Here is a 144179-nt window from a genome sequence, read left to right as displayed (position 1 = left end):
GCAATTATTCACCTGGATGTAACTGGAGGGGAGTGTGAAAACTGTATTTCCTGGAATATACCTTGGCTAATGACACTCAGAACTACCAGAGGCAAATCCGCCACAAGCTCTTGCTGTCTGCTAGAGGGGGACGTCATTAGGTAGTGGACGTGTGTTGAGATACAGTGTATGGCTGCTTTTTGTTAGTTTTTGCAACAAATACATTGCTGGGAAAAAAAAATCCCAAAAGAAAAAATAGTTCAGAGGCTTTTCCCATGTCAAAATGGACATGTCAAACAGAGCTGTGCTTAATCGTTTCTCAGGAGAACTCCCATTTACCACTGCGTTATTTCATTCCGCTGTGCTGATGAAACTGTCAAGGTATTGAAGTGATCTTTCCATAAAATAACTCCATAAAATAGAAAAAGCAAATCGCTGACACAGTTTCATTACGCCTTCATTTCCACTGGCACAAATTCAAGTAGGCATTGATTAGCAAATGGGTAATATTCGGTTTACTATATGAAAATGTTCATTTGTCTTTATAACCATGTTCATATTTTAAAGAAAACTACATTTCCCAGAAATATATCACCCAGTAGCCTGCTAAAAAAAAAAAAAAAAAAAAAATTATACATACTTTAATGTGGTGGAAAAAATTTTCAAAACAACCCTCATCTCTATGAAATATGATTCTGATCTAGGGAAGGATGACATAGTACACTGACCCTGGAAAAACCAAAACAACATGAATTCCACTCCAGAGGGGAATGACCCAACTATGTGGTGTAAATGTGGGGGTCATCCAACCATTACACAAACTATTGGTAGTGTCAGTGGCTCCAGTTTACAAAAGCATGGAATCTTCTGCCATTGCATGGATAGCTATAATCGCTGTTTTTCTTTTATCGTTGAAAAAATAAAAAAAAAACCTCAAGAGTAAAAAATCTGTTATTGCTACAGCTACAACCTATCATGACCCGTTCCCTTTTCTGTTTCAGAGACATGACAAATAATAAATAACTGTTTGTAATGTCATAGACTACCACTCTGGTTCCAGCTAACGCAACAGAGAAGAAACTGTGCTGCAACCACATTTGGCTATAGCTGCAGCCAGCCTTGTTCTTTCTCTGCAGTGGAAAAGGGGAATAGTGAGCCGGCCTGTTTCAAGCTCTACAGTGGAAAAGGGGTATTAGTTCAATTATATATGTAGACATCCCAGCGACAATTGTTGCCATTATAAGCTCCCTGTCACATTACTTTAAAATTCTGGTGACCATGCAGTGTCCCATCAAGAAGGGCTGATAGTTTACTGAATACAAATTACTGACATTCTGATCTCCAGCAGAAAATTTATGTGGAAAGGAAATATAATGTGGATTAATGTAAGTATGTTAGAAAGTAAGTAAGTAAGTAAACAAATATACTGTTCTGATAACATCATGACCACAAGCATGGCTTTGAAAATGATGCACTTTTTAAAATTCAGAACATTGCAACAAACATAGAACAGCCTTCTTTCAGATCGTTCTGCTTATTTTCATGCCAATTAAAATGTTCCATGAAGGACTCCACTGAGTAAAAAAAAAATACTGAAATTAAAATGACCTCACAAGTTTACACTTACTTTTAACAGTTTCAACAATGTTCTGGGTCTTAATTTCCTTCAGAGCCTAAACTGGTGCTGTTTTAATAATTGAAGGAAAGGCTTTTGCTCCATTAAGCCAATATCAAGATAATATGTACACCAGTGGGCTTTGGGAAAGCTCTTCACTGGAGTTTATGTCTGACCATATGTTGGAGGCAAATTGGAGCAGGACTCGTAACTGAAAGGTTGCTGGTTCAATTCCCTGCTGGGGCACTGCTGCTGTACCCTTGGGCAAGGTACTTACCTGACAATTACCTCAGTAAATATCCAGCTGTATAAACGGATAACATTGTAAAAAGCTGTAACCAATGTAAGTCGGTCTGGATAATGTAATGTAATTATCAGTGGAGGCCAGAGACACCTTAAAGGCAGATTGCTAAAATATATGTCACATAAATCTCCAGTTTTATGAAATAACACTATTGAGAGTTATCTTTTCAAAGCATCCTTACCCAAAACTCACCAGTCCGCTTGATTGAAGAGCACACACCATATTTCAGCCTGTGTAAATGTTCATTGGTATGACAAAGTGAAAGACGTATATTAATTCAGTAAAATTAACCTTACCTCATTCATTGGGAAGTTGTGTAATTCAGGTGCAGGTGTAAAAAGGATGTTAATATTACTATTGGTGACAGAGAGGGCAGGTGTGGTCATTCAGCTATAAAACAAAATAAAAATGGCAATTGGTTGTACTTTGACAGTGTGGGTGATGTCACTAGGAATGGTGTTGACTTCATCATATGCTTCAGGACTGGTAAACCTATGGGAAGGAATTAACTGGCCAACTGCAATGACCCCAGCAATGGATTCAAACATAGGTCACTTGGGCAGACCATTACTCTACTGGACCGTTTTTATAAAGTCACAGACTACAAACATTGATTCAAATAAATAGTCACAGAGAGATGTAGTGGAATAGCTGCAAAGTGGTGCAGTGGGATAGTTTCAGAGCGACACTGTGGTGTAGTCACATATTGGTATAATGGGAGAGGGTTGAAAGAACTATAGTGATAGTCAGAAAGGTACAGGTTTGATTCCCCAGTTAGGTATCTCCACTACTCTTGTGCTAGGCATTTGATCTTAACTGCCTCATTAAATATCCAGCTGGATAAATGCACAATATGTTAAATGTAAGATCTGCAAGTTATAAGATGTGTAAGACATGTACAGAGACACACTAAGCAAATAAATAAATCATAGGTAGGAGGAGAAGAAGAGTAAAAGGATAACAAAAAGTATTAAGGTTAGAACACTGAGTGAGGTGGCTAGCGTGTTTGTTCAACTCAAACTAATTCCTAAAAGGTGTCACAGTTGGACACACTTATTTAAAAGTCATTACAGTTATGAAAGGGGACTTAGCGCTGCCCCAGAAGGGGACAGGCTGCCCACCCACTCAGGAACGACCACCCAGCCCAGTGGGAAGGAACCAGGAAATGTCCTGTTAAGAGAACATCAAAGTAAAAGCCCCACAACACAGATCTGGGAGATGCCTACCGAAGGGGACGTCATACTAAAAGCCCTCCGGCCTGGAACAGATTGAGCAAAAGGATTGATAATAGCAACTGATATTAGTGTTTTGTGTGTGTGCATGCATGTGTGTTGGGGGGTTCATTTCTTTCCTCTATCTTGTTTGACATTTCTTTTCTACACCTCAGAAGGGCACTTGGTAAGGTGATAATGATGAGGCGTATAAGAAACAAACAAAAAAATGTACAGTTCCTTCTCTGAAAACTGAGCAATCTTTCACAACCAAAATTGAAAGAACACATGAAGAAAAAGATAGAAGTAAGGAAGCCACCGTCAATTGAAAAGAAAGAAAAATCAAATGAGAGAAGGACAGTTGCTGTGGGAACAATCTTCCTCAGTCTGTGCTGGAAAACACGAGGAGCTACCTTGATCTGTTCTGTTATCTCAAAGATTTCAGCATCATCTAGTCATGAGTGCCATAAAGTCAAGCACATATGCCTCTGTATAAACACAGCATAAAAGCTACCATTAAGCTTTATATGATGTGGCTATAAAAAGTACAATGGGACCATTTTTGCCAAAAAGGTTATCAAGTTCTAAATGTGTGTATCACAGTTGTTTTTTTTTTTTTTTTAAATATATTTTAGGAAGGTTAATTTTGCTGAATGAATCATGCCCCCATTGTATGGTAGCATAACTTTCATTATCATGCCAGGATTGTCTCTTGCAAACCTGTTCTGTTATTCTTTTTTTCAATTATTTTTACATCTCTTTTTTTAAACTAATGTGTTACTGATTTGTATTTCTCTTACTACCATGTAGTGCTTTTCCAACATGTGTTTGTGACATTTTACGTTCTTTGTTTAAATTGTTTTATCTAATGTTGGGCATGTCTAATTAATGATTAACATGTTGCATTATATATGGCCCTTACTGTGGAAAGGCAGTGGTTTAGCTGGAGTTGGAGTTAGTACAAGGATTAGGTTTGGATTTAGAGTTAAGGATGTCAAAGCCAGTGACAGGATCACTTTAGAATGTGTTTTCAGACATGACTGGGTGTCTGAAGCCGGTCACACATTATAACACTCCAGGTATGGTCTGTGGACAGTTCCTGGCAAAGAGTGCCACCAAGTGGTTACAATAGCCACAGAGCCACAGACTGTCAACAGAGGGTGATGTTGCACACTCTAAAGATAACTGACACATGAGTGTTCACAATGAGAGGTGCTGACTAATTAACAAAATAAACAAAACAATTACACACCTCATTAATAGCAAAGATTTTGCAAGCTACAAAATATAATTCTAATTAAGTGCATTTTAATTGTTCATGATCCTGGAACCATGACTGTTTGTTATGTGTGCTATACATTATAAATTATATGATTCATTGAAAAAAAAAAATCATCCACACTAAATGGTCTATTTCAAATAAATATTTCACAAAGACTTGATTTTCTGTCAGTTTTAGGCACACATTTCAATAAACACGTGGTCATATTACCTATGCCCCCACTGCTTCAGCTGCTGCTAATGCTAACAACAACAATAACAACAACAACAATAATAATAATGTTTATCAAAAGGGAGGCTTAGAGAGACATGCTCATAGTCTCCACTAGGTGGCAGTACATAAAGTCATGGAGGCACAGAGTTTTTTGTTTCAGATACTAAGTCATCCGTAGCTGTCATTCAAATGGCTAGGGCAGCAGATGTTGAAACTCAACAAAAAACATTTCCTGGCAACAACCAATAGCAGCAACAGAGCTGGGCACGACAGTGTATTCCACCAGATGGCTATTATACAGCTAGGATATCCAGCAGGTCAAAGGAAACTTTCTCTGTTACTGAACACGCAGTAATAATGATTTGAAAGTGGAAAAGAAGCTCTCAATAAGGTTGTTATTTCACAGTATAGTTATAACACAGTACACTTTTTTTGCATAAGATTCAACTTTATTGTCATTGTGCAGAGTACAGGTACAGAGGCAATAAAATACAGTCATACATATCTTCAGATTAGACATTAAATTAAAGTTTTACCCGCGAAAACAAGTATTTTTTCTGTAGCTAAATTTCAGTGAAAGTGAAACTGCAATCTGAGATTGAATCTTTGTGTGAGTAATCTTGTATGGTTCCAGTTTGGGGAACCTGTGAAATTATTCAGGTTAAGTACATTTTTGTGGAATCTGTAAAGGTTTCAGACTTTTTCCCAATATTTGGATGTTGGGGAGACAGATGGCAATGACAGAGATGCAGCATTGTAATGAATACTAGTAAACAGATCCTAAAATGATAGGTAAGAGCAAAATGGTCCGATATCGGAGTTCACATGATGCCAAACGCATTTACTTTCATCATACTAATATTCTCATTGTGTCTAACTGTTAATTGTAAGGTAAGGAGTAGCCTTTATTATGTCAGATTTGTATGTTTAAGATGACAGACAAATGAAAAGAGACAAGAGATAAATGTTCATGACTGATGTTTAATGTGAATTCACATATTTAGGTAGATTAAAATGATTGTGTGAACAATTTGAAATAAATTTGATCAGAAATATTACATATATTACAAACAATATTATTATCTTCTGGGTAAATCCTTATGAGAAGAAAATATCAATGGGTTTAAGGGTTTATAAGCTAGTAAACTAATCTCAAAAGACTGTCCATTTGAAAAACATCAGTCTTAAGTGAGCTAAAGCATTAACAATGTCTTGTCTGCATTTGCTGAGATGGGGTGCTTAAAAGAATGTTTTTGAGAAGCAAAGATCAAAGTGAAATACAATATCCTCGAGGCATCTTGAAAGTGTGTGAATTTCTGAAGTAGAGATGTGAGATTTGTGCTTGGTTGTACAGCAAGCATTTTGTGTGTTGCCTATTCATCAGTGTTACATAACATTTAAAGCTTCAGCATGGGAAGACGATCTCAGTAAATATGGTTGTTCTGGCCAATCATTCTGACAGTATAGCGTACCAAACCAATTCGACTGGGTAAGAAATTGTGTACTTTCCTAACAATGTAAAGCAGTGAAGAGGTGATATTTTTTAAAAAAAATATGAAGCCTACAGGCACATCAGTAAGAACTGGAGGTTGTCGCAAAGCAAAATAAGAAAAATGTAAAAGATCCTGGGGAGAGGGTATGCAGATTTATTGCAAATGTTTGGTTGAAAAGATACAGTACATGATGGTGTCCAGCCCAATGGGATGGTGTGCAGTAACACTGTAACTTATGCCCTGAGAGGACCCTCAATACTTCTGCGCTCAGCACTGCTTAAAATGTCATATTAACAGCTGGATCAACATTTCAACCCAAATCCAGGCATGACAAAATAACAAGGAAACTAAAATGGCGTTCTCAATCCTGAGTAATCCAAAGAAATCCCAAGTGATACTGCTCAGGCCTACGTGTTCATTATGTATAAACAAACCAATCTGGTGACAATGTGTAAGGCAGGCTGGAAGCCATTTGTCTTCAGTCTGCTTTCTCGACATTATCAATATCAATCCTCCAGAGAGCTTGATTTGAGCTATAAATGTATCATAAACTATGTGTCAATCATGTCCAGACTCAGACAGGGCCCATTCTGATCTGTTTCTACATTACATAACGTTACATTATTTGTCTGGGTTCAAGGGAAGACTGCCACATAGGTAAGACTTACCGATAGTATCAAATTAGTCTTTTTTTGGATTTGATCATTGGAATATGCCACAGGATTGTGTTCAGCAAATATATATGCATAAATATAATACAAGTAATTTGGCTATTGACATAATGAAGTCTGAGGGAATTGGCTGCACAGTTTTGATAGTCCTGCCCTATCTGTTTTCATATCTGGGTGTAGAAGGGTGTTACCTATTGCAAATTGACAACACAATGCGAGTATTAAGATTTATTTCTTCAATACAACACAACATGTAGTGCAAAGCTTGCATTGCATTGCTCTGTTCATTCTATGGGCCATGTACATTCCTTTATTTTGTATTTAGTTAATGCATTACTATGTCCTGATTCAAAGAAGAGTGATTCAGAGAGAAGTGAGTGATGGATATTCTTTCAAATTTTCTCTGCATACATCAGCACAGCCATTACTACTAAGTGCATGTTTACAAACTCCAGCCATTGTATGCATGCTTCTCTGGCGTGCTGCCACCTCGAATCTTGGGATGCGGTCTTCTTACATTTAAAATGTCACCGCACGCAGTCAGAATTACATTCGCCATACGCACTGACAAAAGACAACTTGTAGGTGCCCAACGGACATATTAACTCACACGTTTTTTTTTTTCTTTTTCCGAAAGCATTCTGTCACTTACTGCTTGGCTTGCGCTGACTCCGTCCCGTTAAAATAATTAATCATATAACGGCAGAGGGCTGGCTGTGCTCCAGCCTGCCAGAAGCTGAATAATTCAGGGATAAACACTTCAAACGGCAGGCTGTTCGGCACGTCGTGGAGAGTGAGAGAATGGGCAGCAGCTGATGGGACAGGAATAATAACGTTGCATCTGCTACCTTTCGCCTTGTAAACTGCATAGAATGGGATAACAATCGTTACTTTTGTTACAAAAACGGTGAGGCTTCCCTTCTTTATTCCCATTTTCAGCTTTCTGTCAAAGCCTCTTTTCTTTTGCTATACCATTTTTGTTGCAAATTTAAAACCTGTTCAACCGTTGCTTTAAATACAGTGAGAGGGAAGGACTAATGAAAGTTTCAAATCTTTTTATGCACACTAATCGTCTTCTCAAGTTGTGTTCACATACGCATGTTTGCTTTGAACGGACCTCATTTGTTCTCATCTTAAAATGTGGAAATGTGGTATATGTGAACAACAGCTGAATATACTTCAAAGAAGAGGGGCAATTTGCTCTGATACAACAGATATTTCACAAAAAGAAATGTGACTTCTGCTTCACTTGATTTGTTGCATGGCACATTGTCTCAGGTACTATATAAACCATAAAAAAATGTTCACATTGATTTAGCTTCCAGCTAAACTTGTCCTGTTTACTGTCTGGGTTCTGGGGGTTCACTTAATAGTGGTTGTACACCACACACAACACATAAATGACCTACAAAATATATCACAGACGTTGGCCATTATCAAACTCAACTTTGGCTGCATTTTGTGTATGGCTCAGCTCCCCCGATTGAAATTATTGTTATTCCTGATTATGTACATTACTGCGGCCCAGGAGTGAAAGCGTTCATAAAAAAAGTAACGTGTCCAATTGACTCAACATTCGCTCAAGATGGTCATTTTCAGCATTAAACCATTCCCAACTGTCTGAATAGCATCAAAGATGGAGGACAGGCTAAAAAAGCATTCTACAGTTTCCTGTGTCATTGGTGGGGCATCAGCAGCTGGTTTAGACTCTATCCCCTGTTGAGTATACACTACAGGCTGCATGCGACAGACAGCATCTGCTCCAGGACCAGCTCCAGCCTGTTTGGCAAGGTAGCAGTTCAGGGTGCCAACATGGAGTCCACTAAGCACTGAAGACTGTTTGTGCCACATGGTGTCTAACTCTTGGCAGATATTACCCTTTGTGTGGTGCTTATTTATTTTTTACATTGATGAGGCCAATGTAATTTTTCCAAGTGCACATTGTATTGAGACAATGAGACATTATGACTGTGTAGCAGCGGTACTGAAGAATATTCAGTAGGATCCAAACAGACCCAGCTGCATACTATTGGGTAGTATAAATGTATGATATACGATTCTAGGTAGTGGAGCGGATAAAGAAAAGAAGCAGTCTATTTCTTTCATGGAATCCATTCTTGCAAAATTTCACTGGTCACACTTGATAATTGGCTGCCTAAAATGTAAATCCTAACAGGCAAACCCCTTCTGGGTTCAGAGGTGTTGCTTCACCCAACAATCAACTGTGACATCATTGTGTTGTGTCTACAGGACTGAATTTAGTTTGAACAAACATGTCTTGGTTCCATCAAATGGGGATTTGCCTGTGGTGAGGCATATACCATTGAACTGAAAGGTATACAATTGTATAATGTAATAAATGTAATAAAATTGTAGTTGGCGCTGCAGTGTAAGTTTTTCTGACTGCTTGCAGCGCAGAAGGCCAATTTCCAAAATAGTGTATCAAAATAAAAGGGACAGCAATACAGGTGAAATCATGGCACAATGTACATCCAAACACCTTTAAAAAGAAAACCTTAAATGTGTAAATATTGATATTTTATCTACATTTACACAATGGACAACATAATTGAAAAAGCAGAGCCACCAACATTATGCAGTACAGAAAAAATGAAAACTGAAGTACCCTTACAGTTTGACAAAATATTTGACTGCAATCTACATAAACAGTATATATTGCTCAATTAAAATGTACAAATTTTCTCATATTATTGATTTGCAGCTCATAACAGCAAACAGTACTAGTGTCCATGTACTTCAGTGAGATGGCAAGGTAATCCCAGACTTCCAATACAAACAAAGCATTTCATCTTATTCTGATTACTAGTTCACTAAGTTTCTAACTTAAAGCTAACAAACTGACTTTCTTTCACTATTTTGCTAGCATTCTAAAATTAGCAAACTATCTAGCTTGCCTAAAACTGTTGGTGACATTAGTAGAGCTACCAAAAAGGATCAGCTAGTACACCAGCTGCTAAATTACATTTACATAATAATTTCAGAGAAATCAAACAGAAAATAATAATAAAAAAACTGATGAAAAAACATTTCAATTACCCTCCCCTTGCAATATAGACTTCCCCCATAAATATTGATTAGCACAGCTGTTTTAATTAGTGCTTCCTTCAACAAAACATGGGATGGTCAATGATATTCTTTAGCTGTACCAGAAATCCTATCAGACTGCAGGGCATGCACATGTTGTAGAAGAGATCTTAAAGTGGGGCTTCACAAAAGCCATATTAATATTGAAGCAACCGTGTCTTGTCAGTCGCTGGCTCAACCATTAGCTCTCCATAGAAGAAAAAAAAAATCTATTCTATCCATACAAATGTCTTCTACATACTGTATCTTAGGGCTGTGGGAGCCTCAGCCTCCCATCACTGGGAGAAAAGAGTGAAAAACATGTCAGAGTAGGACATGAAGCACATTCTACGATGCAGCAGAGCCGGAATGCTGGAACCTGCACTCCTTCAATCCCATAATCCACCATTCAGGGGTAAACAGTACTGATAAATTTGAAATATCTGTATTAGTATGTGACACTGATGGTTTAACCTGAATTTTAAATATCATATAGTATAAGATGGGGATGGGGATCTGCACTGTGCACACATTTAAAATAAAAATGCTTATTAAAGGAAACAAAGGTAACAACCATGCTAAATGAAAGCCCATGCAGACACTGTAGAAGGATCAACAGTGATCAACTAACAGAGGATCTGGATTGCATTGAAATTTTGCAATGTGGAAAAAAGTAGTAACCAGTAGAAAGGCAATCAAAATTAGACAGTTCTTTTGTTCATGTGATGAATACACAAACATTTTACCTAGGGAAATGAAACGGAATAATGGACAAGTTCCCAATTGCAGTAAAAACCTTTAAATTTTGACAAAATTAAACATACAATAGTCATTTCAGATCTTTCTAAAACACTTAAACAGCTCTTACTCACAAAGAGAAAAAGGCTTCATTTATAAAAACAGATTCAAAGTTGCAGACTTCACCATTTTCAATATTTTTCAAAAGCAGATGGAGGAGGAGGAAATTACATTTGTTTAAAATGAAATCATCAGTCAGCATTTAAGCACACACATATAATGGCAGGGACTGACTTCCACATTAATATTTACAAGGAGTATGCAAATACTTTTAGACAAAAGCTGCCATTGGCCAATAAACAATCCGGGATAAAACCAAAAACCACAAAATAAACATAAAAATAAATAATAAATACACTGGGGATATTCTACACTATACTGAAAAGACTTATACAAATGTCATAGGAAGAGATGTGACCAGTTTCCAAAGAACACGTTGATATGTTGTTTCACTTAGAAGGCACTGGAGTACATACTGTTATGCTGATCTAAAGCGACAGCTGACAACATTTAATACATTACCTACGCTAAATGTGCATCCTGTACAGATGTTGTACAAGGAAGACAAAAGGCCTTTGTAATATAGTCTTTCTTAGTGAGGTTGTTAGACTGACAATGAAATCTGCACTAGTGTGCTTTTGCAAGTGCCCCTCTGGAGTGTTCAGCAACTCAGGGCAGCTTGTTATCTTGTTATCTAACTGCATCAGACCAGTTCAGTTTGGCTGGAAATGGTTATGCTTGGGAGCACTCTAGTTTTGCATTCATAGATGAAGCATAATATGCATGATTATCTTTTCATGTTCTGCACTGCTATATTTAAGTATAAACTGAGCAAAATATCCTACACTCTGAATAAGCAGCAATATGAGCAGCCTACAATACTGAGATGAAGAGGGGAGGGAAGCTCTATCCTGGTACCCAGTCTATGAGAAATCAGCAGCCCTTCAGGACAAACACAGAGCAATTTTGGTGTTCTGTACCACCATACTGCTTACTGCTCTACTAAAATACATAAGGTGAGCGATGAAGATCTCAGTCAAGGAAATTTAAAAAAAACTGAAGCACTTCCCAATATGGGCAGCAGATGACAGGGAACTAACTTTGAGAGCTAAACTTGTATCTACCCTAAAAGGATACTGTTACCTAGCAGACCAGGCCTCAAGGCTGCTAATGAAATGAGGCTGGTTAACAAAATTAAAAAAAAAAAAAAAACCACTATGCTAAACTATGCTGTGTCTCTCATGCAGTGAGTGATATATCTGCATATTTTTTGACATTATTCAGTGCTTTCCTGTCTCTACATTTTTTTAACATTTCTTGCCTTCATAGAATATATAGTGTGTAAAAGGTTTCACACAAGTGCCTTGCATACTTACCAAACCAAGGACAGAATCAGGCCCAGGAAGCCAAATGTAATTATTATCAGCTCCAAATGTTGCAAATTGACATGAGGTAAAATACTGTTTCGGTTACCAGCTCTCAGATAGGAATGACAAAAGAATGTCTGTCTAGCACATTTGACTGAGAGTGACTTTTGTCTTCGGTGATATGAAAACAGTCCATCAACATCAATAGGCTGAAGCCACATTTTTGCTGTTTCAGACATTTCAGCTTCAGTACAGAAGACACTTTTAAATGTCAAGTTGCAATTGTGGGACCTGACATCAGCTGCATTTTGAAAATGATTCATAGCCCAAGCAAAATCGCACATCCAAGGTATCATTCATCACAGAGAAAGACTTAAATGAATTCTTTGCGCAACTTTCGCATTATTCATAATGACACTCAAAACCAAACCAATCACAACGTTCATTGTTCACCCATGGTGTTCAGCAGTGTAAACGGCTGCTGTTCCACATTAATCAAACAAAAACTGTCATAGGATGTACATTCCATTTACTCTCAGATTTTCCAGCAGCCTTAGAAATGAGACACAAAAACCTTGCAGCAGGATGCTACAACTCTGAAAGTAAATAGATATAAAATGTTCAAATTTCCCCACAATCACTACCTAAAACAACTGTTAAAAAAGGATCTCCACGTGAATTTCAGTAAATACTAACAATACCACAGCAGCACTACCTATATGCACAATGAAAGGACAACGCAGACAGACAGTCCTAAATGAACTGGTAAAATTAACAGGGTGATCCAATCAAAGCAGCACCATGGATTGCCCTCTATAGAAACCAGATTAAAAGCAAGACCTGCACAACAACACTGAATGAATGTTCCTTTACATATTAAAAAAACCCTTCTCCTTGAGTGATCCAAAACTGGTCAACAAAACACAATAGCAGAAAAAACAATTATGAAATAAATATTTACACAATACTCCAGTATTACGGTGAATGCAAAGAACTGCAATACATTCTGGCAAAATGGATCATAAAAGTGTCTAAAACCATCAGCACTCCTTTTCTTCAAGAAAATAAGGCTTTATGGCTACGCTCTGAACAACATAGAACTTTCTGAATTCACAAGATACAAAAGTAGCCCTGTTTTTTGTTTTTTTTATGTAATAATAAAAAATGACAAAGGTGCAAACATGAGACGTGTACTATAAAAACTATCTGTAGGTGATGTAAACAATGTCTTTGGTGACACATGAAAATACTGTTAGCCAAAAAAATATAAATAACGCTGTCAAAATACATTTAGCATCATACTCAAAGGGTCCAGTCTCTAAACATTACGTTTGTGACATCCAACATGCAGAGGCACACCAAGTTCTTTTCTGCCTTTGCTGGTAAGTTCTCTGAGCTCCTTGAAGACTGCTGGGTTGGAGGTTTCATTTGCGTCAGACTGAAAGTGAGGCATTCCCCGAGTGACCCCTACAGGCCTGACCTTGGGGTGCTGGAGGGGAGAATCATGGGGCTGCTTTGCAAAAGATTTCTTTGACAAATTCTCCTGGTTCCTGTTGTCTAATGCTGTAACTTGAAAAAGCTCTTTACATGTGTGCTCTCCAAGGATCCCAGATAAATCTGGATCAGGCGGAGAGAGGCGGTGACGACATGGTACTGGCAGATGTGACGATCTGGCCATCTGGCCAGAGTTAAGCAGCATAGAATTACAGCACCATGTGTCCTGCACCGCGCACTTTGAAATCTGGGGTCTGATTTTGCACTTGGTAGCTTGTCCTGTAGGCTGTAGTTTCTTCATCTCACTGCAGGCCGGTGTGGCCCTTTCTCTGTCTAAAGCACCCTGGACTTGAACTTCCTTCTTACCTATCAGACTTGGCACTGAGCCGCCTGAAGTTTCTGGTTGCCATGACTTGTCGGCTCCGACCTCTGTTTCTGAGCTGGCAAAGGGCCCATTCATTCTGAGGTGGAGAGAGGCTGTGGTCCCAGAAAAGTGCTCGGATCTGGGAAGGGGAGTCAAAAGAGGTCTAGCTTGTCTTTGTGTGAGACACATGCCTCTCAGCTCAAGTTCCAAGGCATCTGTGTCTAGGGATCTACTCCTCCTCTTTAATGTTAGCAGGGCTGGCACAGGTGGATCGATTCCAGCAAGACCAAAATAACGTGGGAGACTAGCAACCCCAAAAGTGTTACTGATAAACAAACTCTGATCAAAGTCATTTAATGTTCTGTCATCACATTCAGCAAAGGCGTCCTTCTGTAGGTAGCTTTCATAGGCAGACATATCATATGGTGATTCAGCATCCTCGTCCATAACCTCCATCTCAAGCTCCATTTCTATCTGGGAATCACATTCCCCCTCGTTTTCCATATCGAATACATCAAACGTCACCATAGACGGAAGAGCATGCACATTTTCTGCAAAATCACTTGGCTCAGGACCCATGAAACTCTGAGATATATTATTTAAGAGCTCAGAACGTTTTGTGAAGTCCACCAGTGCTTGCGAAAAGCAAACAGCCTGTCCATGTTCAGCTCCCTCCTCCACTCTGTTTGAAGACTGCATTTTTTGATTTTCTGACAAATCCCTTTGATAGTCTTGCTCTAAATGTGGAGTTAAATCTTCCATTGGGTGAGATGTCTTTGTGAGAGAGGCACTAAAAGCTACATCTTCCACTGTTATGTTCAGTGGATCGATGTCAGATACCTTAGGGATGCAGGGGACACACTGACCATTTTTGTTTCTGGCTGTAAACTTACTCGATCCATACAAGATGTTTTCCACTTTTGGATTTGTTGTCCATGACACCTGGTGCCCCTCTTTAAGGCAAGCTTGTTTTTTGTTAACTCTCGGCATACATTCCTTGGTGATTTTTTCTGAGCAGAATCTGCCCTTATCAAATATGACATGCTCCTCAGCAGTTACCATCTGTGTGTCCTGCCATCCACAACACTGTCGTGTTTTAGTTAATCTGCCCTCTTCAGGCCCTGTAAGACCGGATTCATGGATGAGACTATGACTGCTCTTTGTATCACAGCTCTGCAACATCAAAGGTAAAAACTCTGGAGGAGGAAAGGGACTTACTAAAGAGGATTTACTCTCAAGAGGAGTTGTTGTGAGGCTGTGTTCAGGCTCATAGAGCTCATAGAGAGCATCGCCACTGTAAGTGTCCCTCGGTAGTCTTTCACTTCCAATCCTGTCACTATCATCTCCTCCTTCGTCATCTGGTCCTGGGGTGATTGAATCAAAATAACCTTCGTCACTGTTAGGGACTGATCCTTGCTGGTCACTTTGAGGGGTCAGCACATCTCCTGGTACAAGGAAGGTGCCTGTGTCAGCTTGCAGGAGACTGGAACTGCCAGCAGTGTCCAGGTGAGGAGAGGGTACGGATGGCACTTCAGAGGTAAGCCCAGTGCTAATAATGTGTTTACATGGCACCAAACCTTGCTGTCCCCTGGGAAATCTGTCTATGTCCACCACAGCTTTACTTTCCCACAATCCCCCAAGGTAGTCTTTGTCTCCCTCATCAGGGACGGCCATTTCTTCTCCCCCACCTTGGTAATTGACATAGCAGGAGCTCCTTTTGCCATTGCTGGGATTTTTTTCCTCTAAAACCGATTTATCGGCAAAACTGTCCTCATTCTGGTCGGCAATGACATCTCCACAACCGGTCAGCGAGCCAAAGCTTTTCAGAGAAGATGTGTCACCAGATATCACACTAATCTGATCAGGTGTCTGAATGGAGGGCTGTTCTCTACCTGCATATTCCAGGTTAACCATTGAAACCTGACTGAGGTCCCGATTTGTATGTGGAAGCTTCTCATCAAAGTTCTGGACATCTGCTATCACCTCTACAGTCGCACTCCCACCTGCCAGGATCTGATCTTCCATTAATAATTTCACACTTTCCTGGGCATTTATAGGAAGACCTTTTTCACACACAATGGCTTCCTGAGTTACTTCACATGTTGCTAAACTGTCTCTGACATTTAAAACAGGCACCTTGGGTTCACTCAAACTACCTGAAGCATTACGGTCATGTGGATCAATCCTGCATTCAGCAGCAGGTACTACATCTTCATGAATGTCGCCAGATAATTCAAAACTCTCGTGTTTTACCGAGTCAGCATCTCTGTCCTTTCTGGAACACCTGAGGCTGCTGAATAACCCTTTAAACCCTCTCTTTGGTCGGGGAAAGTTGAAGGATTTTTCCCAAAACGGTTTATGATCACCACCCAGTGACGGCAGGCGAGAGGACACACCTCCTTCAAGAATTTCATTCATTGCATGCGAGCTCTGGCAGCTCACCAGGACTTTATCTTTATGGCTGTGGTACTCAAAGTCGCTAGTGGGTACATCCCCCACTCTTCTCCCTTCTTCCCAACTGACCTTGCTGATGCCATCATGAGTTTTGCTCTTGCTTATCCACTTTTTTAGCCCCTTCTCGTTATTCTTTTTTCTACTTCCAAAGAAGCTGGGCAGGGTCCTGCCAACAAAGAGCTTGAGGGCTGTCCTCTTCAGTGTTCTAGCTGACTGTAGCTCAGGAGGGGAGGTGTCACATGAGGTGTGTAGAGGTGGGATCATGGGTTCAGAATGTTGCCCCACTGAATTTTCTTCACAGCCTCCAGTCAAAGGTCTCCCCTCACCCATCATCTTGCCTCCTTTGCTTGCTTCCATATCAGCGGCGTCTGCTGGAGGATATGCTCAAACAGGGACAAAGCATGCTGAAGGCAGTGTCTTCTTTAAAGCAGAGCACAAACACCTCTTTGTTTTCTGAAACTGCAAACAAAAGAAAAAAAAAAACAGATTAGGTCAGTCTTGGCTGTACAAAATGGTTTTAACTAGGGCTTGTGCAGGTTTTCCATTTTTCTTTGGGTTACCACAGCTGAAACACAATGATGAATTATTTATTAATGATCATTCCATACAAAGTGTATAATATTGTCGTCAAAATTCAAAAAGTGTAAGTGCATGAGGCTGGCAACAAAATTTGTCTGAATGTCAACTTGCATGTCAACTTCTTATGACCTGGCTAACGACTGAATGCATAAATAAGTATCAACCACCCTGGAATACTAATCTTGACCAGAAAACTGGGCTCATGTTTAACTGTAGTCACTCATCTGACTTCAGTAATGACTATCATATGCAAAAGCATTATAACTTTTTTTTAAAAAATAAAACATCCTCCATTAGTCCCTAACGCATATTTGAGAGGATGCCACATGGGTCAAATGACAGGTTTTATTCCAGCATCAGTCTCGCCCCTTATCCAATGGGCAGTAGAGATCCTTTAGTGCAGCGTTTCCCAAACCTCTCCTGGAGAACCACTTGCCCTGCATGTTTTAGATCTCTCCCTGCTCCAACACAGCTGATTTAAATGATCAGTTTGTTATGAAGCAGCTTCAGGAATTCATAGCGAGTTGATCATTAGAATCAGCTGTGCTGGACCATCTTCTGCATCTTCGCCATGTTTGTTGCTGCTACCTAAACTGGGGGATCTCCTAATAATCCAAGTCAATTCACAGAATAGATGCCAAATGCTGTACTGTACGTGAGTTAGACAAAGGTAATGGTTTCCAGCAGGAATAGTATTTGAGAGAAAAAAAATCCACCCTGTTGTACAGCCGGGGACTTTTTTAATAAAAAGTTTTGCAAACAAGCTGCATGTGTAACTCGCCCTTAACCATTGCAAAGTTCAACTCCAAACAGTTGGGAGCACGGCCTACTCCAGGAAGCGCGTTATAAAAACATGCAGAAACGATGTGAACAACTACTCCAACGGGACTGTGTTTGGATCATGGAAATGCAACTTTTATGACCAGACGCTATTCACATTATACTATTCGTTCATCCCCAAAATTATACTACAACTGCGATGAGCTGACAATACACCAGCACGTATAAAACATGCCTAATGATAGGACAGAAAGGTCTACCCAAGGGGAACGTTAGCTAGATAGCTGGCTTCAGAATTAATAGATAGCCGATGTAGCACTGATCATTATTCATTAACGTTCGCTTATCTGATTTCTGAGACAAAAACACTGGTTTTAACCTGTCTGGCAAACTGAGCTACTAGCGAGTTACATCTGTAACAAGTGACCTGATTCTCAATTAAATAGGTTTCAACAAAGTAGCATTTTAAAATATAACTAACAAACCAGCAAGCTAACCGATTACTCTGCAAGGGGAACTTGTACCTGGGTCGCTAGCTAGTAGGTATCGGCTAGCTAAACCATCGTTTGCTTCTGTAGCGTTACAGTGGTAAAACATAGAGGGACTCACCCTTAATTACGTCTCAGTGGTATTATATTTACAATCCTTAACTTAGATCCACTTCACACGTTTCCGTCCGCATTAGTCTTTCCTTTACATCCCATAGTCTCCTGTTGGAGCAAGCGGTAGAAAGCGTTCATACCTGTTGTAAACAGAAAACAAAGGCTGCACCGCGTTCAACAGATAATGAATGATGGAAGAAGCAGCCAATTGGACAAGAGAAAGGAAATCTGACCAATGATATAAGGCGGGTGGGACGTACTCGAGGAAACTACACTGTATGTGAAACATGGAGCAATCAGTGCCATCTGTCGTCATACTTAGTGGGGTTTTTTTTACCAACTCCTCCTAAATCTAAAATACATAAACCAAACCCACAAGTTACTATTTTTTTATTGTCCAGTCCATTTGACAGTTTTATTAATTAGTTTTTTTTAAATCTAAATTATTAATCTTATGTGGCATATAAATGGTTACACATTGGCACACCGAAGTTCTGTTTCATCTAGGTTTATCTAGAGCATCTGCTATATGACAAATATAACTGTTATTGTTAGGCGCTATTACCAAGTTCACGAAATAGGGTTAGAAGGGTAGAAGGGTAATCTGAGAGAATTAAGGTATGATGTATTAGATGAGCTATGTATAGCTTCACGAGGCAGTACGGTAGCTGACAGCAGAGTGGATGATGGTCATTATGTTTATGTTTACAATGTGATTTTAATCTCTTATCACTTTGAAATTGCGACTTAAATCCGCCATAGTTTATTGTCTTTAGATTCCTTCTACATCTGACATAATGTATCAGGACAATCCTACACTGTCTATCTATCTGTCTGCTTGGCAGGCTAAAATTTATCTCGTAGTGAACTATCTGCAATGGATTTACAACTCTGATACAACTCATCACACTGAGTAAAAGTAAAACCAGTTCCAGACACTAAGCAGACATCCAACCAGCTCCATGTTTTAATTTAACAACAAGCTATGTACATATGGTATGAAAAACAGTTAACATATAGCCTTATTTTTGATGTGCTTAAACACAACAACAAATTATGTTTCAGAACATAACCAATTGTTGAGCAAGCTAAAGCATGCTACTTAGTAACTCTAGGATATGAACTGAACTGACAACACTGCTCATGGCAGGTTCATGATTGTATACTGTGGTGAATCACCTGAAGCCAGCAAATGTTATTCTGGATCCTACCCAGCATGCTTTGTGTTGGGGTTAATAAAGTACTGTTTTGTTGTGTTTTTCATACAAGTTTTCTTAAAAGTTTCTAGATTAACTGCAGTAACTGTAGAAGGCAATTGCCTGTTGTTATTGGTGTGAATTACAACACATTACGTGTTCAGAATTACAGTAACCGTCAACCGGAACCATAGGGTTGAGGGTTGAGTCACTAATGCACCATTAAGGAGGGATCTCTTTCCTGTTATGCTGAGAGAGTGTAACCTTGTTGTATCACTCTTAATAAAGCATATAACCAATTATGCTGTTTTTAAATCAAACACTGTGTATTTCATACCACAATACTCTTGTTTGCCAATCTGCACTTTTCTCCGAATAGTGAAAATATGAGCATGGTCTCATAAAATAGCTGGGTTTGTGGTCTCTGGGCTGCTTTGCATGTACAGGTTCTGTTTCAGCTGCTTAAAATGCTCATTCTTGTCAAATGCCTCCTCAGTTGATAGTCAGCAGCAACAGAATCCAGTGGTACAGTCATTGTAGGAGCAAAATCACAGAGATAAAACATTTACCTACAGCTATAAGTGAAGCTTTTTTTGCTAGCTACCCATCTTAATACTAACAGATAGACTCATACTGAAATATATTGGTAAATAATGGAACACAATGCATTCTGTTGTGGCTTGAATTGGACTGGTGAGTAAGTGATTGTACTGATGCCTCCTATGCTGCATTAGTGTACCAGTTCCTTATTTTTAAAATATTGTTCCTATTACAGTGCTGTATACTGGACATTATTGAACAGGATTGTATAGATGCATTATCACATCTGTTTTACTTTTAGGGTTATTATTCTGTAGTACTTAAGTGGTACTACTTAAGCAGCATTTTCCTAGGCAGGTCAACTTTGCTGACAAGGTAGAACATTCTTTTTCATCTGTGTTTACATAATCTGTGGGTCTCTTCCAATTTGGGCAATCACCTGTCAGTTACTTGTCAGGCCCTTAAGGGCATACCCTTAAGCCAACAACAGATCATCAGTGGCAACTACAATCAGCTTTAAAATAAGCATTGAAATGTTTATTTTACCATCATTAATCAACCTGTTTTCCTCATCTTCCTCTGCCTCTTCTTTTTCTTCCTCCTCTTCTTCTTTTTAAGATGTACACCTACTGTCATCAGTGTTCCCTGCCAGAAATGCAGTTACAGCCTGGTTCTACTGGCTAATTTGAGTGAATTTTGTTTTAATTTTCAAACTATTTTACCATACATATTATTTTGGCAGAATGATTCCCTTTGGATGTTAGGCTTCTACATTTTATACAAAAGAAAACAGGTGTAATATTGTCCAGGTGTCACATGTTAACATTTTAGTTCATTTCTTCTCTAAATAAAAATAAAAAGAAACTCACTAGAAAGTCATGCTTTCCTAAAATTGTTATTTAAAGATAAAGCATTTGTCACATAAAAAGGCTAGATGGAACCATGTTCATCATTGAAATTCTCCAAAAAGATGGTTTGTTTCACAGATAATTACAGATATACAATACACTAAAACAGAGTTAATAATATACTAAATGGACTCTTTCTGTAAAATACATTCAGGTTTACTCTTACATCATTTAATTCAAACCATTTTATTTCACAGAAACACCTGAATTCAAACAGCACACTACAGTTTATATTTAAATTAACAACACTGTATATGATACTTACACTATTTTAAAATATGGACAGTAAAATAAAGTCAAAAAAGAAGTAAACAATGACTTCAATGAAGTGAAGTGAAGTATTGCCTTACCCATTTTCATTAATGGATTTCACAGCAACTGGGGGAATGGCCTACCTACTTTTTAGGGGCAGCAGTATGGTGTAGTGGTTAGGAGCTAGGCTTGTAACCCAAAGGTTTGATTCCCCACTGGGGCTCTTTTGTTGTACCCCTGAGCAAAGTGCTTAGCCCCTCAGTAAATATCCAGCTTCATAAATGAATAGAATATAAAAATTGTAACTTTATGTAAGTATGTAAGTCACTTTGAATAAGAGAATCTGCTAAGTAACTAAGTGTAGATGTGCTTTTTTATTTTGGGGAGCCATGAGGAAAATGTAATTATTGGTTAAACTTATGAAGTGTATTTGAAGTTAGAAATAAAACTTGAAATATAATATAATATAATTTTTACAGATGCTATATAATGTATTTGTTGTATTTGAGTATTATAAGTCTAGCACAGTCTTCTTGTCATTACAGTGAGTATCCATTTTCGGTCTTTTTTGGCAAGGTCTAATGTGACATTAGGGTCCAGAGTACTGGAAAAACTACAGCTGTGTGTGCATAAGTTCCTGGTTACAGCTCCACATCCTTAGTACCTTGTCCTAGGGCCCCAGATGGAAAACCAGCTATTTATAACTGGGCTCAGAACCAAAGAGAATTGTAGGTTCAAAGACTGAGTGTGCCACAGTTGTTGAAGCTTTGAGGGAGGTACTGAGCCCGATTTGCTTCAGTAAATTTCCAGCTGGTTATGAGCAGATAGAAAAATCAGAGTTCTGAAACTAGCCCTGGGAAAAGCCATCTGCTGATCTAATAACTAAATCATCATCATGATAAAAATGTACAATTTCCAAAAACAAACAGCACAAAACAACCATTTACTCATCATTATCAATATTTCCTTTGGATTTGTCCATGGGAAAAAGCCCTTCAGGTAGTTGTAGGAAAGCAATCACACTGCCAGTGTCTAAATTGTCATGTGACATGTTTCAGGTAGTTCCTTAGAATGGGAGGGATGTCCAGAAGGTCAATGGAGCTCACTTTGTTAGCTGTGCGGAGGTAGCATCGGATAGCCAGCCGTGTCTGAGACATCAATGACTTGGGGCAAACTGAAAATTAATGCAGGACATGTACAAAAATTGAGTTACTTACTTTCTGACCAGCAAAACTGTTTCAGCTTATGCTTTAACATAACCATTGATATTGCCTAAACATATATTGTTGAAACAGTGGTTTCATGCACTTCAACAATGATATTTTTTGAAAGGTAGCTAGGATGGTAATATCAAAAGAGATGGAAAGTGGTTGGATCTACAAAGCATTTTTACAATGATGCCTGGGAGTGCCAGGGAGCTTGTGCTTAGTAAATCCAGTTAGTTATTTCTCATTTTTAGATGTCCAAATTAATTCAGTTGTGAATACTATAAGAACATCAGATACTTCTGATAAACAAAACATCACAAGGTGAAAATTTGTACACTAACACATGCATATACATTAAACATATATACTGTATATATCTATATATATGTATATGCACATACACAAACACAAACACACACACACACTTTTAGAGTAATCCAAAACAAACTGAGCCCACCTCTTTCCTTGAGCAGGAGCAGCACGGCTTCATTTTGCTTCGTAGTTTTATCTATAATGAGAGTGGGGAGGTAGACATTCGCCCCGAAGTCTATCAAGAGCTGGATGTATTCCACTCCACAACCATATCTGAGGCATACCTCCAGCACGGTCTTGGCCTGCTTCAGCCGGGCGAGCATTTTCTCATCGGTGCAGTTGTAATTCGGATCACTGCCATGCAGCAGGAGCAGCTTGAAGCAGTCTAGGTGCCCGTAAACGGCGGAGAGGTAGAGCGGACCGTGGCAGGCTGTGGGGTTGGATGCCCACTCGGGCACTTTGGGCCGGACATTCACCTCGGCTCCGTGTTGGAGGAGCTCTCTCAGGATGTCCACGTCCCCCTCGCGGGCAGCGGTGAGAACCGGGGAGCAGTTGTTGTACATGCTGCCATTGGGGTCTGCCCCGGCCTTTAGGAGCGCCGCGACGCAGTCCACGTGCTTCCCGCTGACTGCCGTGAAGAGTGGAGTCTGGGCCTTCACATCCAGGCTGTCCACTTCCGCCCCGTGGGCCAGCAGGACCTCCAAGCACCTGACGTGGCCCCGAGATGCTGCCATGCGCAAAGGAGTACCCGGTACCCCCCAGCCGGTCCTGCTGTTGATGAACTTCCTGAATCTCTCCTGGGACAGAAGCTCAGCAAGGAGCCCTGGGTCATCATTGGATACAGCCTGGTTAAGCAGCCGGCTCTCACCGTTATCCTCCTCTTCTTCATCCTCTTTGGGCTGAAGCATAGAGAAAATCTTGGAAATGTCCATCAAACTCATGTTTACAGCTTTTTCAAGCACCATTATTCAGAAGAACTTCTCAAGACTCCATCTGGAATCATAAGGGGAATAAAGGTTGTTATACACTTTGAATAAAACCGTAGAAATCAGAACAGGCCCATCCTACATCACATTAAAACCCAAACCTTAAGGTTATGCATACCCAGGCATAAAGAGCAACCACTTGGGGAACACTGTTCCCCAAACAGCTAGAAGTTAATCATCATGGATAATCCTTACAAAGAAAAGTGAGATATAAAGACACTTACCTTGATTAAAAATCACCCTCTAATGACTGGAGAGAGAGATGAAGATAGTGGAGCTGGACTTATCCTGCTTTCATAGCTGCCTAAACAGTAGCATTAACAAAAGTGCTGGGAGGATTCTGTTTCCAGTAGGACACAAACATGTAAGCTGAGGCAAAGGGTGTCACACTCTGACACAGCACCGCAACACAGAGCAGTCTGCTTGTCAAGGGGGGCTAATTTTAGGCCGCAAATGGATCTCCCCAAACTTCCATTCTTGGAGAGCTGGGGCAGGGAGGGTATATTTAGAAAGGTGATGGGCATGTGCCGTGTCACTGTCTTAGTCGGCTTAACTGGCCCTCCTGGGTCTGATTTCATTGTGAATACCAGAGTATCTAAGTAAATACTGTGTTTGCATGGTAGTTATAACGTTCAGTTATATCATGGGGGTTTTGTGTGTGTGCTTGTGTGCTGCATACATGTGTGTATTTATTTGTCTAACCAAATATGTGTTACCCTCAGGACAGCTTGTATTTGCACCTCTGAAACAATAATGCCCAATTTCAACTGAATCCTTTAAATTATTAATCAATACTGACTGCTTCTAATTAGCAAGATCTGGTGTAAACAATTAGCTGTTCAAGTTTGACTGAGGTCACTGCATTCACAAATATAGAGCCTTTTGATTTTGTATTTCATGGTACACATTACAACAAAATAACCTCATCAACACTCAAATGGTAACTGATTCTCAAAGTAATTCAAAAGAAGAATTTCAGCAATCAACTGAACATAATCATGCTTTGTGTACAATCAAACAAGAATACTCAAACTCTTATATGTGTACAATAACTATCCAGATTTGATATGACCGGTTGTTGCATTCAAAAACTTTATAGTATAGCAGGGTGGCCCACTTAAACCACCACCAAATTAAATTTGCAAAAGACAGCATTCTTTGAATAGCTACAATGAATGACACTGTGTACCTAAAAGTATGTTCTAACCCACATTGTAGCTTGTTTCACCTTTGAAAAGATGGGTCTAAAAAACAAAGCTAATTAAAGTCTATGCCATTTTTACAACGTTGGTGTGTTTTACAAACATACTTTAACAGAAATAAGCAGCAACAGACAAACAGCATGCCTGTACATGGAAGAGTTCTATTGGACAGGACCTCACAGGGATAATCTGAGCAACGATTGGAGACATGTCCCGATGGTCTCTCTCCCGTGGATGGGATATTTTTGTTGTGGATATGTGTTTGCATGTACACGTGCAGTCAAACCCACTATATGAAATTATAGACGATTGCTTGCTATTCATACCTGATCTCTCTTTGTTTGGGTCTCTCTGACACCAATCAGATTGCAGGTAAAGTTCCTGTTGTAGTTTTACCCTTGTTAAGATGAACATTGATATTGAATTTAATATCAGTCCAAAAGAAAGTACCAAATGTAGTGTGTGAGAACCAATCCAGATAAGTCTGTAAATATCCCCCAGAAGTTGTCATGTTCAAGTCATAATGCCATTTTGTTGTATGCAACATAAGACTTTGGTATTTAATGTTAAACTCATGAATGGCTAAAATCACCAAATCCTTACTGATTGTATGGCAACATTTGTCTTTTAAGTGGAAATGGTTGAATAAGCCACTTATCTTAATTAGCATCTATTTCCTTGTGTTTAAAACCTCCTGCTTATCTCTATAGGATTAGCTTTGTCATGTAGCACACCTTTGTGATTTAAACCCAACAACCTTAAACTCAAAAACAGCGGGGGGTTAAACTTCATGTCCTCCCAATGACCCCATCCCTGTTTGGTCATGACTTAAAATGAGAATCAGTTAAGAAGAATTAAGAAATTAGCATTTAACTACATATGTAATTTATAAGCAAAAAGTATATATATGTTCATGTAGATATGGTGCAGTGGAGAGAAAAACACAAACCAAAATGGAAGAGCTAAAAGAAAAGTCTTCAAATACATGTGTTATCTTTAAAAGTATTAACCTCTCTCAGGCCTTCTGATCAGCCAGTAGCAAGATAAAGGGCAACACTGCAGATAAATACCACATTGTATTGATGACTACGTTTTTTTAGCATAAAAATGTATGAAAGTGATTGTTCAAAGAGAACTGATATAAGATGATACTGATAAAGAAGTGGAATAAAGCTACTGGTATGTGGGACATATAAACCATGTGGCTTGATCAATGACTTGTTATATTCGTTATTAATATTTTGCACTTACATGTTACACATACTTCTGCATTCTACAAAATAAAGATTAAAAATAAAGATTAAGTATATCTAAAATAAAACCTTTGAGAGGTGCCCATTATGGGGAAAGTAGTCAGATGCAGTTTATATATCTGGGTGGAAGTACCAAGCATTTAAAATTAGTCTCATCAGAGATGTTGATTTGGCACATACTTGGCATATTTTTAAATGCTTGACTTCTTCCAGACCACTTTAAATCAAAATCAGGCTCTAACTTTTCACACTAATTAAGCTGTTAGAGTAAATCCATAACATATTGTCACCCCCTGTAAGTTTATGAATGGGCTATTCACTAACTGGTTGTAGGTGGCTTGATTTTAAATTTATTTTAAATTCACCCCCGCTCCATTTCCTGGAGCTGGGTCCTTGCATGCCCTCGACTTTCACACTCCACCAAACCCATCTCTCAAGGGATTAACACAAGCAGCTGGGCTCATTCCAGGAGTCTCCAGGCATAAAGAGATAGTGGCCTCCCTCTGTTACCCCCTGCCGCTGTTCTGCTGACAGAGGAAACCCCCCACACCACCCAACCCCCCTCCACACACAGGCATAGCCATAGACATCTGGCCTGCATCACAGATAAAGCGTAAATGTTTCAATCTCTTTGGGTTTTCTCTCACTGTCAGAACAGTACAGACCACCCCACTACTTGAAATACTACAATCTTCAATCTTGGAAATTACAAATTTTTTTCAAAAAAGAAATTAAAAAACTTTCAAGGACAGAGGCCCAGTATGAGATACTTCCCTATATATACATGGTATAAACAATTTTATTTTTCTGTTAAACTTGTAAATTGAGCTCACACTCTAGTTCTTTCCAATACAGAATGCCTGCTCTTGTTGTAGTGCAAGTGTCATAAGGAGGCACAAAAGACCAAATACATTCAAATATGACACTTTATTTAAAACAAAGGTCACACTGAAATCAGTGAATAGACATTTTACAAAAATGGTACAAAACACTGTGCCCTTCTTTTCAGAAGAGGCAATTATAACAGTAGTTTCTAAATATTCAATTCAATATGAATGTTTCTACATGTAAAAAGAAATCTTTCTCTTCATTGCAAAAATAAACTGGCATTAAACAAAACACATTACTAAATCCGTAGCATTTTAAATGCCTCATAAAACACACAGCTCATTAAAACAGAGCTGCAGGTGAACCACAGACACAAAAACATGCTCTAACAGTCTACAATGTTGCCATGATAGCAACAAGGCTACCTCCAATGTTCCATTGCAAACAGCACTGTGCTTTGACAGGTCTTGCCACTGTTTGTCTATCATACTATCTAAGCTTTTGCTGTCCTTACTTTATCAGTGGTGCTCACATGGGGATTGCAGGATATATCGGCTCCATGTGCATGGGGGCTTGAGGGAAAGAATATGCCTCCTGTTGCCCGTAAGTGGTACGGCCATCCAGGTATGCAGGGGTCATCAGCACTGCATGCTCTGGGGGAATCCGGTAGCTTAGGAACTGTGGCTGGAAAAAGGGACCCAAGGGCTGTGAAGGGGGGAGGTATTGTTTGCCCTGAGCACCTGGCGTGGGGTATCCACCCCTTCCCTCTGGTGCACACATGCTGACAGTGCCCGTGGTGTCCTCTGTCCCCGTGTCGCCGTCATTCTGCTGCCTCTCTGCAGAACTTGACCCGGGGCTGACTCTGTAGGGGCAGGGCTGGGGCAGTCCATCCGAGGAGGCCCCAGACTCCAGCAGGTGGCTTTGGATTGGTGCTGATCCACTCTGACAGTCTCCTGGCTTGGGCCTCAGGCACTGACAGCAACAGATAGCCACGATGGAGCCAACAAGCACGAAGGACAAAAACACACTTGCCACAATCAAGAAAGGCATGTATGTGGGCACTGAGGAGAAAAACATGACAGCACTTTATCAGAAGCTGGAATACTACTTCTCACTCTCCTACTAATTTTATTTGCACCAGTTCTCTTAATCCCTGAGGAACCCCAGACTCCAGTATATGCTTAATTTAAAACCTCCCCAAATGCTGCTAAATGCCCACTGAATTCCAGAATTTGGTTTCCTCTAAAAAGCAAGGCAGTTGTCCCTTTTTTATCCTGAAACTACAGATGCTCAGACAAAGTAGTATACACTAAGCAGGACGGACACCGCTAGCAAAATACAAACATCTAGCAATCTAAAACCTATAAATTCGCATAGGCTTACCTTGTGAGAGCTTTTTGTTGAACTGCATATCATTTTCGAACTCGAAAAAGTTGTCGTTGTCACAAGTCGTCTGATCCAGCCTTGCTTCGACGGCGGTGCAGCAGTACCGCAGCGTGCAAGTCCCACAGCAATATTTTGCGTCCTGGCCATCGTAACGTTCCGGACACTGGAAACCGTTGTGCCAGATGTTGTAAGCATCAGCCCAACCATGGCAATACTCTCCCGTACTTGCTACTCCAATTAACTGCGGTCCGGAGAGAAAGAAGCACAAAACGTACATTACAAGAGAAAGCGGCATAATGACTATACTTTCCCAAAACAGAGGTTCCGCAATTGAAAAAAAAAACACGTATTAAGTTTTCTATCCTTTGAAAGTATTTGCTGAATAGATCTAAGACACAAAGGACGGATGTAAGACAGAGTCACAGTCTGAAGCGACACTCGTCAAATGACACGAGACTCTTGGCCCTCACCTTTTGCCCCTGCCTCTACACATACATACGGTGGGTGGAGCTCATTAATGAACGTGTCGTAAAGCGAATGAACTACGGCCAAGGATCCCCTACTTTGGTCAAAATGTAACGTACAACCAGAGGTGAGCTGAAGGTTTTGAAGATAGAATTGTTTTTAACCACTCAGAGTACTCATCAAACGATTCAATGGAAGATTTTTAAAAATGTCTGATAGAGATGAGATCTATTTATTTGGGTCGTGATCGACTTGTACCAAATTAGTTAACCTTTTCTCATTGCAGAAACCAGTTAACCTGTTTTATTACGATCCGGGTTTTTAGTCGGGATGTACTGTTCTTCACTGGAAGAACTGTTGCTGTCAAGATAGACTTTAAAAACTTTATCTGAGCTTTTCAATTGAACTGAATTAAGATATTTATTTCTTTCAAGCATCTTTCCTTAATTTTCAAAACCCCTTACACAAATGAATAAGGAATATCCTATCCTAAATCAGTCTAAACCTACAAAGTTTGTAAATATTGGTATATAGATTTACAAAATATATTTGTAAATATATTTTCACATGTGCAGAGGAGGACTGCCTGAATGAAGGTTTGAATTCTTTAAGGCTGCAAAAAAAAAATAAATAAATAAAAATAATGGTGGCAGGTGGCAATGAAAGGGAGATGACTGGATCATGTGTAAATTATTGTCATTTAACAGATGCTCTTATCCAGAGCAACTTACATAGGTTATAGTTGGTACATGTTATCCATTTATTCAGCTGGACACACATAAAAGATATTAACATTCTCATTTGTCCAAACAAACTGGCAGTCCATCTAATTTTGACAAGTCAGCTTGGTGCAACAGAATGTCAAACCACCTGTGCAAATGAGTCTCCTCTGTGGGTGCAGCCCAACAAGTAATAGTTGCATGAACTGTTGCCTTCACTTGGTACTTTTCAGTCCAGGGGCGTCAAGGACTTGCAGGGTGTCTGGATAATTGGGAGATTTAATGGATTCCAAAGGCAGCAAAATGCATTTCGGTAGACCTAGGGAATATGTCCAGCACAGAGATGGGGAATTTAACTGCAGAGCTGTCATTCTGAGGCTTTACTACCAACCATTTGTTTCAGTCTCCCTTCGGACTGTCTGAGTATGTGGGACATTAGTCAGTGTCTCTGGATTTCATGACAGTTCATTTCACTTGTATTTATTTATTACTTCATTTCATCTTGTATCTTGTGGTTGTAGCCACGTAATGGTGTCCTTTCTCAAATATTTACCCTTTAATAATATGTTATTTAAGTTATATTTTGTTAATGGAGAGATTTCTGGGTGAGGGTGTGAAGTATCCCAACATGTCATACCTTAATGTGATAGGGCTTTGGTTTATGACTTTTTTCCAGTTGAGCTGATCACCAAATATATTATGCTCTATTAACCATTACACATGTCAACCTTATGGTATGGAGCATGTATTTATCCCCATAAAATAGTACAGTAAAGGCATTGTTTTAGAGAGAAGAAATAATGTACCAGTTTCATCTTTTTATTTACAGAATTACAGTCTGCAATGATATCACTATCTATGAGTTTCTGTAAAGTGATTATTCAAAGATTCCTACGATGTATCTTATCGGTACATCAAAAAGCTTTCAAATCCACATTTTGCCATTCTAAGAATGTGGATCATGGATCATGGATTTACTCATTCTATGAGAAGAGAGTAAGTAAAGAATTTAATTTCAGAAGCCATTATCCCTGAATGGTGCCTGATCCATTAGCTGATAATTAAAGGCTATACACTCTCAAGTTAAAATGCATTTAGCAAAGCAAGTCAAATTACCATAAGAGCAGCCATTGTTCATCCGAAACTGAATGTTAATCCCTGGCTACTTTAGGGTGTAGACCAGCGTTTCCCAAACCTCTCCTGGAGGACCTCTTGTCCTGCATGTTTTAGATCTCTTCTTGCTCCAACACAGCTGATTCAAATGATCAACTCCTTATGGACTCCTTATGAGCAGAGAGAGATCTAAAACATGCAGGACAAGGGGTACTCCAGGAGAGGTTTGGGAAACGCTGGTGTAGACAATTTATTTAAAGATCAGTTTACAGCACGAGAGGACTCTTGTCAAGTTCTTGTCTGTTCAGTCAACATGTGTGGGTAAAATGGAGTGAGATGTTGTGAGATCACACATACACACACACACACACACACACACACACACACACACACACACACACACACACACACACACACACATATTTTAGTAGATATCATCAAGATAAGTCACAAAATTAAACTGAGCCTATAACCTTGCCTGATGTTCCTCCCACTGTGAAACATTATAAGCAATGAAATAATTGTTTTCTGTCTAAGAGTGTGTGGGGCTAACTCCCTGGTGCTGACCCTAAAATTAAAATCTCTCCTATCTCTTATCAAATCACACCCTGGGGCCAAGAATCCTGCTTTTTATGATAATAAGACTATCAGTGGGGGACCTCCCCTGCAATTAGGGGAGTAGGGATGGGCCACCCCCTCCCTCATCTACAGAAATATCCAGGAGAGACTGGAAATAGAGGAAACCTTTGTCCCTAAAGGGATCTAGATTTTGTTTTGCTTTGTTTTGTTTGGTGGAGGGGGATGGGGGTGGGGACACTATGCTGTTTCAACAAGCAATCTTCATTTATAAACAATTATAAACATTTATAATCAAAAAAGCGTGAAACAATGACATGCAAACTTGACCAACTGACCAATCATTGACCAATCCTTACAGCCCAGGCCCAAGTTCGAGTCTGTGCTGTGTCACTAGCCACCCTTTACCAGAAGCTGTCTTCATTCTGGTAGGACAGGTTCTGTCAGCCAGGGTTCCCTCATTCCCTTGTTTATTAGCACCATCTAGCGATTGTGAATTAGTTGGATGGCATCACTGGAGATATGCTAATCCTCTGTTTACTATCTGCCCCAGTGTGGTGCACTGTGGGACACAGTAGTGTGAAAATGGCTGTTGGCTGTGTATAACTTTTAAGAAGAATTGCATTTGAAATGCTCCAGCACTCCTGTGTGAGTGTAGAGGATGTGATGGTGTGGCACGCTTAATGCAGAAAACAAATGGTGAAAAGGGGGAAAAAGGCATAAAAACCCATACTGCTGTTGTAAAGCACAAAGAGCTTTTCAGCAGAGGAAGTCTGTGTATGTGTGTTCATGGTGAGGGGGTGTGGTCTGCAAAAAATCTATATTTCTATGCATTAAACATTTATTTTAAAATATTCTATAACTCAGCACTGGACATGTGTGCAAGACAGAATAACCATTCATTGGTCTTTGTATGATGCATCTAATTTTAATTTATTTATAACAAATTAGACACAGTTTATTCCTTCAGAGTGGAACTTAAACAGCTTAATCTGAAAATGAAGTAAAATTCTGGGTGCAGAGGATTTTATGGCTGTAATTGTGTCAATGCAGCTGTTAGATCCAAGAGATCTAACAGCTACTTGCTAAATACAGCAAGTGTACATAAAGGTATGTGTATAACATAATTTTATTCCAAGGAAAGCTAATCCACTCACTTATTTTATTCTTTATACTTATTTCATCAGGGCAGGGAAACAGAAATCAGTTCAACTTGGGTGATCCTCTAGTAGTGGGAAGGTGATGAAAAAAGTTACATGAAGGCGGACTGCTATCCAGGCAGCATATCAGAACCAGCAGAGTTATTTAACACAAACGCCCTCATTCAGTTTGTTCAGGGTGTTTCCTTCCATGACCACAGGGTGACACCTATGGTGATACTGAAGTCTGTTTTATTAGTCATAATGCTCTATTTTCTATCTATCTATCTATCTATCTATCTATCTATCTATCTATCTATCTATCTATCATTTCATACTCGAAGCTATACTAAATAAATCACTGTACGTGGTCGAAGTAAATTATTTATTGATAAATGAGTCATGTATTTGCTTGCTTGCTGTAAGCTGGTGGCGGTGGCTTGCGCGACGTTCACTGTTACAGTAGGAACTGAGTTTCTGTGGAAGAGGCGCACCACCAGACCATTTTCTGGTCGTACAATGGTTCTTGCAGTTTGTTGTTGTAGCAACCTCTTGTGGTTTATCTATAAGCGATCACGCATTGCTTAGCTAGCACTTCTGGGCGAGCTACATAGCCAGACCGTTAATTATTGTTAATTATTGCTTCTGATTGAAGTGAAGGAATCCTAGAAAGCCGTTGATGTAGCTCGCTCATAAACTGCAGTGTCGGAATATTGTTTTGTGAACGAAAGACACAATTTATTTTTAGGGCTCCAAGGCAACTGCCTAAGAGCGTGGCAGAAGTTAGCAATGCTGTTTCTGGTTAACGTTATAGTTAACGTTAATCTACCAGCTAACGTAACTTACATCACGGGTAGCTAGCATATGGATTTTGACCTACAGCAAATAGCTTCACTCTAATTTATCTACGTTTCATGTTGTGATGGGTATGAAAACTGCTGCTAAGATAACTAATTAGCAAGCGTGCCAGTCCTCGTACGTGAGACATACTTGGGGTTAACTGTACAAAAGGTATTTAATACTAAAACGTCTCTCAAAACGTGCAGCTAGATAATTCAGTTTTATAGAGCTGGGTGTCTCCGTTTTATTTACCCTAGCTGCTATTTTGTTTTCTGTGGACATCACTGAAGGTAACCAAGATTGTTCCCAACTGCAGGACGGATGTCACGTAGCCAAAAATGAGCCTGGACGTGGATTCTACTGGAGACCAAAAACTGTCCTTAATTTATGAGGACGACTCTTTTGAAACGTGGCCAAGCAGTGATGACAACAGCAGTACTGTGACAGAGCGTCCAGCCACCGCTTCCCGAGCTATCGAATCGCAATGGACAGAATCCTACAGCAGTGACTCATTTCTGTCTTACCAAGGTAGAGAGTAATTCCTAGTCGCAAAATAGATCTTTAGCTGCAGCCTCACCACGAACAGGAAATCTGTAACCTCTGAATCTGGTTTGCCAGTTATGTCTGCAGTTTTCAGCCACGTTCAATTCTGTTTATTACCAAATTGCGTTTACGAGTGTTAGTGCTACATGTAAAGCGGACAGGGTAATCAATACTTGAGTTCACGACGAGTGAAAACATGACCCCATTGCTTATGAATTAAGTCAAAAACACATGCTAGGTCTGATCTGAGAGTAATCATCTGTCGTCTGAGGTCATTGAAGTCAAAAGAAACTATTCTATAATGTCTTTGCAGTCCTGTTTATCTGTGGGGTGAGGTAATTGGGCGATTGATTTTATATAGAAGAACCCCATAAAAGAAAGGTGAAAAGGACATTTGGTTGGAGATATCCACCATCACTTCTATAAAACTGACTCGATAATTTGTCCCTTTTTGTTTTATGAGGCATTTTAAAATGAATGACATTTTGGGGAACATGTGTAAAGATAAATTATCTCTATACCTCTGTCATTATCACCGTTATCTACTTAGCCAGTTAGGTGTATAGAGGGCACCCATGCCTCATAAGAGTGATTATTTCTGGAAAGGTCAGGCCCTTGAAAGAGAAGCTGAAAACATGAATAAAAAGTCAGACACCATATCTCCCTCATAGTAACAGCATAATCACTTAGATCAGGATGTAGGTCAGCTGCAGCAAACTCATTTTAATATAAAAAACTGAACATTTAATCAGAACATCACATTTTAACTGGGGAAGTAAATGTTAAAACAGTTTTGTAATTGATCTGGCACAATTTCATATGCAGATGTAGTAGTTCCTGTGTAGTATCTTTTTATTCATTTATACATATTTAAATTTTATTGTAGTCAAACCCTGAAACTATATGTGTCTTTGTTGGACTCCTAAACATTTAAAAGAAATCACACATTTTAAAAGATGGAGGAAAACAACAAGGCCGTCACTTGTTTTCTTTTTGGGGTGTCTCTCATTGTTAGATGAAGCCTTTGAGCAGCGTGATGAAAATGAATGCGCAATGGAGGAAGAGCTGAGAAGGAAATGGATTGGGATCCTCAGGACTGAAGCCCCCCTCTCCAAGCCTCCCCCAAAGCAGAGATCAAACCCTCATCTCTGCAGAGGTGTGTCATAAGCGTTCTCCGCCGGGGTACAAGCAACAGAACAAAGTCGATTCCTTTCAAATGCCACATCAAAGTGCCTCCAACCTCTCCTACAGATCTGTGAAAGAAATTACGCCTTGCACATTATTTTCCACATACCGATGGGCTTCTGAAACAGGTTTCTAGCTAATTGAAATTCAGGCATACTGGGTTACAAGTCTGGTGATATGTGCTGTATGTTGTTAAATTGTTTTTCACTGTATTACAATACAGACCTAGTGTATACATTCCAGACAATGTGTATGTGTATACCAGTTTTTCTGTTGCTAAGTTTGGCAGAGGCTAACTGCCAACTGAAGGAGGAAAATATGTTACTGCTTCAAGAGCTCAGTGGATATTGTGTGAGAATTTGCTTTGTTTTTACATAAACTGAGGATATGTGCAGAAAAGCATAATCAAATGTCCAGCTCCACTTTTAGGACCACATAGAACAAAAATTCTTGTTTGGTTGGTAGGGAGGTGGTCATATTGTGAAAGTAAAGTGAATTGCATGCCTATAATTCACTCCACTTTCACAGTATTCACAGTTTTCACATCACAAATGCAAGCATTGGGATTCTAATGGCATGAAAGAGCCCTTCCTTGGCCATTCAGTAAACAGAGGGTAGTAATCCTGTTATGTCTGTAAACATAATGGCTTAGTGTTCTGAGTCCCCACAGAGAACAAGTTTTGTCCTCACTTCAGATTGCAGCAAGAATCCAGTGTCATTAAAAATGAAGGTGTGAAGAAGCACAAACTGAAGCCCAGAATAGTGTGCAGGACATGGGAACTTGTAGTAGCAGTTAATATGGAAGTTGTCTTGGATGTCTCAGTACTAGAGACAGTTGAATTAATTTCTGACGTGAATGTCCCACATCTGCACATTTAACTTTGAGCAGAACTTTGTTCTGCACATTTGACTTTGAGCACAAAATGGACTGACTACCATTGATTGCTTATGAAGTGGTATATTTGTAACTGTATTTTTCTTGTTACTAGATGTAATGTCAGGCACCCTCATGTTTCAGGGGAGACACTGGTGCAGTCTTGAACAAAGACAGGAGGGCCTAAACAGCAATGGTGTTTTACTTTGCTGAAGTGTGATATTTGGCATTGATGGGGTGTGTGTGTGTGTGTTTTTTTTTAAGAAGCTGTGTAATTTTAACAGAGACAGAGACTTTTATGCGGCTGTGGTGTCTGACACTGGCTCAGTGTTGAACAGAGACACAGGAGAGCTGAAGTGCCAGTGGAGTCTAACAGGTTGTGATCCCATCCTCTGATCTTCCTCTGTGGTACAAAGAGGCTGACTGCACTTCCTTTTGTTGTCTCACAGGTAGTGGGAGACTGCGCCCGGAAGAGCGTGTGGCTTTGAAGGAGTTCTGTCGAGGGAAGATCAGACAGGTACAGTCTTGGCAGGAGACGGACCCTCCTGCCTGCTGTGCACAGCGGAGCCAGCAGACGATGTCCTATCCGGAGCAGTCAGGAGCGCTGGCCTGCGGCCCAGTGCCCAGACACGTTATCTCCATGCTGAGGCTGAAAAGTTTCACGGAGGAGATGAAGCAGGTAACCTCCCTCTCTGCACGTCTGCAAGTGTACAGGCAGGTGTCTTCAGTCAGGCCCCCCCCCCCCCCCCCCCCCAACTCCATTTCACACTGAAAATCAAATCCAGGCTCCCGGGTAGCTCAAAGGTTATGGCACTCACTTTGACACATGCTGAGCTTCACAACCCTTGTTCAATCCCAGCGGTTTCATCCACCAACAATGACCGGTCGCCCACAATGGTGAGAACTCAGCTTTGTTCCTCTGGGAATGGGCGTGGGTACATTGGCAGGGGCTCCTTGTCTCACTGCTCCCAGGGATACTGTGACTCACCAGGCACCTGTGGTTTGTTTGGATGATGACAGTGAAGCCACGCACATCCTCCAAATGGCACTTAGCTCACTGTAGTGCACTTGGGGAGAATCACAGTGTGAAAAATAATTATGGTTGGTGTATGAATGTATCAGAGGATTGCATTTGCTATACCCCAGCACTTATGCTTGAAGTGTACAGCACAGTGGTTATCGCAGTAAGACAAACATAAGATCCAGTTGGTGATTCTAAGATAGGGCTGAACTGGAAAAGGAAGAAAAAATCAAATCCATTGGTCTTACAACCTGAAAAACGTAACGGCAAGTGAAAATAAAACTGTTCACTGTTAAATAAAGAAGAATAAAAAAATCATAAATGAAGGCAGTATTCTGCAACTTTTTAGTGAAGTACCATTGGTGATGTGATTCATTAATTGTATACTGTACAGGTCCAACTTCATTCAACTCACAGAAAATAAAGCCTATGTAATACTTCCAGTCTCTGGAAAGATTTTATGTTGTAAGGTGATGCAGCACCTCATTAGGATTAAATCAATTAGAAACATTTTTAAAAATCGACTCATCCTTTGTTATTTATTCTACAAACTAGTTGATGAGCTTTTGTTCTGCACCAGCGCTCAAGACTTAATTAAAACAGGAGTGATTATTAACTCCAAACAAGATAGCAATTATTGATTGTCTTGTGAAGATCTGAGGTCCTGAGAGACTTATATTTGTGGTGTGTTTGTGTTCCCTCTGGGGTGTGTTTCTTTGGTGGGGTGCAGGCTGTTATGGCAGAGCTACACCAGCCCTCTCGCTGCACACCGTGCCAGGACAAACTGGCCAGGCTTGCCCAGGACACCTTTATCAGGAAGAAGAGGACCCAACTGCAGTCTAGGCTATTGCAGGAAAAACTAAACTCGCACCTCTGCAACAAGGTATGTGTACTTGTGTGTTTGGTTGGAGATCAAGAAAGACAGAGAGAGGATGAGAACATGGAATACCATTTTGTATCCAGGCTTTAATGGAAATGAGAATATTGAGAATGATGTAATTGTAACAGTCTGTTTTTCACAGTCACAATGGCTGTTTCTCTTTCATAAAACCTAGACGCAGTCATGCAATACCGCTTTCACCACACAAGCTCTGATAAGCTGATTGGAATGTCTCCTTTTGGCTTAAACCTCAGAATTTCCAAAAGAGCGTTGAAGAGTAACCAGCAATCTAATGTAGTGTTTTCAGATTTATTGCCTCCATAGTCTCTCTTCAGAGATTTTTAGATTTTACTGCCACTCAGTGAATGGAGTACATGTGATTAATGAAAACTCAAATGGGGCTTCAGAAGTAATGTACAAACAGCTAGTAAATATATTTCTGTTCTTTGATGTGACAGGACTCTATATGCCTGGTTGGAGAAGTGCTGAGGGATATTCCTAAAACTTCCGATGACCCCAGCAAGATCTGGCAAGCTTTACTGGCAAAAGAACCATGGACACCCCAGTGAATTCATGGAGGGGTCACACTGCACCGATGTGAATGTGAAAACATTTTGTCTTATAATTATTTATAACACATGACTTTGCAATCTGCTGCCACCAAAAGATATGTAATTCCAAATATATGTGTCTTTATATTTTATGAACAGACAGAGGTGCCTGCCACAAAACAATGAGGCTGATTGGTTTAAGCTCTCAGGGGTTCCATCCAGTAAGACATTTGCAGTGATATTTCAGGTTTTATTTGTGTGCTTGACATCAGTGTAATGGCTCAGATAATTGCATTCCTTGTAATAATTCAAACAGAATCTGGTAGTTCTAGTCTGATTATACATTTGCAGAACAATTTTGTTTTTTCATTGCAAATGACATGATGTATAATTACCAAGCAAACTCATCAGAGCAATGATGAGCAAGGTTTTTTTATTATTACACGTTTTGAGGGTATGAATGAGGACAACAAATGTATCTAAAATAGCAGTTCCTGTCAAAGAACATGTTGTACCATCTCATTATCTGCTCACAGCAAAGGCTGTCGGTAATGAGAAAACACTACTCTTTTTACTTTGTTTTTACCCAGTGGAAAGTCAAACAGCTAGAACTAAATCAGACCCCAAGTTCAGTCTGACTACAACTCACTGTACATTTCAGGAATTAATTTATATCTCTTTTATTTGATACTTGAACATCATAAGGTATTTGCTATTAGCTGAAATGAATGAACGAACAAGTTGCAAAAAATAAATAAAGGTTAAAAAAAACTTGATTAAATTGTTCTTTCAAAGTTTTGAACAATGGACACTGATTAAATGAAATCTACACTGGGATAAAAAAACAGGCACAAGGATGTATGTGCAGTGGGAGTTTACTTTGAAGCACACTTTGAGGGGGTGGCAGAAAAAAATAAATAGAAGCCTTGCAAGACTTGTGCTGTAAATTTATTTTAAGATAACCTTTCAGTACAAGAGAACTTAGACATGTAGATAAGAAATCTATGAGACAGACATACTGTACAAGTGTCTATATTTTTATAACTACAAAGAAAGTTTGGCTTGACAACTGTAAGAGTTTGTTCTGTTATTTTGAAGCATAATTATAAATTAAGAGCTTTGATAGTAAGTACAAGTGGTGTACATACATGTTCACATATGAGTGTCAAAATGAACCAGGAAATGATTATGAGGGAGGAATTAAAAATACTGCCCAGTGATTAATGTAAATATAGTATTCCTTGTTCACAAAACAACCCTACAAACTAAATACTGTTGTTCAAATGGAGCTCACAGTAAATGTTGCATTTCTGTATTTGTGTTGCTTGCTTTTTAATACACACAACACAAAAACCACATATCAAAAAGTAATATTTCATTCAGTCACACTTTGCGTTAAGGTTACCTCTATAAGACCTTGATAATATATACATAACACCTTTGTGAGCATGGTGTTACAAAGCAGTTATAAGCAGATGTTGTGTTATGATGGCTGAGAGAATGATGCACCATGTTTTAATGTGCATGGTTTTACATAATGTTCTATTTCAGTCTACCATCAGCAAGCACTGAAGTGGTTTATGAATGCTGTATGATGTAGTAATGCCATGCTTGCAAAGGTGTTGCATATGCTCTATGTATGCACGCTTCAAATGCGTGACTCATTTTTTCTGTCTTTATTTGCACTTTTTTAATTGTGACCTCTTGGTATTTTTTGTTGCAAGAAAACTATGGTCAAAATCTACATTTTGATGTGTTTAAATACTTTAATAATATTGGATCAATATTCAGTTTCATTGAGTTAACTTTCAGTATTATTTAGATTTAATTTTAAATATTATGAAGCCGATAGCTCAATTATGTCTATAATTGAGAGATTAGTTCTGAACTGCACCAAAAGGTCCAGCACCAAGTGTTGTCCTAGTGATGATGTAAGGTGCATCTCCAGTACGATGACTCCATTGCAGCTCCACTTAAAAAAAGGAAGAATAGTGTCTCACAGCCCTGTTTTCAGATAAAAGCACAAACCAAGTTGAGCATGTGCTGCTTCTGGGCACATAATAGCTATGAGACTGAATCTTTGACTATGCGATGAATAATCAATTGCAGTGATCAGAATTGGATTCCTTGTTAACTAAGAAAAATGAAGACATACAGTGTTGTAGCCTCTCATCAGTATTCATGAAGGAGAGTGAAGATACCAATATTAATATTACTTTCCCTGCCTGAAATTGTCATTGAATGTAAACCTGTTTGCAATTAATCATTTGCACAGAAACAATTGGAGTTTAAATGAAGTGCCTGGAGGGAAAGCATGGGCCAGATATGTAAATATTTGATACTGAGACGCACAGAGCGTTAGAATTTGAAATGATTCCAAATGCACATATGTAGTATATAAATACAGTTGAATAAATACATACTGAAAAAGTGAGATCCTGTAATTATTAATCATTGAGTTGAAACAGGAAGACTTATCTGGAACCTACACTATTCATCAGAGCTTGTCTGTCAGTCATGGGGGGAAATATTGGATCCGTTCTATATAAGGTTTGTTTTTAGATTTTTGACAGGATTTTTCCTTTAAGTATCTTGTCATAATCCATGCCAATCCATGGTCCAAGATAAACAACTGCTTCAGTGTCTCAAACTTGATACCTCACTGTTTAATGTTTTGTATTCACTCATTATCTGGAGAGTAGAATTAATACCTCCCCTTCCACCCCCCCCAAGAAAAATATTTCACTGACTGAGTTTCGTCCCAGGGTCTGGTCTCTCCATGCCCTTGCTATGATCACTTTCATACTCCGCTTGAGCTCTCCTAAGTTTCCTGCTGTGGAGCTGTGATCTGTGACAATGGAAAGTCACCAATGACGCAACAATCACAGCGCAGGCTAGAGCCACCACCACCATCAAAGCAATGATGGACGAGGAGTCCTCATAGTGTTTGGGGATAAACACGTTGGTGAGATTGGTCAGGGGGACCCCCTTGTCATTCGTTTCCAACAGGATGGGTAAGGAGCCAACTTGTATTTTGGGCCTCATTTAGATGGTTTTGCTGGGACAAAGCAGAGAAAGAGCAGTGCTGTGTAAACAAGTTTTTCTCTTGCTGAAAAGATAGGGGAAAAAATGTATGTCAAGGTTATGTTCTTTCTCCTGGACAAAATGGTGACAGATGAACACCTAGCAGGTCACCGTTTACCAAGAGCACATCTCAGCAAATCTGCGGTCCCCCTTTTCCAGAGCCTGTTCTGCTGGCAGAAATTTGTAGCCTTTGCACCGGTCCTGTTCAATTGTCACGAAGAGAGCCACGCCGCTGCTTTCAAAATGAACATAAAATGAGATTTCGGTTTTGGCGGCAAGCCAGTTCTCCTGTTATTAAATCCAGAGTAATAAAAGATGCCCAGAGTCACAGGAGCTTTATTAGAACAATGCTCCACTTTTCTCCCTGGTTATTTCTCTCTTACTGAGGACAGGTCCTGTGTGCCTCGGAGGATTCCTCCCTCTCCCGAGCTCCCCTGGGGATTGCTGCGTGGGGTCCCATTTGAATTTACAGCAGGCCCAAGGGCCTCTGGTGCTGGAAGCCAGAGGACCGACCTGGAGTGGAAATAAAAAACAAAACCTGGCTGTTAAAGTTGAATTCCATTCACCTCCACGGTGTTAAATGAGCTCCCATTGTGGCAAGACGCAGAGGACAGGGAAGTCGGGAGTGACATTGATTTCATCATGCTGTTCACAGTGTCTTTCTAGTTCAAGGCTAGGGGATTTAATGAAAGCTGCAAATGATATTCATGCCCTCGTGTTTAATAAAGAGCTCATCCTGGAGTGGGTGGCTGGGGTACAGCATACCCGTGCACACACACACACACTGTAAGCAAAGGAAATATGCAACATGGATACTCAGTGTGGATCATCTAATATATTTTGCTCAAATGGGGACATCCATTTAAATATTCCTCATATTTAAATGGTGGGAATTTAATGAGGCAATTTTTTATAAATGCAAGAAAACAGGCATATCCCACAGCTTCCATATGACAGAGAAACTGGTTCCCCTCTTGCAGTGGCAGTATATACTGTTCATCACTGTGCATCTGTCATGAATGTCAGGAATAACTGCTCCATTATTTTATAAGAAACAGGAAGGCTGAGAGTGGCCGAGTAGGACTTTCTGTTACTTCATGACATTTCGAGATAGGATTTGCTTATCTGAAATATTGCATACATTTTTAACTCTGAGACAATATTATCAATAGCTTTTAATATGATCTTTTTTTTTTTTTTAATTAGCCTTGATCCTTAAAATATCATGAGCCAAGATTCTGAGGATGCATATTTCATTCGCTCTTCAGCCATCACCATTTGGATTTCTTTGGACAGAAACATCATTCATTTGGACAAAAACATAAAACATCATACATGGGTGCTTGACCATCTGCTGTTCTGCGCAAGACCAGCTGGTCTCTGTGCCTTTTTACTTTTAACTAAAGCTAAGTGAGAACACAGCTGATCATTATCTTGCCTTAGGTTTGTGTTTCAGTGCAGTTATATGCTCCTTTGTAATTTGCATCAGAGAGCGACTGACATCTTAATTCATACTGTGTTGCATTTGTGAAACCAAAACAGCAATGGGCTGAGAGGGAACTGAGTTTAGGCCGAGATGACTCACTATTTGATACTGAACAGGAAGTGCTTCCACCACACGACCTGGACTGTGAGCCCACCACTGTTGCCAACATTTATTGGCATTTAAAGTAAAAAAAAAAGCTTTGGAGTGACATGGCATGAAAGTGAAAAGCCATGCCTGTTTAGCCATTTGGGGAGATGGAAGTATAAAAGGGACAATAGACATACTGGCAGTTTTTGGAAGGATTAGTGAACATATTGTAGTTCCAGGTTGTTGTAGAGCTTCTCTTGACGTGCATGATGTGAACTCCTTTTAATGATACCTTAATATGAATTCTGTCAAAGTTTGATTCTGTCCACTTTGAAAAGCCTATTAAACCTACATTGCAGTATATGGATGTAATGTCTATGATTTCCCACAAGGGACTATTCAGATTGGGAAACTGCTGTAGGAATAATCATACCGTAACATTTTAATTACATGTGTCTTAAGATAAACATGAGAGGCTGTTTGTCTCATTCTTTCTCATTAACAAACTTTTACTGCTGTAAGTTCACATATGTCGGGCATGTGGTTATAACATTAACTGTCTCTGCTGAATATATAAATGCAAGTGTTCATAATGTACTGCATGCATGGTTTATATTATTGATGCCTGGGTTCATACATAATCCATGAGTCATTTTGATTCATATTAGAATAAAACAGTGCTATATTTCCTGTGTTGGCATTTCAGATGGGAATTTTGAATGTGTACAATTCTATAGAAACGTCCCATTTGGAAATCCAGGCTAACTAATAAACAGCAATGATTACTGCCAATGAAAGTCACTCCACTTTTTTCCTTAGAGTGTCCCAAGATGAAATGATCAGACTTCTGACTTTCACTGATGGCTAGTGAAAATTTGTTCCCTTTCTTTTGTACGTTTCTCTGGATAAGAACATCAGCCAAATGACAATATATATGTTAAATTAACTGAGATCTACACCTTCAAAACATACATTACAAACATGTAATTACCATGGAGACATGGATCATGTTCCTTACACTGCTCGTAATGCACTAATGATAGCGTCATTGAACACCACAATTATCACACAGGGAGAGTTCATGCAAAGTTTTGGGATGCATGCAATTCTCTCTTATCGGGTCCTTCAGGAAAGGATAATCCTATGAAAAATTACATTATTACATATTAAGGTAATCTGTAGGACTCTGGGCATGCAGTAAAACTTTGCCATCCCATCAGATATGTTCTGTCCTGAATTTCATCTTCTAATTGGAACAATTACACATACAATTCCAATGGACAGGTGTGAGGGTATTTGTAAAAAGAGCATACACACCAAAGTAAAATACTTTGGTATAGTATAGATATTTGAGTGAAACAGTGACTGTGAAGTACAGGAGAAATAAAAAAAAAGTGTATAGACGTACAACTGAATCAATAATGCTGTTCTCTTTGCTGATTAATCTAATTCTGCGTTCAGGATCCACTGAAATACCTACTGCCAACACTGATGATCCGTTCTGTGCAGAACAGTAACCATTACCTGACACAGCACTAATATGTATGATCCTAGTTTACGTAACGTATTATTTCTGGGATATCATACAAAATGCAGAATATATGAATGCACATGTAACAAAAAAAAAAACAATAAGAATTGACTATATATTGGTCTTTGTTCCCAGCCACTGAAAAAACAGCAGTTCTCTGTTGTGATCCACACATTGTGCCCTTAGGGAGAATACAAGCAGCAGTTCCTCTCAAGCAGTCTTCATTTACAGAATAGATTGTAGAGACTTACCTGAGCCTCAGGCACTGTAGTCCTTCCAGGAGAAGCAGAAGTATTCTGCACACAACATCCAAGAGGTTTCAGAGAGGGAGAAGGAATTCAGAAGTATGGGTGATAAACTGCTTTTCAAATAATGTAAGTGAGGCTAGCCTTTATTACTTAGGGATGTTGCTGAATAGGCTTGTTGTCTCTGTCTGCAGTCTCAGTGCAACTGAAACCCCCTCTCTCCTCCTCCCTCCCTCCCTCCCTCCCTCTCTCTCTCTCTCTCTCGCACTCCCTCTCTCTCGATCCATGACTGTCCAATCCCCCTTCTCTCTCTCCTCCCTCCCTGCCTCCTGTAGCTGTGAGGCTCTTTTTAGTATTTAGTAGTTTTGGTATTTTCAGGAGTTAGGTATAGTCTAGAAAGTCCTATGTATCATTTGTAGAAATATCAAATATTTTCCACAAGTGTGCCTTAAAACATTCTAAAAACAATGAATAAAGTATGCCACCATGTGCTGCACTTGCAGAAATATTTTGTCACCACAGTTTTAACTCTTTCTGTAGTCAATATAGCAATAAAAAGGAACTTAGAGTCATCTTGTAGTCTTTTCATTGCATCCCAATGAACTAAAATGATAAATTGCAAGGATTAGTTAAAAAAAAAAAACAACCACAAATGAATGTTTTTATTGACCAACCCTTAATAAACTATAAAGCTGTTTTTGTGTAGAGCCTGACATCTACTAAAAATTTGTTTTTGTATTTCATTTCCTGCTCTGAATAAATAGAGCGTTAGAAGTCTGAAATTTGTTGTACTCCCAAAGGTACTCAGTGCTAGTGCTCGCCCTTCATGCAGGAGATGTCTACCACTGAAAAATAACATTATTAGAAAAATAAATCCTGAGGCTATATGGCATTAAGACAGTTAAGACATGGATAGATTAAAGTGTGGAAGACATGCTGAAAACGAAAATCATCAAATCTGCTGAAAATTTAGATGTTTACCATATTTCTTTTAAAATGAGATAAAGCCAGAAAAAGATACTGCCTTGATTGATGGTATATAGTACAGCAACGGTTAATTTATAGCATTTATCACAAGTCAGGAGCCCAGTGAGTCTTTTGCTTCTGTTCACACTTTAATCAATCTACTGGTGCAGTGAAAGCTTCTGCAGAGTCCTGCACAATGAGTTCTTTACATAGCATTTGCAGAGCGTGACAGATATAATTGCAAAAAAAAAGAAAAAAAAAGTACAATACAAGGATAATATAAACTAAAGAAGAAAAAGACACTGTTGTACGCTATAATTGGGTGAGAATGATGTAGGTGTTTGGACAATATTACCCCTTTTCTACCATACAGCTGGAACAAAGCCAGCATGTGGTGGAGCCAAAACCGGTTGGCCCATCACAAGCTATGAAAAAGTAAGCATGGAAACCACACTTCCCCTTTCCACAATAGTATCAACATGCCATTATGATAGCAAAAAAATGTGATGGGGGGAAAAAGGTTCTTTGTTTGGCTTTAACATCTAAAATATCTCTTCAGACAGGATTGTGGTGTCCCCAACCATTATGAAATTCATTCTTTAATTTTTGTTGCACTACTGTAGGGTATTATTCCACTTGTTGAAATTTATCATAGGGACTTCTGTAATCACTATGGGACAAGAATTTGTTTGGATGGGTCGGTCATTTTCTGTATGGCTGCTACCATCATCCTTGTCACTATAAGCACTATTATGCTTTGTGATGTAGCCTATTCTGGATAAGACCATCCATCAAGTGACAAACTGGAAATGTTTGGAATTAGTCATTGTCAGAAGTTATGTTAGCTTTCTGATGCAGTGATATTTAAACCAGTTGCTTTGTTCTCTCTGCCCAGAGCACAATATATTTCCTGGGAGGCATGGAATGTGTTCCCTTGGTGATCAAATCTGATTTCCACACCCTGGATTGCACTCAATATGATCCATGTGGCTGACAGAGGTGACACAACCAGCATCTCATTCAATCAAATCTACTCATGGGTAGCTGACCAGAAAGAGGTTTTTTTTTTCTATGAAAATCTACTTTTAGAAAAATGTACTCACATTCATTATTTAAAAAAAAAATTATAGCATCCATTGTATAGACAGGACCCAATAAAGATAATACTATTGTTGAAACATTAACATTGAGGGTACATATTATTCATTGTGTGTACTCATTAACAGACACAAAAGACATGAAAAACAATATCAAAGAAAGTGGCATCAGAATAATGAGATCCATTTGTCTATAAAAGTGCACAATATTTTATTCATGGAATAAATGCGTTATGGAATGGTTTTGTAGATTAAACACAACGGTACCACAAATGGAGATAAGAAAGTCAGTCCATTGTGATTTGCCTTAAACCCTTAGGTAAGTAATGGATTAATATGACCATGGTCCTGAAGGATGTCCCTTACACGCAGACATCATGCTGAACCTTATTCACTGAACATCAAGAGGTGATGAAATTATACACACTGTTCCTCCTAGTGGACAAACCTAATTTCTTTTTTCTAATGCTATTGAGATGGGTATGCTTGCTGTTTTGTAACAGGGTAACAAATTATCTGTGCAAATCATTAATTGTCACGGGACCTAAAATCAAACAAATAACTACTTTAAGTTTCATCAAACACATCAGATATTCTGAATTTGTTTACTAGGCAGATGTTAATGAAATTACACTGAAGCAAAATGTTTGCTTCAGTTGTACAGACACAGCCACACACAACATGTTCATTCCTAAGAGAGCCAAAGTCAGCAAATGACTGCTGAGATGGCAGATCTAGATTGCTATTCAATTAACAGCTCAGTCAAGCCTAATTAAGTAAAAACAGCACTAACAGTGGTCTCACAGCACAAAGGTTGAGAATCCATGCCCTATGGCATCTCAAGCAGTGTGTCAAACTCAGGACTGCAATTCATGTGCTTTTGTAGTCTCTTGACACATGCAGAGTAACAGTATTTTTAACTAAATAATCCATATTTACACATTTCTGGAGGCTGTGCCTCACTCAAAACACTTACAAATTACTGTTGAGTGGTAGCAGGGGCTCTGGACAACTGATTAAATATTAGCAGTTCGCAGTTCACTAGAAAGAAGTACTTGAAGTGCCCAAGTAAATGTTGTTACATAAATTGGTTCTGGAAGTTGTGAATTGCCTTGGATGCAGGGATATATTAGCTTAATAAGCACTATTGCTATGTATTGCCATGGTCTGAAGACCCAGCTGAGCAATAATGGATGATTAATTATGTTCAAATTAGAAATATTCCTGATGCACCCCCCCCCCTCCCCTTTAAAATGGTGGTATCTACTTGTACTTGATTTGATTTGCACTTTTACCAGGAAAAAAAAAAAACACCAAATGAAGCATTCAAAACTTTGTATTTATGATATCACTTGTTCATGTCGGTTCTCATTAGTTCAATCCTGCTGTTCTATTATCATACTGTTGCAATACATACTGGTATTTCTGTTCTCAATTGCTTATAGCTCTCTGGTGAATCGTTTTCAATTTGGGATTCCATTAGACTGTGAAACTAACATAACATCAGGCTGCATTTAACGGCTTCAAAAAAGCAATGTCATACAGCAATCATTTTCTCAGCAGTCAATGTCTAATTCTGTTACAGATCATGTCCTACCTTTTTATGCAAGTTTATATGGAGCTAAAAATGAATTACAGAAAAAAAAGTAAAGCATACATCGTTCTTCAGTTTAGGCATGAGAATTATTGAGCATTATTGGATCACCATCAAATGCAACTTCAGGTTTTGTCACCATTTGCCAGCCTGAAAATAAATAGTGATGAGTAAGTCCTCCACTTGGTGTGGTGCTGCCAACAGTTGTTTTACATCAATTAAATTACAAGTTTTAATTAGCATGGACATGTATCAGCATCAGTTGTATTTGTTACAACAACTTGCAACATTGCACTAGATCAGCAGCATTGATCATTCTAATGGCAATTTTCGAAAAAAAGACACATGAACAGAAAAAGTGGGGTTTGCGGAGCGTAAATGTTTTCCAACAGGAAAAATGCTGCAGCAACTGTAACCTGTGTTCTTGTATAATTTATGTTTGTATAAGATATTTTTTCACTGATTACAGGTGGGGTGCATTTTTCATAATCCTTTGTTGAAGGGTCGCTTTAATGTTTGTATTTCCAATTAAAAGAAAAGCCAGTTTTCACACACTGAAACACATTCAGAAACAAAGGGACTGAAAATAAAGGACTCGTCAACGTGCTGTAATGTTTTAAAAATGAGGTTATGGATCATTGACTTCTCAAGCACTCGCATTTCATGCAGTTACATCATTGAGATGACATTTCTAAAAATATGCTTTTCTGCCGCCCCGACACAGCCGACACATCAAATAAAGCGAAGTCTAATTAAAGGCCGTGAGCTACGGAGGAAATGACAGCCACCTCACAGAGGCGCTGTGCAAATTTCAAAGACGCCGTCTTTAAAGATGAGGGAACCTCGTGTGCCTGACACACTGGCAACTCTTTGCTGTCAGGTCGGTTCAAAGTGTAACAAAGCCGTTTCAGGGGTTCAGGGCTGCTGGGTGGGGGGGTTTCCACTGCATTTGAAAATTGGTTGGATTGCTAGATAATTGGCTGGCCTTAAGGCTCCCCCTTTTTTCCTCTCCATTATTAAAGTTGTGGAGAAGCGGCCGAGTCTCTCAATTGGTACATAAGTATGTCAACAAACATTTGAAGAACAGCATCAGTACAAACGCTCCCCATCGTGGACTATTATGTTCATTAATGTCTTTTTCAAACAACTTGGTTGACACTGTGTGGAATGGCTAATATCTTCTGGAAAGGTCACAAAGTCTAAAGACTAAATAATTAGGCATCTCCGTAGTCCACATAAGCCAATGAACGATTAAGTTCAATTTCTGCTATATTCAACAGACATTGAGCATCACAGCATCACAGAGAGCACGCTAGCCCCAACAAAAAACATAAGGGTCTAGGTATTAAAGTCAATCCAAGGGCATATCCAAGAACAGATCTGGGTAGAAAAGTATATTCCATTTTGTATTTTTTAAAAGGCGCAGCTCCGATAACAGTATCAAAACAGTTAAGGTTTCTGGAAGAGCCTTTTAATTAGAGGAGCTGATTGCTGTAGCTCAGCCTCCATCCTGCCACGGCAAGAGTCAATTCTGTCTGACTCAAGGTTTTCGAAAACACAAGACAACAGCAATAAATATGAAAACACCTTTCTCTGCACTTGTTCATCAAGTTTTTTTTTTTTTTGTGGATGCTCTATTATGTTCAGAATATGTTCAGGAAGTGCAGTAGTAAAATAACTAATAATAATAATATCTGCAATCACATATACTATGTAAAGCGAAAACTACTCTTGCTGAGATTAATTAGTACACAGTAAGTCATTATCACAATTGATGAATTTAATGCATGGGTAATTCTTGAAAAATAAAGCACATATTTGCTTAAAATAACAGAGGACATGTCCGCGCCACGCACACTTGCATCCACCATCCGCTGACCTCAGGAAAATGTGCTCTGCGAAGCATTCTGTGACATCTTTGTTTTTATCAAATAAATTTGAATGCTTGTCTGATAATGCTAGAGTTTACCTGGTAGCAAGAAACAGCAGCAGCATTGGTTGTCTATGTTCTTTTGTTCATGTATATAGTTACAGTGTGCAAAATGTTTGTTCACATCTCGGCTTATAGGCTTCACATAACAGCAGAAACATATAATTCAAAAAGGAAACAAACTTCATTCTACTCTAAAACACTCATATATTTTCCTCATAACATCTTTTTTTTCTTACAAAACAGTCCAAATTTGAGCGTATGTTTACCCATTAAAAGCATGTGTCAAAACCCAGTTGGTACCTTTGCAATGTTTCAGTGCTAATTCTGTATGGGGAAGCATCTGGAAAACCTCAGAGGCTGAACAGAATGGAGCTAGCTGGAAAATATGCAAATGCACATGATGTCATTTTCTGAACATCAAACCAAATGCTTGAGCACTACCCTTCAAGCCAACAATCATTGTATGTGTTGATTGGCTGATTTTGCAGGTGTTGTGGTCATTATCTGCAGATACAGCCAGAAAACCAGCAACAACAGCATCAATGTTCACACAAGAGAATCACTTTGTCAAAAACAAATACTGACTGACACAGAGAACACCCCCCCCCCCCAACACTGTGTTTGTGTGTGTGTGTGAGTATGTACAAACATAGCATGAGTGTGAATACACGAGTACAAGCTTTAACCTCCACATGCACAAGGCCATAGTTACTCTAAAGAAGCACACAGATTCACAAAATCTCAGGGGTCCATTCCAAGAGTAGGGAACCAAAAACCTCAATTCACGAAATCAGAACCATGACTAAAAGTCAATACATATTCTTTAAATATATATCCCACCGCTGGTCCTACAGATAAATTATGAAGTTGAAATAGCTATAGTCAATAAACATACCTCTCCCAGATGACTCTTTTTTTTTCAAAGGTACTTTACTCCAACCTTCAGAGAGCTCTGTATGCAATGGAGAGCTGGCTTGTGGAGTAAACTTTAACGTTTGATCTGCTGACACATTTTCCGCTTTTAGCCAAGCCCTCCCGTCAGTCGAGGAAAACAAGCATGCCCATTTCTCCAGCCTCTGAAGCTGAAAGAGAGAAGAAAAGAGCGCTCCCTCGGTGGATTTAATTAAAGGAGAATATGCCAACTGTGTTGGAATTTAATGACGAAAAATATTCTCCTTCCTGTTCTTTTATGATTTTCAAAGATACCAACCATTGCTCGTTGGCAGCCTGGTGGTACAGCTGTTAGCTTGGGGGTCAAAAGCTCACCACACACATTAGAAGGCAAGAATGATGCTCTTTTCATCTTAATATCTAGGGACTTGTGCCCTCATCTCATAACAATAAATGTTATAACGAGGTCTTCTCAACAGCTCCCCTAATTGGTGGTAAACATTGTTTTTCTGGCATACACAATGCTCTCTCCTTTTAAAGGATAATTTATATTCAATTTGCAGGTACCACTTGTAAGTACACCACAGTTATAAAATTAAGTACACTGGTTTTCTCATGACAGTTTCAGATATAGTTGGCTCTATGAATTCTAACCTGCGTGCTGTTTTTTTCCTGCAGTTTGAGTCAAAAAAATTGCTTAACACTTGAAAGGAAGCAAAGGGATGAACTATTAAATATAATAAATATTACTAATTTTTTGTAATTAATAATTTTGCCACATGTAATTTGTCCAGAAAGGGGGACATCCATTTGACTGGCAGAGTCTTAGGGCACAAATAAGTTTGTTTCCATGTACACAGTAGGATTGTAATTGAACCTATTCTCACATAAACAATAGCAGTGCCCTACCAGGGACTAAAACCTGCAACCTTCTGAAGAAAAACCCAGTTCCACTTGAGCTATGCTATGCTGACTTTAACTCCACTTTAAATTTTGACGTTCAGGAACACAGTATGGGAAACCCTAGAAATTCATCATTTTGATTTTGAAAATGAGGTAGCTCTATCCCCATTCAGTTATTACTTAGAATGTACAAATCATTATAACAAGCCCTTGTTCGTTGCAACGTTGTATTGTTTTTAATACCCAAAATGATGTTGCCCCAGCAGAGTACAATATTGACAGATTTGCCTATTTGAAGTAAACTCTTCAATATGCCCCTGTGAATAAAAAGGTCACCTGTATTTTCATTCTGTGTACATTCCCACTGCCTAAGACCAACATATGTCACAAGGCACAGAAGTCCCCTTTTTTCTGGGAATGCCTCTTGGTTTCCATTACATCTCCATGACCAGGAACTTAAGAGCCGCTTATCCACTTAGGATGATAGGAACTGTAGCATGAACCCAGAAGGCTTCCATGTTTTCCAACATCTTTCTGATAATTCTGGACCCTAATGTCACACACTGAAGAACTGAAGAATTACGGTCCAAAGAGACTCAATGTATGGTCGATAGCTGTAATGATAGCTTTGCCAAGACAGAGTCAGCAGCATGCTTAATTTACCTTTACTTTTGGGGGTAAGTGCAATTTCTCCTAACTTCTCATAACAATCCATGCTTTTTTTAAAATTCATGTCGGCATTTCAGACACACACTTTCTCAGACTCTTGAATGTTCAGGTGTGACATTGACCCATTGTACCAAGCTAATATGAGGGGAATGCTCATTCAACCTTTGCACCATGGCCTTTGCTACTTATGTTTCTTTGTGGTTCCAGAAATGTCAGGCATAATGGTTTATTGCAGAATATTGGAACACGCTCTACTGAAGGGGGTTGACCTTTGAAGAGCTTTTACTTCAAATTGAAATGAAAGTACAAACAAGGTACATGATATGCAAGGGTGTGGGGTATGATTCATCACCTGCCAAAGCTAATCAGAATGGCTGGTTATTAGCCTTGACCTGTGCTGATACTGAGGTTTCAACAGCTGGGAAAAATAAGAGAAAAATAATAAACAGCTGTTAATTATACACAAGCCTATGGTTGTGTGCAGGTGATGGAGCATCATCCAGGGCTTTGCACAGAAGCTTTTATTTTGAGAAGAATATTTGATAGCTGTTAGTGTCAGGATTGTTTCATTCACACGCTAAGCAATATTTAATTTACATACATATACATTTGAGTAGCTAAAATGTGTCACTGGCAGCTGGCTGTAATACCCTTTGTGATAGGGAGTGCATGGGAATTCCAAAACTTTCCATGTAATGTTAATGCAACAGTCTGCAATTTACGGCCATTTCTGAAAAAGAAGTGGTGTTGAGGATTTGTAGATGTGACTTTGTGATACATTTTTTATCTGGGAAAATCTAAATACCAAATAGTTTAAAAAAAAAAAAACTTGAGAAGTTTGAAATGAGAACCACTTTGAGCTGATACGAATCAGTGTTGGGACAGTGCTGCCAGTGTGACTAGCAGACAGATGGATTGGCGCAGGCTTCAAAGTCACCTCCTATCTCTCTTTGGCAGTTTGTTTGCAAAGATAAAATGAAATGATAAGGATATGTGAATTTAAAAAATCACCCAGTAATTATAATAAAACAATTTTTCTTCATTTCTGGCTTTGTTGGCACCAAAAAGTAAAATTTGGTTCAATGATTTTACACATGTGTGTGACAAACACAAAAGTAGACACACACACACATACACACACACACACACACACACACACACACACAATAGCTTATACACTATAATGACACAACAAATGAGAAGGGAAGTGAACAGGAATAATCATGGATGCAGTGTTCCTCAAAATTACAATGTAAATGAAGAAAAATGGCTCTAATTTGTTTTTCTCTGCATCATAGCAGTTAAAGAATACAAGTTATTCATTCTGTCAAGCTATAATTTACAAAAGTGCTCACAGAATGTTTTGTAAATCTCTTGAAACTGCTTGAGAGGAGGCTTTCACTAGCCATTTTTAGAAGTATCTGTTGTGAAGAAAGAAGATGGCAGGAATTGAGAAGTATTTACTGAAAACCCTGCAAATATGAATATTCAAAGGAAACAAATTTAAACAAAATTCAACATACAATGGAAGGTGTTTCTATGCACGAACTATTCTGGCTATTGACATTTGATATTTTTTGTCAAAGATAATCAAATGATTAATAATATTTCAGTGGTTTCTAATAATACATGGAAACATATCATGTCCATGTTGCAAATTGGCTGGTAGTGAATCTCTACTGTACCTCATCCTACAGATGCCTGATTGGATTGAGATCTGATGATCTCAAGTGAGGAGGTCACTTCAGTAAGTTGAATGCACTGGTATTTTCTGGGAACCATTCCTGGATAATCCTACCCTTATGGCTTGGAGCATTATCCTGCTGAAAAAGTCCAATTGCAGATGGATACACTGCTGCAATGAAGGGTTGCACCTGATTGGCAACAAACGTCAGATATCCTGTGTCACTCAAACTTTGTTGTATTCATATCAAGGAACCCAATGTGTGCAAAACACACCGCACCATTGCACTGCCACCACCAGCCTGCATTGTTGATACCATACAGCATGGATCCATGGACTCATGTATTTCCACCATATCCTGGTCCTCCCATCAGTGTGAAACGGCAGGAACTAGACTTTATTGGACCAGGCAATGTTTTCCCAATCCTCCACTGTCCAGGGTTAGTAGGCTTAGTAGTAGGTTAGGGTTAGGGTTAGGCTTATTTAGTAGGCTAGGAGTAGGCTTAGGGGTAGTATGGGTTAGTATGCGTGTACCTTTTTATAATACTAATATTGTGTTGATCATGCTTATTGCTGGTCATGGCAATACAGTGGAGTTGAAGCGATTCACTTTTACTCCCAGGAGAATGAACTTGAGGTGATGACTGTTCTTTGCTTTTTGATTCCATCCTCACATTGAATGCATTACTATGAGAGTACAGGGAATATTAAGGATTGTACATGACAGTAACTGTAAGTACCGTGAAAATGTGGCTGCTTGTAAAAGTGAGGTGTTTTCATTTTTCTGAGAAACTTTGAGAATCAATTTAAAAATTCTTAGCACATGCTCTCTCTGACTGTTCGACATTTCAGCGTGGGAGCCTAATTGAAGAGGTGCTTCTTACACAAAGAGATTAAAGTCAAAGTCAAATCAAGTTATGATTCGTCCTGTTAGTACAGATTTACAGAACTAGAGATCAGAGATTAGAAGACCACTGTCGTCATTTTCTGCTGTCAGAAGACTGGAGTCTGATCATGAGTAAAGCTTGCAGCACAAAATTAAGGAACAGACAAATGAAAAGTGTTGTCCATATTAGCCATTTTACTGTTATTGCAGCATCCAATTCCTCACTTCTCTTTACAAAAGGACTCAAGACATTGTCTCTTTAAAGACCCAACTCAAGACATTGTCTCTTTAAAGACCCAACTGAGGAAACTATAATTTTACATTATGGACTGAAACAGACAGCAGCAGTTTTTCATGGCCCTGATACCACATTAAGGGTCTCACCGCCCTCCTTAACGCAGGTGTCTCACAGGTAGCCTGGGATTGATTACCCAGCTCATGGTCAGTGACTGTGTCCTGCCTGCTCCCTGCCTTCCTCGCTGACCCCATTTTAAACCCTCTGCTGCTGTCCTATGGCTGGAAACATAATGAAAGAGCTGGAGAAATCTGTAAGGGAGGATTTTAAGAGGCAGGCGGGGTGTGGCCTCGTCCGGATAAGTGGCTGCAGTGAGCCGTTGCAGATGGATGGCGGGGCTCCAGCGCGGAAGAGTAATGAGCTTGCGGATAAACTCTGACACGCTGGACGTGTGCGCCCCGGGCTCATTGTGCTGGAAACAGCCCTTTTTTATCAATATTCCTCTGCACAAAAAGAGCTGCAAGAGGCAGGGAGGATACATCACCTCTGCGCAGAGCTCCTTGGTACTGCAGTACATCTGATTGTGGCCTGCTATTCATCATGTGAGGGCTAATATCAATAAGACAGGCTGATAAGAATTATGAAGCCGGACGGCCCTGTACCCTATCCATCTTATATGGTTTTGCCTCCGGTAATGCCATGTTGTGAAAAACGGGCCCTACGGTGCCAAACATCCCACGCTGATTAACATATGAAGCATGTGTTTTCCCCCCAGTCTACAAGCACATTACCTCAATGTGTTGGCATCTAATTTGTTTAACTGCCCCATTTCGTATAAGTTATGAAAAGTAAGGCATTATGAAGCAACATGTTTTTGTACTTATTGTACAGTTGAATGACTTTCAATTTCTCAGGAGATGCTGTCATACTGAACTTACAGATTTATAGATTTCTTGCCTGCTCATAACTACATACCTTTGTTTTTTTCAATATTTCTGTAAACTTTTGGAATGCTTATATATGCTATTTCAAAGTGGGATAATGAAAATTCAGCAATTAAAAAAGCTTTCAAAACTGTACAACATGTTATGCATGGAGAAAGAACAATGCAACATAATTCAAAATTAAAATTTGCATACGTTGATGCAACCACCCCTGAAGGCAACGTAGTTTTTAATTTTCCAAATTAAAAAAGGAGAGTATTTCTGTGGCAGTTGCCAAAGTCCAAAACATGAAGGTGAAGGAATATATTGTAGGAATATGGCAAAGAGCTGTGGCTGAAGTAATTGGTGAAGGTAAGGGAAATGCCACATCTCTACAGACGTGGCTGAATGTGAAGTGACGAGTTGAACACTTAGGACAGGTCCAGTGGAGACAGAGGATTGACATATCCCTTTGGGTTTACTTTTTCTTCAATTTTTGGCACATTCTACCCTTAAACTCCACCTGCCATACATATCTTGTGTCAGCTTCCATCCAAGGTCAGAGCTGATGTAGCAAAGGCTCTGTCACTATTCACAGTTCAGATAAGTGCCTCTTATGGCTCCCTCCTTGTTACCTGCTTCACTGGGGCAAAAGCCCATCAGTGGCATGTTCCCATTAGGCAGCGCTTATGTACAGAAAGTGAACTGTCAGCAGATATGTTGTGTATCAGATCTGTCTGAGAGTTTGTGGAACTCATATGTAAAGTAATATATTTTCTACTCCCATTCAGAAATAGTTTCTCAACTATTCAACTATAGTTTTTCAACTGCATTATTGTGTGTATGCTAACCCCAGCGATTCTACTACCACATGCAAAGCATGCTCATGGTGGTTTCAGCTAACATCTTTCTTAGGAGTTTCTGACACAAAAAGACAGATGTAGCTGTTGGGGAATGAAATAACCACAACAACAGCAGCCCTTTGCCCTCAGTATGGTGCCACCATACCCAAAATGGTGACATCATACTGAGGCCAAACTACTTCCTGTGACTACTTTGTGAACTCTTAGATCATGGTAGGCACTGTATTGTCTGTTAGAAGACCATGCAGCAAAATTCTGCCATGTGAAACAGCAGACAATTCCTCATCCAAATTGATGGCATTTTTTTCACTGCTGCTCTTTGAGAGACTGAGGGGATTGTGTGTGGCACTAATTGATGAACACATTTGCGGTGAATGTGATGAAACAGCTGGTGGAAGTCAACCAGGCATCACCATAATGAGAAAAAATCATGCAGACAGTCCCTTCAGCAGGCTGACAGGATGACTGAACGAATGATGAACGAGGGCATGAAAAGAGATAACAGAATGGCAAATGGTTTGTGAAAACCCCCCAAATCCTCTTCTAATGCAGAACAACAGAAAACATAGTTATGTTTTATTTTTCTGTTATTTTGTTTGTGCTCCAGTTTCATTTGATTTAACTTTGTGGTTTCCCTGCCCAACAATCCTTCTGGGACTCAGTCCTCTTGGTAAAGTAGGTCTTTTATTTGTGTCGCAATAGTTTGCTGGTCCGTGCTGCAGCCAGCTGTGACACCCCCCCGTGCTAATGAAAGAAGATGATTATATGGCGGACCTAAAAATGCCAGCGCCACTCTGAATTATGTATTTTAATCTGCTAAATAGGGTTATGCTTCCAAGTAGCTGTCTCCTTGTAAACACCTCGCCCTGTCAACTGGCCATCAATAACATAATAGCAATGCACAGAGCAGGCACTCGCTAAAGAGGGATATTTGTCAGGCAAAGAGATGGATGGTCTCCTAGCGAAGGGAAGTGCAAGGACATGCTACCTTCTGGAGTTTTATGGCCTTCGCAATTGCCTGAACTATGTTACACTTACAGTACATCAAACTAACAATGGCAGATAAAAAAGCAGAGGTATTCTCAGTTCACTGAAACTCTACAATTTAAAGTCATTTACAGGGGGGTGGGGTCATATGGAATATCTTTATACTCCCTCCATGTCCCACCAATCACATTACAACATTCTAAGAGGGGGGCAACAGTGTAGCATAGTGGTAAGGAGCTGAACTTGTAACCAAAAGGTTGCGGGTTTGATTCCCTGCTCGGACACTGCTGTTGTACCCTTGGGCAAGGTACTTAACCCAGAATTCCCTTAGTAAATATTCAGCTGCATAAATGAGTAGCATGCAAAAAATTGTAACCTATGTATGTCTTTCTGGATAAGAGCATCTGCTAAATGCCAATAATGTAATGCAATAAAATACACACAAGGACACAGGGCCATTGCCACAGAACTTTGTGAATGATGTTTCCTTCTAACTCCTATCATGTTATTTTTCTTAATTTGATAATAAATAACATGGCCTAATTTGTTGTTGATAACATTTTAAGTCACACAAGTGTGGATGGTTGATAGTGATACACATTTATAGAATGAAACGGCATCCAGATGGTGTTGATGGTCTCCTTGTTTCCTGCAACTTGTTTTTGCACCATCCCCATTGAGCTGCTGCTTTGAGCTTTCCTGCTCTGTGCCTTTCCCACTGGGCTGAACAGAAAAGTGATTCCAGGCAGTGCTGTGAATTCAGTAACAGGTTGTTTACACAGGTTTGGTGCTGTCTACCCAACAAAAAAATAACCTGACATTTCACATCTGTCGAGCATTACAACCTTATTTGTGTAGAACTGCACAGAAATAAAACTAGCAGAAGATTCTACACTTCCAGTACTACTGAAATGCATCCGTTGAACCATCCGTGGATTCCTGATTCAAGACACCTGCTAGCTGAATTCCCCCCCCGCCCCCTACAGGCACTTGTCATTACTGTGAGCTGTGGCAAAGCAGAGTTGAAGGTCAGGCCAGAGTACCGTGGAACCGTTCGACCCATTAATTACCGCAGAGACCATCCATCACGGGGAAGGTGTCTCACTTGCCCCTGCCAATCTGGAAGGGTAAACCCAGCCGACAGCCAAAAGGGGCTGAGCATAACAAAGGGCAGAACCCTTTATTTAAATACATTACCACCCACAACCAATAAATCTGTCAGTAGATATGCAGCTAGCCAGACGACCGACAACCCAGCACCATGAAGCAGTTAATCCTACCCAGTATGTAAACATGTGCGATTCCTGCAATCATTGACACCTCTCAGGTGGTTCAGAACAGAGGAAATAAACAAGGGAGAGGTAGGTGCTAATCCAGCAGGGCCTGCACCTGTTTGTCTGTGACGCAGGGTGTCTGATGAACAGTCAGCTTTCATGGCTTGGATGTAACAGGTCAATGCAAAAACAAATGGCCCCTGGCAGTGTTTTGGCTGCCCTGCTGGACAATGACTGGGGCCCCCTATAGTGTTTCTGAGGCTGGCGGCCTTTTGAGGCTTTTTGTGGTCGAGCCTGAGTTGAGCAGAAAAAAAAAAACACATCTAAGTGTTCTTTTGAATGAAAATATAAGGCTTTGCCCAGAAAAAATGCAGTTTTCATATTGTGTGATGAAAACTGCATGTGAAATTCATATTCATCTATTACACTCTAAGGGGGCTTGCAGCGCACTCAGGTATAGTAACAGACTGTGAACCCATTTACAACATCTGTTATGGGCCTCATCCTAAACCCATCTCTTGTTTCCTGCATTTCATTAAATCATCTTGATTTAAATGTATGCCATCCCATAATCCCCGGTGTTCAAAGGCCACTGTCAGCAGTAGGTGAGATTTCTCTGGGGTCAAGATTACAGATTGTAATACAGTTTCCTCACTTAAGCCTCATTCTTACATGTTGGAGCAGAGCTGCAATGGATTGAACTGTTCAGCACTTTGTTGCAAAGTCCTATCGATGAAGTATCACCGGGTCCCATTTTAGAAACTGATGAATTACTGAATAATCTCATTCTAACCTCTTAACCACTTCAAACCATAACCAGATTGGTTTATTTTCTTTAACAGTATTTTCCATTAATGGCTATGCCTCAATATGCCTTCCTATGCCTAGGAAATGGGAATAAACCTTTGACAGATCATCATTTTACATAAGAGATAACAAGAAAGACATTGTTTGCACGTATCTTCTATTACCTTCATTTTAAGGATATGTTCACAGCATGATGATCTTATTTTGTTTTATTATTAGCTCAGTATTAGTTAAAATTTGAACCATATTCCACATTCAAAATATGCACTCAAAAAACTTTTTATGTACCTTACAGGTCTCTTTATATATATATATATATATATATATATATATACCATCTCTAATTAAGCACATTACACATACATTATACATAAATATAAATGTTACCTTTCCTTATACACCTATTTACATATGCACAATGTTTGGACAGCAGTGGCAGGCAACTAAGTATAATTCATAATGTGGTTCAATATTTTCAACGTCAGGAACTAAACAAAATTAATTCAGGCAGGATATATTTTGAGATGCATAGAACAGACTGCACTGCAGTATTTTTTTCCATCCATCAACACAACAAAAAGATAATTTCATTGTTTATCAGAAAGGGATTTAACTTCAATATTGATATAATATTTCTCAACCTGTGTTGAGTCTCACAATCTTACGATGTTCCTGAGTAATGCTTTGCTTGGAGTTTATGCTAATTGTTTATTCAGCAATCCAGTGTCTCCTCCTTTGTTGCTTTGGAGATGAATGAACTGAATGGTCTGCTTATGATCTACTGGCTAGTTCTCACTAGATACTTTGAAAAAAAAAATCAGTCTGAAGTTTGATTTTCTTGAGGAATTGAATGCTTTCTGGAAAGAAAAAGAAAAAGAAAGAAATTACATATATGTTTATATAATTATATATTATTATTATTATATAATTGTGTTCCCATTTACGGTCTACGTTTTATTAAAACTGGCCATAGTGAAGGCGTGGAATAATCTGTATGCATCTGTTTTTCCTAACTTTGTTTTCGAAGCCATATATCCTTCACGCAATGGAATAGCGCCCCCTGGTGTAAAATCTCAACACAATTAATTACATAAAACCAAAACGCATTGCTTTGGATAAATCCTCTGTTCAAATACTGCACAGAATGTCTCCACAAAAACGTTTTCAGCGTAGATATTCTCTATTAAGAGTAGAAAACGTTTTCAAAAGCATGTCCGCTATTAAAATTACTGATAGGAAAACAAAAGCAGTAAATTAGTTTAAGCAGTATGTTGTATCATCTTACGCAAGCTTAACAAACATTAATACACACACAAACACACACACACACACACATTATATATATATATAGCATTCAAGTGTGTGTGTGTGAACATCATTATCATGAATGAAATATAATGAAAAAAAATAATGAAATATAATCTCATTTTATCCCGTGCTTTTTTTGATCATGACTGCTGACAGCAGTCCTTTTCCAACACAGCAGCAGACATATCTTTGTCTGTGAAAATATTGCTGAAAGGCAGGGGCAGACCTGCTGCCAGAACAGCTCATATTGCAGGCTGTGGAAAGCCAGAGGCCATCATGTAGTCGTGAAAGACAATGTCATCAATCGCACTTCACAGAATATGCTTGGACAGGGTTTAAACTTCAGGTTCAAACTACTGAACCATATTGATCTGCCAGCCCATACCTGGTAGGGATCTCCTCTTGGGTACTGAAAGTGCTTAATGCCTGTAAGAGGTTGACCTTCAACACAGCGATTCTTTGTGACAGTTTTCTCCCCCAATGCTCTCATCAGAAGTGACACAGATGTTGAGTGTACCAGAGGCATAACAGCAGCATTGACATCAATTAATTCACTCCTCCTCGAGTCAAAATATATGCAAGAAATGGACCAAATAAAAACTGTAGATCTTCTAGTTCACATTTGCATCACTGCCTCTTATCACATAGCCCGGCACTTACAATAAACTAGAGTTTGCAAGTGTCCACAAAAGGCATAAAATTTAGTTCAAATTTGGATCAATATGGTCTGAAGATAAATGGTTACCGTTATGATCAGTTAGCATCCCCTTTACATTGTAAAAAGCAATTTGGTTGCTGGTGACATGGCATGAACTAAAACAGAGATTGGTTTACATGTTTTTTGTTTCTGTATCCACGCAGTAATGTGTAGAGTTAAGAAACATATGTTGGCTTTTCAGACTGGACTCTAATGCTTTGACTACCAGCCTCTCTTACTGTAAGAATTTTCTGCCACCAGCAACTGATCCTGGATCATCTAAATTTTACATGAGACAGCTGGTATTTGAATTAGGGGTGAGCGAGCTGATCTTGAAGGCCAAAAAGAACACAGGGCACTTCTGTATGCACGTTCAGGATTTTGTGTTGTACAACAATTAATGGTGGCATACATGTGCATGATTATAAACAGGACTATCTTGAAAGTGAACTTCCTGTATATGAATCCATTACCCTCATTTTCTTCCTTCAAGCTTTCTGCATCATAGGAGTTAATGCAAAAAGATTCAAACAAGCTATTCATACTTTTTCTAGCACTACTTGCAACATACACTTAATCCAGCAATACCTATACACAAATATAAAAATTCATAAAGGAAAACAAACAACCAGAAAGTTAGTTTGAATTTCATGGCACCTTTATGTACAATACAGTTACATAAAATAAATGTTTTAAAAATGCTAAATGATATCAAGCTGCCATTGTACTGTAGAAACAAATTACATTTTTGTAACACTTTAAGCATTACACACAAAATATTTCATAGTCATCAAATTAAAAAAATGCAATACAACTCACTGCACTTCCCAGAGAAAAGAGGACTGAAAAACAATTTGTCAAACATCCTTCATGTTAAGCATGTTTTAAGAGCAGCTTTGGTGTAAGCCATACTACTTCACTGGAAAAAAATTCTGACCGTTAACTCTAGATACAAAGGTGCAAAGATAGATTTGAGTCTAATTACATCAGCTATTTGCATAATCAGTACAAGACAAAATGAAAACACATTTTCCAAATACTGTGTTTAACTGCAATTTACTTCACTGTATTCAACTGAAATTAGCTGTCTGGTTGCCCCTGTCTTCCAAATACATACTAAAAGTATGCATTTTGAAAATTAAAGCATTTTCCTGTAAATACAATAATTAAGCAGCATGGACAGGACAGGAAGTCTATAGGAGAGGACAGCAGTCTACAGTACAGGCCCTTCCTTACCACACTTAAAAGTACTGCCCAATATTGCCAATAAGAGTTGCATCTATCCTAAGATCATGAATTAATGCTACTACACCAACACCACACAGCTGATGTCTCATCTCAATTTACAAAGCTTTCCTTTCATAAATTAAGACTAATCAATGATAACCTGGAAGACAAGTCTTTACAAGACAATACGCAAAGAACACACTTAATTACAAATAACAAAACCACAAGACAAGACACTCTCTTTAAACAAGTAGACAGACTGAGATCATATAACACAAAAAACTGTAGACTGTATCTGTGATCATTTACACAAAGTCCAAAAATTACTGAATATTTGAGCAACCAGGAAAACAATTTGTCAGACTTTGCACTGCAAATATCAGCAGTGCAAGTCTCTTGGCTGGTAACCATTTACCAAATCATTTACAGATACAGTATTTACCTTGCTTTTAAATATTATACTTACCACTAACCTAAACATGACCATTTGAGCATACAGATAATCTTAGTCATTTAAGCAAAATGTTCAATGTTATAAGACTTTACAGACTGAAATTCATGTGTCTAATTTGGGAGAATCTTAGCTTGCTCATTTCACTGAAGGCAACAAATGAACATTAATGTGTGTGTATCTTACATGATGTGATCAAAAAGGAAGATGATGAATCCCTTTTTCATTTTACCTTAAATTTGAATTTGTGCTTACATGACATGTAAATACATACTTGAAGAAAAAAAAAAAAGAAATGTGAGGGGCTTCCTAAAACCAGTGACAATTTCATTCCTCTTGTTTCCTTTTGGGTTTCTTGGGGTTTCGGGACCGGCTCTTAGCTTTACACAGAGGACAAATTGGGGCGTTTCGATGAATTTGTTGGTGGCAGGACAGACATGCCTAAAAACACAGAACATGATTACAAAACCAATCCGAGTGCCATAAATCAAATATTACATAGTCGTGTTACAAAGAACAACCACTTCAATATAATACAGATTGACTGAAGAATAACAAACACATGCTAAGATTGCAAGAGAGAGATTAGACACTGCCATCACATCAAATCAACAATTGACATTTATGCTACCGAGTTTAGCTAGCTGGTAATAACTACAAAATGATATATTTGATGGTGTTTGTTGATACACTGGTGGGATGTGAAATGTGAGTTTAGGCATTAAACATACTGAAAACGTTTCAATGAGATGGTCGGACTACAGCCATCACCTAAACGATTTAAGAATTTGTAGCTGGCGCCTGCTAATAACATGATTCGGATAACTTTGGGAAAATGTTGCACAGGTAAGATTGCTCAGTAAATTAACTAATCTGGCATGGGTCTCCCACGAATTGTTCAAACAGACCTAATAAATAAATCACCAATGGTTTCTACCTAGCCGCCCAGCTATTTCTCATCATATTTTACATCAATTGTTTGTTGTGATAGTTATATATCTACAGTCGCTTATGTTACAAGTCAACTTCCGCTGCCTTTCAATATCGGTCTTTGCCTCTGTGTTTGCATTTTGTTGCTATGCTGTATGCTTGCACTACTCAAGTGCTGCTGCTTGCTAAAAAGAGCTGCTGGAAGACTGTTGCTGAATAGTCATTTTCTATTTGTTGGTGGCAGTCCTTCTTGTCAGCTTAGCTTGTGAAACCTGACACTGAACACAATCCTGGGGACAAAAAAAACCTCTGACACCCAGCTCACAGGATCTTGTGAGAGCAATTATCATCATTCGTTAACACCTGTCATACTACAAGCTCAAATCTGTTAAAAAGTTGTGCAATTTGAGAGCACACGAGATGGATTTCATAACTCATTCAGGGCCAAAATTATGCTTTATATTCCAGCCTTAGGAAGTCACCCTTTCTGTGTGCGTGTGCGTGTTACTGCTCACCTTCATGGGCGGGGGCTGCTGTCGGAAGGTGGTTGGCTGTCGGGCATCTTGTTTCCGGGACACCTGGAGCTGCTGGGCAGCAGCTGCAGCTGCTGCAAGGGATTCTGGGATCATCTGCTCAGGTGGTTCTGTCTGCCACTCAGCTTTCTGCTTCTCAAAGTAACTGGACAAAGAGGTGCCAGGAAAGCATTCATTAGCTATGAAACGTGACAGCTCTGAACCAGTATAGATATGTTGTACTTAGTATCAGATGTCTGCATGGACCCAGAGGCATTTCAGAAAGTGGCATTATTGAGTGAGGTGGACAATTCTGGTAAATATTTTGGTTTAGTAGCCCGCTCATCTCACTTTAAAAATTCCTGTGGGGGATTTCTTTATACATTTTACAATATTATAACTGAGCTGTCATTCTGGTTGTGATTCAAATATCTGTTTTGCTTTGCTACATAGATCAACAGCCCTGGTTTCGCAGTGATGTTATTATACTAAGGCAACTATATGTTATGGCAGTCAAGAAGGCAAACTCATAACCAACAGGCTGCACATCTGATTCTTGAACACAGCACTGCCCTTGTAACCTTCAACAAGACCCTGACCTGAACTCCTTCAGTAAATATCCAGCTGTATCACTCGGGAGAAGGTGCCTGGCAGGCAAATAAATAACGTGATGTAATGACAAGAGGCTGGCCTGCTCATGTTATCTGGGGAGCTGTTGAAGAGACGCGTGTTGGCTCTCAGACTCACTCCAGCGAGAGCTTCTCCTCTTCTTCACTCAGATGTGGCAGCCTCTGTAAGCCCAGCGCCATCCTCAGTGCGTCCACATGCTCCTTCAGGGGCTTGTACTCATCGTGGAGGCGCCGTGTTGTCTCCAGGAGCTTGTTCAGGTCATTCTCCGACTGCTTGATTGTGTTCTCCATCTACAACACAATCCGTTAGGATCCGTTAAAACACACCAAGGGTTGTTCTCAGAACCATCATAAGATTCAACAAACACTTACAAACCTTACTTACAAGCCTATGCTAAAACTGACTAAACCTATGGAGATGTATATCAATACTTAACAAAATGTCAATGTTGTTACAACATGTTATCCCAGCATTAAAAGTTCCACTATTTACCAGTATTTTCTTGATTGCTTTTTCCTGGGATCAGGGAATAATCTTCCATTTTTTCCAAACTGGCTCTAGGTTTTTTTTTTTTTTTTATTCCCTCTGGAAAATGCACTATGCTACATGTTCAGGGTTTTGTGAAACTTTTGATTGTAAAAATGTGCTATAACAAATAAAATAGGATTGACTGACTGAAATGCTCATACATGCTCTCTGAAGGAGATGGGAAACAAATTCCACTGCAAGCATGACTTTGTCGCCACAAGCAAAATACCCTTGGTACACGTTTAAAGTGTTACGTGCAGTCATACACACCACATTGATGTCAGCGTGGATTAAACGCAGCTCCTCAACATGAGCCATCTTCTCCTGGAGCAGCAGGTCCATCTCCTGCTTGTACTCTCTCAGCTGCTTTTCCTCCGACTCCAGAGCTTCAAACTCGGTCTTCAGCCTCGACTTGATCCTCTCCATCTGAATGGTCTTGTTTCTGGAAAACAGGAGCTAGTCGGTGTAGAAATACTGACTCCACGTTGTGATGTCTTCAAGATTTGACTGAACAGCATTGATCCCAAAACTCATTTAAATATTTCGAGCATTTATGTGCAGTAGAATGAAATAGCTAGCTTAGATTTGCTACGGTGTATGTGTGTCCTTCCACTTTAAACAGAGAAACAGCTGTAAACACAAGCCCTGCAATATCTTAATTTCTGACCTGTCAGAACCGTCTTACCCCCTGAAGCGCGCTTCTCATTTGTTCGTTCAATACTGGAGGCGCTGTGAATTCGCGTGGTTTGAAGTGGCATTTATCTTTGAGTATTTGACCATGGCTACCTAGGTAAGTGTGTTACTTCGTCCAAAGATACTTACCTAACATTTTACGGGGCATATTATATTGATTTACGGCGTTGACAAATCAGCGAAATACATGCAGCAACATAGCCTAAACGATCACTAATTAGCAATTGATTATAGCCGCAGTAACTTCTCATTAGAGGGCCAACAAGAACTAGCGAGTTTCTGCGATGAAAGCTTATGCTGTAAAATTGTCTCGCTAAACTGGCTCTAGCGTAGATCATTCTTTTAGTTCACACACGGACAACAAAGCAAGGATTTTAGGTGGGGGGAAAAACTGTTAAATGTGGTTACCATTTAGCCACCATGCAATGTTGCCACACATTAGTAAGCTAGCCGCTTGCAAGAAAGTGCCGCTAGTTAGAAATAGGTTTAATCCGTTAAAATAAGCGAAATACCCCAACTCATTCATTCGGGCAATTACATTAACGAGGTTTTATGATATCATTAGTCATCTGGATTCAACACTAGCTAGTGTCTGGTGGGTAGCCTAGCTAGCAAGCGGCATATAACGTTAAACCGGTTTGTCAGTGCGCGCCTTATATATTCGGCGATTAGCTACCCAGCTAGCACCTTCAAGCAATAAATAAACCTATCAAATGAAACAAATGCCCAACATTATCTTATATCCGTATCTAGCTGGAATGGTGAAATTTGAAGACGTTAACTAGACCACCGTTAGTTCACTACAAGTTGCCTGCAACAAAAAAAAACGTTCCTATTTTCTCTGTTGCCCAGTGGATACAAACATTATAAATAAACAGAATAATGCGTGTTACCTTATTTCCTTTATGTTTTCTAATTTGCACATAATCTCTTGTTCATCCGCCATGGCTCTCAGTTTGGATTCCAATGAACAAGTCTTTCACTCGAGCGCCAGCAAAACAATAGATTCAAGGTGGCCGAAAGTGGATTTTGTGGGCATGTGCAGGACACATTGAATTGTGGTAACTGCAGTCATTTGTTAAAAAAGGCACGTCTCTGCCACCTATTGCTAAACGTACGCAGAGGCAGCACGAAAAAGATGCTTGGAAGCTGCATGGGAGTGTGCATGGTTCCCGATGGAACCTATACAGTCTTGAATTCACTTGGATGTTGCAGGTGTTTTAACAACATCACTAGCAATACAACTTAAACTGATCCGTTGATATCATCTGGTTTTCTCTTGTCCTGTTAAATGATAGCATGCAATGTCGCTTCAAAACGTTTAGCTGGTAGTGTATGGCAGTGTACTAGAGAGCTGGGTACCACCTCTGATCTTCCTCAACAGCAGCACTATAGTAGGATTATGTTTATTTAGCCTAAATGATTTGTCTGTTTGCATTTCGTTGGAGGTAGCTATATCATTTTGATTTGTTTTTCAGCTTCGTGTAGTCCTATAGAATAGCTCAACAAATTAAATGATAATGATATGTGCAGAGGATGCAAAATCTGACTCTTTCAATTGTAAATACCATTTATTTACATTACAATATTTTAATTTAAATAAATATTCAGTGTTCTAGATACAATCCTGCAGAATGAAATGCATGATATATTTGTCTGTCACACTATTTAAAGATATTAAATTACATAGATTGTAATTGTATTTTGCAGTTTTATAATACCCTTGACAAAAAATTGGTGTTGGAATAGTTAGTTAATACTTTATACCTTATATTTTCTGATAACCATAATTGGCTATATATCCTTCAGACTGTTGGTATTTTATTTATCCATTATAACACAATATGACAAGCTGTGTCTGACCACAACTCAGTGTCTCATCAGTGTCTGTCAATTGATACAGAGAAGTGACTTATTGACACCACTGTAGTCATTCCCTGCAAGACAAGAACTCTTGGGCCAGATGCATTGACCGTCAAGGTACGGTATTTTATCTGAACCTTGAGAAATAGGAACAGCCTCCAGTTCTAAGAGTTCCTTGGTCCAGAGTTCCAAGGTTTAAATTCTCTGCTAAGGTGGTTGCAATTGGCCCATACTGTATAAACCTAAAATACCCTATTGAAGTATCTCAAATAGTTGTCCGCCTCCACCATTACAATTCTCCCATGCAGCCAAACCTCCCACCATGAATTTCTCTCCTTTTTCTGACTCATAGACGGTACAGAACAATAGGTGGCTACACACTTAAAGGGTGTCTGTTATAGGACGAAAATGTAAATTTACAGTACTAAAGCAGTTTTCGATACCAATAAGACACGTTTAGTGTGTATATATAAGAAAATGGCTAATTTAGCCACAAATTAATCCTTTTGTGGGCCTGTCTGACAAATCAAAGAAACTACACCACTGTAGGACCTGTAAACGGCATTTTGCTTGAACAGTTACAATGGTCGTTTGTCTTGTAAATCGACGACAGGGGGCGGCAGACCTGTTGCTAAGAGACAGTCTGTGGGAGGCAGGATGATGGAGGAAGAGGATGCAGGAGGCATTTTTCCTGTAGCGGTGCCCTGGAATACATAACAATTCATTGCCTCCCTAAAGTAGCTACTCAACCCTTCCATCAGCAGACCTCACAGGGTAGGTTGTAGTTTAGGCACTGTGTACGCGGTTCGATAATTCATAGCTAGAAATAATAGCCAAGTGATTTTGGAGGTGGCGGCACCGGCGAGTACAGGCCCACTGCTGCAGCGCTCCATCCAGTAAATAGAACGTGTTTTCCGGGTGAGGGTCAACCACGGTTCCGCTGAGTCAAACTGCGGCAGCGCCAGCATCAGAGTGAACATCGAAGAGGGCGAGGAAGGTGACTGCTCAAAGGCAAAAGTAAGAACTTTTCGCTTGCATTACAGTAGCTATTGAATTAGCAACATGACGATATCTAATCTGATCAAACACGCACAAACCCTGATAATTTAGCCAGCTAGCTAATGTTAGCTAGTTTGAGAACAGCTTGCTAGCAGTTAGCTAGACACTTATGTCGCGGTGATAAAGCTTTAGCCCATGTTAGCAGGCTGGGGTTCCGTGTTAACATCTGTGATCATCACATATACTCGTATGCTATAGCCAGCTAGCAAGCGAACTTAACTTTGTTACACTGAACAAATTGATATAGCTAACCGACTGCCTAGGTATCCTACTGACTGCCTGCTAAAAAAGCTACCCAGCTAGCTAGCTAACTTACTTAGCTTGCTAGCTGACGTTCGCTTTAAGTTCAGCTAATGTTTCCAGCAAGCCAGCTGCCAAGCAGCTATTTAACGCCTGCAGACATTGAACTAGCTGTATAACCAACAAAGTTAACCAGCTACCTAGGCAGCAAACAGTATCTAGTTAGCTAAAATTACCTTTGCCACCAAGCTATAGATGACGTACTAAGCTAGCCAGTAAGCAATTGCTTGCTTTAAAGAGCTGGGTGGCTTGCTTTTGACAGTTCAGCACGTTAACAGCTTGCCAACTTTAAATGAAAACAATATATGCAATGTCATGTGCTAGCTAGCTATCTGCGTTAGCTAACGTTAACTAATTTAGGTGGAAACACCTCCCTGTCTCGGTAGTCTCGGTAGGACTTTTAGGCAAGTTAGCTATAAAGGGATAAATGAAGTATTCGTAAATACTTGTTAGCTAGCAAGAGACTGAGACTAAATGTTTGCATGCTGCCCTGTAAACATAAGACGTTGCTCGCCAGACCCATGTGTTGTCCACCAGACTAAAGGAAGAAGCTAGTTACATATATGGTTCAGATATTTAACTAGCACATGAACTTTGTACAAGACAAACTTTGTGTGAGTCAGTTAGCACTTTAATTCTAGGCCTGGTCATAGGTAGACAGAAAGGGCATAGTAGAGTTTATTCGAACACATATTGCAGCATGAAAATATGTTATTCAGCTTGAAAAGCTAGCTTTCATTCTACACTTAAAAGCTGAGTCACCTTTAAAGAATAATTGCATTTTTTCACTCTAAAGGGTTTTCCTCCCTAAGAAGTGAATTAACGAATGTTAGCAAACAATTTCTTTCTGGGGCTGCCTCACGAATCAGGTTTGTCAAAATCAGGTTTATGTCAATCAATCTAATTTATCTGGCTGTACCTACCACCAGAATCCAACTCGGGTTTATTGCGGTTCATAGCACCAGTTTAAGGGTACCATCCGGTGCGCCTTTAAACAAACTTTGTTTTTAATCCTTGCTCTGCGTTTTCCCGTTCTGTGTCACATTCAGACCAATAAAACGCACGTATAACTGAATTCATTAGTAAACGAAGTCATGTGGGTGTGTGGTTTACTGGATGCGGCAGGCAGACTAGAATTCTATGCCTGTCGGCACTCCTGCTGTGCTCTTACTTTCTCTTGTTATGCGGTGCCTTCTACAATTATCTGCAACTGGACGTAGGTTTAATTTGAATATAAATAAAACTGACAGTTTTATTTACGATGATTATAGAGGGAACAATGGCACTGACCATCCAGTCAATTCTAAAATTAGCGTAACCATAAAGATAAATTAATTCGGCGCTCTGGCAAGCAACGCTTTGACGATTGCTGCAAATATTGGATTTCTAAACACACCCAAAAGCAACCGTCTATCCATGGCTAGCTAACATATCTACTGTTCACCTTCCTGCGTGGCAATAAAGCGCACAGAGCCATTTTCTGGGTTATTGCACCGTCGATGAACATCACAGGATACAAGTGAGAAGAATGTGGATATATCTCTTTTGATTGGCGGATACTACATGTAATTTTCCGCCAACCCATGTTTTCCTCGTCAAACGTGCTACCGAGCTGGTTACGTTTTCTGATAGTTACATTGCTGATTTAAGTCCGACATTTATAGTCCTGTTTACAAAGGTTAACGGCTGACTCCGTTACGACCTAAATGACCTAAACTTAATAACTCAATGTGCAAATATAACTGTAATAATCTCCATTAACATTTGATTGTTGGAAGGTGAAAATCATTTATATGGCATTTCTTTTTAAAAACACTGCACCACAACATTGTAGAAACGTAAATAGGCCACTGTTTTGAGAGGAAGTATAATAAAAGAGGAGTTCACTTTTGATTATAGAGTTGTTCCCACACATCCAATTTATTTCCTGAACTAGGTGTTCCTATTGTCCCGTCAGCCACACACACACACACACACACACACACACATATCTAGACAAAAGCTGAGAAAGGCATAAAATGCAAAATGGATCTTATTCACACTGGTAGCTGTACTGAACTGAAACTGAGAGTATACAGGCTTGAGCAGAGGTAGCAGCAAGTGGTGTGTCATCTCTGTAATACAGTAACTTAGAGAGTAATTGTTTTGAGTATTTTGTCCTGTTGCATGGAAGGTTGCCTTGCTGGCTATTTAAGTTAGGCACCTAAATAAAAAAAAATTGCTAGATAATACAACAGTTACTAGTCAGGTAACTGGGTGAAGAGCTTGGCAACCATTTTATAAAGGCTAATTTACTTTTATTGGCCCTTTTTTGGGACACAGTAGTACTAGGAGGCTGTTGGGGCTGCAGTCAGCGAATCAGAAGATGCCTTCAGTTTTGTTTTCTATCCATTATGGCCAAAAATAAATATCAATTTTACCTTCAGTTTTTGGACAGTGGCTCAAAAAAGTCATCCTGACTCAAGTAAACAAAGGTGTGAATATATAATTAATGATGTAGTACACTAAACAGAAATAGAGAAAACATGTAACCATAAAATTTACTTAATTTCACTATTTTTGAACAGTGAACTGAACTGAAGTGAAAGATGCACTCAGGTGATGAAGAATAACACAGATGGCATCAGGATGGAATAGACATTTTTTTCTGTTTTTTTGTTTTTTTTTTTTTTTTTTATATTGAGATCTGAAGTAGGGGTGTAAAATCAAAATCAGTGCAATCACTTTGATTCCTTACTACACCTCATAATGGATCCACATATGTGTATATAGATGTAAATGTCACTAATAAGTAGTGAAGTAACTCCAGCATACCTTCAAAAAAAAAATAAAAGTTCACTTTTCAGCAATATGGGTAATTTATTCTTTGACTGGCCTTTATAAACAAGGAATTATTGAAAGTACACTTACGGCAAAATTGTTTACCTGAGATGCAATGATAATAACATTAACAGTAGTAATAACAACAACACAAAGTATGATTGATAAATATATAGGATGGAAAAACTTTTTTTTGTTCTTAATTATGGAAGCAGACTATCAGATTTCAGTGCGTTGAATCGCTATCAATACAGGTATCATCCTTGTTTTGTACTGAATCGCATGTTCCAGATGTTCCAAGTTTCGCACTTCTTGAATGTGATTTGTGAGCACTGTAGTCCAAGTTGAAGGTCACCTGCTTCTGAACCCGAACAGAGCCTAGTTGGGCAACAGGCCCGGGGGCCACTTGTTGCTATGAGACAGGCCGCGCATGCATTCTGCTGAAAGCACGGTGGCCTTGCAGATCTCCAGAGGTGGAGAGGAAGCAGCCCACCTCTCAAATTTGCTTTACTCTGGGCCTCTCGCAGTTGACAGGACAGGCATGTTTTATGTTGGCACTAGGAACACACATTAAAAAAAAAGCACTTAGACAGCACACAATCTGCTGTCACAGATGATATAGCAGATAGATCTTGACAGAGTGTTTCATCTGAATTCTGTAACTGTTTCATGATAATCCGCTGGTACTGTCATCTCAGTTTTTTTGTTGTTGTTGCCATTATGGGCTGTTATCTGTACAAATCAGAAATGGTGCACTGAGATGGCCTGCTACAGTGCAGGTCTCTGTCATGTAGCTCCCAAGTGAAAGGATTTGAAGATAATTAAGAGAAAAATCACGATTTAAGGAGAACTGGGATCTTCTGTTTGTTGTTGAGTTAATACTAACAATAAGTCTACCTTGTTTTCCTGTTAGAAGCATAAAGAGTGCAATTTTGGATTGGGTAACCTTTCAAGCATAATTTTCAAAGTGTTCAAAAACAGTAGCTGATTAAAATCAAAAGTGTTTATTTGGCAAATTAAATTTTATAAATCATTGTGATTGTGTTTGCTCCAGTGCAGCTCCAAACATTGAGTCTGTGGAAAATATCCAGCGAAAAATACAAGAATAAATCATCTGTGAGCACATTCTCCAGGAAAAAGCAATAATGTGGAAGAGAAGTTAAACCTCTAAAAAAATATTGGCATTGCTTTCGAGTGTAGGTTGTGTACCTTCAATGTAGTAATATTTTAAACCTCAGAGGCAGGGGTTATTGCAACAGAATTATGTTTGCAAAAATACAGGATGCAAGGATGTGTGTATGCTATCTGATGACATTGTCTGTTAAGTATCTGAGACAGCTGTTGGTTTGCCTTCAGTCTGGCCTTTCACTCACCAGCTGAATTCTGATGCTTCTCAGAATGCTCCATATGTCTTTTCTCTTACTGTACTTGGAACAGAGCTTTAAACAGACTGACCTGTGCATATAAAGGTGCAGGGACGTTTATTCCTAGCCCATCAGAAGTGATTGTAAGAGCTGCACGAGAAGGCTTTTCCTTATTTTAATTCCTTTTTCCCCCCTTATGAAACCCTGTTTTGGAATTGCCAGTTGTATACTGGGCTCATCTTACCAAAACAACCTCTGTACTTGCATAGGAGTGCTGAGGCGATACAAATGCAGTCCTCTGATTCATTGGCCTGCAGCCATCCAGTATTTTTTATTTATTTATTTATTTTTTTCTTAAAAGTCAAACAGTGGGCACTAATTGGAGGACAGGCATTACTCCACTGTTGGCATTTGGGCAACTTGCAGGTTCCTGACGGGACGCAAGATACCTGACAGTGGTGAAACAAGCAACCTCTTGCTAATGCACACTCCCCAATCCCCAATACAGCAAGGCCAGTTTATTCTGCTACTGTGGGTCACTGTCGGTATATGACATGGCTGGGATCAAATTTGGGCTGTAGGGCTCAGTTTGTGGTTGAAGGAAATGCCTTAACCACTGAGCTACCTGGGAGCTGATTTTCTTGTTTTGTTTTTTTTTTTCTTTTTTTGTGTTCATGTTTAGAATCAGTCAATCATAAGTCATATTTTATTTGTTATAGCACATTCTTCCAATGGAAATGATCACAAAACAGGGAATCAGTTAGCTCACAGTGTCTATTCTAGAGGCAATTTAAAAACCAGAAAACCCAGGACAAAATTGGAAAAAAATAGAAAAAAAAGACATTCCAGTCCCACTGGAAAAGGAGGCAAGACTCATGGAAAACAGTGCCTGAGCCCACCGAGCCATCCCTCTTCCACCACGCTGTCACTGAACTCAGACTAATGCAATTGACTGATGCATTGTTCATGCCATTTAATTAGATTTACTTTCATATACTGTGTTGCAGACAGATATACTAGCTGTACACACCACATATTGAATTGGCCTTTTCTGAAGAGCTTGGGATGCATGTACCTTTCTCAGTACATTTGGCTGTGAACGTTTTTCTGACATCGGCTGCTTTTCTGCATTGTTGGTTCCTCACTAGCTCCCCGTAAAGCAAGCTTCACTCAGATCCTGCTGTTCCCACTCAAACTTTTTTTTTTTTGTTTGTGGAGGAGTTGGCCTAAACCTTTTCAATATTTGGGAGTGAGACAGCTTGTGACCGTTTACCTTGAGCTCTATTCACGCCCACGATTCGACATTTAAAAACAGCCTCTGGAGCCAGTGAAACTACAAGCTAATGAAGGATCAGCAATTTCCACATTTGAGTTGTTATTGTTTGTTGTACTGTTTGTGAGTTGGTAATTTTCCCCACATGAACACCATGTATTGGTAAAACAGTTGATGTAATTTAAGGTGCACAGAGTTTCTAAGCTGTTATATCTAGCTTTTTTATGAAAGTTATTCAGATATATTATGTAATATGGTTTGTTTCCATAGAGATATTTTAAATTGTAATTACTATGTCTCAAATGTGTTTTCATGGTAGGAGTCATGTTCCAAGCAGATGTTTCTGCGTATGGAAGACCCCATCTAAACTGTTTTGTTGAGTGTACCTGGTTTGTAGTAAGTACCTTTGCGGGACCCCAGGGATACCTTCTTGGTGTGCTTTTGGTTTGTCCAGCTAAATGTCATCCCTGTAAGATCCAGTTAGATATATAATCAACCATTTTTTTTCAGAGAGTGACCATGAGTTGTTTTAGGTCAGCTTGCTTGATTTTTGTTGATTTTTTTTTTTTTTAACCTCGCTCTATATTTGATTTACAGGAGAGTGGGGAAGCAGTTATTTTATTATTTTTTTGTTTTGTTTTTGTGTATGGCTACAGTGTCTTATTTATAAATTTGATTTACAGACACATTTGTCTCCATATCCTTTACAAAATGCAAAACTGCAGTAGGCAGGACACTTTTAAAAGCATTGTCTTCATGTGAAATATGAATGCAACTATCCCAAGTAAAAATGCAGGCTATTAAGTAACACTGCACCGAGGAGTCAGTTCAGCACTGAGAATGAGTCTGAAATGTTGATTGTGGGTTAATGGATGTTTATATAACACCTTTCATGGACCTTCATTGAAACAGAGGAGAAGGAAGCCTGTTATTAGTTGTGCTTCACAATCATTTTCCTTTCTTGCAAAGGATTTCACATTTAACACAAGCAATGTGCACATCCAGCAATCTGCATGGAAAAAAATGTGTATAAGATCAAAACATGCTTTAAATTGTAATCAGACTTTGAGCTGCAGGTGCTGTTGCATCCATCATGGTACATGTGACATGCTGTGAGACCTCAGATGCATCTCGTTGCCTGTGTTGCTCTGTGATTTTTTTTTTTCCTCTTGTGCTGCAGCTCTGTTTTGGCAGTAGTCGTGACTCTGCTAAAAAGCCTCTTGCTGATGACAAGGCTTGGTTGCTTGGCAACACATGTCACGAGCTTGAATCTGTGCTGTAGGTAGCAGGGCACATAGACGAGCTGCTGCATGGCGGATGACGTCATTTCAGAAGCATTAAGAAATTCACTTCAAGGGTAACTGTTGCTGTGAGAATTTCTCATGAAGTGCCATAGCTACATATCTTCCTTCCATTGTGCTCATTTTAACATTTGAATTTTATTTTGCATTCAAGTTGGGTTTTCCCTTTTACATCGTCTAGTTGGGAAAATTGTCAAAAATGACACACAAACCCAGTAATTATACCATTATTTTAAATTACATTAGCAATGTGTTGTTGTACAAGGTTTGTTTTTACTGTTATTCATGTGTCAGCCAAGAGGGGTGCTGTGCAGATTGGAGAGGGAGCCCCTATGCACTGGACTGGGATCAGATTTATTTGTGTAATTTTCATCTTAACTGTTAAACTCCTGAATGATAAAGCTGATCTGGGGCTAATGTTTATGGCCTCCTCTACTTTTACAATGTGATTCGGACAATGAATGCTGAGCTGAAAATCACGTGGCAAGTTACTGACATTCCTTTATTATTTATCCTTCTAGGTTAGACAAGGTGCACAAAAGTTTTGTAAATTATTATGCAAACTAGCCAACAGCGTAAACTGTTGTACTGGAGGCAGCTCCATTGGCCACAACACAAGACATCCATCTTTTGAATTGGTTTGAAGTTGGAGCAGTGTCTGTCACTACAAGCTAATCCTGCTCTTCACTCTCTTCACTCTATTGAGCAATTTATTTAAAGCACACTTATTTGTAAGTCTTTGTGTTCATGCAGTCTATATGTAGCTGTTCACAACAGTGTAAGTAGTGTATTGAGGTTTTTTTTTTTGCAGCGTACAAACAAGAATATATGTTTTCAATGCTTAACTATTTCACTTTATGTGTAGTGCATTACTCGTTGTTTTGATTGTTGCATGTAAAATATCTAATAAATAAAAACTTGAACCTGATAGGCTTGAATTACTGGTATTTTTGTGTTTTAGATGTATATGGGTTTTTTTGTTTCCTTGTTTCTCAATAATCAAAGGTCCAGCTGGAAGTCCACGGCAGGCTTCATTTGGCCCTTGGGCCTCTCCTTGGAGAGCCCTGCTGTAGCAGTTATTTGTTGCAGTCCATTGATCTTTATGTTGTTGTATTTTTTATTGTAATTATTGCAGAGCATTAGTGTACATTTGGGCCCACGCTTAACAATTCAACAGTCCATTAAGCAAAAATTGTTGAAATGGCTCCAGTGGTCCAAATGTTGTAATGGGCTCAAATTGTTGTAGTGGTTCCCATAGTCTTGGGTAATGTTTAAAAATGTTTTATGCTAAAAGTTATTAAAAGTGGTCAGATAGTCACTGTCCTTGGAAAGTCTTATAATTGCTCAAGTCCAAAAAAGGTTTATGATCCCTCTTTCTCGATAGCTCAAAGGATTGATATCATTTACAAACAATGAAAGCAGTGCCAATTTGCAGATATTGTTAACAGGGGCCAGTTGTCTGGTTGGTACATTAAGCCCACTAGAAGTCTTTGTCAGTCTGTATTTGTTACAAAGAGCATCAGCAGGTCTGAGTGTGCAGACATAAATATATAGAAAGAGATGTCTACCCCCCATCTTTGAAATGTGCAGTTTTACCACATTACTATTATGATACTAGTAATCCTTGAAATTCTTAATGTATCCTTAAAATGCAAAATGTATATCTTATTCGAGGGGGAACTCTGTTTAGAGCCGTTAATGCTCATTTTTATTTGCTGCATGGCCTTTTGCCTCTGGCAACAATTGGATAAGTTGATTTACACTCATTCAGTTAATGGTCATCTGATAATGTAGTTCCAAAGTAAGGCAGGTGTAGGAAATGATTTTCATGTTGTCCATCTTTCTCTGCCTCTCTCTGTTGCTCTGTGTCTCTCTCAGGGTTACATTGTGTGTCTGCTCCTTACCTGATTGGTAGAGGGTGTGCCCTCTACCCTGGGCAAGTGGCTGCTGGCGCAGGACTCGCCCGTCGAGTATGACTTGCAGGCCGTGGTTTAGGTTAGGGGGCTGATGCTGGAGGGCTCGGGCAAGGAGTGCCACGTGATGACAGCCTGGTCTATGGTGGAGGAGCTGAAGATGGACAAACGGTCCTCCAGGAAGCAGGAGGGCAGCGGCGCCCCCAGGGAGGCCCCAGACGCCAGCGGAGAGTCGGACGAGGGCTCCAGCTCGGAGAGTGAGGCCGAGCAGGCGAGCCGGAGCCGGAGGAGGGAGGCGCTCATCACCTCCAAGCCCCACCGGCAGCTCTGCCGTTCACCCTGCCTGGACAGGCCCAGCTTCTCCCAGAGCAGCACGCTTCAGGAGCTGAGGGCCGACGACCCCAGGCCCGTCGCCGACAAGGGCTACCAGGCCAAGATGGACTTTGCCTTGAAGCTGGGATACTCGGGAGAGCAGGTGGAGACCGTGCTCAACAAGCTGGGGCCCAGCGCCCTCATCAACGACGTCTTGGCGGAGTTGGTGAGGCTGGGCAACAAGGGCGACGCAGAGGCCCAGGCGGGTGGCGGCGCCGCCACCAGCACCGGGGCTGCCACCGGCACCAGCGTGCTGCTACCCAGGGGCCCCTGTGCCAAGGAGATAAGCAGCCCGGAGGTGTCGCTAGAGGACGAATCTGTGGACAACGCGGACAACTTGAGGCCCATCGTCATCGACGGCTCCAACGTTGCGATGAGGTAAGCCTCAGGGAGGCACGGGCGATGTCGGCTGGCGTAGTGTTCTGATTCATCGAAGGCCACCTTGCCTTGTTTCAGTTGCACTAATGGATTTGCTAGTTCTTCATTTCTTTTTTGTGTTTCTTTTTATTACTTGTAGCCATGGAAACAAAGAGGTGTTCTCTTGCCGTGGCATCCAGCTGGCAGTGGATTGGTTCCTGGAGAAGGGGCACAAAGACATCACAGTGTTTGTTCCAGCTTGGAGAAAAGAGCAATCAAGACCTGATGCTCCTATTACAGGTATTAGAAGAGCTGTCATTATAAGGTTACTGTAGACAGTCATGGCTCTGTCAGCTCAGAATAGGATTGAAGGCATGACAGTAATTTAAAGCATTAAAGAAAAGAGCTTGTCAAACATTCACTCTTCATACAATCATGATATCTTATGAGCCATCACAAAAATTTCTGTGCAGTCATGCTGTAAGAACAATAAAGGAACACCCACAGCGTTAGGAAACGTACCATCTGAGTTTTCCCCACAGGTTAGACTACATCTTTCTTGTCTGAGCCTCAAGCTGTTTCATGGTGAAATTGGCAAATTTTCAAAAAATGTTCAGGTTTCTTACCAAAGATACATCAACTAAACATTTGTACACTCCTTCTTTGCAAAGTTTAAGTGGCCTGTTTTCTGGTAAGGTTACATCATAGGAATGTGTTTAGTTGATCACACAGCAAACTACAAATTGGTCTTTACCATTTTGCCCCAGGCTATATTAAAGCAATACATTAAAAGAATGGAGTTCACTTTCATAGATTCTAATAACAAAGAACTGAAGAATGACCTACTGCCTTAAGAATAGACAATCCACCCATTGAAAACTATGACTGCAGTGGCCACTTCACAGATTCTTATGTGCATATGCTGGGGCTTGACAATAAATCTGGGTAATCGAGAAGCAAAAAGTAAGATCTTATTTATAGATTAATACCATCATTGACAATTACATTTGTGTAATGACACTGTTTTTACTTTTTGTGGCTAATTTATTCATTTATTTAGGACTTCTGTTTGGTGCATTCCTATAGATTGTGTTAATAGTCTTTTTTCAAAGAAATTGGAAGCCTGTAAAATATCTTGCTGGTTTCTAAAACTGTGACTGCATTGTCTAAGAGAAATCCTCTCTGATTTTCATTCTGGTTGCCAGATCAAGAAATCTTAAGGAAACTTGAGAAGGAGAAGATCCTGGTATTTACCCCGTCTCGGAGGGTCCAGGGAAGGAGGGTCGTGTGTTACGATGACCGCTTCATTGTCAAGCTTGCCTGTGACTCAGATGGTATCATCGTATCCAATGACAACTACAGAGACCTCCAAAACGAGAAGCCAGAGTGGAAAAAATTCATAGAGGACCGCCTCCTCATGTATTCCTTTGTGAATGATAAGTGAGTCATCTCATGTAACAAGGCCAATTGTAGTTTTATCAGAGATGAAATTGTTGTTGTGGGATTAAATATGAAATAAAAATCAAATTGAAAATATACAGGAAAAGGGATTTAAGCATATAAAGGCAAAACTTAAATCACATTTCTTTTAAAATGGTTAAAAGACACAAAACAAATTACATTATCAGAAATATTGGATTTTGTTCTCTCTAGGTTCATGCCACCAGATGATCCTTTGGGAAGACACGGCCCAAGTTTGGAGAATTTCCTCAGAAAACGCCCTGTCATCCCAGAGCACAAGAAGCAACCATGTCCGTATGGTGGGTGGAATTAAGAGTGTTGATCTATTAATCCCTTAGAGGACTTTGCAGGGAATTCTTCAGGATCACATTCTCACTACTTCCTACTTCATTCACGATAACCGTATTGATTAATTATTTTATGTTTGGATTTTATAGGAAAAAAATGTACTTACGGACACAAATGCAAGTACTACCACCCTGAGCGTGCCAACCAGCCTCAGAGGTCAGTGGCGGACGAGCTGCGGGCGTTTGCTAAGCTGTCGGCCGTGAAGACGATGAGCGAGGGGGCCCTGGTGAAGTGCGGCTCCGGCCCTGTCGCCGGCAAAGGAGAGGCCGGCTCCGAGGCCAAGCGCGTCGCCCCCAAACGCCAGTCGGACCCCAGCATCCGCTCGGTGGCCTGCGAGGAGGAGAAGCTGTCGGCCGCCCGCAAACCGGAAGCCAGCTCCGTGCCGTCCCTGGTGACCGCCCTCAGCGTGCCCACCATGCAGTCGGCTAAAAGCCACGCGGCCGGTGCCCTGAACACCCGCTCCGCCAGCAGCCCCGTGCCCGGCTCCTCCCAGTTCTCCTGCAGCTCCCTGGAGCACATGTCCAGCGTGCAGTACCCGCCCATCCTGGTCACCAACAGCCAGGGCGCCTCCGTCAGCTACAGCGAGCCCTTCCCGAAGTACGACTCGGTGAGCGACCACGGCTACTACTCCATGCTGAGCGACTTCTCCAGCGTCAGCCTGGGCAGCATGCACAACACGGACAGCTTCTACAGTATGGACCAGGAGATGGGCGGCTACCCCAAGAGCCAGTCCAGCAGCGACTCCTACTCCTCCTACGGGGACGTTTACATGGGGTCACTGGACAGCAGCCTGGAGGAGAGCGTGAAGGGCCACCAGCCTGCTTCCGCCCAAGCCAGGATGCAGGCCTTCGCCCACGGCTTCCACCACGAGGCCCTCACCCGGGTCCAGAGCTATGGCTCGGAGGAGCCCAAGCAGGCCCCCCGCAAGCTGTCCCACCTGGCCCCGCACGTCCAGCACTCCCTGGTGGGCGCCCGCTCCAGCTGCCCCGGGGACTACCCCGTCCCCCAGAACGTCCACCCCTCCTCCTCGTCCTCCTCCTCCTCCTCCACCTCCCAGCCCGGCAGGACCCTGGGGATGACCCGCATGGACAGCGTCTCCGACTCCCGGCTGTACGAGAGCAACCCCATGAGGCTGCGGAGGCCGCCGCTGTGCCGGGAGCAGCACGCCAGCTGGGACCCCCTGCCTGGCGGCTCTGAGTCCTGCGGGTGCCACTCGTACCCGCTGGGCAGCACGCTCATGCAGCCCTGCTGCGAGCGGGTGATGGTGCGCAGCATGCCCGACAAGATGGAACAGACCTGGCGCTGCCCTTCTCCCTGGGAGGAGGTGCCCGCCGAACCCCTGGAGCGCCAGCCCGTGCCCGAGCACCAGTACCAGACCTACCGCAACCTCTGCAACATCTTCCCCGCCAGCGTCGTCCACTCCGTCATGGAGCGGAACCCGCACCTGACCGACCCGCAGCAGCTGGCAGCCGTCATCGTCTGCAAGCTGAGGGCGGGCCGCTAACCCTTTTTGTTTCGCTTTGAAGGAAAGAAAAAAGTATAATATTATATATTTACTGGACATAAACCACTGTTTTTTAAAACGTGTAAGTGCACAAAGTTGAACACACGGTGTATTGCCTGTGTTTGTATGCCCACGAGCACGCATTTTGACACTAGGTTTCCTTGTGAGATATTAGGAAGAGAGCAGAAGATAGGGACCTTTGAAAGTGTGTATCTCAGTGCATGGGATTTCAATGTGTAAAAAGCCTTATATTTAAATGACCTCACTGCAATCATTGTCGACCACTATTCATTTTGAGTATTGAGTGTTGCGGTTGAAGAGGTCTTCTTTGGTTCTTAAAGTGTTAAGCACTATCAGTGTGTAGAAATATTTTCTCAATAATTTTCCTTACATAAACTGCCTTTTTTGAGCAGGACATAGCAAAATGCATACAATTTAGACAAACGTGACGGCAAGATGACCAGTCATAATTTTGCCTTTTGGTAGTTAAACTGAAGCCAACCTTTGAAAGAACACCAGGCCCATGGTTATTGGGTATTTCAAAGCTGCTGAAATTATGCCAAAAAAGATAATCATATGTGTCGCATTAAGACACAGCAGTCATGTTTTCTTTATTTTTGATGTCAATGCTGGCTATGGCGTGAATGTTAAAGTACACATATCCTTACGTATATATCTGACAATGTCGCGTGTAGTTTTGTTTGCGGTCCTCTTAACTGTATTCTGTCTGTATCATTTTAATATATGAGAAATCATTTGAAGATGTGGACAGTCTCTACCTGGTAGACTGGAGTAGCTGTGTGTCTCAGAGCAGAATGGAATTCTGGATGTTGATGTTTTGAGAGGTGGAATTGCTTGCTTGCAAAATGCCTTGAAAGGCACTAATATTTTTTTAATGCTTTATTTAAATCTATGAATGTTTTAACTGCCTGAAGGTGTTTGAGCTGAGACTTGTAGACTTGGGATTCTGTTCATTGTAAACGACAGTGCACTGTCTTAAGCTCTGAGTAAAATAAAGTCAAGCAAGTGCCACTTTCTAATTCCGTGTACAAATTGACAGATTGGAAAAAATACCTTGCAAGAAGAATAACAAATAAATAAATTTGCTTAAATCCTTACAAGGATCCCAAAGTTAAGGACAATGCACATTGGGGTTGAAATGAATAAAGGCCTTACTTTAATTTGTTTTTTATTATTTTTTTTTTCCTTCTCAAAGGTGTGCCACTGCCTAAATGTTTCCTCCAGTGAAACAGTTGTTAGGCGTGGTTGTCGTCAGGGTTGTTTCTGGCATTTGGCAAATGGCTTGTGCAATGCTGTTTTTTTTCTCTGCCTGTTTTATACCCCCTCCCTCCAGCACTTCCTTGGAAAACCTTTATAAACCCTGTATAGTGCAGCTGAGCATCTGTAACTGGAACTGGAAGCAGAATGTTTAAGGACCATTTTAACTCATTCAGATTTTGTCTAGTGGTACGAGAAAGCATTGAATACTATTTCAACTGTAATATACTCTGTAAACACATAGATATGTCTAAATAAATGTACATATATTTGTGTTTTTGTGCAATACTACTGTAAAATGTAGTTTTTTTTATTGCGTTAATTTTAATGAGTGACTTGCTGTCATATGGCGGACACTGCATGGTTCAACCCCTACTGGATTTTATAAAAACAGGAATTATTTGAGTTTATTTTTATCCCAACTTCAACACTAATCACCTTGGTTTTCACTGCAGCAAACAGCAAAGCCTCAAATGTCCAGAAATGACCTTTGTTTGTTGATACAAATTGTATCTATTTCTTGATTGTAAAAAAAGTATATATTTATGAAATGTACAGTATCATCTATAGAACATCTTTATCTAAAAAAAAAAAAAACGCAACAATGTTTGTGACACTGTGTGTCACTGGGAGTAGCCCAAGGGTATGGACTTTTCTTACTGGGCGCTGTGTTTATAGACCAGAACTCTTTTTAATCAGCTACACGGACATGCACTGAACTATGGTGTGTAGCCATTAGCATTATTATATTCTCACTGGATATTTGATTGAAAAAAATACACCTCTACCCAGCTGTAAAGTAAGTGCTATTAATATGTGTGTTGTTGCAGTCAAAGTATCCTTGTAATTTAAGTGTGGTAACCACAAGCAACACTGTAATTCACCCAAATCACAACTTTTCTTACCTTCTGTTTTCTCAGTACTGCTCTAGTGAAAGTATAGCATGAATATTTGTTTTTGGTTGTTTGCCATACAGTTTTGTGGTTGTTCTGCAAATTCAAATGTTAAATTACAGCAGATAGTGGAAATCAGGTTAGTTTACCATACTCTTTGGGAGCAAAACAATATTTTCTGTTACTCTTCTAAAGTCTCTATACACTTCAAATGAATGACACTTATAATTTAAAGGCCGACAGCTGATCAAGAAAACTGAAATGTAACAATCCTATTAGATCTTCAAATGTTTGAAAACATTAAGATAGCCGACCTGTCTTTAAGAACACAGGCTCCCACAATCTTTTGTTTCTGTAATGTTTCTCATAGAACACATCAAGGGAGCTTTGAATTTTTTTTGTTTTTTAATTTCTGAACATGTAGCTGTAACTTAGCCCATGAGTGTGAAAAACAGGGTTTAGAAAACACATTTAATCAGTACACATTACATTTTTTTTTCTTGGTGCTGGCTCCATCTCTGTACAGTCAGTTGTGATCCACAGTTTATGTCATTACCATGCCCCTCTTGCATTCTGCTGATTATCAGAACAAAGTCTTTAAGCTTGAGTGTCTTTCTAATAAAATTACAGATAAACAAGCACCCCCCCCCCCCCCCCCCCCATTCCACTTAAGGGCAGTACTTGTGTCCTAAAATACAATGCATGGCTTGTATGGAGAGACTTGGACTTTTAATGGTAGTCACTCTCCTCAGTCGAAGACACATATCTTTGCCTTAAATATTGTAAAATGATGATGACAGCCTTTCATTTAATCATTGTCAGGTGATGTCAGATGAGAATCTGTGTTGTGAAGCGTGGAGCTACAAGCCTTAGAAATTTGTACAGATGACAGTTGATATTGCAGAGATGATCAATGTCGAGAATTGTTATCAATTCCTTTGAGTTCATTCATTTAACTATAAAGGGTGTGTCATAGTATTTTTTTTTCCTCCCAAACTTGGAAGTCTACTTGACAGAGATATCATATTATCATATTGGCCTAGGACTTTGTTTTGCCTGCACTGTTTAATCAAAAAGTCAGTGGTATTTTGGCTCAGTCACAATAGAACGCATTACTTTTGTTTTGCGTTTGTATGTACTTTTTGTTTTTAAAAAAATGTACATGGTTTTCTGGCAACATATGAGATTTGTGACAAATGTGCAAACTTCACCAACTGGTATTCTTAATATCCACCATTTGATGACATGAATGAAAACAAATTCAAACTTGCAAAGCTTAGTGAAGATCTCTTGCAATGTCTTAACCTGTGCTTGTGTGTCTTGTTATGCGCTTATTATGCAATGTTAAGTTACATTGGTGTGTTGACTACATTTTAGTCCTGTGCTGTAATGAGCTAAAGAAGTTTGTTTGTTCTTTATCAAATTAAACAGTGCTTTTAAAATTGTTTGAGGAGAACGGCAAAACGACAAATGACCGAAACAAACTATAAACTCTTTGGGTCTATGGACTCAAACACAATGTAAGTCTCAATGACAAAAGGGTTTCTGTTTAAGTATGCGAAGCCAAATTGGGATGTTTTTGTGCTGTTACCCTAATGTGAGAAGAGGAATGGAGCATTGGCTGCACCAGGCACATACCTGCTCCAGTGACTGTCATCTCTGCTGTACATCTGGCATACAATCAAGAGTTACCAGGGAAGCTATCCAAATACTGCGAGAACAGGATGAGGACAGATTGCATTTGGTGCTGGTCTGATTGTGGTAGAGTTAATGTGTAATGCGGGATTGGCAACAGGCTTTGGTTTCTGGCTTTTTGTTTTGGTCCGTCTGAGCTCAGCAGAGTACCTTTAGAGCATGGTCAGTCGCATTAATTTAGCAGAATATCTCAGAGGAAACAAACACAGAGTGATCTCTTGCTCTGTAGTACCAGGACCGTTTACCCCTGGTGTGAGTCAGTGAACGCCATAAAGTTTTACTGTAATTGATAGATAGAATATAAGAAATATGCCACAACTATGGAATTGCACCAGGAACACGAAGCACAACATAAGTGAACTTCTGGAGTTAATGCATCTACACTGGCAGTGCATGGGGGCCAGCTGCGGTCTAGGAAACCAGGTGTAATAGCTAGCATGACCGACCTCCTTAGATATACTATTGGCATTCTGTGTGCTCTGCAGTTAAATGCAACGATTTTCTGGACTTAGAAATGTGCAAACTATTTATTGTAAAATGTGCATTGATAATGATGTGGAAAGCTTTCACGGCCACCGCAAACATGTGTCTGACAGAAGTGAAATTGTTTGAGTCCTTTTTTTTTTTTTTAAAAAAAAACAATTGTCTTTAAATTGACATCTTAAAATAAAATGCATTCAGGTGTGGAAACACATGTTTGTCATTGCATGCCAACATGCTTGGATTTTACTTTCCTTTCTTAACTAAAATTATCTAATGTAACATGCAACATGTTTCCAAATTTTTTATTATTATTTTTTTTTCTGCAACTTATTACACATATAAACAAATAAAATATAACATGACCACAAGGGCTTGCATGTTTATATGACTGATGTTTTTCAGTTAGTTGGGAGTTTTTTTATTTTATTTTACCTATTTCAGGCCCTCCCTAGGAATTGACTTAATTTTTATTTTAAGTTCATTTCCATATATTACAGCTCCAGATGAAGTTATTGGGCTCTGTTAGCCACACATAATAAGCAAGTTTTCACTTGTATTTGTGATTGTTGACTTGATCAGCATATGTATTCCTATTACAGCATCTCAAACAATCATATATTTACATTTTTCATGACTATATTATGATACAATAGAAAAATGGCCTGCTATTGACTTTTTCAGTAAATGTCTAATTTATAACATGCATGTATTATTTTAGTGGCAGTTGCACTTTTATTTTAGTCATATTAAAGGTGCATGCTTTATTTAAACTTACAGACCCCTTATTCTGATTTTGTTCATATGCTGCCCAAGTTTGCTTTTTCCAGAAGTGCTTGATTGCAATGTGAAGTGGCTGTATTGTAACTGAAAGCTGTTTTTCGTTTTGTGTTTGCAATAAAAAGAGGCAGGTTTACATTTGCATTGGAATCTCATTCACCTGTGCATTTAGTTATATTAAACCTGTACTTTTTCTTTCCCCACTAAACTATTCTATAAAATTCTATAAAATCTAACATCATTTGTCATTTGTAATGGTCACCATTTTAAATCTAATTTTCACTCATAAGGTAGATGGTATATAAGCTGAACTTTTCTGGATATTTAAACCTATGAGAAAAGTGTGATTTAAAAAAAAAAAAAAAAATTAACCACTAATGAAATGTGTTAATGGGTACTGTGGTACATGTCACTGGTTTCTAGGGCTGCATAATCTTTTTTAACATTTTAAAATATCTGGTAAAACATTGAGGCCTGTTTTAAGTTAAAGCAGCCCAGTTATATTAAAGAGAATTCAGTCAGACACAAATCTAATTAATGCAGCACTGTATCCCAAAAATGACTTTTTGATCCACACTGGGCTCTTAGTCACAGACAGAAAAGACGTGTAAATGCAGACTGTAACAGACGCAGCTGAAGATATGAGATAACCACAAGTTGAGGGAAGCAGTAGGCGAGGTGTCCCCTTGAGGGAAACCTAGCACCCACCTGTTTTCACACAACGGTCTGTGATATTTTCCAGGCAGCGCATTTATCAAAGCCTCCCAGAGATAATTGTTCAGTTCCACACATGTTCACAACCACAGACAGGTGAGATCATTTTGCGGGGCAATTACACAGGGGGCAGAGTAACAAAATAACAATGGCTGCATGCGAATACTCAGCATGCACTAGCTTCGGTTAAGAACCTACTACCCGCCCGTTACTGTAGTACATTCTATGGGTATGCGAGCAAGTAGTAAGGACACAATCCGGACGTACTCCGCCGGTATCTTACCTGTCCTTTGACCTCTGATGTTTACGTGTTTTAAAAATCAGTCTGCTTAACTTAGCTGACTGTCAACCTGAGGTAAAATGAAAAGCTAACGTTACATAACAAGCCAATTGAATTGTTAGCTTAGCCAAGTTGACTACACTGCCGTCTTCTTTCTCTTTTTCCTGGGGAATTCTTAGGTTATTCGGGCTCCAGCTGACTTATGGGATAGTGTAGTGTAGTACGTTTGCATACTTCAAAATTTCAAAGGATGTAGTAGATCATCCGGGTACCGTTCGACTACTATTAAATGCCTACTGAGTATTCGGACACCCTACGGATTGTGACGTACTGCTTGTTTGCGTACTTTATAGTATGACAGTATGAGTATTTGGATGCAGCCATTGACTGTATTGACAGTGCAAATTAATCTGGTAGTCATTTAGAGTGCTGCATAAGAAACCTTCACCATTTGGTATCTCTTTAATGTAGGTAATCGACAACATAGTACAAAGCAACCTGAATGCACACAAGAGGGGCCAGGAGCTCAGGAGGGAGCTCAGGATGGCCTGGCCAAAGCCTAAAGATCTGTGACCACAGATTCACTGCTCCCAGGACCACACCAGACAGCCATGGCTCACCAGTCTCCTTTATACCAGCTTATCCAAAGACAGGAAGTAGATGGATACTAGTGAATAACACGGATTGAAGTATTACCTGCTTTTGGGGTAGTTTTTTTTTTTTTTTTTGCTCCAGGCAGTATTTCTGAGAGAGGGAGAGGGAGCACTCCTGAGGTCTTAGAACCAGAAGCAGAATCAGATTACTTCATTGTCACATGCTCTTCCTGTATCCTGCAAGGCCAATGGTGTTCATTGCTCAGCAAATGGAGTTTGTGGAAAGGAAAGGGTTAGACTCTAACATTTCTTCTGAAGGAATTCAAAATGAAGGTACTTTTGCTCTTCAGTTCAGAGCAGTCCTGGTCACTTCCACAAATCCAGTTCTTCTTCACTTATTCTGCCAGGCTGTTTTCTTGAGTTCACTCTCAGTCCAGACCCACTTCATTTCTAAATTTCTTGTGTCAAATTTCAATTATTTAAATTCTTTGTGACATACAATATTTCCAACAAAGGTCCTATACAAAATGCCATTTGGTAAGTAAAACAGCAAGCATAAAAATGTGATTTTCTCTTGGTTTTCATCAAATTAAATATGTTTGTCCCAAAATGTTTGAAATATTTGTTTTGTTTGTATACTTAGGGCTGTAAAAATTTTACATTTTAATTTCAAACATTTTATTTGATGATTTCCAGCATCTTTGCCAAAGCTATTGTTGGCTAATCCAGGGTTAAAATTTCTATTTATCATATTGATGTTCAGTGGGGCATAATTCTGGATTGAGCTCTTTACTGTCGGCATAGTTTAGGTCAGTTCATGAAGAAGTGTTTCGCAAAGTTTTATTCTACATAATACAGTACATAGTGTAAAATATTATATTACCATAGTTAACCCATATTACAGATTCATATTTTTTTGTATTTATGTGTATCGGTAATGTAAGGGGAAAACTGTAATGTCAATGTAGTAATTGACCACTGGCATTTGTAGATCTTGGTTCGGTCGAAAAAAGTGTTCCTACAGCTTCCATCCACTAGGTGGTAGCAGTGTGTTAACAAAACACTGCATAAACACTGCATACGTTGCTGCATAAATCAGTAAATTAAGCGCAAGGAAACAATTCACGTTATAAATTGGAGGTTGCTTAATGATTTCTTAATTTTACTGTCAGTAAAATGTCAGTACAATTTAAATACAATGTACCATTTTTACATTGTATATTCATATTAAATAGCCATAGTTAAATTTAGGTGTAGCTGTATATATGTATATATATATGCATATATATAAATCAAGTATTTGACATTTCTAACAAATGATATGTTACATTTGGAAAGGAAAAGATCCCAAAACTAGAAACTTCCATTGTACAGTAACTTTTTTAATATATTTTAGGGAAACCAGTTCAGAATTAATTTTAAGCCATATAACCTCAAAACATTGCATAAAAACAATATGAATGTTCAATTCAATTTTCTAGAGCTCAGATTCTTTGAAAACAATCAGAACTGAAGGAGTAAGGATTTGTCCATTTTGCTCTGCATGTGGAGTCACTCTGACGTCATGGTACATTTTAAGTTACAATAACAGGAAATGTTTAAGTATTTACCCTGGCTTAGTTCGTCTGTGTTTTTTGTCTTCTTTTTTCTAACTTCCTGGCTAATATCTGCTTCCCCTGATAATAATAAGACAAAAAGAACAGGGAAGAGTAGATGGATAGATATAAGTTCTTTTTGGGAGCCCGCCTTTATCTGGGTTAGAGACAAATGGAGGTAAATGTGTAATATATAAATTAAAATCTAATCATTTCACTCCAATCAATATATTTATCCACACTGAATTTAACTTTTTGAAAGAAAACAATAGCAGGACCATTTACCATACATGTGGGCCTCTGTGTAGCTGACATGGCTTTGGCCTGCTCCTGATTGCCCCATAACTGATTGACACATACAGCCGGAGAGAAAAAGTTTGTGATAATGCATGTTATAGTGTGAGGGTCAACTCCCTAAACAGCAGTTGCACATCGTAGAATTGCATACGCCGTTTACCGTGCGCATTATGCAAGAAGTCCACATTTTCACGTGTACAGAAGATGACATGGTCTGCTTCTCGTTTTATTGAAGGGTTGGGTTGCCTCACTCAGGAAAGGTGGGGCGTGAATACGACATCTTTGGAAAGTATCTCTGAACCGCTAGGTGGAGTTGAGGCGCGAGATGCCATAAGCTTTACTCTACAGTGGGTTGCCGATGATTGCGGTCCCAAAATAGATTATTATGTTGTGAGCGCCGCGGTTTCATGCAATTCCTGTTTCTTAGCAGGGGATAAACTCACGAAGGTGGTGTTTTGGCACACCTATTAGACCCGTTTCCCTTTTCTCATTTTATTTCGCGAATATGTCCTATTACGGAGCCACCAGCTTCTTACTATGGTCATAATCCTTTTCAAGATGGAAAATATCTTTCATTGTTACAGCATAAAAGTAAATGTATATGTACGACATTGTAGATAAGAGCGCTTGCAGGATGTCAAAGCTGTTAACATTAATATATTCACATCTTCTAAGTCGCTCTGGGTAAAGGCGTGTGCTGAAGGACAAAAATGTAAATATAAATATAGTGGTAAGAACAAAAAAGACGACTCAATACCGATAAAACATAATTTCAGTGATAAATCATGTGTTCAGATTTGCAAGTAACTGAAACATACAAGTTATATAACATACTGAGGCGAAGTATGAAGTTAATCAGTTCTGTCAGTAGGCCTACCTACTGTGCGGACGGAAACTACTGGAAATGACACATTATCTTGGAGTGTGAACTGTGGAATTATTATAACCATGGGGGTATCCCGCTGTGATTCCAGACAGCAGAGGGACTCCTGAATGGCTGTTCATTATTATGAACAAGCTGCGGATTCATTGAAACAGCAGGCGGAGTCTGCCAGCTCAAGTCTTCTGCATGCTCGCATGTTCCCTGGGTGTGGTTTTCAGACTGTTCCGTTAGCAGGAAATAGCCCGCTAGACCCGTTCAACGGTGGGCGCAGCATATAACGGAGGAATTAAAGGTGTCCTGTTAAGATTCTGAAAGCATAGAGATCCTACGCTTACTGCTTTTGCGGCTGTTCGCGTCCTACCGCCTATAGGTTTTACAGGCTCATGGGAAAAAAGTTTTGACTGTTCAGAAGTTTCCAGGGTGTCTTTCCATTCCTGCAAGTTGTGAAGAGATACTGATACGACTAATAAAATGCCGAAAACGGTGAGTACGTGGTTCACTATCAGTTAATTGTTTTCAGTATATATGCAGTTCCTTCCACATGGGGATGTCTTAGATTCATAGAACGTACGAACAGTGATGCACTAGCTGCAACATTCAATAACATAAACTTCTTAAACATTGAGCGTCACAGTTGTGGATGTGGAAATGGATTTTGTTCTTGTTCTTGTCACTCTTTTTCTGAGTGCGATGTGCCTAATTCAGAAAATTGAATTAAAACATAAGCAACCGATACCAATATCAAGTTTATCATAATGTGTACATCTGAATCTGCATCTGGTAAGGCATAGTTAAGTTCATACTTTTTGTTCTTTATTTAAACTTTCATCTACCAACCCTTACTACATCCATTGTGTTATTAATTACATGTGGAATAAACAGGTAGGCCTACCCTAACGGCTCTCGTGTGTTTTATGGCAACAAACCGAATCGCAGCCAGGTCATTGTAACAATTGCGGGTTAGTTGCATAGCCTGGAGACAATTATTCTATATGGACTCAGGCGCGGCGGTGAGAAAACGCCTTCCTAAACCGTGATTGGCTACAAAGTGTGTGTCTCGTTGAAGCATGTAGTTTTCCATCTCTCCTATGAAATTTATCATAGTCCAAAAGCCTCCACCAGATTTTCGTACACGTCCTGTGTCAAACATGATGTCGCACTTGAAGATACTGCCATTTTTGAGGGCGACTAGGAAAGAACCCAATATACAGCCATCTCGCTAGTGGCAATTCATGTATAACCTGACTCCACTGAATCTACTGGCCCTACTGAATAATGGACCTCCCGAAAAATTCTGTTATTTGCATGTAAATTATGCACAAATGGAGAAGAAATGCATTTACCGTGCCTTTAAAAAGTTTTAAGTGTTTTAAATACATGTTTTTATGTTGACTTTTTAAAATAAGCCATTAAAACATTTACTAACATAGTATTAAGCTTAAACCGTACAAAATATGAATTTCCTTCCAAAATAAAGATATGTATGTATCATGTAAGTATAACATAATATTTAGCCAGACAATGAAAGAGTACTTCGATTGGAAATCCTGTTTTGTGATGTATAATCTTTTATTGGCCTTTGACTGAGCTCACTGGTGGGTTAAAATAGCTCTGCATCACAGTCCTGAGCAGCAGCCTATGGCAGGTTACTTAGGGTTACTAGGGCAACTACCATCAAAGCTCAGTGATGTTAGCTGGTCAGTAAAAGAAAGGAATTAGACACCAAAAGATTTTTTTTAATTTGTTGAAAAGGAAGAGTTTAAGTTGCAAAATGTGTTAAAAACCATGACTTGCTTGGTTCCCAATCATAGACATGAATATCTACACAAAACTTGAATTGAAATATAATTCAGTAAGCCATTCAAGGGCTACAGGGTTTTATGTACTATTATTTAAGCTGTATGAATAATAACTTGCCAAAAAACATTGACAGAAAAAATGTTAACTGACTGACAGTTATACATTGAATGAAGATATTGATTTTGTTAAACAGGTTTGATTTGTCTGCAAATGCACTGTTAATGTAGAGGAGACAATAATACATGATAGAGCATGAAGCTGCATGAAGTTTTTACAGTGTGAAGGACTACAAGTTTACAGAATGAAAGACTACAGGCTTACAGCATGATGTAGCACAGGCTTACAAAATTGAGCAGTATATGTTTAGTGGATGAAATGTGAGGGCTTAGTTTCTATAGAAAGCTTTGATTCTGAGTACTGATAGGCATGTTCTCCTGTTGTGCCTATGCCCACGCAATAACTGCCTATACAAGATCCCCATCATGTTAAGAAGTCAGTGGGACATAAATACTGTCTAACTGGCTCAGTCAGTTAAAACACATATTCTGAGCATAGACAGAGTCCTATGGCCTGGGTTTGACCACAACCATGTCATCAATGGCCATTACAGAACAAATTGGCTTTGTTTCAGAGAGGTAGGGGTGAGTGTGTTGAGAACCCTTGTTTTGCTCCTTTCACAAAACCTGTGACTTGTCAGACACTTACAGTTGCTAAGAGATGTGCCTATCCTACGTGTAGCGTCTGGTCTCCTGCTGCATTGTGGGACTTGTTGTGTGAATACCTGGAGGGTGCACTCTGTTAACAGTGCAACGCTGTCAATACAAACTTGACTATGACAGATATACTGTGTGTGTGTGTGTGACACACAGGTGTGTTCCCTTGTGAGAAAGAAGACAGCAGGGCTCATGGTGCATGTCACATACTGGTCATTTGCGCTTCAGATTAAATTGGTTTACGTTTGGTTTGAAGGGGAAATCACTCTGCTTAGAAGAATCCTATCCATCCAGGACGTACTGATTTTTGTAAGCATTTGATTTTTAACAGCATATTTGAAGTGTTCAGTATTTTATATAGTTTTTATTGAATAAAATAAAGATTAATAAATATTAAATATTAATTAATAAATAATTAACAAATGATGTTAATTATTTGAATGTCATTGTGTGAATTACCACTGCTGTTTGAGCTGCAATGCTGTAGCACAGTCAATGTCCTTAATTAAATTAAAACATGAAATAATAATTTGACTTCCGTTAAGAATTTTTGTGTGTCTCTGTGATAACTGGCACTGTAGTGCCTGGCTTCCTTACCTTCATTTTCATATGCGATACCTACTTATTTTGTCATGGAACTGAGACATCGTAGGCCTCAGAATTCCCCATCTCTGAGTAGCATTTCTTTTTATTGGTCTTACAACTATTGTGCAACTCAAGAAGGCAACATTTTTCATCTGTAGAAAGCATTTTTCTTATTCCTTCTGTAATGACTGGTATCCAGGCACTTAAGTAATCCGCAAGACATTTTTCTCAAATTGCTATATGTGCTAGTTGTATGGTAATAAGAGATGATGAGATATACTCTGTATTCAAATTGTATTGCCTCTTTCCAAATTCAAATAATAATAATAAATTCAGATAATTTTCTCATAAATTAAGTGTCATTGCAGTCATTTGAATAGTGTACTTACATGCTGTAAGTAAGCCCAAATTCATTCTCTTGATTCCCATTTTGTTCTTGAACCATTTTGTTTGAATTTTGATCAAGCCCTTTGAACCTTACAACTTCTGTAATCAAATATGCTGATATTGTTTTTGAGGTACTGTTTCATGTTGCATAATTGTCACAGACATAATAAACCACATAGATGAACTGACCATTCTTGGTCTTTATGATACTAGCATATAGTTAGTGAAAATATGTAGCAAATCATTTGTTATTTTGGGAAGTTGTTGATACCATGCAAACATGGTGACAGAATGTAAACAAAACTGAAATAGTATTCTTGTCTGTCTCTGCCGCTATCTGATTTGGCGAAAGCTACAACTAAAGTCATGCAGTGTGAGAGCCTAAATTGCCCAGTGTATGTACCCTCCCTGTAAGGCCACAGCGTAAGCTTTGGCTTGATTGGAAAGTGCGAGGGCTGCCATGCTCCAAATACAGCAAAAGTCAGATTTCAGCATAAGTTTCACCTCGTGACGTCTTTTAAAGTGATTGATTACAAAACACAGGGCCTTGTCTGTGGGAAACCCAGAGGTCTTGAGATTTTAGACTTAGATTTTAAAAAGCAACATTTTTTGTGCTCGAACCACTAATAGTCATATTTCCTTTTTTCCCTTTATGGAATTGGTTTTCCAAGGAACTGCAGCGGAGTGACTCAGGTCTCCCGGCCTTACGTCAACTCCCCGCAGCCTTTTCCGCTGTTCCAGGTCACCTGATGACAGCCTTATTTGGTGTTTAATGGGGTTCCACCCTCAGCCCCATTGCACTGAAGAAAACCTTAAACCATTATCAAGACATTGACACATGCATCCACCAAAGGTGGATGTAAATTTAACAAGTCTCACATGTAAGGACAATTCACATCTTTTTAGATAAAACTGACTGTTCCTTTTGGTAGGTCTTTCACACCTTAACAATATTTTCTTCCAAATTTACCACAATCCATAATATTTTCACACATAAGCATGCATATTTTATTCAATTTCTTTTGTGTAGTATGTGTCTTTTGTGTTGTATGTGTCTTTCCCCATCTTGTATGCGACATTGACTCTCAAAGGTTGCATTATGCCTGGAACTGTTGTGACATCATGCGCAGAAAGCAAGTAAAGGAACTGGGATTAAGGTATGGACCAGGTGCATACTATGCAACAAAGCACATCATGGTCTTATCCAATAGGAAAGCATTGGGAGCTGACTGTATCTGTCACTACAAAGGTCGAAAATAATAATTTAGAAGGTAAATTCTCCTAAAATGTAAAACATGAGGCCAAAGAAGGCATAAAAAAGAATTTGAATTACTAAGAGAACAACAAGGGGTCAAAGTGCTCAGCAACAGAAACGGCAAAGCAGAGCGATGTGGGAGAGGCAGTGGTATGTAAGCAGCAGCTAAACCCTGTGAGAGAATGCACAGCAAAGCAGAGATTAACAGGCTGGAAGAAAACTAAGCTGTGGGGGGTAGCCAGTTTTAAAAGCCAAATTGTGTGAACCATTCCAGGCCTCTCTCCGAAAGAGAGTGTAACTAAAGGGATAGAGGGCCACTCTATTCAGTTGCCCAGTGTGTGTGTGTCTGTATTTGTGCACTATCAGCTTTCGCTGTCTGTATTTCTCATATAGATTGTGACGCGCAGGATGCATGGGTCTGCGTTTGGATGTTTCAGTAATAAGAGCGTAGGTGTTGTTCCACCCCAATGACCGTTAATCAGGATATCTAATATTGACCTTTACATGAGCAAAAACAGTCTGGTGATGTGGCTAGATCCCTTAACATGTCATAAATCCAGTGGGTACTTACTATGTAGGGTTTGTTTCCTCTGTAGCTTCCTTGTACACTTCTTGATTAGTGCAAGGATGTATATGAAGTTCAGTTACTTGCAGATGCTGAAATGTTGGATCAGTAAATATTCCATTAGCTCTCAGGTATTGTGTGAATGGATTTATTTCTGCAGAAGTGTTCTTGTACACTTAATATGACCCATTCCCACATACATAATTGTTGTAGCTGAGAAAGGCAGTGGAGTGTAGTGGTCAAACAGCTGGGCTTGTGATCATGTTGTGGTTTCAGTGCAGTGTGCACAACTGAATAAGGCAATTAAATTCAAGTGCACCTGTCAATTTCCAGCTGTGTACAGCAAATTGTAAATGTGCACAAATTTACACTGTGTAATTCATGGACATGTAAGCAGATAAATTGACTAGGCATCAGAAATACATTTGTTTTTGCTGTTCTTTCCTGTCATGTTAATCATTGGAGCTGACTTTCAGTGTTGGGCAGGTTTGAAATTGCTGCATATCTGATCAAAATAAGAATCTTCAAGTCTGTAAGAAATTTCAACACGTCATTAGCCTCTCAAATGTTTTTCTGTATTTCTTTGTAATGAAAAGGAGGATACTGCATTGTAGAATAACAGCTGTTTCTGCTTTCCACAGTTTTGTACTGGAATGTGGTATTACAACAAGCAGGGGATCATTCCCACACAGAGAAAAGTGAAGTGCGCATTTAGTGGATTTTTGCCAAATCCAACAAATATTCAAATCTGTTCCTTGCTTTCCGAATAGAGGTAGAGTGTGAAAGGTCTATTTTTGGGTGTTTTAAATCTGTATTGTTTCAGCTGCTGTGCTAATAATAGCCTGTGGAGAACATCCAGAGCCCCACCCATGGCGAAAACCACACCCATATTCAGGGCAGAGTGTCTCATTCTTAGTTACGTCTTTATGTGTAGATGGACTATTTTTACCAGGAAACGTCATCATGAGCCAACACGGGCTGGGACCAAAGGAGCTAAGTTCACTTTGTGTGTGTGTGTATGTGTGTGTATACACACAAAAATACACACACACACATACATATTTACACAAAATATAAAAGATGAACTTGAAAACAACAGGTAAAGGGTGATTATGGTTAAATTGTTCAAACTGAGAAAGCACCCTGGCATTGTGAGTGGTCAGAGACACCATCCCTGTAGCCCTCACTGCTGCCCGTGACAGGAAGTGACTTAGAGGCAGGAAATGGCTTTGTGCCAAGGAGCTCAGGCTCCCAAAGAGAATGGAGAACATGAGCCCCAACTGATGCTTTCTTTTGGGTTTTAGACAGAGCAACTCAGAGCAGGGTTAAGCAAACATGTCCCCCCTGCTGTGATAAATATGAGACTGTCAAGGTTTTTCCATAGCATGGCTATGCTCTTGGTATTTCAGCTAAATGTGGTGATCATAATAAATTGAAAAAATGAACAAAAAGAACTCAGAGTATTAAGTAGGCAGTTGTAAACTCTGCAAGTAAGAGCATTATTTTAGATTTTTGTGACTTTGTTAAAACTGTGAGAATATGCTATTTGTAATATTTGATTATTCAATCACTGATCAGTTACTCAAAACTCAAGCATTTGAATATTGGTAAATAGACAAAAAGAATAGCAAGTTTGTAACAAAGTGGTAATATTTCTCATTAATGTTCATTATGAATAGTCTAAACACCCTGAAAAATTAATTAAATAAATAAATTCATTAATGCATTCATAAATTAATAAATTCTTCCTCCCGGATATTTTTGAAATTTTAGTGTTTCCATTTTATGGAGTAGAAGATATCCAGTATGTAGACATCCTGCAGTAGTTAGAAATTGTATGGGGTCACTCATGTAGATGCCAAGCTTTCATCAGGTCTGTAAAAAATGAAAGCAGATTTTTTTTTTTTTCCCAAAACACATGAGCCTTTATGTCATCACCTGTATACTATTTGTTTTTTAATTGTTTATACCTTGTAAGGTGAATTTCTTTGTAGAGTGGGTTAGTTCTGAACGTCTATCTTAGAAACAAGGTCACGAGCACTTTCAGGGGTCTAGTTCCAGCTAGTTTCCTGAGCTGCCATTGGATTGGAGGAATGAAAAGACCATTAAGTAAGAACGTGGGGGTGGTTTAATTTAGTGTAATCTTGGGAACAATTGCAAGCACTTTCATATGACCTGGGGGAAAATAGGAGGAGGCAGAAGGACCTGAATGAAACAGTTAACAACTGCGTCAAAAACGTTTACAAATGTTTGTAAGTATTTGTTTATTCATTTAAGATGATACTGTACATACATTGTGAATTTTGTTTCAGACAGAACTACAAAGATTTGTTTAAGGATTTGTATTTGTGTGCATGGCCTCTGACTGGACCTTTGGCACTGAGAGCAAAATTTATTGTGCCCTTGTTTGTTCTGAACACTCTTGGATTCCCGGTTGACGCTGAAAAATGGGTTGATTTGATGAACAGTTACTGTGTTACAGTGAAATGGCAACAGAAATGGTGTGCCAATGTACTGCTCCATTTTCTTATGTAATGTTGTACTGAAAAGAAGATTAATTAAAAGTCAGTCAGCATGTGTTGCTGTGTGTCAAGTGTAGTAAAATTTATATGGAGATATTACCTTCACTGAAATTTCCTTTTTCCATTGCTATTTTTCTATTGTATGTGACAGAGCTAATGCTGAGATTTGGGTGAGAGGTGAAAGCGTGACACTGCATTTCCCAAATTTTCCCTTTTTTTCCCAAAATTTTTAGTTGATGAGAATTGGCTAAGTAAGAAGAAACTTAATTCTGAGGGTTAGCCTCAACCCTTTTTAGTATTTTGTGTGTGTGTGTCAGTGGAGATTCAGGAAGTCATTACTCACTGGTGCTTTGGGCTGTTGGAAGGGCCTCCCTCAATGGATAGGCAGAGGCCTTTACTAGGGAAGGAAAACTCTTTTTCTCTTCAGACATTTTTATTCTCCCATCATCCCACTTTTAGAGTGCATGCCGTTCCCTAATACGTGAATGTATTATCCCAAGGGAAACCCTGCGTGCTGGTCCTCCTTCCAACAAACCTCCTAATTGGTTTAATTGAACACTAATCAGTATTACTCATTCTTAAGGGGCACCAAACAAAATCAAATTGAATGAAAGAGCTTTGAGCTTGGTTTTATTGTAAGCTAGCTAGTTTCTAGTAGCCTATTTCTTTAACAAAAAACTTCTTGTAGCAGATAACAGTTAAGGAATTTAACAGACAATAGATTAATTACATTGTACAATAATGTGGCACAAATGTCATTCTTAGTGGGTTCACAAAACCACGGCTGAGAGCCACCATATATTAAAAATGAACAGTTACTTGAAGGACATCTACAAATACGGGGTTGAAATGGCTCCCTTATTCAATATACTGCAGTGCTGTGTTGTTACTGGTACATAATATTGGCACATTCTTAGAGGTATTGACTTCCATAAGTACCTTAGCAGCTTGGGGGCAAGCAAAGCTTTTGCAGCTTGTCTGGTGCAAAGTCTCTTTGTTCAGTGTTTGTGGTTAAACAATTTTATGGAGAAACCACAAAACACCAAGTGAAGGTAACCCCTCCCCCAAAAAAGAAATCTTTTGGGAGGTGGATGAGGGTCTAATAATGAAATGGACAATGAATAACCAATATGCAAGTTTCAGAAAGGGAATGTGTTCTTAAGAATTGCACATACACATCTCTAGGGGTGAACCTATAAGCTTATAAACACAACAAACCTTATACTATTAATAAGATATGTTGTAAGATGAGGACCACAGTTTAAGATTAGTATCAGTGACACTATATATCATTGAGGCTCTTGTAAAAATGAATGTGCAGGTGAAGTTTATGCTCCAGGTAATGTTTCTATTAATGTCCTTTTACTGTTTCTGTCCACAGATCTGCGTGAGAGTCACTACAATGGATGCAGAACTGGAGTTTGCCATCCAGCCAAGCACAACAGGCAAACAGCTCTTTGACCAGGTATGCCCCATACATGTGTGTACATCTGTGTGCTTGTGTGCTTCTGTGTTTGTGTGTCTCTGTGTGTGTGTAAGAGTAACAATAAAGGCCCAAAAGTAAGTTCCCAAAAGGGAAATTCAGAATATCCTTGACAGTTATTCAACCTGTGTTATGACAGCTTTTTCCATGATTTCAGACATGTGCTGTCTACTCAGCAGCTTAGTGAAGATTGCTGAGGATTCAGACCGCCTTGAGAACAAATGAACCTAAACCCACTTGTACAAACCATTAGTAACTAAAAAACTTAACAAACACTGTTCAGTAGCTGTCACAACATCACTGCCCTTTGCCTCCTAGTGGTAAAACATTACGACCGCTGTTCACTGCCCGGGGAGCCACTCACTCAGTGAATGAGTGAGGGAAACAACCATTTTTTAAAAGAATGCACTTGCTGCAAAAAATGTAGTCCGATCAAAATTACATTGCCAAAAATAATGGATATTTGTAACTTTTGTTAAAGCAGTGTACTTGTTCCTGTTGTTGGGCTGGGCATCTCATAACTGTTAGAATGAGGGGGATTATATTAAATGCAACCCTGTATGTGTTAGCCTTGTTAGTGTGGCTTGTACATCCAGTTCACATGAATTTATGACACTCAGCTCCGTATTAGTGTGTGATGATCAGTCAAAATGTATTGTAGTTGGAATGATATTCAAAATAAAAAAAAAGATTCAACAGTGCACAGGTAAAACAAATAATTTATTCATCTGGAGGTATTCTATAATAACATGAGCAGTAGGCCTAGTTGTGAAAACATGTGTCAGTGAAACTAAAACTATACAATTAGCTAACATGATATTTTGGGTCGCTGTGCGTTGTCAGGATATTGTGAGGTAATTGATATAACGTGTTACTTATTCATAGTATTGATGCTGTATTTATGATTTCACAATTTAAAAGCGCTTGCTTTGATGCAGCTACAGCCAAGCACATTGTAAATGAGAGGGTTCATTGTTCCCACTGTACTGTTTTTCCACAACTTCATGTAACGAATTTGATTGGTAAAAAAAAACATAATCTTGCAAAAAAGAAAAAATGACAGTAAAGTAGTACTTGCTGAAATGTGCAACTCAACATAACAGACAAATCACAAATTGGAAGGATTTAATAGTCCCCTGAGTGCTGCGTCAGAACAGAAATTTGTGTTAACATCTGACTTGATGTGTGCGCCCAGCTATTTTTATCTCATGCTTATGCAAGGGCCCCAGACCCTAATCTCACCCAAAATTCTGCTGTCTCATGATACAAGACTATACATATAAGCAAGGAAAGGAGGCCTACATTAAAGTGGATGGCTTGTTGTGTCTACTGATCAACAAACTCCTGGATTCAATCAAAACCACCAAGTAATTTTAAGGAAAATCATTTTTTCTTTAAAATTCAATTTAAGAAATGTCTGTGTAATCCAGTTCTGTACCACAATGATGAGGCTATAGAGGACAAGGGTTAGCCCTCTGTTAGCTAGTCAGGGTATCCATTTGATTCTGGTTAGGATTTTGTTCTGCTTCTTACCCAAGGTAGATACAACATCTAATTCAAACATCTTTTCAGTTGTAGGTTTTAGCTGGAGCTTTACATGCTTAAAAAATCTGACAAAACACCCAAAATAGCTACAACTTCACACATCTTTAGGTTTCCTTATTTTATCATCTAAAAAGCCAAAAACTTTGAACTTGCATCATCCTTAAAGCAAACGTAAGAATTTGGGACAGAGGCAATCTTCTATAGCATATAAAAAATCAAATGTAGCAGGAGATCATGATCAGCAATTCAGTATTGATATTGATAGCTTTCTTACCTCATGTGGGCAATAAGACAAGCATAGCAATCAGTGAAGTTACTTCAGACATGCGCCATTTCAATTTATTAATGGTTCATTAAAGCTGCAACTCCACTCTAATTTAGTTATTAAATGATGGCACATATCATAGAAATGACAGAAAAAACAGATTCTACATCTTTTTATACTGTGGTCTCGTACATCATGACACTGAAGTCATCCCTTCAAAATAATGATATCAATAATCATCTCTTTGTACCCCTGTCTGAGCAATAAATGAATAATAGCTCTGACAGCTATGAGTTGCCATCTGGTTGTTAGAGCTGAACCAGGGCAGGAATTTCAGGAACTGGGAGGAGACAGAATTGCAGACGGGACAGCACGGCTCCAACTGTTTCAGGATGATTGCATCAGTTGGTCTGGTTGCGATCCTCCGGGGCACTTTTTTTCGGGGTGCTGACGAAATCGCACTCACCATGTCTGCTGGCAGGCCTTTCCACTTCTAAAACAATAAAGACTTTGTTCGTGGACTATAATGATCTCATTCGCTGCTCTTCCTGCCAGTCATGACTGTATTAATTCGGTGAAACGCTGGCTAGGAATCCCTGTACTCAATCAAGAGTGTTTCCCTCCATAAGCTGTTATTTCCTTGCCTCTGACAGGCAACAATGAAATTTTGTACATTTGCATGTCAAGGTCAGATGTAGAAATATAAAAGCTGTTCACACTGAGATTTAGTATTGGAGGCTTTCCTAGAACATACCATGTTATTCCACTAATATGGATAGCTTGTATCTCTCTGAGTGTAGATGGAGGAAAATAGTTTTAGATCAGAGTATTATGAAAGAGATACCACATTTAAAAAATAGTTTTGCTGATTTTGCCTTTGCAGACTGGAAACTGGCCAGTAAGGCAGTTGCTAAGAAAGAAAGGTGAGAGGTTTTCAGTTTAGATGTGCTGTTGAAATGTTCTCTCTGTCTGAATCCTACAGCTGTTTCAATAACCACTGTAAAACTGCAGAGAATACTTCTTTGGATTTTGTATAACCATGTGCCCTATTGTACACCTTGTGTGTCTGGGGAAAGGGGACTACATCCAGTCCTATGCTTTCCCTTGTGCCCATGGGAGTCAGGAATGTGCCATCACCTCCCACCCTCTGCATGAATGGACAGCATCAACCTCAGAGGCCTTTTACACACAAAAAATGTCACTTTTAGTTGTAGACAATGGTGCTTTCTACACCCCCTCACTGTTGGTACTTGACCTTCGTCTCTGATTTTCCATTGTTCGCCTTGGTTTGATTTCCGTTTGGTCACTTGCAGAATTGTGTACAGCAGTCTACAGTTAGCAGGAAAGTTGCTCATTAGGTGGACACTTTAAATCTTATAAACACAAAAATATGATTAGCCAATAGCAGCAGTATAGTTTGATAAACACTTCCACTTTAAAGCTATCAGAATGAATTTGGCAGGAGCTTTTTTTATGTGGTATTTCTGTCACTTTCAGGAGTTTTAGATTCTATGGGGCTGACAAACCTGTGGTTCAGGCCCAGCTTTTTGAAAGAGATCACAGGTTTCAAGAATTTTAGAGCTTGGATCCAGAAGATGCTAGAGACAATTATTTTAAAAAAGTTGAGTAACTGTAAAGGAAAATAGCTATATCCCAGTGCGGCCTCAATGTCACATTACAAGTCAGCGTTATATGCCATAAATAATCATATGCTATTAGACTGGGGATGTAATTTTGCATAACTGTGTCCATCATGAGACATAAATCTTTAATGTGTGTGTGTGTGTGTGTGTGTGTGTGTTTTGTGTGTGTCTGTGTGGTGTACTGGTTTTAGTTCAGACTGGGGTTAGGTCTGAACTGAAGGTATGTAGGTTTGACTCAACTGTTAAATGAATGCTGCTTTGGATTGGACGTCAGCTTATTTTTATTTGTTTGTGTCCCTTTGACAAATTGGCAGTACAGGTAGTGCTGAAAGTGACAGATTAGAACAAGTCTGTTCAGTGGATTCATTGTTAGAGGTTAGAACAATGAATCAAACAAATAATAAAGCTTAAACATAGACATTCTTCCTGAAAACAAAAAATATACAGAAAACTGATTTTTTTCTTTAATTTAATATCACAAACACAAACAAAACTGCACATTTCTTTGTGTATAAATTATAGCCAAAAAGATTTCAAATCCTAATTAGTATTCAAATAAATTCTCAGTCAAACCTTCATGAACATACTTTGCTTTTTAGGAACAGAATGCTCTAACCATATTTAATATGGCTGCATACATTAGCTTTAAAATGGTGAAACTGCTTAAATTCAAAATGGTTCATGCTTTCATCCTTGATATTAGGTGGCAGCTGTACCTCATTCATTTTGTAAACGTATGGCTTGTCATTCTTATAACAAATCCACAGATGGATGTACATATTTTCCTGTTGTCTCTTTTCACGGAAACAGCCACTTAATTCCAGCCAATCAAAGGGCTGCCTAATGATGTCATCTGGGCACAAGTCCCAAGATTCCTCAAAATGTGAACATGACACAGATGTGTTTTGTTTTAAGAACATCAACTATCCAAAAGAACATTTGAATGTTAATTCTATCATGGTCCTTATTTGCTGAGAATCTTAAATGGATTTACAATTCCTATCACAGTAGTAAAATATTACACCTTCTGAGCATTACAGTATGATCATTACAGTAAATATCCACCCATATGCATGGACAGCATGTAAAGTATAAGCAATGTGAGTCACTCTGGATAGGATTGCCTGCTAAGCGCATTAAGTATGTAATGTAATGGAAAGGTTCGAAATGATACACATCTAAATGAGCACTGACATAAAACATTGGGAATTATGGGCTCCTTGTTTGTCATATGAATATATTCCAGCCTTAGAAAAGAGGTGTAAGGTTTATTAATAGGAATTCTTTTATGTAAGGGTTGAAACTGAGCTGCTGAAAAGGGGACCACTGTGCTCCCAAACTGCATTCCACTTTAATCAAATCATTCAAACACAGTTTGAGATGCATCTTGCCCCCCCCCCCCCCCCCCCCCCTTACAAGTGTATTAGGCCAACTCTCCCAGGCTCCTCAGCCTCCTCAGTCCAGCCTCCCCCCACTCAGAGCTGAGTGATCCATTCGGTGCACATTGTGCATGCTGTCCAAATCCAACCTCATAACATATGAGCTATTCTTTAGTCACCAAGACTAATCAGAATTAACAAGACAAAAATCCTTTGCCTTTATTTTTCCTTTCCTGTGGTTTTTTTCCTTTTAATTTCATTTCCTCAGACATTTTATCAGATGTGATTTAAAAGATGTCTGGATGTACTTGTATGAATTTATTCACTCAAAACACCCTCTGTAATTTGTCTGAAGATTGTGAAGACGATTGGGCTGCGGGAAGTCTGGTTTTTTGGACTGCAATACCAAGACACCAAAGGCTTCTCCACATGGCTGAAACTTAACAAGAAGGTGAGCACTTTTTCAGTCTCTTGACAGCTAGTACTAACACATGACCTGGGCATAAAAATGTAAGTCAGGGGAGGTAGTTGTCAGTATTACTAATGCGACTTAATTGTTCAAAATGCAGATAACTGTTTACTAATTGATTTTGAGTGACCAGGTTTATTGCATTCTAGCTTGCCAAAATTTACTGACTTTTAGCATCTTTTGTTAACATTGCTGCCCCAAATCTTGCACCCTTAATCCCTTCCGACCTCTGTAATGTTGATTTCTCTGTTACCTAGGTGACAGCCCAGGACGTGCGGAAGGAGAACCCCCTGCTGTTTAAATTCCGAGCCAAGTTCTACCCAGAAGACGTGGCGGAGGAGCTGATTCAAGACGCAACGCAAAGGCTGTTCTTCCTGCAGGTGAAGGAAGCAATACTCAATGATGACATCTACTGTCCGCCAGAGACAGCTGTCCTGCTGGCCTCTTACGCTGTCCAGGCCAAGTACGGTGACTACAAAAAGGACCTCCACACACCTGGATACCTTTCTAATGACAAGCTGCTTCCCCAGAGGTACGGCGTACATTTCAGTATCAGTTCCAGTTTCCACTCTCTTCACATATTGTAGTTTTTACATACCTGTGAAACCTCAATGTGGAATTAGAGACCATTGATGATGATAATCACTCAGTCCAAATGACCTTAATGTGTTCTGGTTTGGGTCATGCTTGGACCACGCCTTTTAGTGAGCAACTTTAACATTATGGCAGAAGTACTGAGATATTAAGAACATAAATTTGTGGCCCTACAATGAGTAACAGTGCCCTCTGTTGGCAGAGTCCTGGAACAGCACAAACTAAACAAGGAGCAGTGGGAGGAGAGGATTCAAGTATGGCATGAGGAACACAAGGGTATGCTGAGGTATGGTACTTTGTCACACACATGCATACACGGGTACAGAATCAGGTTGTTGTTTTTCTTGTCATTAGAGGCAAGCTTGCAATTTAGAACATCTGAACCTATTTTTCCCTGAGATGAGGTGCTTTATAGTTGTTGGTCTTCAACACTTAGTTTCTTTTAAAGCTTGATGGAACCATTGTGGTACCTTTAAGTAAAATTGTAACTGAAAAGCTCTCCTGTCAACAGAGAGGACTCCATGGTGGAGTATCTCAAGATTGCACAAGATCTTGAGATGTATGGAGTGAACTACTTTAACATCAAGAACAAGAAAGGCTCAGAGCTGTGGCTGGGTGTGGACGCCCTGGGACTCAACATATACGAGCAATCCGACAAGTAAGTACAGCACAGAGGAAAGGAGGAAAACCTTGCAGGGAACCACTGTTTAACCGCTACAGGGGTGACAGTGACATGTGATGAATTGCCCTTTGGAGAAGCTGAATGGGTAATTTTCAATCATTTCAACTTGCTCAGTGTAGGAGGATGGAGTGTCCTACAATCACAGTGGTTAGGGTCAATACATCTTCTTTCCCATGCTTTCTCCCCATGCTTATTTCCCCGTGCCAAGTTTCCCAGAACTGAGTTTAATCTCTGGTGTTTATCTAATGATCAAAGCCGGTACAGTACTATACAGTACATCAGACATTGGCTGTAAATCCACACTGAGTAAACTTTTGCTAATTTCTCAGAATAGAAGGAACTGATGCTTTTCATCATTTTCTTTTGTGTTAAAAGTTCTTGAGAACATCAAACCGCACTAGAAAAATTAATACACAGACTCTGTCACATCTTAGCATTAAACTACAAATACTTTGACTTTGGAATATTTAATTTATTGTCAGTGTCTTTGAGCTTCATTTATTTATAGCTGCCATAATGGCCTCTGGATTGCTGAATTTAATGCACTTAGTGATTTTTATTTTTATACATGCTGGGTACTCTTCTCATGACAGGATGACACCCAAAATTGGATTCCCATGGAGTGAAATTAGAAACATCTCATTCAATGACAAGAAGTTTGTGATCAAACCAATTGATAAGAAGTCACCGGTAGGAAAACAAATTTCTTTTGATCTAATTTACATACTGGGCTGCATTGTGGTAGTGGTTAGAAAACTGGACTTCTGCTAACACTGCTACTGTTACTGCTACTGTTACTAGTAGTGCGACCTCTATCATTGCTACTGTCGATACTACTGCTATATAATGTAAGTTTATAACGATGATGTGTTGAATAACAACCTCATGTGATTCTGTTTGTGAACCCTGTTAATGTAACTTTATTATGTGTCACATAGTGAATAACAATTAGTGTAGAGCAGTTTTTCTTCCTATTCAAGGCAACATACAACATATTGGGAGAAAAAGCTGTTAAAATTCACATCTGTGAGCATTCAGTTTAAATTGCACTGTGCTATTATTTTTGAATTATAAAGCAAGTGTTGTATTCAGATTCTTAAATATCATCAGTACAGCAAACACGTACATCAAAGGAAAAAACTGTAATAATGAAAAAGTAAAATTGCACTTGCTCTATGTATTTGTTCAAATGTAAGAGCAAAGGGCCATAAGAATTAGATTGTCTCCCCCTTTTGTCTCAAACAATCATCAGAAGCAGAAACGCTTCCTCTGGTGACTCTGCTGACAGGCGTAAGAGAGATTAGTAGATCAGTGATGTGATGCATGGCCACTTCTGTGTTGTGGCCGTTCCCTCGGAGCGCTGGGAAGGCGGAGATAAGCAGGGCTGAGGCCTCTGTGCTTTTCAGGACTTTGTGTTCTATGCGCCACGCTTGCGCATCAATAAGAGGATCCTGGCGCTGTGCATGGGGAACCACGAGCTGTACATGAGGAGAAGGAAGCCTGACACCATCGAGGTGCAGCAGATGAAGGCACAGGCCCGCGAGGAGAAGCACCAGAAACAGATGGAGAAGTGAGTGCCATTTTTATTTTACTCTGGTGCTTTCACTTGTCCGGGACATCCACGCTTTGCAAAAAACTTGTAATATGCTGAACTGTATTGTGTGAAACATATTTTACAACAGAGACCTACCTGTTGAAGGTGATGCAGGCTGTTACTGCATGAAGCTGTTACTTTGGGGATGTGTGTGCTTGCTTTTTGGGCATGAAACAAAGACAAAAGCAATTTTAAAAAGACACTGGAAAACTTTACAGAATCTTAACTAAAACTTTGAAGCAGTTTTTTTTTTTAACGATGTTTACGTGGTTCTCTCAAATTTAAACCACAGTCCTTAAAATAGTTTCTCTGCTTATATGATTAATTGCGATATATGCTAGCAGGGGTGTATGTCAGAGAGAATGCTCATGTGCAGTTTTTTTCTCTTTGATGGCTTTTTTTTTTACTGTGAGGACAACCTGAATTGACTTGAATATTAGAAAAGGGATACTCTGCTTTTTTGTGGGAAAATGCAAAATAATTAGTTTATTAACAATGTAACATGTTCGGTTTGTTGCTAATGATTTTGTGTTCCAAAGTAATATACTGCTTAATAATTGGCATTGATTTGCAAGGTGGCAATCGCAGCTAACTTTTTTTTCCCGTCCTCTGTTCATTGGGTTCTCCCATTCCTCCTCAGGGCTCTGTTGGAGAATGAGAAGAAGAAACGAGAAATTGCCGAGAAGGAGAAAGAAAAGATTGAGCGTGAGAAGGAGGAGCTGATGGAGAGGCTAAGGCAGATAGAGGAGCAGACGAGAAAGGCTCAGCAAGGTTAGTGTTAAGAAAAAAAATTACATCTAAGCATTGATACCTTTTGCGATTGACCAAATAATGTCTGAGAGTGAGGTACAGCTGCCTTTGGCATAGACACAGATAGAATGTCCTGTGTGTCTGGCTAGCCTGCATGTATTAGATGTGAAGGATGTTTGCTTTCTTGCTGTGTGAGTCTGACAGTTTATGTGTGTGTGTGTGTGTGTGTGTGTGTGTATGGCTGTGTGTGTCTTTGTGCCCTCAGAGCTGGAGGAGCAGACTCGCAGAGCTCTGGAGCTGGAGGAGGAGAGGAGGCGCGCCCAGGAGGAGTCAGAGCGGCTGGGGAGGGAGCGCAGAATGGTGGAGGAGGCCAAAGCTGCTCTGCTGCAGCAGTCTGAGAACCAGATGAAGAACCAGGAACATTTGGTACAGTGCTCTCTCCGCAACCCCAGACTGTCCTGGGACGCTATGCTTCCTTCAATTATGGCAGAGTGCATTCAGGATAACTGTTATGGCATGTGTCCAGCTGGTGTGGTCCAACTTTAAAAAAAATGTAAGCAACTTTCGTTAGGAAAGTTCTTCCATAGCGCGTTTTGTTAGTTCCAGTGTGAAGCGCAATGACATTCGGTTGAATTTTTGGAAAACGAAAACCAGTGGTTAGATTGAAGTGCCCTCTCCTGTTGCAATTAGATATCAGAATAAAATACAATGGAGTGTTGCGGGAGGGAGTTGAAGAAAAGTTGCAGTCTAATTGGCAGTTCTGGTCGGAGGGGTATTTGTCAATTATCTTCCAGTAGGGGGGCTCACAGCCTGTGTGACTTGATGACCTTTTTTTTTTGCTTCTTGAATTTGAATTTGAAATGAAAAGCTGCTGTCCATTAATACCCCTACAGGCCACAGAACTGGCTGAGCTGACCTCGAAGATCTCACTGCTAGAGGATGCTAAGAGGAAGAAGGAGGAAGAGGCGGATCAGTGGCAGAAGAAGGTAGTGATATCCTCACTTCCTTTTCTTCAGTGGGGGAGTGTTACATTGGAGCTCCACAAGTAGCTTGAAAATGCCAGCAGGAGCTTACAAAAGGAAAACACAATAGTTGTCCTAAAGAAAGTGATTGCAGATTATCTCTGTACAGTTAAGAATTAGGAAAAGTAAAAGAAAGTAAATACTATAAATATTTGATAATGATATGGGATTTCATTCCAAGGCAAGGTTTCTTTCTTTTTCTCAAAAGCTCACATACCTCATTTTATAAACAGCCCAAGAGGCTACATTAGTAACATTGGCTGACCTCCAAATCACTCTCAAAGTCTGCATCCTGACCTACAGCTGACCTCTGACCTCTAGAGGTGGGTGGCCCCTCCTTAGTGCCTTAGTGACTGTGTAACTGTCTATATTTTTTCCATATTTTAGCTTTTGAAAAAGTTTAACTCTTGTTTAACTCCCAAATATACTGCTTTTTTTTACTTCTTAAGACAAATGTGCAAGCACAGGAGCTCAGCTAAAATAGCCTCTGTACCTGAAAGGTAGGCTACATAGTGTTTGGTGATAGCACAGTGTGGATCGCAGAGTGGAGAGGTGGTTAGAAAACTGGGACATCTGACAGGTTCAGTGTGCTTTCTTTCTCCAGTGCTTTGGTTTTACTTTTTGATGATTAATGCTGTTATGTTTTTTTTCTCCCTATCTGGTGATTGACATGGGCATTGTTGCTCTCTCTGATGACAGCCGACTCTCTTCTCCTTCATGACTGATGAGGATGTGTTTTTTAGTTTTTTCTATCTGTTATTGCCATGGTTTTTCTCACTTGCTGGTAACTGACGTGGGTGTCGTTTCTCTCTCTTTTGACCGGCGTGGTCATACTTTGTGATTGACATGAGTATTGTTACTCTGTGTTTTTGGTGACTGACACGGGGCTAGTTTTTCTTCCTCTCCTGTTTGACATGGGTTACAGTTACTATGTGTCTGGAGTGAGTGATTTGGGTGTAGTCTTTCTTTCTCTCATAATTTATGTAACATTGTTTCTCTCATTCTGTGGCAACTAATGTGTGGTTTCTCTCCACAGGCATGGGGATAGTTTTTCTGTGTCCTTTGACTGACATGGGTATGGTTTCTCTCTTATCTCTCACGTCTCATGCGGGTGTGTTTTTTTTTTTTGTTTGGCAGGCTACTTTGGTTCAGGACGACCTGGAGAGGACCAAACAGGAGCTGAAGAGCAAGGTGATGACGGCCCACGTCCCGGAGCCCGCCGAAAACGAACACGACGAGAACGACGAGAGCAGCGCCGAGGCCAGCGCCGAGCTCACCTCCGCCGGGACCTGCCGGGACCGCAGCGAGGAGGAGCGCATGACCGAGGCGGAGAAGAACGAACGCGTGCAGAAGCACCTGCTGGTGAGACCGGCTGCATGAGGCTGAGATGTCACTGCTGTGCTAAATGTGTTTAGCATCCCTCAGGGGGATTCTGTGTGCTGGAATAAATGTCTGCTTACATAACTGCTAAAATGTGTCTCTAATAAATTAAGGAACAGGATGATACAGTATTACGCCCTCTCCTTTTGTCTCCTCACAAATATGATTGTAACTCATCTATGTATTTATATACGTGTAATTCAAGTGACTGAAGTCACCTAAAATAAATAGGTAAACTGAAAATAAATAGTTGTGGATAGGTTCACGAATAGGAAATGGCGCATGCATTTTGACATTTTATCCTGCTTAAAAATTTCTCAATATAATACATAATTTAAAACAAGTGTTTAACCTTTGCAAAGAATAATTAAGTTTTTTGCATTACAGAGACATTTACACAATGTGGAATTTTAATATTGAAGATAAACAGACACCCAAATTTAAAATTTTTAATATTATTATAAGATATGGCCCAATTCAAGATGCATGAAAACATGTGATTAGCTTGTTGATTCAGGTAAGGTGGATTGGAAAAAAGCAGACATTAAGTGCTTAAGCAAGAAAAAGGCAAGAATGGGTATGAAGCTGGCTTCTGAAGCTTTTATTGACATAAATTGATCACATCATATTTGTCTTTTTCTGTACTGTTATTGTGTCATTGTACAAAAAATGCAAGAAGATTTATGTTTAAACTACGTGAAGAGTTGGATCAATGTTGCAAGTGCATTGCGGATAGCTCGCACCAGGTGTTACATACAGTCTGGGGTAAATTTAGATGCAAGGGATGACATTTGAATGTGTTAGCATTTTTAAATTGAGCTTAAGGCAGATGTTGATTCCGTTGTCATTTCTCTTACAGGCCCTGAGCTCAGAGCTAGCCAACGCTCGTGACGAAACCAAGAAGACAGCCAACGACCTGATCCACGCAGAGAACGTGCGGGCCGGCCGCGACAAGTACAAGACCCTGCGACAGATCCGGCAGGGCAACACCAAGCAGCGCATCGACGAGTTTGAGTCCATGTGATCTGCGTCGGCCAATGGCGCCACTCGAAACACTCCGGAAAAAGGAGACGATAGCGGGCCTGCTCCACATGTCTGTTGATCACGCCTTCTCCCCCCGCAGGAGTCCACAGGTTCAAGCCTGCATACTTTTTTTTGTGTTCAAGCCTGTTGGCTCGTCCCATTTGTAAGGATAGGCATCATTTTAAAGTATTTTCCCTCCAGCAATACCTGATTCTGTGGGTGAGATGTTATATTTGTGTGGGAAAAAAAAGAACTGTATCTAGTGAAAAACAAAGTCAAGTATGTATGTCTTTGTACATAAATCACACATAATCAATCAGTATTTGTAAGACTATAAGAAACAACAGCACTGACCATCTTGCTTTATAAAACCATATTGCATTTTTTTGTCTTGTGCTGTTGGAAGGAACACTAATTATCAGTATTTTAGGATGCTCAGTGTTTTGGCTTCCTGCAGTAAAACTGGAAGGTAAATATCAAGGAATGAAAAAGTGTTTTTCAGTTCAGGTGCCATTAATTTTGCAATATTCATGTTCACTTTTATATGGAGGTATCATTTTCATTTGCTTTCACAATGTTACTGTCTCTGGCATAAATAAAAAAAAAAAATATGTAGGAAACGCAGCGCTTATGCAGCACTTAATTTCTTACTCCAAGTTAAGGACAACGTGCATTGAAGTTAAATGGAATGGGGACCTTCGTTTGGACTGCAGTGCAAACCGAAGCAATACACAGAGGTTACTTGACATCTGTTACATGTGTGCTATGCTTTAAAACAGGACATGTATCTATTGTCATAACAGGAGTGTAAATGTAGAAGGACTCTCCTCCCCCAGTGTTAGTTACTTCAGGAAATGCATATTGCCGTTTTTATTGGCCTTACTTTGATTTTATGCTTTGGGAGTGTTGGGAGTGTTGGGAGTCAACAAAACATTACTGTAACAACCCTCTCTCCTTTTTGTAGCAGGTCCCATATTTTGAATGATTCTTATATCCTGTCTTTTTCTGTTCATAGCCATACATAATGGTAATTAAGCTGCATTTGTGTTTCTATATATAACATAACAAATATGCTGCAACATATTCTGTAACATGAGGCATTGATTTATTGTCTTTTCTTAGGATTCCAGTTTTATTTATTCTTTTTTTTTTCTTTTTTCAAAAAAGGTTATGATTTTGTGAACAAATATGGATCTATTCCCAGAGTCTCTCTGGAGCTTTCTGTTAATTAGAATACATATACTGTATTTTCAAACTAGTATTCTGTCATAAAAAAAATAAAGACACTGGGCCACGCCTTGTTTTCCAGTTAAAAAAAAAATAAAGTGTATTTCCAAACTGTCAATAAAATATGAGTAAAGCCAGATGTTCAGTTATTTATTGTCTCTACCCTAACTGACTAGTCTATTTACATGAATTGCTGAAACTACAGTGATTTAGATGTCATGGCATTTCCTTGTTGGTGTAATGCCTCCTAAGGCCACTAGATGACAATGCTGTAATAATAATCAGTGGTTAATTTTTCTGTGGTTGAGTTTAAGCATTAGGAAGTAGTTACATTTGCTTTGCTAAATCAGTTTATTGTTACAGATACACATTTTTGCTTGACCTTCACATTTTGTGCAACAGATTTCAAAGACACTTCTATTTTCTCACTGATACAAAAGTTCTGTCTTCACTGAGGAAATGTGAATGCTTTGTTGCTTCCCTGTGCCAAGCAATGTGACTGCAGCCAGAGGCATTCCAGACGACTCAGGGATCTCCAAACAGGGTATGTTTTGTCGGTGAAATACTCAGTTATCTGGCAGAATTGCTGTAGTTTCCTGAGATTCAGAGGGTAAGTAGTAAGCGTGCTAAAATCAATAAAAACTGTAAATATCAACACATGTAGTTGAATAAAGAATACATTCCACACATTTGTCCTAAAATGGAACAAATACAGTTGAACTCTCATCAATAATTTTAACACTATGAAAATGGATATACAAATATCCATTTTCACCAGCACCAGCACCAGCTTTGGCTATATCCCTGCATCTATGACAGTTAGTTATATAACCAAATCTAATTCATGCATGACCCGTCTTCTCTCAGGCTTGCAAAAACACTTTGGTTTTGCTTTTTTTCTGAATAGTACATGCTCAATTTTAGGGGAAAGACCTACAAATCTTGCAGTAAGATTGTGTAAGTCGTACTGCATTGAATTTGGTTACATGATGTAGACATTCCAATTCAAAATGTATGTAACAAAAATAACTTAATGTCTGTGACACTGCTGACCAGTGGCATCCAGCTAATCCATGACGACAGAGACCTATCAGTTATGATCATGCTCTGAGTTTCCACGATCAAAAAGCTTGCCAGTTCTAGCAATCGCCAACAATCAGCAAATAACTCCATTTCACTTATGTGTATCAAACAAGGTAGCAATACCTTTGGGGACATCACAGTGAATTATTATTATTATTTAATATAACAAAGAGACCAGGATAAAAAAATAATGTCAAGTTATGTAAATACATTCGATTCAATCAAGTAAAAAGCAGCTAATGTGTGTGTGTGTGTATTTGCATCTGCTGCTCTAATGTTGTTTTGTTTGGTGATCCCATTATCTGACTGTGATTCTATGCTGTTATTAATTGCTTCCTAATAAGAAGATTAGTAGACTTGCATTTATTATATTTATTGCAGATCGATTTCTTCCCTGATCTCTCCATCCTCACCCCCTCCTTCCTCTTCTCTTATTGCCGATGACTTTACGTTCTATTTTGATTGAAATGTTGCTACCATCCATAACTCCTTCTATCATCCCAGGACCGAATCACCCTTCCCCCAGTCCTCCATTACGCTGTTACCCTCCTTACTGTCCTATTCTCACTTGCTCTGCTCACAAACCCAGAGATCTCAGAACTTGTGATGTCTTATTACCCAACTACCTATTCCTTGCTTGTGCTTTCCTCTTGTCTTCTCCAAAAGATCTAACCAGACATCCTCCCATTCATCACTTATCGCTTATAGTGTCACACCTCTGCTCAACAAACCAACACTGGACCCCTCTGCTGCTCAAAACTACTGCTCCATCTCCCTTCTCCCCTTTCTGTCCAAAACCCTGGAAACTGCTGTCTTTAATCAACTTTCATGCTTTTTAATGCAGAATAACCTGTATGGCCCAATCAATCTGGCTTCAAGGCTGACCATCCATGAAGTGGCTCTTCTTTCTATTGCAGAGTGACTTTGACTCTGCCAGGGTTGCCCTGATACTTCTTGACCTTTCTGTGGCCTTCAACAGTAAATCACCAGTAAAAGTCTTTCTTGGTGGTGATGGGCATCTTTGTCGTTGTTTTCAGGTGGATTTCATCTTACCTTCAAGACCACATCTATCATGTGTCCTGGACAGATGCAGTATCAATCCTTCTGAACCTCTCAGGAGTCCCTCACGGTTCAGTCCTTGGCCCCCTTCTGTTCTCCCTGTATACAACATCACTTGGTTCCTCTCTTTCCCCTGTATGATACCCAGGTTTCAACACGTATCTCTGCTTGCCTAGATGATCTCATTATGGATGTCTAATCATCATCTGAGATTAATATAGAAGTCCAGGGTTTTGTATATTGCAGCCAAGTAGTCTCCATTCTCAACAGTAGCAGCCTCTCAAAATGTCAAGACCTTTAGGGTGACACTTAACAGTGTTCTGCCATATGCAGACTACATAGCATCAGTCAGTAGGACCTGCATATTCTACCTATACAACATCAGAAGAACCTGCCCCTTACTCACCACCTACTCAGCCTAACTCCCTACACATGTGATCAATCCCCTGCAGTTCATTCAGACCACTGGTGGGCGGTGGGTCAACAATGTCCTGAAACTCTTCCATGTCATCCTGATCTCCTTCCACCAGCTGACAACTTGCATCCGTTTTATAACACTGATGTTAGCCTACGGACCAGTGCAGGGAGTGACTCAGTCTTATCTTCAGTTGATTGTCAGACCCTACACAATAGCTATAGCTTCTTCAGGAAGTTTTGGCTGTAATTCCCTCTTGTAACCTTGAATCCCGGTCACATTCGTAGTATATCTTGCCTCTGTGTGGTGGAACAAGCTTCCTGTTGCAGTCAGAACAGTGGCGAGTCTAGCCATCTTCCATCACAGACTGAAATCCCACCTCTTCAGACTCGATCTCAACCTCCCTACCCAAGCGTGATCGTTTGTTTCCCTTATGTGTAATTGGATAAAATGTGGAATTGTACTTTTGGGTCATGTGTAATTATTTATGTGGATGTTTGCTTTAAAGTATGTGTTAGCACACACCAGTCTCAGCAATGTGTTCGGCACTGATGGTTGTTATCAGCATTATGTGGTTAGTGGTGTCCTTTTTGTGCAACTTGTCATGCCACTTTATTAGATGCACTTTGTAAGTCACCCTAGCTAAGAGTGTCTGGTAAATGACAATACTGTAATGTTAACAATTCCCAGAACAGAGTGGTGTTAGATATAAGAATGGTGAAAGTTAGCTTTTTCTTGGAGTCTGAGGAAGGGTTTAACCCTTAACCCCCCCCCCCCCCCCCAACCCCCTATCTGTGAAAACCACCTCCTACTAAAGTTCATTTATAACAACAATGATATAAATTGACTTTAGAAGACTTGTGAATGAAAGTCACATACATACTCACGAGATTTCCCCCAAGAGTAACCTATTATCACCTAGATGACAGCACAGGGCACACTTTCAGCTGTGGGGAATAGACAGACCTGGATGCTGATTTGTGAAACACCTAAGAATAAATGGCACTAATCAAAACCTTTGCCTCCTGCAGTTTAGGGAGACAATCTGTGATGTCTGCTGCAACAGCCTCTCCCCTTAGGCTAAGCCCTGCTCATAGCTTGAGGGCGTCAAAAGGCAGGAGAGACTGTTCTCTGGCAGCAAAATAAATAAATAAATAAATAAATAAAATAAATAAACACAAGGAGTGGGGGACATGGTGGAACATGCTAAGCATTTATGAATCAGCGCTGGCTGTTAAGTGACCTGCTCTGTTCTGTGCACATTCAGTTAAGCTCTTTCCCCTGGGGTTAATTAATAAATACTGTTGTATCTTCCCCAGTTAAAACTAATAACTTTTACTACAAGCTCTACAATTAGAATGATCAGTATGCATGATCAGTATAGTGTCACAACTGATTAAGCCTCCAGTGAAAAAGTCAGCCCTAGTAGCAGTTGAGCAGACACACAGGGCCCACATCATGGACCTGTCCTCTCTCTCCTGCACTCTGATGTCTCCAGCCTTCAGAGGAAAGTACTTCTAATATGCTAGAACTCTTCCACGAATGGAGAATAAACTATTGCATATGTTCTTTATGTAAATAAAAGGAAACAGATCAGGAGCTCTATTGGTCAATAATTTAAAGATAAACACATTTTAAACAGGAATACTAAAACTGGTGTAGGGTAGTGGTTTTGATAGCATAAGGAAGGCCTCAGAATATTCTATACCCATTGTCCAGAATTTCAGGTGTGATCACCACTGCTGAGCCATGGTCTCAAATCACCTGAAGGTGCAAATACCCTTGTACTTGCAGTGGTGCCCATTTTTCATCATACTAGTATCTCAATTTCCAAAGGCACTTTATTTCCAGATGATTTAAAATCAATCAGTCTCCAATGCAATTGCACTTAATTGATGAGTTAGGGTCTTTTACTAAATTACATTTTCCCCTGCATGCACAAACATGGTGCCAGAAATATGCAATATTTAATTGTGATGGAGAACTTGATGCACAAGACAACGATGGTCGAGAAGTGACTTGTGGTGTGCAGCTCTTTTTAGTATTTCATGATTTGTAGTCTATATCGATCACCGAAAGTTTCAGAGGTGCATATAAACAATTGTGAGACTCAAGGTCCCTTATCGCTGCCACTCATTACATGAGAGATGCATTGAGAATTCACAAAATGTGCCCTGTCATTCCATTTTGACAGATTAAAATCAGCCTGGTTTCTTAGGCAACTCTGTTTGCCACAACAGCACAGGACGGTAGAAATGAAATACTTCCTCTTCACCAGGGAGTAACTGAACAACATGCTCTCTCAGTGTTGAAATACTGGTATCTTCTGTTTCTTATACAGATCTGTTTTCTGATAATCTGAATAGCAACGGTACGTGTTAAGTCAAATTCATGCACGCACTTCAGTGATCGAAATTGTGGCTACGCTGCAGATATAGTTATTCCTCACTCTTCAAGAGCAGCATTAATCATCAAGCTTTTTGAAAGCCAGATTGATCTCTCAAATCTAAAAGAACAAATAAACAAACACATGCATAAATAAAGCACGATGCTTGGTTTCTTGTTGGTGATCAATGTGCTTCTCACCAAAAAACCCAGCTGTGCTCCTTGCCACAAATAACAGCCTAAACAGTGTTGTGTGAAAATGCACGCTATCAGACAGAAGCTAAACAAGAAGGAGGGAGGGGAGGGCAAGATCATATCCTGTCAAAGCATGCACTGGATTCTGGCAAAGAAAAGAGTTTCTCAGATAAGCGGAGAATGCTGAAAGGGGGGGGGGGGGTAGAATTTGAATATGGAGTTAGGAAATGTATGACCTCACTTCAAGTTTTTGTTGAACTGTTTAAGGTGATATAATGTGTATCACTATCTCTGACACTACAATATAAAAATTCATACTTTGGAGCTTCTTTTTTTATTATCATTCAAAAATGCTAAATACTAAATAACTTGGTAATCAATATGATAAATATAAACGATGCAGGGATATAATGGATGACTGAATGTGTTTGCACTTATATGGACACCTGGTGTGGCTGCTATTTTAGACTGTGTCAGGTCTTCTGGTCTGAAACCATGAATGGCATAGGCCTGTGTAGTCAGTACTCCTTACTGGAATTATAAACTCTATGGCCAGTTGACAATACATTTGAGGATACAATGTCTTTAAGAGTTTTGTATGACAGCAATGTTAAATTAATAAACATGGCTGCTCCTAGCTAGCTGAAATCACCTCTCTTTTGAATTTTCACATTTTCGTTAAAAACGCCTAACCCCAACCCTAAAATTTATCCAAACTTATCCACTTTAGCTCCAAGCAGGATTTTGCATCGGTACAGTAGCTTCTGGTATTTACAATAACATTTTTTTCTTTTAGCAGATGCTGTTATCTAGAGCAAGCACAAAGCAACAACATGGCATGAAAGACTATATACATACAGGAAGCTACTGATCACATTTGATCATGCATCAGCTCCAAACAGTGCAGAGGTACAGTAAGTAGTGTGTATATGCTTCCATACATAATTGTACCACTACATATCCTAATAGTAAGATTAAAAATTCAACTAATTGAAATTGTGGTGTGGGGGTTGATTGTCAACAAACAGATTACACATCTGAGATGTGTGACTATGAAGAGGGGGTGGCGGTACAGTCAGGTGATCTGAGGTTGCAGGATAGTGTGAAATGACCATTTGTAGGGTGTGATGATAGAGTGAAGAAGTGAAGAAAACTCAGACTAACTGGGAAAAGTAGAAAAATTATTGCCTGACCCATTTAAAAGGTAGTCAAGTAATATTCCTGGAAGACAGTGGAAGAGAAACCTAGAAGAGCAGCAATTCATGACGTCTGGCACAAGCAAATATACATTAGCTTGCAACATAAGTCAAGTGTCTGTTAGATGGATGGAGGTAGGGCGGTCTATAGAGAATTGAAAAATACAGGTAGGGTGTTCTCATCCAATAGTCTCAAAGGCAGAGGATGTTAGGGTCTTTCTAACCAATGATGGCCCTGGATCCCAGTGCAATGGTGCAGTGTTGTACCATGATGAAGGGTGACACTGCTGCTCACAGTAACCTTTTGGCAGCAGCTGACAGCTGAATTCTCAGGTGCACTTTGCACTTGTTCTTCGGCTAGCTTGAGTGTGAGAGCGCGGCTTTTGTGCTATAAACATTACAAACTACAGTGAGAATGAAGAAATGTGCCCTCTGTTCAACAGAAAAGAAGCTGTCCGAGAAATGATTGCTGTGGGCATGGGAGGATAAGATGTAGAGTGAACTGTTACAATATATTGTGCAAGCCACTTGCTGTAACCCCCTAACCCTCTAAAAGACAGAGTGTTCCTGCTTTGTGTTTCTTCCTGAAGTTTTGACACATTTCAGGCGTTGGCCCCTATCAAACCTCCACAAAAACTGACCAGTTCTAATAGAGTCACTAAGATCAAGTCAAACATGCCAGCAGACATCTACTGCTACACCTACTGTTTGTATTGATCATGTGCACGTGTCTGCTAGATGAAGTGAGTCATGAAACTGAAAGGGTCTTCTGCATTGACAACAGAAGGATGGTGGAATTAAAGAACTAAACAAAACAAACATGGCAGGGTGAAAACATATCATTCTGGTTGTGCTCCCCAAAACTGTACAATAGGTCATAAGAAAGAAATTGTACTGAACTCTACTTAAAACAAATATTGATATAAGAATAAGATGCACATAGTGACTACATGCGCAATACTACTGATGTTTAAAAAAAACTCTACTTGAAAGACTCAAGCAATCTGCTTCAATCAGTTTGGGTTCTTATAACATAGAACAAAACTCATTGGAGTACAATGATACAAAATAATAATGCTGCATTCTTGAGTCTCAAGATAAGTTGCAATTGATAGAAATGGAACTGAGAAATTGAGACATTTCACAACCTACTCTAAGATCCTTGAATATTCTATGAAAAATGAAGGAGGTCTCTCTCATGAAAACATATGGGAACAGACAAGGACCCCAGCACTAATTATCATGGAGACATTATCATTAATGAAAGTCAAACTATGATTTAACATTTTAATTTTGTTATGAACATTGAGTAGGTAAAGACATTTTAGCTCCAAAAGCACAAGTATTTGCTATGGTGTTTCTAACAGTGGTGTTCTTTTTATTTTACTTAATAAAGCACTGTTTAAATATACTGAGTACAACTGTTTTTTGTCCATGTTTGAAGAACTTAGCTAAAGAATTAATAAAGAGAAAAAAATGTTGATTAACACATACTGTAAGTGTCCATTATGTTCAATATCCTTTTTATATTGTCATTTGGAATTCCACTTTTAAGAACAGACCACTTATGAGAATCAAATCAAATTGTCCTGGGTAGATTATTATAAGCAGGGTGCAGTGTAGTTAAAACTTTCCATAATCAACAATAGGAGGGAACTTGGCACACACTCTAAAGGGAAATGAACAAATAAATACATGTAAACCCTCTGTGGTTTCACGCCCATGAGTTGCCAGTTTCCAAAATGGATACAAATTCAAACGGCTAAACTGTTGTCTTCAGAGTGTCACAACGCTGACATGTTGTCAGTTTGGTCACATATACTTCCTGTCTACTAACCTCAGAGTAAGCTTCTTCCTCTTAGCCTCTTCTTTTAGCTTCCTCTTTCAGCCCCTTTTTAACGTTCTTCCACTGTGCAAAACGCACATTTTCCCCTCACCACCCAACAGGGAGAAGCTCGACCCTGCAAAAGTCCAAACCCAGCACGCCAACACTGAGAGACTAAGGGGATGTCAAGGTGGGCCAATTCCAATGAAAACAAACTGGCAGGTATGTGAGCAAACGGGGCCCAGGCTGTGGGTCTTACAATCCTGACAATTCGGTGTCACAGATAAAGCATAGGATAGCAGAGGTACAGAATTTCAGATCTTCATGATTATTCAGACAGCGAGTGACTACGAGCTTATTGGTTCATTCTTGAGAAAGTACTTCATGGAAGAATTAATCATTTTTTATTCAAATTCTGTGAAGACTATTCAAAATAATAAAACATGTTATCAGATAAATATAAGAATTATAAGAAACAAAAATTCAGAGAGTGAGGTCTACAATGCAATGGTGCAATCAAGGTCATTAAGAAAATTCAAAAATAAAATAGTACTCAAGTTCATTTTTGATTGTCTGGATGAAAATCGGTGCTTTGCAGGCTACAAACGGCTCTTTGCAGTGTGCAATAATTTTACTTTGCTTTTTGCTCGTCGTGGTCTTTGACTATGCTATTGGCAATTACACTGCTGTATCTCTTTGGGAAGATTTATCTGTATCATAAAACTGAAGAAGGCAGTGTAATTCATCCATGGAAGGCAACAACCTTTTCCTTGCCATGTTGACTGGCATTCAAGTATGTATCTGAACACAATAGGACAGGGCAGGAGAGGAGTCCTTAACCTTATTTTTTTTCCCTTAAAGTATTTTATGTGCTAGGTGTTTCAGTATTTGGTGTGGACAAATGAATTAAAAATTCAAATGACTTATTTACTTATAGGCATTGAGCTGGATTGAGTATTACATGTTTGTGAGTCAAAAATGATTCTTATAAGCAGACTGATTGGTTCCTACAAGCATAGTATCGATGCCTACAAGCAGAATATTGATTCCTACAGTGCAGAGAATTTGAACACTATTAGTATATTTTTATGTCACTCTAAATGACATAAAAATATATTAGTATATTTTTATGTTACTCTAAATGGTTGATATTTATCAGTATAAGCAAACCGCACTGTTCTTTGAATTCATCTGCACAGCTACTCCATTAATTTGGAGATTTTAACTCTGTGCTAATATTAATTCTGTGCTAATTTTTGATTTTCCTTCCTGCATCAATCCTTAATAACTTGTTTTTTCTTGCTGTCAGAGTTTTAGATACTCCAGGACCTACCCAAGCTTCTGAATGAAGGCCCTCCCACTCTGTGTATTTGACAAGCTGAGCTAGACACTCGGTATAACAGGGGTGTCAGTTTGTCAAATACCCCAAGTGTGAGGTCTCTCGTCTTCGAAACCCATCACCCAGTCACCTGTCACCCCTATGTCTCATAGTCGGCACACAGAAGACACAGCACATGCCTGTTCTATGCCATTGAGCCAGAGTACTGGAGTTGTTTGATTCTGTTTTAGTTTCTATATGGTACCAACTAATGCATATATATATATATATATGTACACACACACACACACACTATATGGACAAAAGTATTTGGTCACACCTGTTTTTCAGGTTTTGGGCTAGCCCCCTTATCTCCAGTGAAGGGCAATCTTAATGCTTCAGCATACCAAGACATTTTGGACGATGCTATGCTTCCAACTTTGTGGCAACAGTTTGGGGAAGGCCCTTTTCTATCCCTTTTCTTCTACCCCAGTGCACAAAACAAGGACTATATAGACATGGTTTGATGAAATCAATGTGGAAGAACTTGACTGGCCCACACAGAGCCCTGACCTCAACCCCATCGAGCACCTTTGGGATGAACTGGAATGGAGATTGCGAACCAGGCCTTCTCGTCCAACATCAGTGCCTGAACTCATAAATGTTCTACAGAACAAATTCCCACAGAAGCTGTTATATTAAAGTATATGTATTTGAATACAATGTCATTACAATGTAATGGTCAGGCATCTATATATATATATATATATATATATATATATATATATATATATATATATATATATATGTATATATATACACACTATATGGTCAAAGGTATTGAGGTCAGGCACTGATGTTGGACGAGAAGGCCTGGCTCGCAATCTCCATTCCAGTTCATTCCACAGGTGCTTAATGGGGTTGAGGTCAGGGCTCTGTGCGGGCCAGTCAAGTTCTTCCACAAATACTTTTGTCCATATAGTATGTGTGTGTATATATATATATATGAAAGACAATTAAACCTAATGAAGGAATTGAAGGAAAATTCTGAAGTCTGAAGGGGTTTCTGAACTGTACACAAAATCATGACTCCCAAGTCAGTTAATATTATGGTGACCTCAGGAAAAATAGTTCTGTGTGAATGGTACAAATCACATTCTGCAAGACTTCACTTAGAGAGTGTGAAAGAATAATTACAATGTATTTAGAGAAAGTGGCGATTTCCAGCTCTTAAAACCATTACAGTGTTCAAGAATAAGATGCAAACCAACTGTAAACATAAGGTATACGTACATAATTTAATTCTCTGAAAACACATTTCAGACAGTGGCTCATTCAAGTGGCCATGTGCAACACACAATTTGTATGTTAAAAGAACTGTATATCTTGCAGTTCTTTGGAAACATCTAGATGGAAAAAACACTAAATCTAAAGGTTAAATCTCAAGACAAGGAAAAACTCATCTTAAACTGCGTATGAATACTGTATAGAAGTTAAAGTTACCCTTAATTCCACTAGGGAGGATCAACATATTCTACAGTCATGAAAATACATCACAATGTTTGATGTTTCTGCAAAGTGTATATTAATTATGGCTGTCAATAAACATGTTCATTTTGAGTTCACCCTCTTAACTGAGCAGTTTAACTGTCAGAGGATGTGAGCTATCTTGTGATCAGATAGCTATATAAGGACACTCTGCAGACAGTGGCTTGCAAACATTGCCCACAAGCATTCAAAGTTCCACTATCTATTTTATTAAACAGCTGCATGTTACAGCCTCCACGCCATCACAAGTATTGACCAACATCAGGTAGACCTTGCCACTGTGCAAACAAGTAATGTCATGTCTGAATAGCTTCTGGGGTGTAAAAACTGATTGAATCAAAAGAACCAAATCTTCTTTAAAGGCCATAATAACCTCAGCTCACTACAGGCAACCAGATGGCAGGCACAGAAATTTTGCCCAGTATGTCATGCCAGTTGGTGCTCCATGTACACAGTTTGAAGCAGCCTCTCCCTCTTTTTGTATACCTCTACTGCCTTCTGGGGTATTCTCTTTGTTCTACCCATGCTTACTCGGAACAAATATAGGAAAGTACCATCTGTCCTGGGTGCCTTGGCACATCTTGAACTGTAAAGACTGGTAATTAGCTTCCAGAATTGCCTGGCCTGCCTAGTCAAGGGCTGTCAAATTGATTTGTAGAGGGTTTAAAATATATTTCTTCTTTAATTTTCCAAGGAAAATTATAGTGATTCATATCCTGCAGTGAACCGGACTCCCTCTGAAGCTGCTTTTAGTGGTCACATTAGACCATGTGATATCCTGAGGTGCCCCCTGCTTATGTGTGTTGCCCATCCTGATCTTCAACGTTACTTCTGTTTTCAGCAAAAGCAACATCTAGGACCTCAGGCTCCTTACCGAGGCAGTCAAGAGTGGAGGCCAAGCATCTAAAAACTCATACTGATGTTCTGATCTGAGATTGATAGATTAGGACTGTCTTGGACATGTATTAGGTTATGGTTTGGCTGTTGCAGTTGGGTTTTTACTGTGATTAAAAATGAAAATGCTCTGCTCATTTACAGTGATCAGTTTGGAGTGGACACTACATAGATCCACTGATCATTACAGTACATGCATGTGTGAAGCGAATGGACGGTGTGTTTCATCCAATGCATATGATGTAAACAGATGCAGTGCTTGTTCAGCACAGATGAACCTGAACTAATGGGTTTTCAACTCACCAAAAACAGGAACCGGTAATTACCAAAATGAAGTGGTGCAGGGCCTACGTTGCATATTTGTGTAATGGTTATGACTTATTCAGATGGGTATGATATTAATAGATTAGTCTTAGTAGCTGAGAAATGTGACACTGCTTGCATATTCATAGGATCATGTGATAAAGATGGTTTCCTCTTGACAACCATCTTGTTTGCTTTTAAATGTTGTCTGAACCACCTTTTTGTTACATTTAGGGATTACAATTCTCATTCTTTCACCCATTGTGTCATGTGAATGGATAATCATTCAGGTTTAGAATTCCCACCACAGATAATGCTCCTGTAAGCAAACCGTATTTGGTTCTATTGCACAGCAGGTCTCATTTGTGTTTCTATGTGCCCCTGTTACATGTATCCTGTTTAATCCCATGGCATATGCCTTTATCAAGATCCAATTGCAAGATATCCTGGAAAATTAAGAAATAAGCATAGCATGCTCCCTCAGTATTTTGTCCAGGAGGCTATGCAGTGACGTTTTATTGAAAATTAGTTTGTAAATTGAACATCTGCTGTGATATTGAACCATGTCAATTCCAGGTGTGTGTGTGTTTGGGACTGAATGACCTCAGCGTGGATTTTCTTGCCAGCTTGTTTCCAAGAAGTGCAGGTTCTCTGCCAGTAATACTGTAAATGGCATTCATTTCAGCTAGACCTGAGCTCACTTTTGTAGTCTTGAGAAGGCTGACTTCTATTCAAAAAATTGGGATTATAGCACAGGTGCTGTGCAAAGAAAGACACACAAGCAGATACAGACACATGCACCTGTCTCAGTTGTAATGAAAATTATTAAATGTAACCCCATTGTCTTTGTTGCAATCAAAATTATTTAAGTGCAAAAATATAATGTTACCATAGTGTACAAAATTAGGAATAAAAGAAATCAGAATTTAATGGGTGATCCTTTATAAATCTGGAACACTTGTTAATAACAAAAATGATGCAGGATCACTGCCAGTTTAAAACTAAATTCCCTATCATCCCCATTGGTAGCTATAGAACGCAAAACATTTTAGCCTTTCCCCACTTACAATTGTACTATACAGTGTTTGAATGTATCCCTCCTCATATATAGGTTAATAACTAAGTGGACCTTGACTATGGCTTTACTGAACCTTTATGTATTCAATCATCTTACACATGGAACTGGACTCAGCCCATTTCTTCTGAAGCAAAATGTTTTTATCAGCAACATGAGCTGTTCATAGTCCATATGCTTGTCATCACTTTAGTCTTCACATTAGGTGACAGGCCACTGCAATTGAAGGATGACATGTTTCTGTCATTTAGCTTCTAAGACAGAAATATACACAAATAAAAGATATTCAAGGGGTGGATATTTTGGAGTAAGCCAGCAGACATTAAAGACAATTTTTGGCATTTCAGAATCCTACTCACCATTCGTCCTTCACTTTTACCATGAAGGTACAGTAATTTTCAAATAAAAGTAAACATTTATATAGTTTTGTTCAGATGGTATTGACCACATTGTTCTGTCACAGTAGGCCTTTACACTTTATTCATTTGGAATGCATAATTCATGCTAACATGACATCATTTCCCAACCCAACAGTAAGATCATTACAAGTAAGAAAGTGCATCCTCTTGCATTTATTATTATTTATTTATGCAGGAACTGGAAATGAATAAACACAACTTTTTGTTGTTTACAGATGAAAGCTATAGTTAATATAAGCCATGGCCTGTTCTAGGTGCTATATTCACTCTAACCATGAACCTCCAGGGTGCTGCAATGCTCTGGGAGGAATGTGCAAGCAGAGTAAGAAGGCGGTTAAAGGTCTTTCACCAGTGTGCTGTATTTCAAGGATTATTATTTTTTGCAGCCCCCCCCCAAATGGGAGCTCGCCGTCCGAAGGCCATGAAAAGCTGCCAAACACTGACAGACATACACCGAAATGCCCCAGATAAGAACGAGACAGAAACATTTAACACCTGCAGCCAAAGGAAATTAAAATGACAACTACCATATTTGTTGTTGTACAAGAAGCACTTTTTAACCTGAAAAATGCACACTAATCATTGTAGTGGTCGGTAGGTTTTCTATTGAGTATTGAGGATTTCCCCAGCCATGCTTCTTTTTTTAAGCACGTTGCATTCTACAGTAAAATGCAGGGTCAGTTTCTTCTCTCCATATCTGAGATGCATGCATGCAGTGCCCATAGTCAGATTGCTTCTTAATTATTAATTTTTTATTATGTTTTGGATAATAAAGGATGTACTTCTTTTCCTTCTCTCTCTCTCCCTCTCTCTCTCTCTCTCTCTCTCTCTCTGTGTATATATATATATATATACATATACATAAATATAATTATATTTATTATTATTATTATTATTACTATTATTATTAATATTAGTAGTAATAGTCTAAAATCATTCCACATCTGATGCAATAACACTAGTTTACAGCATGACACATGACATACCAAGTGGTTGCTTAACCATGACATCTTTCATGTCTGTCACCAAATGTCAAAGAGACGGAAAAGGAAAAACAATTGCCTGGTGCTTTGTGCAACATCAGTTTTTGGATTTCACAGGTCAGGGATGGGAGAGTTTCCTTACCGCAACACTAAAATTCAAAACATAAACACTACAGAAATGTTTTGTAAGGAAAGTTTTCTAGTGGATTCTTCAGAGCAATACTGTAAATTTCACTTATGCTGTGTTCTCACAAGATGCCTTTTCAATGATTGTGCTCCAAAGCAAAAAGAATAGGAGATTTCCTGAAACCTACGGGATTTGGGTAAAGATGTCTGTTCTTTTATGTGCCTCTCAGAAGATTTCTTTGTTCACCCCACTACCACCACCAACACTTTCTTTCCTTTCAATCCCAACACTTTTCAGTTTCAGGCCCCTTTATGCACAGTCCTACATTTCTCAACAGAAAGGGCCAATTTTCAGCTCCTTATATTCATATAAATGCATTCAAATATCTTTGCCTTGGAGAAAAAGGCTTAAAGTAAGACTGAGAAACTGAGATGTGATGTGTGATCTTTTGGCCTGAATCTGTAGAAGGAAGGGTGTTCTGCTGCACAAGATGACTTACAACAATCAATATGTGACACTTTAGTCTAAGGCGCTGATTGGAAAACATAGCTGTAACTGTCACATTGCCCTTCCATCTGTACAGCTCCATTTAAATTGCTCAGTAGCCCCTTGTTAAGTAGATAACAACAAGGTCATATGTGCTCACACAAATAATTAGCATTTGCACGTGAAATTGCTCGCTTTATAAGTGGAACGCCAAAGATTGTCAGAGATCACAGAGATCAAAGTCAAACTTTTTCCTCTCAATAGGTGGGTGTTGGATGACTCTTAGTTATGATAGCCCCACTTCCACTGATTAAATATTGACTGATAGCCTGGTAAAATTACAACCATGGAATTCACTAAGGGGGGAGGACTACTGCACTGACTTCACAGTTCACCACTTATGAACACTTAGTGTGTGCAGCCAAGGAGCATTCTCTTGATCATGGCATAAATATCCATTATTCACAGTGCAAGCTGTCACCATGTTTCATGACCTGACAGACCAGGAACCAGCAGTTTTTCATATCTCCTCCAAGGTTACCTGACATGATTGATTCAGGCGCTGGGGCAGACAGTGCTGCTTGTGCTTAGTCTGGATCTTCCACCTCCGAAAACCAACATTTGCTGGTATCATGTGAGACAGGGATCCCTCCTTGAAAATGTAAATTCAATGGAAATGACAAATTCTGCAGCATTAACTCAATAGGCTCTTATTCTACATGTCGTGAGGTTATTTGGATGGTTGTGTCAAATATAGAGATGACAGCTGTCATTTGATTTTCCGGGTAAACAAAGTAAATGATGAACTCTGCACACAAGTGAACAATACTTGACAACAAAGATTTAACGGCTATGCAAACATATGCTTATCAAAAAGATTCCCCTACATGACAGTGCATAACATTGCTGGTGGTTTTGTTGTGAGGTTGTGTTTTAAAAACTGTGGAATGACTCATCTATTAAACACAATACCTTTGTGTCAAGAGTTTGAATGTTCATTTTAGTGTTGGCCATGAATGAAACCCTGAATTCAAAACAATGAAAGAGGCATTTTTTTATTGTGCCTTTGTACAACAAGCTGTTGATAAATTTATTGGAAGAACTTGGCTTGGAATTGTCTCAAACTGGCAGGGTTTCCATGGATATGGAAATCAAGGCCTAGTCAAAGATGTTACATGAAACCAAGATGCTGGGATCCTTGTCCTTTTCAACTCTATTACTGAACTCAGTGTTATGAACTGTACTTTCTCATGCAGATAATTAAAATAAATGTCTGGAACTCCATAGCTGGCCCAGGAAGCAACACAGAGCATAGCGCCCCTGCTGTGTGAAATACTACAGAAAATCTTCTAGGCACCCTGTGGCCAGAAAGATGTGTTTATATTATAAGTGCAGAGAGAACAGAGACTTCATGCTTCATGTTTAAATTTTCCTCTCAGAGACCAATATGATAATGAGGTCTATTCTTTTACAACTGGACATCAGATCTTCTCTAATACCCTCCCACTGTCTCTCTCCTACACTGTGCTCCTTAGAAGGGGTGCATCAATTTTTTGGCCTATTCTTTTTTGTTGCATGTCAGCTACAGATAAAAGTTATACTGTACCTCAGAATCTCTCCCATAAATAAACAATATGTATACATTTGCACGCGTGCAAATTTGCAAATATGGCACATTTGACAGTTGGGGAAATAACAGATACACAGCAGCACATTTCTTTAGAAAAATCTGAGTTTTTATTATCAATATGCTGCACTTTGTTTCTAAGTATGACCTATCACCTCATTTTTGGTGTCATATTTCTCACCCGTTTGTCTTAAATCTAAATTGCATGAAAGTCCATACTTGCATTGTCATATTACTGTCTGTAATATATTTAAATATGTTCTATTCTATTTATGGTCCCTGTTGTTTTGTAAGCTTCATATTAATAAAGAACTAACAGCACTATTAGCAGTAGTCCTATGCACTGTAATTTCAAGGCACCAATTTGCCCTAGGCTAGACTGCCATCCCAATTTGTATGTGATGCTTGCACCATCTGTGTGTGTGTGTAATGTGGAGGGGGTCTCACCTTGCATTGCTCCTAGTGAGAAGAGGGTGGGGGTCTTGGGGAAAGGGAGGGAGATTTAACAGTGTGCAGTGTGGTTCATTTGACCTTAGTGAATGCGATCCTAGTGCGGTGGTGGGGGAGCATGTGTGTGCGTAGTGAGTGTGCGGTAGCCTATTTAGTCACACTTACCTGAGGGACATATTGGGATGGTGAGGGATCCAGTGCTGTCACAGCAGGGCTTGGAGGGAGGTAAGAGGTTAATGCATTAGTCTTTCATGTTACCATTGGTTTGTATTTCCTTTGAAGAACCATAAAGGGTAACCCCTTTATTAGTTATCTGAAAGAGGGGTAGAGGCAGCTGTGGGAGGCATACAATTTACATAAAAGTTCATACAAGTTCTCAATTTAACTTAGTTGAGATAAAGACAAAGATAAACGTTACAATTGTGGAAAATTAGGTGTTGCTCATATCCTGTGGTTGCCTTGATATTAAGGTTTTGATAATCTTTCATTATCCATAGCAAAAGTGAAATGTTATCAAGAGAGGGTGGGATGTTTGAGCGACTGACATTGCTGTGTTTGTTCAGAGCGTGTAGTGATGGTTCTCTGTGTTCCGACCTTTTCTGTTCATACTGTTTGGAGGCACAGTGACCTGCTTCATGTGATTGGCAAGAACACCCTATTTCCCTCTTTCTGGTAGGGCATCAATATTGATTCTTTGAGACGTAGTGCAGTGTTCATTTTTTTACACTCCCCCACCTCACCCCCACAAATCCCTGGCAGAACCATTTAAATTAAAGCCATAACTATGGGAAAATAACAGGCAAGTGTTATTTTCCCATAGTCATACCAGTGCAGCTGCTTTTGATTTTTTTTATTTCAGGGATTACATGCTTCACTTTTGTGTCCCCCTTAGGAATTTACTACACTGTATTTCTGAGAGCCAGGAGGATTCAGTGGGAGTATTATGAACACAAAAAAGGTCAGCCACGGCACCAAATACCCGGAACAATGATGGCGCCACAATACAGCTCTGGCAATCCTACAAAAGATGTCCTGATATCTGAACTACTTTCACTATCTCCTTTGAGGGGGAGCGGCTCCATTTACAAAGCTTTTGCTTAGCAGAGTATCAAAGTCACTAGCAAACATCTCCAGCAAAGGCACTGCTGTCCTTAGATAATCAGAGTTTCAAATCTCTCAGAATTTCTTCAAAACAATAGTTAAATTGAAGGCAGGAAGTATCTCTAGTATTTTGCCAGAGAGGACTTCAAATGAGGGTCATTGTCACCATTAAAAATAAAGACATTAGGCTGAAAATGTGCATGTGGAGTGTATGCATTGCCCATAGTACATGCATTAGGAAACGTGGTTGCATAAGGGGTTTTCAATTAAACTTTTCAAAAAACATTTTGAGGCTTTATATTCTAGCCCTGTCCTGGCTGCCCAATGGACTCTGATCTCACAAATAAGTGGTCAGAACCATGGGGTGAGAGGGCAAACAGTATTTTGTGCCATGCACTCAGCGATCCTTTTTTTAAATGTGTTCAAAGACAGTGGAATCTACTGGAACATGTACATGGAGGCCATCTCTGCTTGGCATTTAACTGATGAATATGTGGTTTTGCAGGAAAAAAAAACAACAACAAAGATTTTAGGTTCCATTTCAAATCACTGGCTCAAGCTATTGTTATATCCAGTTGAAAAAGAGCATGTTTTGTTGGAGCTTGACTTTTAGTATTAAATCAGCTCTGCATCAAGAAAGTCTTCAGAGCATCCCTTTAAAATGGCCAACACCCCTTCACCTGAAAGTGAAGGAGACATTGATAAGACATCCCACACCAAAAGGAGTATATATTTTGTGATCATAGAGACATGCTACAGGATGTACCTATCACTAAAAAGCAGCCAATTTATTACTTTTGTCTCAACGATTTGCTCCTCCAAGATAGGCTGTGCCCCTTACTAAGCCCGAAGTGAGGTTACCAGTACATTAGGGTTTAAAATACAAAAAGATTCAGGTTTTATCACAATAAATGATGTTTTCTCCACATCATGTACAGCTGCAAGGGCACTTTATCTCTGTTCAGCTCAGTGAAATTTCGATGCCAAACTCAATACAATTTTTGGCATGCCGTTTGGTGATTTCTGGCCCAAAACTTCAATTTTGTTTTTAAACCATGCAAAATGCATCTGATTGTGATTCAGACATTGGCACTGGACTTTGGCAAATCCAAATTGCCTCTTTGTGTGGGTTGTCTTTAGAAGAGGCTTCTTCCTTGCAACCCAGTCATGAATGCCACATTCATTGGAGTGACTTGGAATATACTTTTTGACACTTTGTATCCTTAACATTCCAGCTTGCAGATCTCAGACTTTTGTTTTGGATTCATGGGTGCCTTCCAAACCACTTGACTCACCACACACAGTGGCAAGATACACTTGCATCTTTTTCCAGGCAGTGCAGCAATGCCAAGTCCTGCAGCTTTTTAATGTTGCTGTTGGCCTCTTGGTGGCCTGGTTTTTCATCAATTACAGTAACTTTAAACAATGCGATCCTGGAGATGTTTTGCTCTTGCTGCCCATAGTTATCTCCTTACACTGGCATGCATTAAGAAACAAGGGAACCTGCTGGGAAACCCTACAGGAGCAGCTGATTTTACCCTGAGCTCATCAGAATCACTTCAACTGGACAAAGGTGAAATCAGTTAGCTGAGCATAATTTTGGTGGTGAATGGTTAGGAATGGTTAGACCTGAGCACAATTACAACTTCTATTATAAAGGGTGTGTAAATGTATGTAAAATGTATGTGTGTGTATGTGTGTGTGTTCATTAAGACACATCTGATGAAATTCTCTGAAATTCTTCATATTTTCAAGGGAAAAGAAGGTACAATTGGCAGGGTCAAATTCCCTCTGGACATGGAATAAAGTTTCTTGAAACAAGCCTTCAGGGTACTCTGAGGCTTAAAGATTAAACACTGGTATTTAAAAGTGGCCTTTTATAAGGCATCTCAGTAGTGAATTCACAGGTACAATATACTTGCATTACTTTGCAAGTAAGAAAGTTACCATATCAGACATTTTGTAGATATTTCCATTTAGAATCTTGCAATGTAAAATGCTTCTTTTATTTTCCAGAATATTCTAACTAGTATTTTCTATATAGTATATTTGTAAGTAATTCATTTGTTTATTGTCTGCTCTATTGCTTTAGATATGTACACACACTTATACTTCAGAGAACAGGAAATGGCAAATGATCCAAGCTCAATGATGTTTACAAGATAGTCATAAATGATGAGATAATTCACTGTATTATTTTACCTCAACTTAATTTACATCAAAACTGGAGAGTAACCATAGACTCTCTGCAATGCATGCCTGGTATATGAGACCCTCAGTTGTGTGACTGGTTTGAAGATTAATGTGGTTGTATTCTTGCATTCTTGCTCACAAACATGTTGTGACTAAGGTGAGTTCATGTTACTCAGTGATGCATGCTTATTCAGTCCCAGCAGTTGGGCTGTGATTCAAGAACTGGCATTAAATGTCAGAAGCATAAACATGGCAGGCCAGGAAGAAAGTGCCTGTGCCTTATAATTGTTTTCACCACACATGTTTTACAGGCATACAGGTCATGATGACTGCTAAAAGAAATCTGGAAAGTTGGTGTTGTGGGAGTATCCTGAATACATAGCACTATGACACGACCATTGTTTCCATGGGGGTAATGTGGAAACATCACAAACTGCCCCAAGAGTTGAATATGACAACCAAACTGGCGAGCTATTAGACATTTACAGTAAACTATAACAATTGGCAGGTAAAATATTTTACACCAGGTACAATATAAGGTGTAAGACTTCAAGACATTTACAAATATTAAAATGCTTTTAAAGTGAAGTACATTCTGTGCATTCTATTTGGGGACAGAAAGAAAAAACACATTTTATTTACCTACATGTCAACATGATCAACTTTTCCTAAAAGACTAAAACAGTATACAATATACCTATTATAATGAATTGGAAAATTAATAGCAGTAATTCAAATATGCACCACATAACTCAGAAAATCTAGGAGAAAGATGTCAGCCAACACAATAACAGCCAACTTCAGATACAAGGTCATCTATGTCAGGTGCACTAAATTTGTGTTTGAAACAAATGAAAACACTAACTTTGTTCATTGTGATTATTATACAAATACATAAGGCTAATATGAATGAAGGCAAGCCAGAGTGATATCTGATGGCATTGTAATAATGAAATAGGTCACTATATTCTATCCATTGTCTGTCCCAATTATCCTTGATGTGGAATTAAACAAATTGAAAATCATAGATGCACACTCTTGCCATTTAGATTGCAAATTCATACGCATCTGAGATATTGAACAGATCATACATTCCTTGGCTTTATTATGGCCCCTTTGAATTGCATCCTTGAAGTCTAATGATTTTATATTGTGCCATTTTTTTCATTGATTTCTATGTATGCTTTCACACCTTTCTGTCTGTGCAGGTCAAACTATATACAACACTCAGTTCTCAAAACTATGAAGTACACGTTACAAAAAATAAATAACACTAATATTTTTATACAGCTAGGAAGCAAGTGCTGCAGCCACCCAGACGGATATCTAGTAGTATAGCTGCTCCTCCGAGAGGACAGGACAACCCTATTTCACTTTGGCCTAATACTTGATATTCATGGTTCAGCCTTGAATCATTTCTTTGCCAGGGATAGAATGACATGTCTGAGCCACAGTCTAATCACAACAGCTACATTTCCTTATGTTTCTCCCTTTCTGTGCCCTTAACCTGAAGTGTATATGACTGACAGAGCAATAACTTCATGCACTGAGCGTGCAGAAGACCAGATGTTAACATAATGACCACTTTCAAAGTGTCTGACACATTTAGTCAGCAGAGCAAACTACTGTTGATGGAATATTAGTAAAGATATTTCTCAGCAGAGGGGTGGGAGATACTGCCTTCATACTCAATGGGACCCAAGTATGGACAATTGTACGAAACATGATAGCTGCTTATGCCCAAGTGGAAGAAAACCTCAAAATGGAAGTAAATCAGATCGCCAAGGAACTTGCACTTCATCCAAATATTTGTAAAGATGTGGTGTACCAATAATATATATAGGCCTTTTGTTTTTTTTTCAATTATTCATTCCTCTAAAGTTGACTTCATTTATCAACAAGACTGGCCTTTGAACCATTACATCATCTTTGGTAACTGATCCAGCACAATACTTATCATCAGAATTTAGATGATGAAATATACAAAGTCATAGCTGTTCGCAACATAATTTTTTATTGTGTTTCACAATCTGAAGGTTGACAGTGGCAGTCAGGACAACAGCATCCAGAGCAGACTGCTTAATGAAGTAGTGGCATGGGCTAGAATGAAGTTCAAGGCAAATAAATAAAGATGCATGACAATTGTAAAGGAGAAAAAAACCAAAAAACGCTTCAAAATGTAGGCACAAACAGATTATATCACTAACAGAAGACATTATATTCCTTGGGAAATGGCTTGACGAGGCACTGAAAGGGTGAATGGAATATCACCAACACTGAGACACAAGAAGCCACCGTGCTGATATAAAATTCAGTCACGGTGACCTGGGAAAAACAAGCATGGCTATACCAGCATGGGATAAGCAATCAACAAACATCTATGGAAGGGGGCAGCAGTTCCTTCAAGTTTCATATCCCTCAGACTCTGTATAAGGTGAAGAAAACTGCAGCTCAATCTATCATCCTTTTAATATGGTTCTCAAAACGAGAACCATATTAAAATGAGAGACATCATCACATTCATAGGTTTGAAGACAGGACATCTAAAGCAGTGGAGCTATGAAGGCAAACAACATGGACAAAATGGGACCCTTGAAAAAATAAAGTAACAGATCTGTTGAGTTTAGAGCCTTTCAGGGCAGTGTTTCTGCTGTGGGCTGCCACTGATACATTACTGATGCCAACAAACCTGGACAGATATGGGCTGGGGGAGGAAAGTATAGATAAACACAAGACAACGTTTTTATGATGCTTGCAGATATCTTAGAGTGTGAGGAACAAAGAAAATACCCTCTTTCAGTGAGAACAATATCAACAACCACATGTATCGGGGGGGGGGGGGGGGGGGGGGGAGAACATAGCAGAAGATGAAATCTACTACAAAAAGCACAAAAATGGGAGATGAGGGAAGACCTTAGGAGGAGGTTGCCATTCCTTGAAGTTGGGAACAGAACCATGACACTGGCCAAGACGTCAAGGTCTGCAGAGTAGAAGATAATTATCAAACTTGCCCTTCCGTGGGGATGCAAAAAAGTCTTCAAAGGCAAAAAAAAAATCTTTAAATGGCTAAGTATTCTGAGGTAGTAGAAGCTTGAAATCCTGGCAGCACTCAGTTATGGTGGGTTGCAATGATATTTCATAATAGGAGACATAGTTGCCAGGAACATTTTTAGGAACATAGCCTGATGCTTGATGTCAGAACAGAAGTGGAGCGCAATCTATTTTTGCATCGGTGAACACTGTTGAATATCAAATAGCCAGTTACCAACACGTAGCCCAGAGAGAATTTTCAAAAGTTGTCAAAAATCTGATCAAACTAATATTGGTTAATAGTTACAGTATATGAGGATTGAAAATGAATATGTTTTTAATTGTTTAAATGTACATCTCAGCAGAAATGGGTGTATTTCCTAAAATATTTATGAGCCCTGTGACTAAATAATAAAGACCTGTGACAAAATTCCCAGATGGACCCTGCAGAAACAAATTCAGACTCTCAAAAGAAACAATACTTTTGCTTGATTTAATACTTGTATCATTTCAAGTTAAAAATTACAGCCATAGTATGAGAGGCATTGTCTGTGCACACATTGGAGAACATAAATGTGTAGGCAAAAAACAGCTTATAGTTAATGGTTAACATCAGTCATTAGTTTAATGGATGATAGAATTTTCAGTTTTGTACTTATGGTACATGTACACCGAAACTGTCAGTCGCCTCAAACTTTGCATACCCATACCCATATATGCCTGGAATTGGAGGATGTTCAGTTCCTGGATGTATCAATTGAATCATCATTAAACAGTTCAGTTCATGTCCCTGTAGCATATAACAAGACTCCAAAAAGACAAACTCAACTATGACATTTTATACTGTTTACTATTTATTCTGTTTTTGTCAATTGCTTCCATATTAACATCAGCATTCAGCTTTCCTTTGGACAGACTGTAAGGTCTAAAATTGATTTTATGAACCTTAGAGAAATCATTAAATCATTCAATGTGACAAAACCTTTCAAGCAAAAACATTGAACAAACCACATTAATGGACAGTGAAGATCAGCCAACCTTGATATTTCATGTGGAGGCAAAGTTACCACTTGACCAAAGGAATGTAACCTATATTTTTAAATATTTCAGAATTGTACAACTTAACATATGGAATGTTAAAACTTTCATGCAGGAAAAATGCACAAGCACAAGACAGGCATCAGTAACTTGAAGAGATAAAAATGATTCACATCTCTGCTTATCAATTACAACTCTGCTGAGGAAAGAAGAAAGCTCCTTTTCATGAATTAAATTAAACTGGCTCGTGAGTAAATGTGTAACAAACAAACATTACTATAACAAAAATCCAATCAGACCTTTAACATATTCGTAAAAAAACTTCTAATAAAATGTCAATGCAATAGTGCCAATGTAGGCTACTGTAATCCACATAATTGGACCATTGTACATGGTTTCTTCCACAGATGTCCCCAATCTGGCTCAGATCTTGTTTCTGGAAAATGTTTGTTGAACATTTCATTGACACATTTAAAGGTATCAAAGGTATAAAATGATAAAATGAAATGAAGCAATTAACATCTGGCCAGCCTTTTCTGGTCAAAGAAGATTCTTCTCTGAGACAGGAATCCTGACATGTATTGCAAACATCCATTTGGAAATATGTCTTGTCCAAAAATTCAAAAAGGCTGATTTCATGTCCACCAGGAGTCATAGAACCTTTGTTTCTAATATTTTAACAGTGTTGCCATTGACTACACAACCAAAACTGTTGACCATACTACTTTTGCTTTGTTAACCAAGGCTTTTGCTCTGGGATTGGTTAATCTGAAGTGTGAGGTAATTCAAAAAGCCAATACCGGCATAAAAAAAAAGAAGTTATACTTACATAAATGTAACACTTGTACTTGTAGCTACATCCTTTTCCATATGTGTATGGAAAGCCTGGGATCAAGCATTGGGATTTCTGAAGGGTGATGATGATTCTGGGATGTATGATTTGTAACAGCACACGGGACTGACATTTTGATGTCTTGTTGCTGTTTTGAAAATACTCTGTCTCAAGGTCCTTGCAAAAGATGGTGTAACAACATAATTTTTTGTAATGTCTGGGACAAAACACTGGGAATGCTTAAAGGCAAGGACATTTATGGTGTCTGAATTGTTATGTCTCACTTGAGTCCACCTGTTGACATCAGGTGTAGACACTGCCTCATATTCTCTTAATTACTTGGTAATGATCTTAAAATATCTTGTATTGCATGCTGTCACATTGTTTCAAATATGTACGTGCAAGGTAAACCTTGTCCTTATGCAATTTCCTAATCATCCTAATTTGGCATTGATACATTACAAAAATCATTTAAAGAGTGTCAGATGTTGTCTAGAAGAGTTAATACTAATGAAAGTTGTAGCAAAAGGCCCTTTTAAATGCAGAAAAATTGCTTAAATTTTATAATAAACCCATTGAAACACACTGAAAACTTCACATTCATAGGGCTGTAGAGATTTGTAACTGTAGCTCAAACTGACTGTGACCTCGAGGCCATCTGGAGCCCATGTCTGTGCCAAGCCAGCAGATGTTAAAATCAGTCACAACACATCTCTATGCAGAAGAGTAGCACCATTATCAATGTGACCGGGAATGATCCTACGTTTGGAATTCAAATACAACGTGAAAAAATCAGCAAAACTTCACACCTACACCACAATCTATGCAACATATTGTCTAAATTTTAGATTTCCTCTGTACCAGATACCTGTGTGTAATAGGTCTACTGTTAATGCAATAACATTTTTCAACACAGTAAAACAGTCAAATCAGTAACAACACTCAAATCAGTAAAACAAACAAAAAACTATAAACCATGCACTGTAAGTAGCTTGCACTATCAGTTTTTACAGCTATTATGTTTTTTTTTGTGTCCACATTGCCAGACTCCAGAGTGACGATTAGTGCTACTATCTCAGTAAGCGTAGTTAACAAATGTGCATTTTCCACTGTCAACTGCATGAACCAGTGTTCTGTAATTGCCTACATTCAGTGCTGCAGTTATACACTTGAATAAAATTATAACACAAGTAAATTAAACAACTAAACAATTAAAACACATTTCTGTAAGATAGTGGGCCATGGGTATGCTCTTACAGTATTGTAGTGTGGTGTAAGTGTTCTATGTTGTACCACTGTGTTTCATCCTGTTTGCATTGTCTCCAACTTATTAGTCTCCATATTGTGTCTGGGGGTAAGCTGGGTATGTGCTTTATGTTCCCCACTGTGGAGCAGATGACTGTGGTGTAAAGTGACCATGTCCTTGTCTGGGAAAAGCACTAGATAAGCTTTTGTGCTGCTTGTTGTTGCCACAGTCTGCAATATCTAAAACACCAGAATCAGACTTAAATTCAGGTTCTTATCTGAGTCACGTTATTGCTTGGTCCATGGGTTGCAGTTGCAGGGAAAATAGAAAAAAAATATCAGAACTTAATCAAGAAAATGGCAAGTCCAGATACACAGAGGATTGGAGCAATAAGCCAATTCCAGCCAGCAATGGAGCTACTCTCCTGAAGATGCTGAGAAGCATGGGTGACCAGTATAAAGGTCCTGAGCAGGTAACACTGGCCCTGGGGAAGAAGCTGTTTTCCCAAGGATGCTGCAAAGCATGGCTGACCGGCACAGCGGTGCTGAACACTTTGCCCCAGGGAAGCAGCCGCTCCCAGCCACCTGCGATGCTGATAGCACACCTCATGAAATGCAATTCACCATTGGCAAGGTTTAAGATGCTGGCGGAGGATGCATGAGCCAGGTTGGTGCCAGGAACCCTCTGCTGCTGTCCCTAGCTGATGACAGCGGGAATGCTGATAGAGCCTGACCCAGCCTACAGCATGTGACCAAGAACGCTCCATCAGCCACTAAAATGGGTCACTTCAACAAACACAGCAGCTGGTGTTAAATCTGGTCTCTGAGGCAGTGGGGTAGAATCTGAGAAACAATGGGGATCAACCCCAAGTCATCCCTTCAAAAGTAAAGTGCAACAGGCCCTCCTCAACTTAATAGCTTGTTCACATTTGAGTTTCTCTGCACAGTCTTAGAGAGCTGGTTCAGTGACACCACATCTGCTGTTGCCATGAAAGAACAACTGCATCATCGGGAGTGTAGTTCTGTTGAAAAGCTCAGTCTCCTTGCTGCTGATGTGCAGTGCCTGGTCCCAGAAGCCTCCAAGAAGTGCCTTGCTGAGCATAAGAGCTGGAAGCAATACTCAATCACTGTCAGCCTGCTCTGCTATGCTGTTCCCTTAAAGCCGCCACTGCAGCTGATGAAGACACCGTGGATGAGATAGCTCCTGCTCGTGTGGCTGCACGCTGCCAAGGGGTTACTTTCTTGTAATATGGCCTCACGGGACATTATACCAGAGACTTCAAACGCAAGCCAGAACCATAAAATATCCCCAGCTGTTGGGAAATAGGGTCAGACTGACCTGAACGGGGCGCCATCAAAGTCCCGGTGCCAAGAGAGTGGGCCGTCTGGGCGAGGACGACCACAGCATTTAAGTCTTCTGCACCACTGCCAGGGAACCACTCACAGCACTACTCAGCACCACCTCCACCATCAGCCTGGTGCACACAGGTCTGCTTCATCCGACTAGCTCCTAGGCCACCCATGGGACTGAGGCTAAAGGCTGTCACTGGTGCTACAGTGCACATGTATGACAGTGGCATCCTGCTCTTACAGCTCTGCCCAGTGGTGCCACAACAACAGTTCTACCAGGCTGCAAAAAATGATGGCACCATCAGCCT

General features: G+C 39.4%; 7 protein-coding genes across 9 annotated transcripts; 3 read left to right on the top strand and 4 right to left on the bottom strand.

Moving 5' to 3' along the window:
• Positions 1-13213: 13213 nt before the first annotated feature.
• On the bottom strand, positions 13214-18418 carry LOC118791227 (APC membrane recruitment protein 1-like). The gene is made up of 2 exons (XM_036548523.1): positions 18298-18418; positions 13214-16788 (listed from the first exon to the last, which is right to left on the bottom strand). Exon 2 carries the CDS (start codon positions 16684-16686, stop codon positions 13336-13338), a length of 3351 nt encoding a protein of 1116 aa, XP_036404416.1. The 5' UTR covers positions 16687-16788; positions 18298-18418; the 3' UTR covers positions 13214-13335.
• A 3137-nt stretch (positions 18419-21555) lies between these two features.
• On the bottom strand, positions 21556-24016 carry LOC118791440 (ankyrin repeat and SOCS box protein 12-like). The gene is made up of 3 exons (XM_036548802.1): positions 23917-24016; positions 22852-23699; positions 21556-22360 (listed from the first exon to the last, which is right to left on the bottom strand). The coding sequence occupies exons 2-3, from the start codon at positions 23669-23671 to the stop codon at positions 22227-22229; spliced, it is 954 nt and encodes a 317-aa protein (XP_036404695.1). The 5' UTR covers positions 23672-23699; positions 23917-24016; the 3' UTR covers positions 21556-22226.
• Positions 24017-27503: 3487 nt separating this feature from the next.
• On the bottom strand, positions 27504-30676 carry LOC118791226 (protein shisa-1-like). Its single transcript, XM_036548522.1, has 3 exons — positions 30662-30676; positions 28382-28602; positions 27504-28059 (listed from the first exon to the last, which is right to left on the bottom strand). The coding sequence occupies exons 1-3, from the start codon at positions 30674-30676 to the stop codon at positions 27504-27506; spliced, it is 792 nt and encodes a 263-aa protein (XP_036404415.1).
• Positions 30677-32942: 2266 nt separating this feature from the next.
• On the top strand, positions 32943-40106 carry LOC118791081 (uncharacterized protein C8orf48 homolog). Its single transcript, XM_036548341.1, has 6 exons — positions 32943-33384; positions 33530-33741; positions 34772-34912; positions 36265-36494; positions 37567-37719; positions 38175-40106. The coding sequence occupies exons 2-6, from the start codon at positions 33552-33554 to the stop codon at positions 38283-38285; spliced, it is 825 nt and encodes a 274-aa protein (XP_036404234.1). The 5' UTR covers positions 32943-33384; positions 33530-33551; the 3' UTR covers positions 38286-40106.
• A 23107-nt stretch (positions 40107-63213) lies between these two features.
• On the bottom strand, positions 63214-68394 carry LOC118791368 (zinc finger C4H2 domain-containing protein-like). Its single transcript, XM_036548712.1, has 5 exons — positions 68282-68394; positions 66966-67137; positions 66285-66457; positions 65541-65703; positions 63214-64536 (listed from the first exon to the last, which is right to left on the bottom strand). The coding sequence occupies exons 1-5, from the start codon at positions 68332-68334 to the stop codon at positions 64423-64425; spliced, it is 675 nt and encodes a 224-aa protein (XP_036404605.1). The 5' UTR covers positions 68335-68394; the 3' UTR covers positions 63214-64422.
• A 1518-nt stretch (positions 68395-69912) lies between these two features.
• Positions 69913-84024, top strand: LOC118791393 (probable ribonuclease ZC3H12B). The gene is made up of 6 exons (XM_036548741.1): positions 69913-70268; positions 79247-80031; positions 80171-80310; positions 81216-81450; positions 81664-81770; positions 81909-84024. The coding sequence occupies exons 2-6, from the start codon at positions 79376-79378 to the stop codon at positions 83321-83323; spliced, it is 2553 nt and encodes an 850-aa protein (XP_036404634.1). The 5' UTR covers positions 69913-70268; positions 79247-79375; the 3' UTR covers positions 83324-84024.
• Positions 84025-93038: 9014 nt separating this feature from the next.
• Positions 93039-115831, top strand: LOC118791013 (moesin-like). Of its 3 annotated transcripts, none has more exons than XM_036548218.1 (13): positions 93039-93294; positions 102020-102103; positions 107309-107404; positions 107680-107954; positions 108219-108302; positions 108528-108674; positions 109292-109388; positions 110105-110268; positions 110933-111063; positions 111308-111468; positions 111936-112028; positions 113202-113426; positions 114304-115831. In XM_036548218.1, the coding sequence occupies exons 1-13, from the start codon at positions 93283-93285 to the stop codon at positions 114466-114468; spliced, it is 1734 nt and encodes a 577-aa protein (XP_036404111.1). In that variant the 5' UTR covers positions 93039-93282; the 3' UTR covers positions 114469-115831. The 3 variants fall into 3 exon arrangements, with proteins under 3 accessions (XP_036404111.1, XP_036404112.1, XP_036404113.1); XM_036548219.1 differs by lacking the exon at positions 93039-93294 and adding an exon at positions 100297-100368; XM_036548220.1 differs by lacking the exons at positions 93039-93294; positions 107309-107404; positions 107680-107954 and having other exon boundaries at positions 102045-102103.
• Positions 115832-144179: the final 28348 nt, after the last annotated feature.

This window comes from Megalops cyprinoides, chromosome 16 (assembly GCF_013368585.1).
Source record: "Megalops cyprinoides isolate fMegCyp1 chromosome 16, fMegCyp1.pri, whole genome shotgun sequence".
NCBI classification, from domain to species: Eukaryota; Metazoa; Chordata; class Actinopteri; order Elopiformes; family Megalopidae; genus Megalops; species Megalops cyprinoides.
Note: the sequence above shows the minus strand (reverse complement) of the source record. Positions and strands in the feature narration are given on the sequence as shown.

What these genes read in the sequence shown, in the direction of transcription:
- LOC118791227 (XM_036548523.1), bottom strand. Translation starts at nt 16,686, where the DNA reads ATGGAAGCAAGCAAAGGAGGCAAGATGATGGGTGAGGGGAGACCTTTG.
- LOC118791440 (XM_036548802.1), bottom strand. Translation starts at nt 23,671, where the DNA reads ATGGTGCTTGAAAAAGCTGTAAACATGAGTTTGATGGACATTTCCAAG. An exon ending in GCTCCTGCTCAAGGAAAGAG is followed by an intron (nt 22,361 to 22,851) that starts GTGGGCTCAGTT and finishes ATTAATTTTCAG; the next exon opens with TTTGCCCCAAGTCATTGATG.
- LOC118791226 (XM_036548522.1), bottom strand. An exon ending in GAGTTCGAAAATGATATGCA is followed by an intron (nt 28,060 to 28,381) that starts GTTCAACAAAAA and finishes CTTCTGATAAAG; the next exon opens with TGCTGTCATGTTTTTCTCCT.
- LOC118791081 (XM_036548341.1), top strand. Translation starts at nt 33,552, where the DNA reads ATGAGCCTGGACGTGGATTCTACTGGAGACCAAAAACTGTCCTTAATT. An exon ending in CTCATTTCTGTCTTACCAAG is followed by an intron (nt 33,742 to 34,771) that starts GTAGAGAGTAAT and finishes TCTCATTGTTAG; the next exon opens with ATGAAGCCTTTGAGCAGCGT. An exon ending in AAACCCTCATCTCTGCAGAG is followed by an intron (nt 34,913 to 36,264) that starts GTGTGTCATAAG and finishes GTTGTCTCACAG; the next exon opens with GTAGTGGGAGACTGCGCCCG.
- LOC118791368 (XM_036548712.1), bottom strand. Translation starts at nt 68,334, where the DNA reads ATGGCGGATGAACAAGAGATTATGTGCAAATTAGAAAACATAAAGGAA. An exon ending in GAGGAGAAGCTCTCGCTGGA is followed by an intron (nt 65,704 to 66,284) that starts GTGAGTCTGAGA and finishes CTCTTTGTCCAG; the next exon opens with TTACTTTGAGAAGCAGAAAG. An exon ending in AGCAGCCCCCGCCCATGAAG is followed by an intron (nt 64,537 to 65,540) that starts GTGAGCAGTAAC and finishes CTGTGTTTTTAG; the next exon opens with GCATGTCTGTCCTGCCACCA.
- LOC118791393 (XM_036548741.1), top strand. Translation starts at nt 79,376, where the DNA reads ATGCTGGAGGGCTCGGGCAAGGAGTGCCACGTGATGACAGCCTGGTCT. An exon ending in TATTCCTTTGTGAATGATAA is followed by an intron (nt 81,451 to 81,663) that starts GTGAGTCATCTC and finishes TGTTCTCTCTAG; the next exon opens with GTTCATGCCACCAGATGATC. An exon ending in GAAGCAACCATGTCCGTATG is followed by an intron (nt 81,771 to 81,908) that starts GTGGGTGGAATT and finishes TGGATTTTATAG; the next exon opens with GAAAAAAATGTACTTACGGA.
- LOC118791013 (XM_036548218.1), top strand. An exon ending in GACGAGAAAGGCTCAGCAAG is followed by an intron (nt 111,064 to 111,307) that starts GTTAGTGTTAAG and finishes TTGTGCCCTCAG; the next exon opens with AGCTGGAGGAGCAGACTCGC. An exon ending in CGGATCAGTGGCAGAAGAAG is followed by an intron (nt 112,029 to 113,201) that starts GTAGTGATATCC and finishes TTTGTTTGGCAG; the next exon opens with GCTACTTTGGTTCAGGACGA.